Source organism: Cricetulus griseus, chromosome 3 (assembly GCF_003668045.3).
Source record: "Cricetulus griseus strain 17A/GY chromosome 3, alternate assembly CriGri-PICRH-1.0, whole genome shotgun sequence".
In the NCBI taxonomy this organism is placed as follows: domain Eukaryota; kingdom Metazoa; phylum Chordata; class Mammalia; order Rodentia; family Cricetidae; genus Cricetulus; species Cricetulus griseus.
Window position 1 is genome coordinate 141,684,022 of NC_048596.1, and position 125,487 is coordinate 141,809,508.

General features: G+C 41.9%; 2 protein-coding genes and 1 pseudogene across 6 annotated transcripts; 1 reads left to right on the top strand and 2 right to left on the bottom strand.

Moving 5' to 3' along the window:
• Window positions 1-788: 788 nt before the first annotated feature.
• Nipa2 (NIPA magnesium transporter 2) lies at window positions 789-28,172 on the top strand. 5 transcript variants are annotated; one of them, XM_027404749.2, is made up of 7 exons: window positions 789-935; window positions 1,766-1,886; window positions 14,233-14,457; window positions 16,088-16,144; window positions 21,127-21,217; window positions 23,939-24,099; window positions 25,784-28,172. In XM_027404749.2, the coding sequence occupies exons 3-7, from the start codon at window positions 14,319-14,321 to the stop codon at window positions 26,416-26,418; spliced, it is 1,083 nt and encodes a 360-aa protein (XP_027260550.1). In that variant the 5' UTR covers window positions 789-935; window positions 1,766-1,886; window positions 14,233-14,318; the 3' UTR covers window positions 26,419-28,172. The 5 variants fall into 5 exon arrangements, with proteins under 5 accessions (XP_027260550.1, XP_027260552.1, XP_027260549.1 ...); XM_027404748.2 differs by lacking the exon at window positions 789-935 and adding an exon at window positions 942-1,123; XM_035442482.1 differs by lacking the exon at window positions 789-935 and adding an exon at window positions 1,255-1,273.
• Window positions 28,173-28,704: 532 nt separating this feature from the next.
• Window positions 28,705-79,056, bottom strand: Cyfip1 (cytoplasmic FMR1 interacting protein 1). The gene is given in 32 exon segments (XM_027404747.1): window positions 28,705-29,372; window positions 31,062-31,209; window positions 31,670-31,908; window positions 32,822-32,916; window positions 33,545-33,617; window positions 34,262-34,392; window positions 36,629-36,719; window positions 38,126-38,269; window positions 39,632-39,719; window positions 42,088-42,287; window positions 43,199-43,318; window positions 46,777-46,885; window positions 46,988-47,064; window positions 48,705-48,801; window positions 49,212-49,368; window positions 50,873-51,100; window positions 51,103-51,199; window positions 51,202-51,438; window positions 52,441-52,588; window positions 54,336-54,502; window positions 58,866-58,991; window positions 59,889-60,011; window positions 63,286-63,403; window positions 64,376-64,467; window positions 71,826-71,930; window positions 73,260-73,388; window positions 73,481-73,577; window positions 75,932-76,113; window positions 77,370-77,471; window positions 77,608-77,685; window positions 78,770-78,859; window positions 78,940-79,056. Coding segments are annotated over 32 exon segments (4,170 nt in total). The 3' UTR covers window positions 28,705-29,207.
• A 38,982-nt stretch (window positions 79,057-118,038) lies between these two features.
• Window positions 118,039-119,583, bottom strand: LOC100761670 (annotated as a pseudogene).
• Between the last annotated feature and the right edge of the window lie 5,904 nt (window positions 119,584-125,487).

Here is a 125,487-nt window from a genome sequence, read left to right on the forward strand (position 1 = left end):
GGAAAGGTGGGGAAGGGGAAGGTTGGAGCCATATTCTTCACTAATAGACCAATCGAAGTCCAACTTGCCCATCATGATTCTCTACCTTATACTTCATCTAGAAATTATCTGAACAACGAATTAAGCTAAATAAGTCCTCAAAGTGACTTCTAAGACACATGGGTGAATGGCTGTCAAGTTGACAGCAGAGTAAAAGTTTTTGTTAGTAGCCCAGCCACTCCAGCTGTGTCTTAAGACACCACTCCCAAAGCATTAGAACAGGAAACAGGAAAACTACCTTTTCTGTTTTTCTGTTTCAATTACCATATAACTCATTTTACAAGGATTCCTTCCCTCCCGGAACAGGTGTTCTTCAGGTTAGTCACAACCGGAGTAACGCATTCAAGACACCTGTAAGCAAGGATTTTCAGCGGGCCTCAATGAATTTTTCAATGCAGAAGGAGCAGAGAAAGCCTATTACTGGGATTCCTGTGTATCTCGTGATAAAGAACTAAGTGTTGCAAGACGGGCTCTTACCAAATCACAAGCTCCTCCACAAGCTTTTATCAAACCACAAACCTTACCAAATCAACCACTTGCCCTTTCCCTGGAAATTTACGTTTGTTCCACCTACTTCCGCCCTTTGCGGTCAAACCGACACTCTCAGTCCCAAAGATCCTACGTGAACGCTCCCAGGAAATCGCAGTTTAGTATTTTAAATACGAGGCATACTGGGCTTGTTCTTTGATCAGGCGGTGGTCATAATCCACTTCAGAAGACACGCACGAGTTACTTCCAGATCGCCGCACCGGCGGAGCGAAGAGCCCTGCGAGGCGAGCGGGGGCGGGGCCTGAGACTGGGCCCGCCCTGAGCGCGCGTTTTACGTCACTAAGCTGCGTCCAGCTTCTAGGCGGCTGCTCTGGTGCTGGCGGCGGTGCCGCCGAAGGCTGTCCGAGGTAGGCTCTTCTTGGCTCTCCCATGGAGGAGGCGGCGCTCACTGCAGTCCCGGATGCACGAACTTCCCGCGGGACGTCGCCGGAGGCGGTGGCCGTGTGCGCGAGCTGCCTGCGTGGGGGTGTGAGCGGGCACCTGGGTCGGGTCCCGGAGGGAGCCGCGTCGCCCGCCGGCCTGCGACTGCCCTAAGGTAGCTACTTCCTGTAAGCAAGCTCCAGGGCTGAGCTGTGGGCAGTCTCGGCCGTCAGAGGTCGGAGAAAGGCCCCAGGGGCGACTTTCTGTTTCGCGTGTTCTGAGGTGGACGCAGCTTCCCTAGTGATCCGCAGTGAGGAAGTCCATCGTGAGTCGCGTTGCCATTCAGTCCAGCGGAAGTCTGGCTGGTTGGCCCTGTGCGGTCGCGTGCTCGATAAGTTCTGTGTATCAGTTTTATTTGCCTTCATGAGTTCTTAGAAGATGGTTTCAGCCTGCTACAACGTTTTGATCATGATTGTTTTTATTCCGTAGCGCGTAATAGGGTCGATGAATCTTCCATTTCCTGCAATTACACAAAAACGCAATGTTTTGGGATCGTGCTTCTTTCATTTCTTTGCTATAATGTCAAGACATTTAATTTAAGACTATGTCTTAAGTCCTGTTTCTTGAGGTTCTAGATCATGTGCCCATTCGGTACTTTAAAGTTGAAAGAGGAAGTCCGAGAGCAGAGGTCTTTAAACTAGTCAGCTGTGGGTTTTATGGTACTTGTAAAATGAAAAGAACATGGAGACCAGTAACTATTTTTTAAAGTATTTAGCAATTTTCAGTCCTTTCACCAACCTTTATATTTTCTTTGCAGGGTGGAACTGCTCTGCCATGGTTAAATACTTTAAATGGGAATAAAGAATAGCATTCCTAAGAAAATGAAAATGAATAAATCGTCTCTGCTCTTAAAAAGAAAGACCATATTTAATTTACATGTAAGTTAAAACTTGGATTTCTAATAATGTCGCTAAGGTAGATTGGAGATTAGGTACTGTAGTATTTATAAGTATGGGTTTAAAATTGTTAGCCAAGGAACTGGGGAGAAGGCTCAGTTGGTAAAGCTATTAAAGCTGTAATCACCCTCATAAAAAGCCCGGCATCTTGCAGCACACATCTGCCCATCTAGTCTTGTTGAATCAGTAAGCTCCAGGTTCATTGAGACACCCTGTCTGGAAAAAGAAGGTGGAACTATGTTTTCTACAGATGTTGTCTCATATGGGACATCCCCACTTCACCCTATGTGCTGGCATGCACACACAAGAAAAATCAGCTAAATGTGAAGTTCAGGTGACTAAAACCTTTAGATAGCAGTAAAAACCATGTAGAAGTAAAGACCTAAGAACTGAACTTTTAGAGCCAGATATGGTGGCACAAGTCTGTAATTCCAGCACTGGTATAAGGGAATTTATTTCAAGTTCAAAGCCACCCTGGACTACATGGGGAGACTCTTCTATTTTATTTTATTTTTTAAAAAAAACTAAACTAAACAACAAAACTAAAATTTTAAGATTACATAGCAACCAGGTATAGTAGAGTCAGTTTCCTGAGTGACCTTGCCCTGAGAACCCACATTGTGAGATGCTTTCTGTTGCTGTAAAGTAGAAGTAATGCTATCTTCTGATACTGTGTAAAGAAAGTGCTATTAGGGATGAGAAAAACGTTCCATTTACACATGACTAAATAGTGCCCTTTTCTTCTATAGAAAATATAAAAAGCTTCACCTAAACTCTGACTTATTTTATCAATATATGTTGTGATATACACAAGAGCTTCTGTGTAGAATGACATGGTGATAATGGTGGGGTAAATAAGAGAATTAGGTCAAAGGATGCAAAGTAACAGGTAAGTAGAATAAGTTGTGAGATTAGTGTATAACATGAAAGTTATAGTTAATAAAAATTGCATTAGATTTTAAAAGTCCCTGCTTGACAAACTAAAACGTGTAGTACATACTTCTGTAGTGTAGAACTAAGTATATATTTCAGATTAAAACATGCCCCACTGCATATTCAATTTTGTATATACCTAATTGTACTAATTTTATGTGAATAAATTTAAAGTTAACACACTTGTATAAAGTTCTGTGATGACTGTAGGAGAAAAATAACTGTGGTCTGGCAAAATAAATGGATTGCAGGTGTGTTTTATGTCTTTCAGCTTTGTGTCTTGCTTATAGGGGCACCCACATGGTCTGACACATAACATTACTCTACTATGGTATCACTCCTAACTTTGCTCACTTAGAATCAACCATAGTAGTCTCTCCTTTCCCACAAAACAGCTATATCTGCTCTTATGTGAGAGCTTTCATTTGTATTGTTGATTTGTTCTTTGTCCATCCCTTTCTCAGTGTTTCTCATCAAGACCTCTTAGCTCTTTATCACCCTTAATGTGCTGTATTTTTCACCCCAGCATTTACCACTTTACAGTGTCCTTTTATTGTTTTACCTAGTCTCCACCCCAAGAGGTAACTTTCATGAAGATAGGAGTTTTGGTCTGTTTTTTTCCCCCCATGGCTATATTCCCTGTTGATAAATACATTATGTACTCAGAATATCTTTGTTTAAGTAAATGTGTTAGGCAATCCAGTTCTTATCTGAGAGCCACAGTGAAGGAGATTATGATTTATATAAGTAACATTAATACAGGTTAGAAAATCCAGAGTGGTACAGTCTGAAGACTAGGGAATTCATAAAACATGGTAATTACTTTGACTTCTGGAATTCAAGCAATGCTTGCTTATAGGAGTGCCTTTTGATTGGGCCCTTTGCAATGGAGGCAGGCTAAATGAACACAGAAGTAGGAACAGGTTAGAGTGCAGTACACTGATCTTGGAAAGAACACAAGGTATGTGAAATATAGTATTAGGAAATAAGATTTAAAAGTTAGATGTGGGCTGGGCGGTGGTGGTGTGTTGTAGAATATTACTTTAGGGTGTGTTACTTTTGTTTATGCTTTGGAGCATTTGTTTAATGATGCAAAGATGTGTTTGATAAAATAAAATTCATCTGTGGAGGCTGGTCCTAGTCACAGCTAGCTGACTGGAAGTTGTAGGGAGGAGCCAGGTGGAGAAGGGTTTATAAGGAGGGATGAGGCAAAGCACAGGGACTTCTTAGGAAACGTGAAACAGTGAGCTAGGTGAGTTGTTTCTTTTCTGGGAAGTATTTTACCTCAACCTTTGAATCTTGAGGTTTTTTTTTTTTTTTTTTTTTTTTTTTTTTTTTTAAGCAGGACAGAGATTTAAGTAAGTTTCCTCAGTAGCTTTAAAAGAGCCGGTGCCTGCCTCAGGCTTCAGCTCTTGCAGCCTAACTGCTGCTGGTAGCTGCGGAATTACAGTTGTTGAATAGGATAGCCAAGCTTAAAAGGCAACAACAATTAAAAAAAGAAAAACAACAGTGCTGTACGTCTTTAATCCCAGCACTCGGGAGCCAGAGGCAGGCAGATGTGTGAGTTTAAAGCCAGCCTGGTCTACAGAGTGAGTTCCAGGACAGCCCAGGATTTAGAGAAACCTTGTCTCAGGAGAAAAAAAAAAAAAAAAGATTTAGATGTGGAACAAATGAAGGGGTTTAGTTATTAGGCTACAAAATTAAGACTGTGGTAAATAGAGGTGCTTTTTATTTTATCTTGTTGCCCATGTTGTCTATGTACTACACCCTAATTCCTAAGTTTTTAAGTAGGAGAGTAAGATTGGCAAAGATGTTTTCTGCACCACTTGACAGCATTGCGTGGTTTTAATTGGATTAGGGCCAGGAGACATGGTGCAGATCTGATTTAGTAGAGCAGATGCCAGACATGTCCTACAGGTAGAATAGCTATTTTGCCCTCTTTGGGTGATAAGGATGGTAACAGCATTGTCAGATGGGGAGGAGGAGCCCTGGGTTTTGCTGTCAGTTACCTGTTGTGACTAGGACATCCATTGGGCAAAGGAGAGAACTCAGGATGAAACCTTGATTGAGTCCTGGTTCTGCTACTGCTAGTGCATTTAATGTTTCTGCCTGTTTTCTCATTCCTGGCCTCTTCCACATATCTCAAGCCCTTACAGAAATGAAACAGAAAAAATTGCCAAGTTAAAAGCTGTGTGTATACTTGAGTTGGTGTAATTTTTTTATCATTTTTTTTATTTGAATTAGAAACAAGATTGAATTACATGACAATCCCAGTTCCCTTCTCCCTCCCTTCCTCCCCTGAGTTGGTGTAATTTTTAACTTTGCCAATTTTTTTAACATAAATGTTAAATTTACCTGCAAATATTTGATTTAGAAGCTATTCTTTTTTTTTGCATCACCACATATAAGATTTATTACACAGTGTATTCATATATTGGATTATCATACTGTACCCCATAAATGTATATATACATAACTTTGCTAATTTTGGTGATGGAGTTTCTTGTTATTATGTAAAGAAAATCTCAGTGTAGGCTTTGGTCATATATTAGAATACTACCATACCCACCTCCTTAAAATATGAGTTCTCTATAATATAAGTGAATGCAGATAAAGTTTGTTAGCTTTTTTGAGACATATTTTTCTTTGGGAATACTTGTATTTAACGGAAGTTTACATTTTAAGTATGTAGAATCAGTTGTGAAAAATTTAGTTTGTTAAAATTTGCAACAAGATGGAAATTACAAGTTTAAAAATGTGCTTAAGAGTTGAATTTAGCCAGGCATGATGGTGCATGCCTGGAATCCCAGCACTTGGGAGGCTACCTCCAATTTGAGGTCAGCCTAGTCTACATAGCAAGTTTCAGGACAGCCATAGCTACATAGAGAGACATTGTCTCAAAACAAAATAAGATTTTATTTTATTGGGCTAGGTGTGGTGGTGTACTGCCTTAATCCCAGCACTGGGAGGTAGAGGCAGGTAGATTTCTGTGAGTTCAAGGTCAGCATCATTTACAGAGAGTTCCAGGCCAGCCAGGGCCATATACTGAGGCCTGTCTCAACAAACAAAAATTGAATTTATTATTTTCACTATTTTCCATTTTCAGCTGTGTAATCCTCGAACATGGGAACTTTGATCTAAGGTTCTCTGGGCCTTTGAACTCCAGTACCTGGTACACAATATAACTGCTCAGTGTATTTACTGAACAATCTCACACATAAATGATAGTAGCAGTTGGGAGCCACTCTGCCTGAGGCCTTCTTAGAAATTGACAGGGTAGGTTACCTGTCATCTTTTGCTTGAAAATCTAGTTGAATTAAAGCAAATTTGCTTTGCCCTTTCTACCCAGGCTGCACACAGGCTGTGGAGCCTTACTCCCAGCCCTGAAACATATCAATCTGTACTGTACCTGTGGGTACACATATAGAAGCTTAAGGAAGGTGTTGGGGGGTCCTGCGCTGTTGATCACTGTCTCACTGAACCTGTGGCTATATTAGCAACAAGCAAGCCTGAGTAATTCCATTTCTCTGCCTTCTCCTCCTGTTCCCTTGACTGTCACTATATATACTGATGAGGCCATACCTAGATTTTTGTGCTGAGGGTTGAACTTGGGTCCTCATATTTGCTGAGCCATCTTCTATACCCCCTGTTTCTTGCTTAGCTTTATGTAAGCCTGGCCCCGTCTTACATAAAATATGGCATGCACTCTCAGCTGTAGTTGACCTTCATTTACAGAGTAGGAACAGGGTACTCCAGACCATAGACTAGCAGAGCAACTCATTTTCTTTCGGGGCGTTCACACATATATCCTATTATTAAACTGCAAGTCCAAATGAGATCATTCATTTTGATAGTTTAGTGACTGGTGGCTGCCTTAGAATTTGAAGACAGGCTTCCCACTCCTCCCCTTACTGGTATATTTCCAGAGGTAAACAAACAGAAAAAGCAACCTTAATTCTAGAAAGGCTTTCATTTTATCCTAATGTTAACAAAAGTTAATTGCTCCTACTTTTATTATGCCTTATATATGATTTTCCCTCAATGTAAAGTTTCATGGTACCATTTAAAATCTATTCCCCCTTTTTTGTTGTTGTTTATTTTTGCCTGTATACTAACCAAACATACAGAGTCAAGATGGCTTTAGGGGCAAGTTGACTCAATCATGTACAAGTGGCTTTTAAAAATTCTCAGTTATTGTTCTGTTTTTGATGACAAACTTTTTTTTTCTTCTTCCCCTGAGACAGGGTTTCTCTGTGGCTTTGGAGACTGTCCTGGAACTAGCTCTTGTAGACTAGGCTGGTCTTGAACTCACAGAGATCCACCTGCCTCTGCCTCCTGAGTGCTGGGATTAAAGGTGTGCACCACCACTGCCCAGCTTTGATGACAAACTTATAAAGAGTTTAAAGAATTATGTTTAAGTGTTTTGCCTACATGTATGTATTTGTGTGTTACTGGTGCCCTCAAAAAGGGTGTTAGGTCTCCTGGGACAGAAGTTACACATGGCTGTGAGTGCTGTACCTCTGTAAGAGCAACAAGTGCTCTTAACCATTGAGCCAAGTCTTCAGCTCTGTGAAGATAAACTCTTCATCTTCAAACTCACTAAATTCCTTAGGATAAAATGAAAGCCTTTCTAGAATTAAGGTTGCTTTTTCGGTTTGTTTACCTCTAGAAATATACCTCTGGGGGAGGAGTGGGAGTCTTGTCTTAAAATTGTAAGGCAGCCACCAGCCACTAAACTATCAAAATGAATGATCTAATTTGGACTTAAGATGCATAAAATAAAAAAAATACATTATTTTAATCACTTTACCTTATTGGTTGCGGGGGTGGGGTTTTGCCCTGGCATTAGGCATATAGTTTCTTAGTTTCCCATACTCAATCAGAGTAAGAACACACCGCACATACCATGCAGAATCTGATGGGTGTGGTATTCAGAATAAAGAACTGAGAGAGGCAGGCTTTTTAATTAGGGGAGTACCTTGTAGTTCCTGAGGGACATGTGACTGCTTGATTTGATTATTTCTTAGGCTGGCTGAGTAATGAAGCCCACTACTTGGTATAAACAAAATTGCCTGGTTACTGTGGTAAAGATAGTTTAGCTGTGAGCTTTTGTCAACAGAAGCAGAGTATGGAGGGGAATTTGTGGTGAAGCAATTCATGGTTTTCCTACTATATCAGATGTCAAGGCAGCAAATAATATTAGTGTTTTTGTTTTAATTTGTCTTCATACCATGCTGGCTAGTTTTATATCATCTTGGTACAAGCTAGATTCATTTTGGAAGAGGGAACCTCAAATGAGAAAATGCCCTCACTAGATTGGTCAGTGTGCAAGCTGCTAGTGCATGTTTTTGATTGGTGACTGATGTGGGAGTGCCTGGCTCATTGTGGTCAGTCCATGCAGCCCTGGGCTGGTGGTCATGTAAGAAAGCAGGATGAGTAAGCTAGTAAGCCTCTGCATCAGTTTCTGCCTTCAAGTTCTTGCCCTGCCTTGAGTTCCTGCCCTCACTTTGTTTGATGATGGACTGTGATGTGGAATTATAAGCGAAATAAATGCTTTCCTTCCTATGATCTTTTTGGCTATAGTGTTTAATCACAGCATGAGAAACCCTAACGTAAGAAACATACAATTTCCTTATTCTTGATCATATTCTTTCCCTCTCTACCATTCCTGTTAGACCCTCCCAACTTCATGTTCTCATTTTCTCTCTTAAAAACAACAAAAATCAAAAAGAAAAAGAAAGAAAAAAAAGCACACAGAAAACATGGAGTCTGTTTTGTGTTGGCTAACTGCTCCTGGAATGTGGTTGATATACCTAGTGTCACTCCATCAGAGAAAACTGATTTTTCCTTCCTCTCTTGGTAACGAATGGAACTTTATCTACTTCCCCTTCTCAGTGCTGGGATTTTTGTCTGGTTTGAACTTGTAGTCTTTGTGCGCTGTCACAGTCTCTGTGAGTTCATGTTAGTAAGTTATGTTTAAAGATGGTGTTTCCTTGAAGTTGTCTACTACTGCTGGCTCTTAACAGTTTTTGTACCTCCTCTTCTGAGCCTGGGTGCTAGCTATGTGAAACAGCTGGTGGGGGTGGTGGTTTAGGGACAGTTCTTTGCAAGTAAGTGGTGAGGCACAAAAGAGTGTCTTTTTATTTTTTTGAGACAACATCTCACTATCCCAGGCTAACCTCAAACTTGCAATGATATGATCTTTTAAGCACATATTAATTTTATAAAACAATGGACTTAATTATAACTTTTCCATGCTGGAATGTCCTTTATTTCATACCCCCATTCCCTTCTAATGTCTCCTATCACCCTTCCCAGTAGTCTCAAATAATCCCTTCTCCTTTCATGTCTTATTTTTATCATTACTAACTTTTATTAGTATGTGCAATAATAGGTTTCGTTATTACATTTTGTTGTTGTTGTTTTTATTTTTTGAGACAGGATTTCTCTGTGTTACATTATAGAGCAGGCTAGCCTCGAACTCACAGACATCTGCCTGCCTCTACCTCCTGAGTGCTGGGATTAAAGGCGTGTGCCACCACTGCCCGGCTTCATTATCCCATTTTCATTTAAGTATATTATACTTTATTCATATTCTTACTCTATTACCATCTTTAGTTATCCCTCCCCCTGCCCCAATAATTCTTTTTCATCATACACACGAAAATATAGATGTGTGGTGATAGATTATTTATGATTTAGTAAAGTCACTGAAGATCAGAATGCAAAGTCAGCCACACTAGTTAGCCATAGAATCTAAGCAGTGGTGGCATACACCTTTTATCACAGGACTCAGGAGACAGAGGCAGATGGATGTCTATTAGTTCAAGACCATGTAGGGCTACATGTGAGTGAATAGGTCTAAAAGAGAAACAGAGCTCACCCTTTAATCCCAGCACTAGATAGGTGTATAAGGAAGAAGCAATGGGTCTCATATAAGATTCAGTTTCCAGTAACAGGGAAGACAGGATTTCCATTTCAGCCTTGGTAGAGGTAAGAGCTACTGGCTGGCTGCTTTGCTTTTCTGATCTTTGGCTTGAACTCTTCTGTCTCTGGGTTTTCTCTGGGATTTTTTTATATGTGCTACATACAGATTCCACATATAAGAGAAAAATGATATGTTTTTTTCTCTTATTACCCTTTTTTACTCCCTGTTCCCTTGTCTTCATTTTTATTTTTGCCAAGTAGCACCTTTTTAAAACAAATTTGTCATGTTTATGTGTGTGTGAAATCTGAATTGCACATAAGAGAACAAACATGAAATATTTGTCTTTATGAACCTGGTTTGTTTAGCTTAACAATGTTTTCCAGCTCCATTTCCCTGCAGATGATGTAATTTTGTTCTCTGTCTGAATAAAAGTCCATGTGTATATGACATGTTTTCTCTGTTCATTCATTTGGTAGGCATTGGCTATTGGTATTTTTTGACTTGTGAACAGTGCTGTAATAAACATGTGTATGAAGATAATTTTGTGTCATTCTGCCAATTTCTTCAGGTAAAGGCCCATCAATAGTATAGTTAGATTGTATATACTTTTTTTAATTTTTAGAAGTACTTTCATACAGGTACAAATAGGCTGTACTAGTTTACATTTCCATTAATATTTTTTCCTTATTGCCTGCACCCTTCCCACACACTTCTTGTTTTTTTGATAGCCATTCTGACTGGGTTGAATCTCAGTTCAGTTTTGATTTGTACTTTCCTGATGGCTAAAGATGTTAAACATTATTTTTTATATATATTTATTGGTCACTTGTGCTTAAAAATGTGTGTGTGTGTGTGTGTGTGTGTGGTGTATTTGGGGTGTGTGATTGTATTCTTTGGTGCAAATGTAGAGATTAGAGGACAATCTCACCTGTGTGTCTTTGCCTTCCACCTTACTTTGAGACATGAGTGTTGGGATAGTTAAGTTTTTTTTATTTACCATTTTCCCAGACTCTGACCAGTGTCATTGCATTTTACTAATAGGTAGTGTTAATTACTTCCTAGTTTACTTTGATATTTTTTAGTTCTCAAACTTTATAGGCTCTCATAGTTTCCTTCCATATAGCAATGCTGAGCTAGATGATGAAGCTATTTATTATCTATTAATGGCCACTCCAGAATAGGTAGCTTTTTGGGAGGAGACTGACCGGGTGTCAGTTAGCTTCATTCTATTCATCTGTATTGATCTAGAAAACATGGAGCTGCCAGAGCATAAAAGGGCATAAAAGGCCAGTAATTTGCCTAGGACTTAGGTGACTTGCTCATAAACAAGTAAACCAGGTATGTAGAATGGGATAGAAACAGTGTAAGCAGAATTCCGTTTTAAATTGTCATAGTGGTATAGAATTTTTTTCCATCTTGTCCACAAATTCTCCTGCTTTTTCCTTCCCTGCATGTTTCTGTCTCTGTCGCTGGTGGTTACAGTCAGAGCATGAGGAAGTTACATTTAAACTTAAGGTCACACTTGTTCGTGCACATAAAGAGAACAGTACCTTAGGTTGTCTAGCTTATTTCTTAGGTGTATCTGTTGAAATTAGAGCCCGACAGTCTCAGAACTCTTTGCCTAGGAGCTACAGAGTGAGAACTAGGAATCCCTTGAAAGCAATCCTAGAAACATTTTGTATCCATGCTTCTCACATGGATGTTTACACTGATACTGCTGTCTGACCTGTTTCTCCTTCATATGATGGATACTACCTTAGACTATTTGGGGCAGCTTTGCTTCTGGGACTTGGTAGTGATTTCTGCCCTGAATCCTGCAACTTTTCAGCATTAAAGGTGTGTTTTAAAACCTTTAATGTGGCCAGGTGGTGGTGGTGGTGGCGCACACCTGTTATCCCAGCACTCTGGAGACAGAGGGAGGTGGATCTCTTGTGAGTTCAAGGTCAGCCTGGTCTAAGCTTCTACATGCAAACTTTTATTTTTCAGAAATCAGATGAAAACTGGACATGGTCACTCACTCATACCTTGTGATTCCAATATTTGAAATGCTAAGGCAGGAGCTTTGCTGCAGCTTTGAGGACAACCTGGGCTGCAGAATAAGAGACTCAAAAACAACAACAAAAAATAAAGATTTTTAAAAATTAAAATAGAATAAGTAAATAAACATTTTGGTGCATTTTACTTGGTTTCATGTAGTTCTTGGGGATCAAACCTAGGGCTTTGCCATTAAGCTCCCATATTGGAAATTTTATACTTATTGTACAAAGTCTGTTGAAGTGTTTAGTTGTCTTAGGGGCATATAGTAGTAAACATGATCATGCTCACATGTTGAGTCAGCTGTGATAATTCTTATGTTTTCCTGTGTTGTGATCTATGGGCTCTGTGCCGTGTGCTCTTTTACAAGGTTTATTAGTCAGGAATCTCTAAAAACAAAACAGATGGAAAAAAATACAGAGGGGATTAAAAAATTTTTTTAGATTTATTTTTGTGGGGGTGTTTTGCCTGTATGTATGTATACTGCATGTGCCTCCGTACTACTCATGGGAGTTGGAAGAAGGGTGTCTGATTGCCTAGAACTGGAGAGTACTGGTGGTTGTGAGCCACCATATGAATGCTTGGAACTGAACTAGGTCTTTTGCAAGAGGACCTCTCAATTTGAGAGGGAGAGTGGCATGGAAGAGGCTATAGGAAAAAGGGGAAGTTTAGCGAAGTGATGCAGTTATATTTTAATTTAGAAATATATTAAGAGAAAAAAAAAACACAGCTGGTTCTAATATCAGTGAGGGAATGCCAGCACCCAAATAAATGAACTTGCTAGGAGTCAGGGCAGGCAGCCAGAAAGCAGTTTCCTTCTTCCATGTTCTTTTCTCTTGGCTGCTACCTTATGATGTCACCCACATTTAGGGTTGGTCTTCCTGCTTCACATAATCTGATCAAGGAAATAAATCTCTTACAGGAAATCCTGGAAGCTTGCATTTGCTTGATTCTAGATGTAGTTAAGCTGACAACCAAGATTAGCCATCACACGTGGTCATGGCAGGGGACAAAGGAACAAGCAAATTGTGAGGGACTTTAGGTCCACATGCTAAAGTGTCAATCTACCACATAATTTTCTCTCCATTTACCAGAGCAGGCCTGGTAGCCAAGTCCCAAATCGGTGAGACAAGAAGTAGCTCATTGTTGTTTATATGAATCATGATGAATCTCACTCCACTGGTCTTTTCCCTGTGTTTGGAGTGCTACTAACTCTGCGTGGTAACGTTTATTGTTGCTACAGTGCTATATATCTGTCTGCCTCCCTGTTGAATACTAAAAGTTAGCGTTTTTGTTTTGTGTGTACATTTTGTTGGGTGTGTCTTGCTGGAGAATTAAACCTAAAGTTTTGTGCATGTTAGGCATGTGCTTGGCCATTGGCTACTTAGCCAAAAAAACCTGTTACCATTTAATATGGCATACATCTAATGGCACTGTTTGAACAGTGATGTTCTGGGGCCAAGTATGGTTGTATCGATCTGTGACTTCATCCTCTGAGGCAGGAGTTATTTTTACTTCAAGTCCAACCTGGGCTGTATTAGTCTGGGATGCAAAACGCTGAAAAAAAAAAAAAAAGTATCCCTCCCCACTTTGTAAACTTTAGGGTTTTTTTTTTAGTGAAGTTCATGAGTTGGCTCATTTGGAAAATAAATGTACCATCTATTGTAAATCTGTGTTATTGCTAGAGCTGTGGAGTGAGCCTTCTGGTGCCATGGTCCTTATGTCCTCTAAAGACCAACACTATTACACTCCATATCCCAGTAGATATCTTTGTTAAAATTGTCATCCTTTGCTAACAAAGCAGTGCGAAAACTGCCTTTTCTCAGCCTGTTTCCAGATAGGCTAAATAGATTAGCATATACTTAGTGTATCCATACAGCTTCCTTTTCCTTGCCCCTCTCAGGTCTCCCTGTGTTGCCTACGCTGGCCTCAAATTCCAGTTTCTCCGAGTCTGCCTCCTGAGTGCTAGGATCATAGGTGTTTATTACCACACCAAGCCCCAGGTGTATTTCTTAAGGAACAATATGTGCATGAGAAAAATTTTAATTTCTTTATATGAATCCTTAAGGGGTTTGAGAAGTTGATAAGTATATTGATAACCTAGACTTATGTATTGTTATATTTAGTTTTTTTGTTATATTCCTAACAGCAAAATTATGGAATATCACCTAAGGTTGGAAGTAGTTGAAAACAGTTCAAAGATAGAGTTTTTAAAATTAATCCAAAATTTACTTTGTATTACAGTCCAATCTTTTGCCATAATAAGAAATATAATTGGGTTAGTGCTGAGTTTAGATTACTATATGTATTTCTAAATCAGTAGCAGTAAAAAAAATTTTTTTCTTTGAGGACAGAAATGAAGTAAATAATTTGAATTGTGTATGAGCTGTCATGATCATTTCTGAAAATCTCACTTTATTTTGTATCATTTAGATTTGAAGACTGTACCTGCCTCCAGTACAAGCAGTTTCTGTGTTCTGTGATCAATGTCACTCACAGGAACTTAAGTAACAAACGAAATGAGCCTGGGGCGTGGAAAATATGACTTTTATATCGGTCTGGGGTTGGCTATGACCTCCAGCATTTTCATTGGAGGGAGTTTCATTTTGAAAAAAAAAGGTCTTTTACGACTAGCCAGAAAAGGCTCCATGAGAGCAGGTAAGTTATACCCTATAGGTATCAGAAGTACATAGATAACTCACACACTTGGCTTCTTTGCATATGGAAGCACTGTCTTCATGCTTTGTGAATATATTAGAACATTTGAACTGTTTAAGAGATTTCTGAATATTTATTACATAATCAGATACCAGTTTTGTAATGAGAAAAATAAGTTGACAAAAGTAATTAGCTGTTCACTTCTGTAGTTAATATCAGAATAGGGACAGGACAAGTGCCGCCAAATTAGTTTCCAGAGTTTAAATTTCATTATGTCTGCACAGGGGGAAATAGGCTCTCTGAGTGGAACCAGATTTTTGTTGAAGACTGGGATATTTTGTATGTGATAGTGGAATTTCTGACTTCTACTTTAGAAGTTATTATTATTATTATTATTATTATTATTATTATTATTTCAAATTGCATGAGGGAAAGAATGGCCTTGCCGGGCTTGAGTCCTCCACTAACTGACCTGAATGGTGTAGGTTGTTTCCCCTCAAGTTGCTGATGTGTTACATGACCCTGGAGTATAAGTGAACATTAGTTCAATCCATGGATATTCACTACAGTTCCCAGAATTATGAGATATTAATACTTATGTTCCATCTTGGCTGGGCTTCATTTTAGACCTTATTGGACCTCATGAGTAGACTAGACCATTATTGTCAGCCACAGGGTCCACTTTTCTTCCTGTGCCATCTATGTGGCCAAATCTAATTCAACAAAATTAAGAAGTCACTTAGGACTTAATGGACAAGGGAGAAATTACTAGCAGTTCATTGGTTTTCTATAGTGTTTCTACCTTGCTCTTAAGGCATCTCCTGTTATTCTTAAAGTATAGGCTTGTAAAATTCATTCACTTTGTGGGCGCAGTTTTTGGGGGGCAGTTTTTGAGACAGGGTTTCTCTGTATAACAGCCCTAGTTGTCCTGGCTGACTTTAAACTCACAGAAATCCTCCTGTCTTTGCCTCCCAAGTGCTGGGATCAAAGGTGTATGCCACCACTGCCCGGCTCACTTTGTTATGGCTGAAGTACCAGTTGCTTCCTGACTTAGGTTGGTCAAGGGAAATAATGAAGGAAAAAGTAGATTGTCTCCTGGCAGCCTAGATGATGAGCAGTTCTCAGTCTTTGTATGAGCACAGTGCTCTCTCAGGTTGGGCTGCACACATCTAAATAGCTTTCCCCCTTGCAGACTGACTCCTTTGAAGGTGAGCTACTTCTGTATGGCTTTCCCTCCAGATTGGCTCTCATTCTGTCTGGTTCAGGCTTTCCTGGAACTTTATAGCCCAGGCTGGCTTCAAACTTGTAGGATTCATCTTGCTTGAGAATTCCAAGAGCTGGGATTGCAGGTGTGCACCACTATGCTCAGTTTTATTATTTTGTTGGTTCATTTTCCTTATTAAAGCTGCTGTTTAAACAACAAGGGTTAGGTTTGTTCTTTAACTCTAGCATAGTACTAATGTAAACATTTTGAAGATTTGTCATGATCCTATCTTTTCTAAGGCTATCATGAAATATTCAAGAAATCTCATAATCAGACATTTTAAAATCTGTGATTACTTAATAGTTCTTACAGGTTTTACAAGAGAAGATAATTTTCCAAAGAAATGAAATATTTCTTCATTCACAGGTCAAGGTGGCCATGCATATCTTAAAGAATGGTTGTGGTGGGCTGGACTGCTGTCAAGTATGTATAGACAACATTTCAAGTAAACATTATAGCTATATGTTAAAATATTGACATATGTTGTTACAGTTCATATTAGTAAACTTTAAAACTTTTATCTTGCTTCTCATATGTTAGACTCAAAATAGATTTAAGCCTGTAGAAATAAATAACTCAGTTAATTGCTTATTTATTTTGAGTAAGATCTTTAAAAAAAACTCATCAGATTAAAACATTTTTGATATATCTTTTCCTTTAAAAACATTTACAGGATAAGTAGATTAAAAGGTGTGTGTGTGTGTGTGTGTGTGTGTGTGTGTGTGTGTGTTGGGGGCACGGAAGAATATATACTTGGCTAATATGTAAAACACCCAAGATTTGGTTCCCCAGTGCTGCCAAAAGGAGGGAAAAAAAGGTAAATGGTAAGGGAAAAAAAAAAAAAACCCAAATTTTTAGTTCTTTTCCTTTATTAGCTCTCATTCTAAATTGGAAAGGAAATATCTTTCTAATATGATATTTATTTTGGTGATGAGCACCTGTTGCTCTTGTGGGGGACCTGAGCTCCATTCCCAGCACCCATATGGTGGTTTACAACCATCCATAACTCCAGTTCTAGGGTATCCAACACACTTTTCTGACCTCCATGGGCACCAGGCATGCTCATGCTGTGCATACCTACATTCAGGTAAAACTCTCAGACACAAAATTAATTTTGGGGGTGGGGGTTCAAGACAAGGTTTCTCCATGTAACAGCCTTAGCTGTCCCCGACCTTGCTCTGTAGACCAGGCTGCCATCAAACTCACAGGCATCCACCTGCCTCAGCCTCCCAAGTGCTGGGATTAAAAGTGTGCACCAAAAATGAATCTTTTAAAAATGTGAGATAAATTGTCCTTAAGACATCTGAGACTTGAATATTCGACAGGTGCTTATCTGTTGATCATGTCTTGTATGCCAAGGATTGTTCTTGGTGCTGAAGATATACTAGTAAGAGGGGAAAAAGCACCCATCTCCTTCAAAAAAAAACCCCAAACCCTATTTATAAGAAGCTTATATTGTAAGTGGGGCAGACAGTAAGTAGGCATAGGTGTGTGTGTGTGGTGCAAAGCTGGAAGGGGGATATGAACTGGGGAGTAGATAGACCGACTTTTAGATAGGAGACCACGAAGGTCACACCTTACTTTACTGTGACTAGCCTGTGAATGTTTTAGCCTCTATGATGCCCCCAGTTATTCTTGCCTCCTGGTAATCACACTTTTGGGTAATCCTCTCTTACATGGAATTAGTGCTGGCCCAGTATGATCACAGAATCCAGGAAGTCATGATGTACTACTTCTAAGGCTGCATCATAATTGGAATTGCAGCATCCCCCCCCCTTTTTTTTTTTTTTTTTTTTGGATTGCTTGATTTTGGGAAGCCAGATGCTATGTTGTGAAGACATTCAAACTGTCTTTAGAAAGATCCCTGAACAACAGCCACCTTGGAAAATGGCTGTAGCCTCCAGAGACTGTTGAAGTTTTGCTATACATCTAACACAAGTTCTTGTTTTTTGTCCTGGAACTTGCTTTGTACACCATGCTGGCCTTGAACTCATTGAGATCCACCTGCCTCTGCTTCCCAAGTGCTGGGATTAAAGTTGTGTGTTGTCACTGCCTGGCTGACAGAAATTCTGAAAAGATCCTGACCATTTCCTAAAGTCTGGGCCAACAAATCTTGTCAGTAAACTATTTAGAGTGATTTTGCTCTCTTAACACTAGAATATTTAAACCTCAGGAAGCATTCAGAGATCCTTTCAGAGAAAAGGGGGCTTTTGTTAAGTCATGTGGGCTTTTGGCATCACAGAAAGTGGTTTTGCTTGATGTTAGATGGAAAGCCATTGGAGATCCTGAGCAAAAGGTGTGGTGTCATTTCTCTGGCTGCCTGTTGATGCATAGACTATGTAGAGACTGTACAGTCAGGCTACAGAGGTTTAAAAGAGGTGACAGTATGGACCAGGGGAGTGCCAGGGAGTATAGTGAGAAGAATTCTGAATATGTTTTCAATGTAGAACTGACAAGATGTATGTATTTTCTTACTGATCAAAATGCATGGTGTAAAAGAAGGACATTGAAGACTTGGCCACAGTCAATACAAATGACTGTTCTGGTGCTAAAGATATAGGAAGGACCTGAGCAGATGAGGAATTTGTTCTGAGTACATTAATGTTAAAAGTTCATATAAAATATTTAAGCAGATAGGTGAAATTGGCAATTAAATGGACAGGTCTGGATTTCTACCAGGTCATTCAGACTGCTGCAAAAAATTGGAGTTGCTATCTATGGTAAAGTCAAAATACTGCGGGAGGTCATTAGGAAGTAAGAATATGTATAAGTTCAAATATCAGATACTTAAAATATAGACTTAGATACATTGAGACTTCAGGAGTATAGGAGAAAAGATGCTGCCTCCCAACAATTGGGAAGCAGAGGCAGGCAGATCTCTGTGAGTTCAAGGCCAGCCTGGTCTACAAATTGAGTTCCAGGGCAGCCAGGGGCTGTTGAAAAGAAAACAAAATACATTTTTAAAAAAGTAGTTTTTTTGGTTTGTTTCTTTTTCCCCCCATTTAAATACAGGATCTCACAGTGTATGGTTGCTCACACACCTTTGATCCCAACATAAGCAAACAGGTCTCTGAGGCCAGCCAGAGCTACATAGTTAGGACCTTTCTCCTCATTAAATCAACATTTATAGCCCAGGCTGGACTTAAACTGCTAAGATAATTGCTAAGGACGATCTTCAACTTCTGACCTTCCTGCTCCCCCTTTCTTAGTGCTGGGATAAAGGCATGTGCCCTCACCTAGTTTTACACACAACTTTTTTTGAGTATCAGGAAAAAGTACAATTGGATGTAGTGGTGCTGTACTTGAGCCAGGCACAGTGGTTTGTGCTTGTAGCCCCAGTTACTCTTTAGGTGAGGCATGACAGATCATTGGGAGTCAGTGAGGACAATGTAAGAATAGAAACACTACACCACTCCCTCCCCATTTGACAGTGGCATGTGATCAGAGAATAGACTGTGGCCAGGGAGAAAAGATGTGCTGATTAGTTTTGTCAATTTGAAACAAACTAGAGTCATCTGGGAAGAGGGAACCTTAGTTGAGGAATTGCCTCCATCACACTGGCCTGTGGGCTTATCTGTGGAACATTTTCTTAATGATTTATGATGAGAGGGCCTGGCTCACTGTGGCAGGTGTCAACCTGGGCAGGTGATCCTGGGTTGTATAAGAAAGCAAGCCAGCTAAGCTGGATAGAGATGGCACAGTGGTTAAGAGAACTTTTTGCTCTTACAGAAGACCCATGTGGTGGCTCACAGTTCTAGGGAAATCTGAAGTCCTCTTTTGATTTCCTTGGACAGCAGGCACACATGTAGTGTACATGTATACAGACAAAAACATTCATACACATTATTCATACACATATATATTAAAATTTTTTATTTTTTCAAAAAAGCCAGTAAGCAGCATTCCTCCGGGTTCCTACCCTGAAATTCCTCAGTGATGGACGTGAATGAAAATGAAAATGACAATGGATGACACTACTTCGTATGCCTGATCAAAATGTAATAAAAACATGAAGCTTGGAATGGTGGCTGGCACATGACTATCTGTGATCCCAGTACTTAGGAGGCTAAGGCAGAAAGATCAAGAGTTTGAGGTTAGGAGCTGGAGAAATGGCTCAACAGTAAAGAGCACTGGCTGCTCTTCTGAGGACCTGGGCTCAATTCCCGGCATCCACATAGCGGCTCACAACTGCCTTTAACTACTTTTGTGATATCTGATACCCTCTCTGGCTTCTATATGCACCAGGTATGCACAGGGTACACAGACATATATGTAGACAAAGCACCCATGCACATAAAATAAAAACAAAATTAAAAGTATGAGTCCAGTCCAGGTTACATAATGAAAATTGGTCTCAAAAAAAGTAATTAAAATAAAACAAAGAAAGAAAGAAAAAAATACTTCCCACCACTACTAGCAAACCCCTGCCAAACAGAAGGCAGTATTGAAGTGATATAGTAATCGCTTCAATTACTGATCAACGGGCCAACATTTTCACTGAAAAGAAGTTACAAAGCTGGAGAAAAAAGTCCTCCAAAAGAATAAAGAGCTAATGTGATAGTTGAGGAATAGCCTTTGATCCAGGACCTATAATAAGCTCTAGAAATGACACCCTAGAGCAGTTCTTCTCAACCTTCCTAATGCTGTGACCCTTTAATACAGTTCCTCATGTTGTGGTGACCTGAACCATAAAATTATTTTCCTTGTTTCTTCATAACTAATTTTGCTACTGTTAATGAATCTTCTGTACGTATCTGATACGTGACCCCCCCAAAAGGGGTCATGACCCACAGGTTGAGAACTGCTGCCCTAGAGGAAGGAGGTAAGAGATAGTGGACCTTTGAATTGGACTAACAAGGATCAGACTTTGGTTGCCAATAATGGAAACTATTGCATGTTCTGGGCTGAACTCTAAGGCTGTGTCTTAGAGTGAGGTAGACTATATACTGGCTTATCCCTGGATAACTGCTTTGCTTTGCTTTGCTCCTGAATCGCCAGTGCCTATGTACCTGGCAGAAATCAAAAATTCTCTATTGAAAATATATCCTCAGGCACTTAATGTCTTTAAGGTTGGGTTGTTGAAAAAGAGGATGCAGTTAAATCTTGTGAAATTTACCTTTATATCTTTATATCAGTATCTGCTTCTTTTAATTATGTTTGCTATCCTAGTTTACAAATATCTTTATTAACTTTAAGCATAAATTATATTTTTAAAAATTAAAACTAGATTTGTTTCTTGAGTTGGATACCAGATACTGGCAATTTACAGCACTAATAACATACATGAGAGAAGATAGGGAAGTTATTGAACAACAATATAGTTGAAATACATATGTATTGCATAAAATGCAGGCATAGTCAAGTTGACTGCATTCTTAGAGGTGTTTTTGTTGTCCATCATTCAGTGGGAGCTGGTGAAGTGGCCAACTTTGCTGCGTATGCGTTTGCTCCAGCTACACTGGTGACTCCGCTAGGCGCTCTCAGCGTTCTTGTAAGGTAAGGTTCTACATTTGACATGTAGAAAAGGTGTTTTCATCTGTCAGATACTAAAATGCTGTTTGATTATATGTTAGTATACTTGAATAACCTTGAAGACTTTTTAATATTTTGTAGTAATGTCTTTTCAAAGTACTCACTTTGTATAGTTACTGATTTGTGGGACAAAATCACTTTATGCTTTCGCTTGTATACAGGACCAACATGTTAATGATTTCAACTTTAGAAAAGTCAAATTTACAATTGCCTAGCTAGCATTTACCATTCAGGATACACTTACTATGGTAGATTGGATACCATAGAACATTAACTACTATAAAACATCAAGCCTTGGAGGAAGTTGTATGCCTCTAAAGACTGGCCTAAGGTACTTGTTTTGCAAGACCAACATAAAACTTTTCCTCTTTTGTTACTGTAATGATTAGTCCAAATAGCTAAGCCTGTTTGAAGGTTATTTTTTCCTCTCCATTTTTTATTTAAATTAGAAACAAGATTGCTTTACATATCAATCCCAGTTCCCTCCCCTTCCCCTCTTTCCCTGCCCCCCCCCCACTAACACTCTACCTATCCCATGCCCTAAAAGCTCCCCAGGGAGGGTGAGGCCTTCCATGGAGGGGGGGGTCTATAGAGTCTGTCATATCCTTTGGGATAGTGCCTAGACTCAGGGAGTATCCCTCTATCCACATGGGCTCTCAAAGTCCATTCCTAAGCTAGGGATAAGTACTGATCTATTACAAGAGGCCCCATAGATTTCTGAGGCCTCCTCACTGATACCCACGTTCATGGGGTCTGGATCAGTCCCATGCTGGTTTCCCAGCTATCGGTCTGAGGACCAAGAGCTCCCCTTGTTCAGGTCAGCTGTTTCTGTGGGTTTTACCAGCCTGGTCTTGAGCCCTTTGCTCATCACTCCTCCCTCTCTGCAACTGGGTTCCAGTTCAGTGCTTAGCTGTGGATGTCTGCTTCTACTTCCATCAGCTGCTGGATGAAGGCTATAGGATGGCATATAAGTTAGTCATCAATCTCATTTTCAGGGGAGGGCATTTAAGGTAGCCTCTCCTCTGTTGCTTAGATTGTTAGTTGGTGTCATTCTTGTAGATCTCCAGACATTTCCCTAGTGCCTGATTTCTCTTTAAGCCTATAATGGCTCCCTCTATTACCTTGCTCTCCTCTATTCTTTCCCCAACTCAACCTTCCTGCCTCTTTGAAGGTTTTTATTATTTTGAAAGCTGAGAACTTTTACCACCCTTTCTAATAAATTACATATAAAATAAAATTATGTTTTATCTTTAACTTTCCTTGTATTATACTATGATCTTACTTGTTTACCTGCACATTCTTTTTAGATTTGGGTAAAAGGAAGTTATAAAAACTTGTAATTTGCCGGGCATTGGTGGCACATGCCTTTAATCCCAGCACTGGGGAGGCAGAGGCAGATGAATCTCTGTGAGTTCAAGGCCACCCTGGTCTCCAGAGCGAGTTCTAGGACAGCCTCCAAAGCAACACATAGAAACCCTGTCTTGAAAAAACAAACAAAAAACAAAACCTTGTAATTTATAGGCAGACTAATTAAATATTCCCAGTTCATTGTTTCCAAACTGTATTTCCAGGTAACTTAGGATGATTATAGGCAAATCAACACATAAGGGTGGGTAAGATGGCTCAACTGGTAAAAAGTATTGCTGCCAAGTTTGATGATGAGTTTGATCTCCAGGACCCACATTGTGGAAAGGAGAGAGCCTGCTTGTGTAAGTTGCCTTCTCACCCCCACACAGAGAGAAACAGAAATGAATGCCAGCGGTGGAGGAGATAAATAAACTTTAAAAAGATGGCAAACGTTAGTAGATTGAAGTTTGGTAACTTAAAGCATTGGGTTGGATGTAGATTTTTTATAAATTATAGCTCTTTATACTGTGTATTTCTTATAGAGTCTTGTAGTAAAAAAGATGGTAAATGCATAGTTTCAGTGTATGTCAAGCAGGTGATTCATTTTGTTCCAGGAGTTTTAGGACAAAGATACTGATGGTAATAGACTAGGTTCTGTGGTTCATACCAAAATGCCAGTCTGAGAGAGAAGCCGTAGAGATGGCAAGACAGAAACTGCCATCAGTATACTATGCTGGAAAGACAAGGGACAGTGTCTGTATTAGTGTTTTTTGGGGTACTGACATGAGCTCCCAGTTGATAGAGGGAGAGGAAGTATTCACAGCCAAGCAGTCTCAATCAGTCTGGTTAGGCTAATTGATTAGGAGGTCCTAGTTACTGTGGCTATAGGGATCGCTTTTGCTTGGGAGGCAGTTCATACATGACGATGGTTATTGATCAGACTTACTCTTTCAATCTAAGATGATTGCAGGATATACTTACTGAGCAAAGGAAACACGTGCAAAAGCCACTTTTTTTTTTTTTTTTTTTTTTGAGACAGGGTTTCTCTGTGTAGCCCTGATTGTCCTGGAACTCACTCTGTGGACCAGGCTGGCTTTGAACTCAGAGATCCTTCTGGATCTCTGCCTCCAGAGTGCCACATTTTTATCTTACTAGTTGGATGCTCATAAATCCAGGTAAAAGCAACCTTTAAGTCTTCGTTATAGTTTTCTGATTTTCTTTGTCTAAAAGCAAGAGGTGTTTTTGTTTGAGCTCAGTAATCTGTATTGCTAGTCTGTTAATTTTTAAAAGTGAGAAAAAAGCTAATTTAAATGTTCAACCTTTTATTCTTCCTTTTAGTGCCATTCTGTCTTCATACTTCCTAAATGAAAGACTTAATCTTCATGGGAAAATTGGGTGTTTGCTAAGTATTCTAGGGTCTACAGTTATGGTCATTCATGCTCCAAAGGAGGAGGAGATTGAGACCTTAAGTGAAATGTCACATAAGTTAGGTGATCCAGGTAAGAAGCTTCATCAGTGTTACTATACTTAACATTTTAACTTGTTTACTTGACCGTAGTCAGTGAATATCTCTTCATAGTGTCGCAATGAAACCTCTAGTCTTAAACATTATGATTACTTCGTTCTTTCCTGCTTCTTTTATATCCAATGTCTCACTTTTTAGCTCAGGCTGGCCACCAATTCCTGGTGCCTGCCTCAGTGTTTAATGTCCTGGGCTTTAGGTGTGCATCACTGTCCCCTTTTCTTGTATTTCTTGAAATTTGCCTAAAGTGATAGTTGTCTTATTTGCTTAATTACTCCTGTGAAATTGCCAATTCCTCTTAGAATTCTTGTCTGAGTCTACTCTCAAGCACATTAGGTAGCCTGGGTAGACTTTGAAGCAGTGTCCTTTCTCTCTCACCTTTATACTGTTCTACAGTGGGTGAGTGTTCTGAGTCACATTCTGTTGCAACATGTGTAATCCACCCTGTGTGGGGTGTGTGTGCCTGGGAGAGGGAGGGAGGGTCTCAACTCTGGTTGTCTGGAGCTCTGTATACACTAAGATGGCCTCAAACTCACAGAGATCCACCTGCCTCTGCCTCCCAAGTGCTAGGACTAAAGATTCAGTTTTCTCAGGTTTGCTGTATTATTGAGTTATCCTATACTTTCTAGCACGTAAAGTATTTCTATTGGTGCTTTTCTGTCCTTGTTTTCATCTGCTTTAAATAGCCTTTATTTAGGGAGTTTGAAGCAGAGTGGCTTTTCTTAGACTTGGTTTGTTTCCTGTTCTTTGGTTTTGTTTTGTCTTTTTTTTTTTTTCTCTTTTTGACACAAGGTCACGTAGCCTAGGCCAGCTTCAACTTTTGCTATAGTCAAAGATAATCATGAATTCCTCATGGTTCTTTCTGCCTCCTTTTCCAGACTGGTAAGGTTATGGGTATATGCCCCACCTACATCCCCTTTCCACCTTTTAATCTTACAATGCCTAAGGTCATTTGTGAGCTCTCTGCAGTGGAGTGCAAATCTGAGAGCTGTGCCTGGCTCACATGATTGTACCATTGGCCGCTGTGCTGCATAACTCTTCTCCCTACTCAGCCAGAACCCCAGCAGTTTTTAGGTTCTCTTTATGATTTGATGCTTATCCTAATACTTCCCTTGTTTTCAGATGTGTCCCTTTGATAGAAAACAACTCGTAACTCCTGATTTTTGCATGGGTAAATGTTGGATATTCAAGGGTACTTTCTGCACTTAGCCTCCATTGGCTTTTCCTTCCCTGTTCTGATTACCATTTCCCTTTGCATTGTGAGTTAAAATACTTAAGTAGGCATAAGAGATTCCTTTAAAAATGTTAGTGGTGTAAGTTTTTTTCTAAGCTATGAGTTATATTTTAATTTTATAGTATGTATTTTAAAGTGATACTGTGAAGTATTAGACAAAGGGCTTTTCCCATGCTAGGTAAGCACTCTGGCTTCCAGTGTGTACTGTTGTTACATATTACCTTTCTTTGTTGTGAATGTGTTAACTTCTATTAGTAACTTACAAATTCCATTAAAGTACATTTCAAAATTAATTCATCAAATAGGAGTCTGCTTTATACTCAAGATAAATCAGAATACTGGGAGATACATAAGCCATTCCTATTGAGTTTGTTTTGTTATGTGCATTGCATTCTGACTTAATATAGCTTTTCTTTGCTTCCTCTAGGTTTTGTTGTCTTTGCAACATTTGTGGTCATTGTGGCCTTCATATTCATCTTTGTGGTAGGACCTCGACATGGACAGACAAACATTCTTGTGTATATAACAATCTGCTCTATGATTGGAGCATTTTCAGTCTCCTGTGTGAAGGGTTTGGGCATCACTATCAAGGAGCTGTTGGCTGGAAAGCCTGTTCTGCAGCATCCCCTGGCCTGGATTCTGCTGCTTAGCCTTGTGGTCTGTGTGAGTACACAGATTAATTACCTAAACCGGGCTCTGGATATTTTCAACACTTCCATTGTGACTCCAATATATTATGTGTTCTTTACAACTTCAGTTCTGGCTTGTTCAGCTATTCTTTTTAAAGAATGGCAAGATATGCCTGTTGATGATGTCATTGGGACTTTGAGTGGCTTCTTCACAATCATTGTGGGGATATTTTTGTTGCATGCCTTTAAAGATGTCAGTTTTAGTCTAGCAAGTCTGCCTGTATCTTTTCGAAAAGATGAAAAAGCAGTGAATGGCAGTCTTTCTAGTATGTATGAAGTTCTTAATAATAACGAAGAAGGTTTACCCTGTGGGATTGAACACACTACTGGTGATACCATCTCCCGTAGAAATGGAAATCTGACATCTTTTTAAGGATATGATTGAAAACCTATAATTGTTAAGTGATTTTTGAGTATCAGAATGTATCTGGGAAAAAAAAAACTGTCCTCAAATAATGTCCTCTGAAGACAATCTTTTTTAAGTTTTCACTAATTTGGATCAAGAAATTACTTTTCTTATATTTAAACAATGGTAGCTCACTAAAATGACCTCAGTACATGGCTAATTTCTAGTAACATTGTATTATTATAAAGGTATTTTACATTTTTATTCATTCTCCAGAAATCTAAATGCACTAATGACAATTTTAAGCCTATAAGCCTATAAAAATGTTTTATTTTTTTTCATTGGTGATGAACATTAAAATGTACATTTGTGATTCCTATTCCATCAATCCCTCACCATACTAAGGTTTTTGATTATAAATATATGTGTGTGTGTGGTTCCAAGAAAATAATTCTCAGGTGGTGATTTGTCACCCAAACATCTGGTTTCCCACTCGAATTTGATGGCCTCCTTTTGGAAAGCACCAGTGTCCATAGTGACTAGAGGTACTTCCTGTGTCCATAGTGACTAGAGGTCATCTCATGTGAGCTCTTGGACATTTCGGTATATGTTCATGATGGACTGTGTTGTCATTCAGCCCTTTTAACAACTCTGGGATGTCAAAGATGACTTGTTCAGTTTTTTTTTTTTTGGTTTTTGAGACAGGGTTTCTATGTGTAGTCTTGGCTGTTCTGGACCTCACTCTATAGACCAGGGTAGGCTCAGACTCAGAGACCTGCCTGCCTCTGCCTCACAAGGACTGGGATTAAAGGTGAGTACCACCACCACCTGGCTCATGCAGTTTGTTAAATTTAGAAACTCATGCTTGGATAAAATGACAAGTTGGAACAAGGTCCTTACTCTGATTCCAAATGCTTAGATTTAAAATGTTTCTAAAAGATGGTCTCTTATTTTGCTTAAGAGTTTAAACCTTACACATTTTGGTTTTTTTAGAAACTGTGAAGAATGTTTATGGAAAGATGAGAACAAGTACAAAAAAAACTAGGCCAATGTTAGGAGCACTTTCCAGCTTGACCTTCCCATTTCTTAAGTCATGTATTGGCCAAGCAAACAAACACACACCCTTCCCTCCAGACTACCCCATTAACAGGAAGAACTGAATTTAGGACCTATGCTTGTTTTCTGTTCCTGACCATGGCTGCATAGTGGCTTAGTACCAGCTTTGTGAAATCTTCATTTTGGGGAGTGTGGGTGGGTGGGACAGCTTTGTCTTACTATTGCCACTCTGAGGAGCTCTTACCTTTTTTCTCAGCTGCCATCTGGGTGTCAATATTCTACACAAATGTTCTTACACTGAGCTACATTTCCAGCTTTCCTATGTAACTTCAATACCAGAGATAATAGTTTGTTTTCCCCTTCCCACAGATAACTGTAAGTCTGTTTATGTACTGTATGTCTTATTTTTGCACATGTAAAAAAGCCAGTGTTCATTCCCTTTGGAATGAAAAGTTTCCTCATTGAGAATGTGTTGTACGTAAAACACTTTATACGTACATAATCTTGTATACAAGCATTTATTTGGGCTATCATTTGGTAGTATAGTCATCAACTTTTAAAATCTACACTTCATAGAGTACAGATGCAATTACCACTTCATATCAACAAAAATACTTTAGGTAACTTTTTGATAATAGGCTTATTAAAGATGTAACTCAGGTTTACAGTACAGCAGGATAGTACCTGTGTTTTATTTTCTGTGTAATAAACTCAAAGCTTTTGGACTTTGGTGTTTCCCAGCCCAATGATATTTCTTGCTATCTTCCTTAAGCCGTCCTTGAACTCTGGGCTCCAGTGATCCTCATTCCAAGGGGCAGCTGGGAGGATGTCAGTCACAAATCACTGTACCCAAGTCTCAATTTCTATCTGCTTTCATAGTTCCAATAGTAGAGCCAAAGTGGGTTTGTGTTTTTCAATTGGTATGTCATATGGACCAACTGAAGCCGAGTGAGACAATTCCCCCAGCAATTGGGAAGGATGAAGGTTGGTGGAGACAGGGTTCAAATTCTCCCCAGCCCCCCTCCTTTTGTTTGCAGTGTCCACTGTCCCATGCCATTTTCTCCCCAAACTGTTGGCCTTGAAAACTCTAAGCACATACTTAGAAGTCTTGGTGCTCTTCTTTCATGTCCTTCATGGACAGCACAGCTTTTGCTTTACATGTCACTGACTTTCAGTGCATCCCTGCCTAAATGTGAATGTAAAGTTAAGCATGTGCTTGTCAGGGACTGTCCTGCCGTACCAATGAATGAACACAAACAGATTACATTAATTTTTATTTCTCTAATCTTTAAATCATATCTCAAATCAGACTGTCACTAGTGGATTTTGTGGAAGCAGAGGGAACAATGACTTAGAAAATATTTCCTAAAAGACCATCAGAAAAAATCCCTAAATAAAGCTAGTCATTAAAGTTTAACCAAAGTTGGTAGGGAATTTTTAAAATATAATTAGTTGGTATTATGCTTCTTACAGGATGAGTGAATTCAGTATTTTATAGCTAGCTACTGGAACATTCAACATAAAAATACCTGTTAAGACCATAATAATGGCAACAATTGGCAACCAGGTTCTCATACTTCCCAATTCCAAAGGCATATACAATTTTAGTCTAGAAAAATAAGTAAGTTTTATAAAGTTAAGCTTTTGGATCAAAAAGCACCCCCTTAAGTAGGTTCAGACAAAATAGCCCCTAAAAATCTCAATATAGTTTACATAAAGACAAACATGCCATCAGTTACTGTATGTTTCGAACTTAGCCCTCAGCTGCTGGCTAAGGACTGGTGGATAGGTGGCTGGAAGCAGCGTACATGTTCCACAGGTGTACTCTCCCCATCACCAGATTTCAAGTACTTGTCCAGGATAGTAATGATCTCATCATTGAGAATCTGAAACTTGCGGATCCTCTCCACCATCTTCTTCAGTGGCTACAATTAGATCAGATTGTTAGATTTATTGTGCTTTAAAATGCAAGGACTCTATTACAGAAAAATTATATTGACCCTTATCATCTTTTAAATATCACCATCAAATTAATGAATACATTATATAGACCTGTTCATTCAATTATCATGTCTGTTGGCCAGGAGTGGTGGCTATATCAGTACTCTACTATTTAAGATAAAGGTTTACTGTGAGTTCAAGGCCAGCCTGGGGGGGGGGTGGGTACATGGTGAGTTCTAGATCATGCTGGGTGACGCTTTTCTCCAAAGCCCAAAAGCAAACAAAGAAAAAGAACGTGGACACGAACACAGACCTGTGAACTAATAAAAGTTGCGTATTTCCAGTTTAACAGTACTATGGAGAAGATGCTTTAAGTCTGGATAAAGGTCACAGACAACTTAGAACTTGAAAGCATTCCTCTGCCCACAAAGGAGGCAAAGATGAGAAGGATAGGCTGGGATGAAAAAATAGCCTGGTCTATACCTGGAGCTTTCACAAGAAACTCTAACAACACAGGGGATAACAATAGGCAATGAATAGTAGCAAATCTTTGAAGGAGACATTTAAATCCGGTTAAACAAAACAGAAGCTTGCAAATAGGTCATGTAACACAAGGATATGACAGTCTCACAGGGCCCTCAGAGACTCCAAGGCTTTCAAATATCAGAATTAGATTATAAAATATCAAGAGGGGAACATTCCAATTTAAATATCCCTGCCAAGATTTTAACCAAATTACAATGGAGAAAAATGTTTAAAAGTAAAAATCCCAGCCAACTCCACCTGAAATGAGTTAGTTACCTCAAAGAGAGCCAAGAAAATGGAGGTATGAGAGCTACCATAACCCTTCAGAAATACCCACACTGAATTCCTTTGCACCTGTGGATATTCTTTTTCAAAAAGCACTTTTCAAGTGTGATTGACAAGAACTTCAAAAGAGCTCCTGGATTTGTGCAGGCAGACCCAACCCAATCATCTGAGCAGAAAAGTTGTAGGAGTTGGAGACAGGAAAGATGTGGCAAAAGTGGCTGATCCCTTGTGGCTTGAAGGTGCCTTGTGGCAAGAATGTGAGGAAACGAGCTGACAGCAGGAAATGGACCTCATTTCTCTATAGTTAAAGGACTTAAGGAGACTGGAAGCACATTCATCCTTCAGGGCCCTTGGGGAAAACACAATTCCTTTTAGCCCTGTGAGGCCAAGCAGGGCAATCAGCTGAACTATGCAGACACTTAAAAGTGAGATAATCAATGGTAGGATTTCTTGCCTTAAGCCTATGATTAGTTCTGGCAGCAACCAAAATCAAAGTCAGTCACATGGAAAGCAGAAAAGTCTCAATCTTCTAAAAGGAGAGATGAAAGAAAGTATGAGAACGTAATGGCTGACTTATTTTCTATCATTCAATTGTGGGGAACTTTATAAGATGAGAAAAAGATAATAAAAGCAGTTTCAGAAGCACATTTTGATGTAGAAGCCAGAAGACTAGAACGGTATGTCAACAATCTGAATCTAGAATCTCTACGGTAAGATGAAAAGTAGATCTAATTACCTTAAAAGAAAACAGAACCGATCTAAAAATAAGGGCTTTCTGGATTTCTTTTTGTTTAAACTTGAATTTCATGTTAGGATAAGAAAATTCCTCCCCAAGAAAAATGTAAAAGATTTTGTCTACATACCACATTTTTGATAATCTCATCTTTGCCATCATGTTTCTGAACTTTGAGAAGATGGTAGCAGAAATCCAACACAGCAAATCGCCTCTGCTGTCCAAGGAGGACAATTATCATACAGCCAGCCCAGTGGAGCCCATCGCCAAAGCACTGCCTACGAGCACCAAGCAACAAAAAGGGTGAACAGGCAGACTCTCATGAGTCTGTCTCCAAAGAGCAGTTGTCAGGCTACATTAATTTCTTTGTCTAAACAGATTCTCTGTCAGAAGAATTGATGAGCACAAGCAATTTCCCAATTTTTGATAAATGCCAGTTTGGTAGGTCACAGACCTATGAAAAACAACTTTTGCTACCCAGAAAGAGGAATACCCAAATTTTGCCTTGAGTTGCTTTGGATTCACATAACTCCAGTATCCTTATTCTGAGTCTGTCCTTTGACATCAAGGAAGGAACCCCATTTTATTAGCATTTAGTCAGTGCAATGTCTGTGCACTTTCTAAGAGAGCTTTTGTCGTCAGTACTGACTGCACATTTGTTCTTTCATCAACCACCTCCCCTCATCCCACCTTCCCTGGAACTGTCCTCTTCCAGAGAGTCACAGAACACATACTTACTCCACTGTAAACTCGTGTGTCCCTACAGGAATGCAGTACACAAACTGCATGGCACTCCATAGTCTGTGAAACTCCACACACTCATCCACGTGCATGACCCCATTGCTGGGCAGAGGCCCCCGCCAGATGGGATCATCCAGAAAGGTCCGGATCCGTGTCAGGATGACCTCAAACATGGATAGCCCACAGCAAAGCCGCTCCTTGGTCAGTAAATCCCCTTCTCTTGCGATTGCAATTTGCTGCAAAAAGTACATGGAATATTACAAGCCATGATAGAGTATTGGAGGGCTAAAAACAAAGTATCTCCAGGTCTGTTTATGACGTACTAGACAGAAAATGACAAGCTGGCAGTAGGTTTGTGGAAGCAAGCATCAATAAGTTAGAACAATAAGTATGTCGTAAAGATTAAATTAGATGAGTCAAGAAGAATGAAGTACATCTATCCTTAACTGCAACAACATTGACTCTAGGTTATATGGCCATTTCCAAAGATATTTATGGTAGTCACAAAAATTCTACTGGCTTCTAGTGGGTAGAAGCCAGCATTGCCACTAAATAAAGTCCACACACACACACAGTGGTTCCAACTGGCAACGGTGCCAACAATTAAGTATGGCAGATCTGGAGTAAACTTTATTCTGATACTTTGCCTTTTGTTACAATTTCTTCTAAGAAAAAAAAAAACATAAAAAAAAAAAAAAAGCTTTGTTCAATGGGGCAGTGGTGGTGCATGCCGTTAATCCCAGCCAGCACTCAGGAGGCAGGTGGATCTCTGAGTTTAAGGCTAATCTGGTCTATAGACCGAGTTCCTGGACAGCCTTGGCCACACAGAAAAACCCTGTCTTAAAAAAACCAAAAGAGAAAAAAGAAAAGCTTTGTTCATGAACAGGTGATGTATGACAACAGGTTACATCTTTTGAGTACATCTATGTTCCTGAGATAGATGTTTAAGCCTTTTCTACATAACCATCTCTAATCCTCCCAACCTGCTGCACTAGGACACCTGTAGAGATGGAGATCTGAGCAGTCTTTTTGGCCTCACAATAACATACAGCTGCTTCCAACCCCTCCACTGGTCTAACCCCTCCCTCCACTGGTCTGGTCCAGATTTCCACCCAATTTGTGATCCCTAGCAACCACAACACCCCTTACCTGTGGGGTTCCCAGCCTTTCAATCAGTGGGACAAGATGCAGTGGGGCATACTTGGATTCTAGTCTTTTCATTTTGGCATCAACTCTCTCCCCCTCTGTATTGGAAAATAATTTATTATGTTCTGTCCTTAAGTAATTGAAAAAGTTTAATTTTTTAATGAAACTGAAAGATTTAGTTAACTCCATGGATGCAGATTTCTCTTTGGAAAGAGTATATTGTATTATATTAAGATATACAGTATATTAAAATAGCTCTTTTACAACTTTAATTCAAGCTGATAGATTTACTTGTGCAATGTATCCATTTGGAATCTGCTTTCAACTTGGACTGGTGTAATTTTTTCATGCAATTATCAGCCAACAGAATGGGGGAGCATGAACAAGTTTAATGTGCAGTTTTCAAAACTCACTGAAAATTCTAAATGTGATCTAAAACAAAACTGTACCATGAACCACTTTACTCAGCCATTGTGACAACTGTCAACTTAGTGGTTATTCTGTTTTTATTATCTCCACTTCCCGGTTTCTGTGCTATTTTGAAACAAATCCTAGGCATCACTGTAGTCATAAATACTTCAGTTAATGGATACTAACCATGTGTCAGACACTCCCCACAGGGACTTCCTGACTATAACTGAAAAGGTACCAACATAATTGTGAACACTGGCCTTTTGCTCCAACTGCACAGTGTAATGTTAACTCTGGTTCATGATGCAGACTCACCTTTCACGTGGACTCGAGGCAAGATATTCTGGAAAGGGGCTGCATGTAACAGGTCACAGACTTCTTCTAAAGACTGAAGCAGGGCAGAGAAAGTTAGCCCAGGAAGACGATCCCATTTAGTATAAAATAAACATTACACAGTGTGTCCACTGAAATCCCTTGGATAGTGTAATGTCCCATTGAGCTACTTCTCTAGCGTACAGGAAAAACACCTTTTTTTTTTTTTTTAAAGACAGGGTTTCTCTGTAATCCCGGAACTCATTCTTTAGACTAGGCTGGCCTTAAACTTAGAAATCCACCTGCCTCTGAGTGCTGGGATTAAAGCTATGTGGCACACTGCTGGGCTTTGAAAAACTCTTGAAACAAAGGAACACATTATATTCTTGTTTCCCAAATGTAAGGAATCAATTAATAGCTATGAAAAAGTGGTATGTCTAGGTGGTGGTGGCACACACCTTTGATCCCAGCACTTGGGAGGCAGGGGCAGGTGGATCTTTGTGACTTCAAGGCCAGCCTTGTCTACAAATCAAATTCCAGGACAGCCAGGGCTAAACAGAGAAACCCTGTCTTGAAAAACTGAAAAGGAAAAAAAAAAAAAGGTACTTTTCAATATTGCCGATTGACTATCCTTACTAAAGAACTTACAAAGAAAAAACTTCTTGGTTATCAGCAGCGAACAACCTTGAGTACCTGGGGTAGGCTGAACTGAGAACTCACCAGGCTCTGCTCGATGAGCAGGCAGAAGAGGACAGCATTGCCCACCTCCCGCAGGTTCTGGAAGCACACTGTTTTCAGCTCTGCATACTCCACAATGTCCTTCAACTGGTGGTGGAAGAACTCCAGGATGCCTGTGGCAGCAGAAGGGAGGGTTGGGGTTTCAGGAACAGCACCAGCACCAGCACCTGCCATTCTGATACTACCTGGTTATGGGACCGTCACATCCTTCTAGCAACAATGGTTTATATCACTTGGCACATCCTTGAAACCGGGACCTAGCCTCTGACACCCTTCTCAGTCAACTCCCATGTGTTCAGAGGCGGCTATGGTGGCAGTCTCTGCCACCATACGAGAAGAATAAAGGACAGTTCAGAGCGTCATCTCTAGTGGATTCAGATAAGGCATTTGATAAACTCGATGTTATCTATACAGGCATGGAAAGTAGTGTGTTTGATTTGATAAAGAATGTCTAAAAACCCTGTAGCTAATTTCATAATGGTGAGGAAACTTGGCATACTTTTTCTCTGAATTCCCACAGCATTTTAGTCAAGTTTGCCAATGGCTGAACAATGTAAACATGGCACAAGAAACCAGGCAGTGGTGGCGCACACCTTTAATCCCAGCACTCAGGAGGCGGAGGCAGGAGGATCTCTGAGTTTGAGGCCAAGCTACACAAAGATACCCTGTTTTGAAAAATCAAAAAAAAAGTAAAAATAAAAAAACCCAACCACCAAAACAAAAACAATCAAAACCATGGTACAAGAATACACAAGCCAATATGGCTACCTTGAGCCATCCATCCAGTGCCAACCTGGTGAAAATGGACAGACTACTATGACATCCTAGAAAGAGCCAAAACTACCCTGAGGATAAAGTTGGATTTAACACACTTCAAACCACTTAAGACACATGTCAGTTCCCAATGTCTTCTCATGAATCCACTGTCCTGCCCACCTCAGAGAGAGTCCATGCCTCCTATTCCTGTCTCCTCTCACTTGTAAGTACTACTATTTAGCTATCTAGTGTAGTGGAGACCCTTTCACCTGGGTCATCTCTCAACAAGCAGGAGCAAAATATGTCAACTACTGATCTTTGTTCTACCAAGACTTATCCGACCTAATGCTTTCTCTTCAGCATTTAAATTTCCATCTGTAGTTTTAGTGCCTTAACATTATTTATCTGCCTTCTACCAATGAACTGAAATAGGACTCTTCTAAGCCAGGGCCACTCTGATGATTATTTTCTTTTATAATGGCAGAGTAATTCCCTCAAAATGCCAACTGTATCTGGGAGCTCGGCCACATCCACATCAGGATGGCATCATGTGTCAGCTCAAGTCCATTAAAGACTAGTATAGAGCCACACACGGGGAACAGTGTATGGTGTTTTCTGACTAGATTATCATGATCTATTGAAAAGATTCATCTCTTGATAATGGCATTACTAGGAGGTGAGGCAAGAAGGGGTTGGAAGAATCGGGTCACTGGAAGCATGTCTTTGGTGGCTACCTTTTGCCCTGGACTCTTCCGTATTCCCTTTCTATGTATGCTTCATTTGCCCAAAGGCAAACAGCCTCTTCTTCACTATGATCTTGCCTTGTGATATTCTACCTCAAAACATGGGGCCAAGTGTTCATGAACAGAACCCTCTGACACCTGAGATAAAATAAGTCTCTCTTCCTGGAGTTACTTTTCAGAGGTACCAAAGTAACTACATGCCACTGGACAGACAGCTTTCAGGTAGGAGTCCAGATTAATCCTAAAGCAACACTGAGGTCATTATGGATATTTATTTGAACGGCCTCATACCAGCCTGCAGGAAGTTATGTAGGTTGACCTGGAGTACACATCCAAGGACTTTGGGTGAAGTTCTTGTAGCCAGTGAGTCAGATAGGGCAGAATGTTTTCCAGACCAAGAAGACTATTAAATGGGTAAGAGGCCAAGGGAGGGAACAGGGAGCAGGGCCCTGGGGCTGCTTTGAATGCTTTCCCCTATTAAGGCTAAGAGGGCAACAGGACCTTGTAGTTAAGTGCCCTCTGCCTTTCTTGGTAGGCAGTTATTTTCAGGATCTTGGATAACAGTGTGTTCAATACCACAGTATCAAAATTCTTGCTGGTTGACAAGCTGGGTCCCTCAGCTTCCTTAACTACAAAGAATAATCCCAAAGTACCTTCTGCATACTTGCCTGCTGCCTACTTGTAAAGTGTATTTGTTTAATGGACTATACAGGCAAATCCTGGTTTGGGCCTCTTTACCCCACCCCTATCTGCTGGGAAAGCAAATCTGATTCTTCCCAATAGCTTCCAACTTGATTCCCTCCTCTTGAGGGATGTACTTATGAGAGGTACCCCAGACACCCTTGCTCACCAGGAGAGCCGTACTCATGTCGGGGAAGGCGGCAGATCTTGGGCATCACTTCCATCAGAGTTTTCACATACTGCAGGATTGTGCCTTGCAGCTACAAAACACAAAGGCTGTGTTAGCCACCAACCTCGCTTCTCAAGGAAGGCTGTGGCCACCAGTGTGTGCTCTGAAAGTTGTTAGTCCATTACTAAAATACACAGTTACGACCAAGACTATAGAATCAGTTTGGCTAGGGAATGAAACCCCACCAGTGGAAGGATAGAACCCTCCACCAGGTATCTACAAAGAAGACTATATTCATACTCTTAAATACAACTTCCCTTCTGTGACAGAAGTGGCCAGGAAAGATAGCAGAGGCCACATTCCAAAGTAGCTCCCACGCTGATCCATGCTGATTCTATGCAGATGGTGACATGAGTACAACTCCGACCTCACTCTGAAGTTACACGTGTATGTCTAAGCCCTTTATCCACAATAGTCACCAGAACAGAAGCACATGCCACTTGCCTCACTAATTAACTACGCACTTTCATCTGTCAGGCAGGAGCCTTCTCACTATATTACTTGTGCAGAATGGCCTTACAGCTGGAGTAGTCCTTCAATGGCTGTCCCTGCCCACCATGGATGCCTGAGCGCCTGTGAACTAAAGCTCCTGCGGTCAGTATGTCCCATTCTGTTTACTTAACGCCAAGGCTTCCTGGAGATCTGTGTTTTATGAAAACTCAAACTTCACAAATAGAAATTTTTTTGCAGAACTAGGGGCTCGAGAGATGGCTCAGTGATTAAGAACACTTGCTGCTCTTCAAGAGGATCCCCTCATTTGGTTTCTAGGATCTACATATCAGATCACAGACAATCACCAACAGAAACAAACTGGGGAAAGCAAACTGCAGCAAGCATCTTTTGTTTTTCATCCCCCCAAAGTTTGGGGTAATGGTGGTCTTTGATAAGACAGGAATCACTTCTACATATAAGCAGCAATGTTCTCGTATAACAAAGATAGTATTCTGGTTATTAAACATTCCTGAAAGCCTGGTATGATGGAACAAACCTATATGTAATACCAGGAATCTAGATGCCAAGGCAGAATGACTGCCATGACCAAAGCCAGCTTATGCTAAATGTGAGACTGTATCTCAAAAAGGCAGAACAAAAAAAAGTGTAAGCCAGACAAATAACTTCAATCATTCTTTTTGGGGCACTGGGGTATTATTTTTAAGAGAAAGGTTCTTATAGGTTCTCTAGGCTGGCCTGAAACTCCTGGTTTCAAGCAAAATTCCTGCCTCGGTCTCTTGAGAAGCTGGCAGTATAGTGACAGAGCTCTATACCCAAAAGATCCACTCTGTCTATTTAGAAAAAACAATGTCTGGAGTTAAGTGAAGCACTTGTCTGTTAGAGACCCAGAGCCCAGACAGAAAGACTGTGCCCCACCCCCATGGAGGGCTTCCTCTACCCCACAGAATCCATGTTACAAGGACAACTCATTCCAGAGAAACTCACCAGGCTCTTGACAACCTTCAGCAGCTCTTCCATGACCACTGCAATGCCCTGGTAGCCAAGCAGCCGGCAGATGACCTGGAAGTGAGGAGGCCCCACAAAGTTCCGATAGCTGCCATAAATGCTGGAGTAGGCTAGGTTCAAAGCCTGGTGAAAAGAGGACAGAGTTTTCAATATAGTTCTCACGCATTCATGGGGATGGCATTAGGGGATGTTTTCAACACACCACATCTGAGATGAAGAGAGCCAGCTACTTTCCTTGTGATGTGTACTGCCCTTACCCATGTGGAGGTTTTCACCCCTTTTGAGAGCAAACTGTAAGCAGAGAACCTAATGGGACAGTGGACGTTGGCCTCTTAGGGAGGCTGAAGGTATTTTGGAGCAGATGAGCAGTCCCCAGGGATAGGTGATAAAAGATTTCCATGCAGGGAGGGCCTCTAACTGTATTTGAAGCACCAGGGATGGAGAGCAGGGAGATCCCAAATGAAAAGACTTCATTTCCTTTATGTATCGTCTAAATTTCCCTTAAAACTTCTTTGATCGGCTGGTTTCTTTCTTCACATTGGGATGACAGCTCCTCTATCTCAGTGTTCTGACATGAGTGCTGGGGATTTAAACTTGGATCCTCGTGTTTGCACAAATACTCTTACCTACTGAGCCACTTCCCAGCCTGTCTTAACTTTTTTTTTTCTTTCTTTTTTTGAGATAAGGTTTCTCTGTGTATTAGCAGTGGCTGTGCTGGAACTCTCTTTGTAGACCAGGCCTGCCTCTACCTCCTGAGTGCTGGGATTAAAGGTGTGCACCACCAACTCCCAGTCCTGTCTTAATGTTTTAAAATTAATTTATAGTTTGCATTTGCTGTGTGTATGATTTCAATGCCAGATTTAAATTGTATATAAGTTTATTTTTGTGGCTCAGCCAAGATGTGGTCCAGCCTGGTAAATTTCCATGGCCATTTGAAAAGCGTATCCTGCTGCTATGTAGTGTTGAGGTCCAGTTCTTCATTGCTGCTGATTTTGTTTCAACAGATCTACCAGTTACTTAGAGTTGAAGTTCTAGTGTAAAACCCGTGGGATGTCTCATTTCTTCTTTTAACAAGTTTACTCAGGGCAATCAAGAGTAAAATGGAATACCTTCCTGTCTCAGTTAATTGTCAGTTTCTTGTCAACTTGACACAAGCTAGAGTTAGCTGGGAAGAGGAAGTTAAACTAAGCGAGTTTGTGGAGCATTTTCATGATTAATGATTGATGTGGGAGGGCCCCGCCCACAGGGGACAGCACCACTCCTGGGCAGTTGTCCTGGGTATTGTAAGAAAGCAGGCTGAGCAAGCCAGGAAGCAGTGTTTCTCCATGGCCTCTCCATCAGTTCTTGCCTCCAGGTTCCTGTTCTGCCTTTTCTTCATGATGGACTACAACTGTAAGCTGAAACTTACCCCTTCCTTTATGATTTTAGTCAGGTTCTTACCACAGCGACAGAAACCCATCATAATACAAACAGAAAATAACCTACCTTGGATCCATGCAAATACTGGGGTTGTGCGTTAGGCTGTTTGTCTCTTTGAAATTCCTGAGAAAATGGTAATACTGTCCGAACAAACCTAAACCAGAAAGATCACATGGGAAAATAAAGAAAATAAAATTTAATAGCAATTCTTTAGCTTCCAAAGTTTCTAATTATATATCTAAATCTTTTTCCCAGTTAATGATAATACCAAATAGGAAAACCCTAGTAAAAATTCAAACCCACAGAATGAAGTAGAAGTACTCTAAAATACCATATATAAATAATAGTAAATCCAAGCTTAAGAGCTGGGTTCTGGGCTAAGAAGCCAACTAAAACATTTTGTACACAACTCAGTCAAGAGTCTGCATCTTGATAATGTATCTTGTCCATTTAAAACTAAATTTCAAGTGGAAACTGTCAAATTAAAGTTGAAATGTGGGGCTGGAGAGATAGCTCAGCAGTTAAGAACACTGGCTGCTCTTACAGAAGGCTGGGTTCAGTCCCCGGGACCCATATGGGGGCTCACAATTGTCTGTAATTTCGGTTTCAAGGGACCCAATGCCCTCTTCTGATTTTACGTGAATGAGCTAGGCACACATGTGGCCCCAACACATACATACAAGCAAATACCCATACACATAAAAAACAAAAACAAAACTAAGGTTTGCTAATTAAGTTTACAAACTTGGTGACCTCACATTATACCACAGTAAATTAGTATTATGCAAAAAGGAATAACTTTCCCATAGACAGCACATAAAGCATGTGCACTTGAGAGGCCAGGAACCTGCAAGGCCGAGCGTCATAGACAGAATGCAGCTGTGAACCAGATTCTCACCCTAGTATCTGTGGGCTACAAAATCATTTCGAATAATATTCAGAAGAAAAATACTCTTTATTTTTATTTTTCCATTTTTCTTTTTTTATGTAAATTTTTATTTCAATTTTCAATAATGCACAATAAAGCACAAATTCGAGTTTATATTGTCTTACAGAAGCGTGTTATAAAACAAATTGAGAATTATTTGTAGGAGCCCCCTTACATATTAAAAATTTAAATATTTTAAAACTTTTCCAAAGGACATTCCATTTTTTATTTAATGGACTTGAAATGAGCACTTTGGTGAATAAAACTAGATTTTTTTATATACTTTTTTGTAAAATCCTCAATATTAAAGAGCCAATGGCTAAGAAAAATAGCATGGTTCCTAGACTCAGGAACCTCATTTCTAATACTGTCGAAACAGTAAGTTATTTTTCCATTTTTCAAAGCAGGGTTTCTTAGGTAGCCCTGGCTGTCCTGTAACTCACTCTATAGACCAGGATAGTCTTGATCTCACAGAGATCTGCTTGCCTCTGCCTCCTGAGTGCTGGGGTTAAAGGCCACAGAAACCTAAAATAGTGACACCCTCCTATCAGTTAGCATACCTAATATACAGACACCCTATTGTGTAGAGCACTCAGACACCACTGTAAAGGGTTCTCACTGCCCAAAAGCTGATTACAAAAGTCAACTGAAGACAGTAATGCTAAGATGGAATCCCTTATTCTACTTAAAATCACCAACGGAGGAAAGAGTGTTAACATACAGAATGCCAATTAATATTTGCAGAGGGAATGAAGGAATTAGAAACTTACTGGCCGTCAACCACTCAGGGACAACTGAGATTAAGCATTTGTCACAGACACTGAAACTCATAGGTCACATTCCAAGGTCTGATAGTCTCAGGTGACCTCCCTTATAAGTTACTTACAACATTAAGGTAGAAAAGTGGTAACTGGACAGTGGAGAAACTTGGGAGCAACCACCTTAATTAGTCACAGAAGTCAACTGGACCAATGGTGGGACTCATCTTCAGGGCATACCCTGCTGCTAGTAACCCTCTGGCAAGGAGACCACACTGGTCCTAAGGAAATTCCATTCTGCTGACCAGTGTGGACAGTCTGACACTGCTGCTATCACCCACTCTACCAGCAAACTGGCTATTCCTTTTCACTAACATAACACAAATGAAGTGGGAACGATGGCATTTAGCTGAGCCACACTCTCACAGTCCACATTTCAGATAGAAACACGAGAAGTAGAATCACCTGCCACATTCTGACATCAGGGAGACTTAAAAGTAGTCAGTATAGCTCCTGCAGCCATTTCCAATGCACACCATGAGATTGTGTCTACAGTCACGACTAAGTGGGCTGGTAGAACCTTGGCCCTCCTGCCTCAGGCTTCAGCCTTTGACGAGTCATCTATTTCCATATTGCAAAACTATAACCATCTGCCCAAGTGCTGATCTCAGGCTGTAAACAGAATGAATAGGGAGGGCCTGAGAGTCCAGAACATGAGAAATCACAGGGGAAAGAGGGAGAGAGTAAAAGGGGAAGTCTATGGAAGTTAGTGCCTAAGATCAGCCATTGTAGATGCATCTGTGTAGACAAATCTGTGAGGCTAATGGCAGACTTACCTGTTGGTGGAACCATTATAGCAGTAGTTGGGCAAGAAGTCATAGTTTAGCTCCCAGAAGACATGGAGGGTAATTCTTCCATAAGGCGCAGACACATTGTGGTTGGCTTCCCGGAACATGGCATCAAAGCTGTCTAGTGTGAGGTACTTGCTCATCAGCTTGTGTGTCATACGATTGATTTCTAAGAGGCCATCTAGCTCCTACAAGACCATAGAAATGGGGGTGTGAGTACAGAGACGGGTCACACAGGAGGGAGACCTGGGAGGTCTCACATATGGGGAGATACAAACAGTGAAAGGTTGCAATGAGGTGGCTACCAACATATGAGCCAAAACCACATGAAATAGGGCTTTGGTGGGTTACCAGAATTTGTTCATCAACTTGAGCCACCCCCACCCCACTTCTATAGTCACACCCAACATGCCCTGGTCTTTTCTCCTCTATTGTCACTCAAACATATTCACTACAGCCCTTGAGCCACCACCTACCTTGGACAAAGGCAATTTGGACAAATCACTAAATACTACTGTCAAAGACCGAAGCCATCTCCAATACCTGCACACAATCCAGCTAGTGCTGGCCACTTTGGGTCAGTTTTCCCAAGTAATATATTCTATATAGATACTCCCTGACTTACAATAGCGATACTTCCTGCTCAAGCAATTGTAAGCAGAAATGTCAGTAGGTAGTAAGTGAATTTACAATATTGGACCTTTTGAATATTATGAGTGAATTTACAATATTTAACCTTTTGAATATAATCAATGCTTAGGCCAGTGTACCTCCAATATGCCAAAACACATTAGCCTATAGTTGGACAAAATCATCTAATACAATGTTTTCTGATGAAATATATACAATCACTTTCTTTTAATCTATTCAGGAGTTATAGATTCCTATCTTGGTCCACAGTAGGAGTGATTTATTCAAGATCAGGATTATTTTCTCTTTTAAGTGAATATGACTCACAAATACTAAGAGTCGGTAATAAAACAACACTTGACATAGTCAAAGGTCAATTAGTTCCCATCTTTGTTATCTATACAACAACTGACCTACTATTAGTTCAATTTCTCAACAGAGAGGAAAACAAATTAGCTCTAGTACTTACGACTACTGATGTCAAATCTTCACTTTCAAATCGCCCAATGGCCAGTTCTAGAGACTTGTACATGGCTGCTGAGACACGCTGTGTAATCAGGCGATTGAGGTCAATGGATCTCCCAAGCAGCTGGAGGGAGAGACCAAGGAATATCAAGGTAAAGACTAAACGTAGCCTAGAGGGATAGATGGGTAGATAAAGATGCTTATGGCCATGCCTGATATATTGTTCAATCCCTGGGACCCAAACAGTAGAAAGAAGAGATGCATGCGCTCTCTCGCTCTCTCTCTCTCTCTCTCTCTCTCTCTCTCTCTCTGTCTCTCTCTCTCTCTCTCTCTCCTCTCTCTCTACACACACACACACACACACACACACACAAACACACACACCATGATGCCCAGGACAGCCAAGGCTATACAGAGAAACCCTGTCTCTAAAAAACAAAAAGTAAACACAAAGATAAATCCAAACAAACAGCAACATAAAACGTCCAAAACAAAATACAAAAAAATGTGTGTGTAGGTGTGTGTGTACACTCATGAAGGTGTAAGCTCATGAGCATACACACAATGCGGAAGATGGGACCTAATCATAGATTCTGGGTAAGGATTCGACCACTGAACTAGATCCTCGAGCCAAGTAGATAGCAGGACTACTATTGTGTATGACATCTGCAATGGAGTAAGACATTTAGTACACTACTATTTATTGCTTAAAAAACAAAACAAAACAAGCCGGGCATGGTGGTGTGAGCCTTTAATCCCAACACTTAGGAGGCAGAGGCAGGTGGATCTCTGTGAGTTTGAGGTCAACCTGGTCTACAAGTGAGTTCCAGGATAGACTCTGCTGTTACACAAAGAAACCCTATCTCTAAAACACACACACACACACACACACCTATCTTTTTGTTTTTTTCAAGACAGGGCTTCTTTATGTAGCCTTGGCTATCCTGGAGCTCATTCTGAGGAGCAGGCTGGCCTTGAACTCACAGAGACCCACCTGCCTCTCCCTTGAGGTCAGGGATTAAAGGTGTAAGGCATTAGCCACCACTGCCCAGCAAGCACAGTCTAGCTTAAAGTCCTTTGCTTAGGGGGAAAAAAAAAAGCTCATCTCAGGTTTTTGTAAAGAAAAGTCTTCTTACCTCATTCTATTTGTTTACACAGTCTTAATTTATTAAAATTATTAAATTTATTAAAATTTATTAAAATTAATAATTAAAATTTTCTATCACAAAATAAATTTCAGAACATTTCCATACATGTGTATTATTTGGACTTTACTCAGTCACCCACCCCCATGTCTGCTCTTGTCTTCCTTCATGGTGGTCCCTGTTTTGCTTTCCTGTCATTCATATACACATGCATGAAATAGAGATTCTGTATATGGGAGAAAACATGCAATGTTCATCTTTTTGAATCTACCTTATTTATCTTATATGATTTCCACTTCTACCCATTTCCCTGTAAATGACAGGATTTCATTCTTAGTCTCAGCTCAATATCTTTTTATTGTATATGAATGCCAGTTTTTAATCCATCCTTCAATTGATAGGCTGATTCTATACCTTGGCTATTTGAACATTGCTTCAACAAATACAGATGTACAAGTATCTCTGTGGTGTGCTCGCTTAGATTCCTAGATTTATTCATTTAAAGGTCTGTCTTTGGGGCTCTTAGAGAAGGAATAACTCTTCCAGACTGGACCTATTTCCTGGAAGCCAATCAGGTTCAGAGAGCTGTAATTTCATCCCTGTAATGAAAGATGTTCAATATATAACATGTAACCCTTTTATCCAGAGTATAAGGATAAACCTAAATTCTCAGGCTAAGACGAGAAGGTTGTTTAAACCCAGTAGTGTATAGCCTGGGTGCATAAAAAGCCCTATTTTGAGCTGTTTGTCAGGACTGTCCAAGCAACTACCAAATCATCATAAGTGAATTACCCTTATGCCCCCCAGAGGTGGAAAGTGTGCTGAAGACACCATGAACTTCAGAAACAAGGCCCAGAGGACCTGGGATGAATCTGACCAGAAATTCTCTTCTCTGAGAACTAACTTTCATGCTACCAGAAGATTCCATGCAAGTTTCCAAAGGAGGGAAGCAACCAACAGTCTTACTTAGCTTTAATACCTATGAACCACAACAACCAAAAGCATGGCACAATAACCCTAAGTGTGCAACAATGGCACACATACCTTGGTGGTAACCAATAGTTCTCTAATTGGATTTAAGATCCACTTAACAAGAGGTAAATCATGCCTGTTACTAGAAACCTAGCCAACTCCCCAGGGCCAGTGAAGTCACAGATTGTAGAAAACTTATACCTGCTACTTTACTAAAACCAGCAGATTCTCCAACTAGATTCTTAATATTTATCTTTATGCCCACAGCTATGTGTAGTTCTCACTTATCAAGAAAACTTCTTTTTGCAATAGTCAGAGACCATTGCAGAAAAACAGAACCAATCAGAACAGAGTTGTGGAGCCTACTCCCAACTAATATATCTGTAACAATTCCTGTACCTAAGGCCCAGGAATCCCTGTGGAAGAGAAGCCACGATGATTGTGAGAGCCAGAGGAATCAGGATTTTGTTGTGAGGTTGTGTCTCCTACAAATGTCAGAGAATCAATGCCCATGAAATCTCACCAACATGGCTGCCTAAATGTGACATGAGCAGGGATGACAGACACCAGTAGATAAGCTAACATGGATGGGGCGGGGGGGGGTGGCGCTATGCCCCTCAGGCTTGAACCCTAAAAAACTAAGAAATGCTGAGAATGGAAGAAATAGTCATCCCAGGGAAGAGTATACCAATTGGTTATCCAATATCAAATAGTCCCCTCTGAAAATATACAGATGAGTAACATATGGAAACTGAGGCATTTGTATGTATTTAGAAATGAGAGAGAGAGAGAGAGAGAGAGAGAGAGAGAGAGAGAGAGAGAGAGAGAACAACTAAAGAAAAATGAGGAAATGAACTTGAAAGAGAGTAAGGGGAGGTGGTATTTGAGAGGCTTTGGGAAGAGGAAAGGGAAGGGGGAACTAATACAATTATACTACAATCTGTGGTAGTTTGAATGATAATGATCCCTAGTTGGAAGAACAGTTTGGGAAGGATTGGGTATGGCTGTATTAGAAGAAGTGGGTTACCAGGGGAGGGCTCTGAGGTTTAAAAAGTCTTGCACCATTCCCACAGTCACTCTCTGTGTGTCTTGTGGTTGTGTCTCCAGCTATGGGCTCTCAGCTATGACTCCAGTGTCATGACTGCTGCTGTGTTCTCTACCCTGATGATCAGAAACCCTAACTCTCTGAAGCAATAAGCCCTAAAGAAATGCATTCTACTTTGTGTTACCTTGGTATCTTCTCATAGCAATAGAACAATTAAGACATAATCTCAGCAACAACAAAAGACTAGACTGGCCAGCACAGTGAGACCCTCTGTGGTGGAGGGAGGTAGGGAAGGATAAACAAAACACCTGAGTACTTTATTAGGGCACTCATATGCCATGGTGTCTATAAAAGTCTAGTTCCCTCTAAAAAAAAAAGCCCATCATTCCCAAGACACAGTTGAGTAGTCCCTTAGCTTACCTGCACGTGTCTCTGCTTCAACAGCGTCTCATAGCGGTTAGAGGGGGGCAGGTGGATTGTGGCTCCCTGATTTTTGCATTCGGATCGTAACCGTTTGTCAAGAAGCAAACTGGTGCAGGAGATAGGATACTTGTCACATACTGAGTCTGAACAGAACGGTCACATCAAATTACCCAAGATTCTACATGAGAATTACAAGCCACACGCTTACCTTCCTGCCATAACCTTGTAATATGCAAATATCTGGTCTGCCAGTTTGTAAACAAATTGGTCAAAACATAGATTCACCTGGCAAAAAAAAAAAAGCAAACTATGTTAGATCTCAGCTCCTGAAACCAAGATCAAGCAACAACTCAAAAACAAATGTCTCTGCTTTTCTTTGCTTATTTTGTTGTTTTGAGCAAAGGTTGATCCTCAAGTCTCAGGATCTTCTTGGATCCTGGGATAATAAGCATCATATGCCACTACACCTGGCTCCAAACCCTTGCTTCAACACAAGTTGAGGCTTTTATTAGAAAAGAAAAAGTAGTGATGATCTTGCTGTCCAACATGGTACAAAAAGTGTGCCTGGCTGACTACCATGCCAGCATAGACAGATTAGAACACTACTGAGAAAAAAGGTCAGGCATGGTAGCACATTTCTGTCATAGCACCTACAAAGCTGAAGGCAGAGTTCTAAGAAATTCAAAGTTGAGGTGAATATGTTCAAAGATATACTTGAGAAAATTATCCTTATGAAACCCAGCACAACATGCAGTGAATATATGAATAAAACTGATTATAGAAGGAGGAGGAGGAGAAATAGAAGAAACAACAACCAGGCAAGTGGTGGTGCACACCTTTAATCCCAGCAAGGGAAGCAGAGGCAGGCAGATCTCTTGAGTTTGTGGCTAGCCTGGCCTACAGAGTTCCAGGAAGAATAAAGTTCACTGCTAGCCTAGGGCTACATAGGGATCTCGAGAACAGTCTAAGTTATGGAAGACCCTGTCTCTAAATAATGAACAACCAAATGAGAATCTTATAGAGAGAGCATAGCACTCCATCCTCTCAGATTCAAAGGAACAAGACAAAGCCCCTGGACCATCTGCTCAAGGGAGATAAGGTGCACCATGCCTAAGTTGCTTGTGCTTTTTAGGAGCCGCTGGTCTCAGAGGTCATCCCATGTTCTTCCTGAAGCAAAAATAGGTGCACTTAGCACAAGGCTGCCAAAGAAACACCCTGGAACCTATAGCCCCACTTAAAGTTGGGGTTAGCATCATTCTTCAGAATCATAAAGAGAATGTGTGTGCTCTGAGGAGCAGAGAGGCGCAAAGCCTGCAGACAAAACCAGCAGGGTAAGTCTGTGCCCTTGCATCCTGCATTACCTGGGCATCAGGAGATCAGACCTGGACAAACTCTGTGAGATGTTGTCTGGGAGGAGGAGGAGCTGCCCAGATACAGGAAGCGATCTCTTGAAGTTAAGTTCCCTTACATCTTAAGCTAAAGAAAGAGATAGTCCCTCAGTTGTATGTGTGTGCTAAGAATTTTACCTGTGAGCATGTGTCCTTAAGAAATAACTCAATACAGTCAGCTACTATGGTTTACTCATGTAATCCCAGTACTCAGAAAGCTGAAGCAGGGAGATTGTCATGATTCTGTGGATTGCCTGGGCTACAGAGAGAGACAGTGCATGTGGGAGGGTGAGGGTGCACCACCCCAGTGTGAATAAAAAAGTGTGTGTACCAGAAAGTTCCGCCAAGTACTATTTTACTACCTTTATAAGAACCCAATGAAAGGAAGGTGAAGTCAGAAGGACTCACACCAAAAAGTGTATTTCACTACTTAAAACACTTTGCTTTTAGAGAAGGTTTAGTTCTTTGAATACTCAGGATAAAAAGCACAATTTAAAAGGTATCTACTAAAAGGCGCTAAGGCTGCCGGCCTCTTACCTCTGCCTCGATTTCGTCATAGAGAAACTGCTTGTTGAATCTGGTCAGCGCATAGTGAGCGCTGTCATTGTACAGATCCAGGGAGTAGAGGACGTACCTGTGTAGGATGGACACCAGTCACTCCCCAGCCTCTTAAGCCAATGGCCTGTGACCCTCACAGCTGCCTACTCTTACAAAGGGTTCACTGTCAGGTATGATCTCCAGGTATGAAGAAACCAATTCCTTACTTTCAATGGTAAATGGTGTTCCTGTACAAAGCTGAATCTTATGGGATTACTCCATATCGCCAGGTCAGAGAAAGCCAGGCACCTTTTTTTTCCCATAGAAAGAATACACAAAGACTACCCAGACAAAGGCCTCCATGACTTTATCTTCTTTGTGGTGTGGCTTAAAGTATTTTACTGATATCAGTATTCAGTATTTTCTTTCCATTTTAATCCTGAATTAATGTGTGAAGGCATATACACATAAGAGCAAAGGCCTCACAGGTAGACTCGGGATACTCACTCCATCATTGATGCCTCTTTGGTCTCTAGGATGTGGTCAGTCAGAATCCAGGGCATAGACATCTCGATGGGGAACTGGATCCTCCTGCCCATGGTCAGCTCCAGGAAGAACTCTCGGAACCACAGCTGTGAAAGGTCACAGCACTGCTGCAGTGTTTCTTGAAGGATTTAAATGACATCAAGTTATCTTTCAGGAGCAGAGAAGCTGATTTAGTACAGAGGAAACAAGAGGTGTTTCATATAGGACGTGGCTCCTCTATGCTTAGCTCCCAGCCATGCAGCATGGACGCAAGCAGGAAGGGGTCACCAGACACTTCACATGAGAGACAAAACTAACATGGCTATGGTGTAAGTATGGTGAGGACCCTACACCTTCGGAGCAGCCAGTGTCGCCCTGCCATCAGGGACCTCAGGAACCCTTCTTGGCAGGATCAGGGGACTGTGTCCTTTTAAAAAGAAGTGAGAAAAGGACCACAGGTTTAACATCCCTAATCTGAAAACCAGAAATCATGAGTGCTCCAAAATCTCAGAGTTCTTATTAGGTACAATGTGATGTTGTAAGTCAAACATTCCATATCCCATCTCATGCATTGGGATGAAATCCAAATACAGACACACAAAGAATATAATACAGTATTGCTGTGTTTAGTGACAGGGTCACACTCTGAGATGGTGCGACCCATCAGAGTGTGCTCAGATGTTGACAAATTAAAATGACTATAACATCAATAGGCAACATCTGCAATTGACTGTAATGTGGTTATGCAACATATGACTGTTTAAATCTTCAGACTGTGTGCATAAGGTGTAGAAAAATCAGAGACTGTATTTATACTTGGATCCCACTCCCCAAATCTTACCATTACACATATCTAACTACCACCCGCCTCCCCCCCCCCCAGACTCATACTCTGAAGCATTTCTGGTCCCAACCATTTCAGATGAAGGATACTCAACCTGTATTGCCCTTTATGTAGGACAAACACCAGTGTCTAGGATGCAAGATTACATGCACATTCAGGAGTGGTTTAACCAATACAAAACTAGAAACAGATTTTAAACAATTAAGATTTGTTTTTTTGTTCTCAAAGCTAACAGTAACAGTATTACTATTTATTTCACTGCCTATAGCATCCAGGCAAGGCAGAGACCTTCTGCTCTAAGCAGAAGACACGAACAGCTTGATGGGGCCACAGGCAGACACAGAGGGTAGAAAGCATCCACCAGTGCCAGGTCAAAGTGGCGGGGTGTCACCAAAGTGGTGACTTGTCTGTCTCAGGGCACTTTTGCTACCTGGGCAATGGGGACCAGAGGGGCCATTTCTTCTACTTATCAAGGCCTGGCTCTTGATCCAGGTATGAAGTTACATTTCCCTGTTTTGTGATCCTGATTTTGTATTCACATGGCAGGGCCAACCAAAGCTCTACAGTCCTTGTCCTGCTAAGGGCCATGTCCTACAAAAGCCACGGCACAGGCTAGGGATGGCAAGGGACCTGGGGGATCTCCAGGATGTCTGGCCACCACCACAAAGGTTAGGACGTGGCACCATGTGGGTGCATGAAGAGATGGGCAGGAGGATGGTCAGGTAGGCAGAAGCGTCCCAGGTGGTGTTAGCAGTGTTAGAGCATGCCAGGCCGGATTCTGGTCAGCACTGTCTCTTACCACTGAAATTTATCAAGTGAGTGTAGAAGAATGACTCTCGATGAAATTTTTCTATGTCCAATATGGTGGGCCCCTCAAGGCTACTTCTCAAGGTTTTCTTGGAACCACTTTTGTCTGCAATGAGGGACTCTAGCATAGTTCTCACCATGTAAAGCTGTATTATCCAAGGAGATATTTGTAGGGAGAAAAATATAAACGGTACATTAGTTACATCAAATGGGAAAATCTATAGAAGAAGAACTGCTCCACTACACCTTGTCTAAGTCCCATGCCCGCAATCAGCTGGCCATAGACAGGCTGTCCAGAGGGCCTGGGTATCCACAGAGCCAAGATGCTGCTTCTTGGGATGAACTATGTGTAGAGGAGCAGCTCACCTCCGTGCCATAAGCATCAACAAGAAAAACAAACGATGTCTTACCACCAAAGGTTAAAAGAGGTGGATAGGTGTACGACTGCCTCAGAAACGCGTTTACCACATGCAAGAGCCTTTCCATGCCCAGAGACTTGAGCTGCCTCAGCAGCTCGGCAGAGCTCAAGGACTCAGCCATAGTGCGCACCAGGAAGAGCTAGACATGGACAGACAGGGAAGGAGAAGCGGGAGAGAGCCGTTAGTCACATGATGCACGGGTCTGGGTGGGGGACACAGGGACAGGCAAATGGAATGGAAGAGCGGAGGGCAGTGATACGCCTCACACAGACCCCAAGAATGGCCAAAGGCCTTGCTCTGGATCAGGAGGTTACATACAGACCCAGCCATGTGCTTTGCTGGTACCTTTCTACAGGAGGGATAGAGATTATGAAGCCTCTAAGAGACACGTGTAAAGGGGACAGGTTCCAAAGCAGAGGAGCATATAAAACCGCGTGAGTCAGTGAGAAGCACCTCAAAGGAGGCCTACATACATCGGAAGAGAAGGCAGCAACGGCAGCTTTAGACCACGACATAGGAAAGCAACATTTCATTTTTAGGAACACTCAATTTATAGAGTCAACATGGAAGTTACAATCACACATTTAAACATCAATAGAGAAACACAGATGTGTGGGCACATGTCTGCAATTCTAGGAGGCTGAAACAGGAAGTATGCTAAGTTTGAAGCTAACCCTGAGCTATACAGTAAGTACCAGGCCAGCCAAGGCTATTAAGACCCTTTTCATTAAAAATAGAAAAATGGTGCTGGGTGTGGTGGAGCATATTCTAATCCCAGCTCTCAGGAAGTGGAGGCAGTATGATCAAAAGTTTGAGGCCAGCCTAGGTTACATGAGACTCTCTCTCCAAAAATCAAAAAGGAAACCCAGTGTGAATATGGGAATGCAGGCATATATTTCAGACAGAAGTAGAAATGGCATCAAATGACTTCTGCATTAAATAAACAAACCAGATACTCACAGGAATGTCTCAGTCAAGGGTTAAGATTCACTTGGGCAAGGTATAGAAGAGAAGAAAAGCCCCAGGCAGAACAGAATTTGCCTGAGCAGACAATGGTACCTCTATTTCAATCCTTCCTCATCTCCCCCCGCCCCTACCCCAACCCTCCTTAGCCCAGTTCTAGGTCGAAGATGATGAGAACCTGTGTGCTGGAGGGTCCCACAGCACGGCGTGGCACCTTGATGTCAAAGCCACTCTTAGGGTCCTTCTCGCCCCGTAGAGCTGGGTCATTGAAGGGTTCGTGCCCTGTCTCCCAGTCACAAACAGTCTTCCTGATGGCCTGCAGAACACTAAATACCCCATCAAGTTATCAGACGGGGATCTTGGCAATCATAGCATCACTTCACCTAATAACTAAGGCACAAAGAAAGCTCCTCTAGCTGAAGGAACACAGTTAAGAGTCTATTCATATGAAAAGACTTACAAAAAAAAAAAAAAAAAAAAAAAAAGTGCATTCTTTAAAGTGCTACTAGTCCCAAAAGATGGTAGTTTACACCAATAAGCCAGGAAACGAGGTTTAACTTCATGAACACAAGCCAGGTAGCCAAATCAGGGCAGGGGGAACAGGACTCTCAAATGCCCACCCAGACAGCAGAGCTCTACCTCTCTGTGGCCAATCATTCCTTCGTGCCAACAGGAACATGAACTCATCACACAACTCAGGAGACATGTGTCTCGACTCACTGGAAATGTAACCCATTGCTAACAGGCTATACTGATGGAGCCCCACTCAAGGGTGGGTTACAAGAACTAGACACACCTTATGTTTACTCTGGTAGCCTCATGTGAGAAGCTCTGGATAAAATTCAAAGTACAGCCAAGTGGTGGTGGCACACGCCTTTAATCCCAGCACTTGGGAGGCAGGGGCAGGCAGATCTCTGAGTTCGAAGTCAGCCTGGTCTGCATAGTGAGTTTCAGGACAGCCAGGGCTACACAGAGAAACCCTGTCTTTAAAAAACAAAACAAAACCCAAAGTATGGTATGCATTCTATAATTCTATACACTCTCTGGCTGGTGGACAGGTCTGTTTTTGTCAAAGGTAAAGACTTCTATATCTAATGTGCCTCCAACAAAACTGTTATCTGAAAGGATGGAACAAGGAGAGTTTCAGGTTTCACACTTGTTTGGGGTTGGGAATATCTGAATAATAGTAAATTTTCTTGGGGGATAAGACACAAGTCTAAGTAGGATACTAATTTGATTTTTGTACAAATTACACATATAGCCAGATGACAATTTCATATACTATTTTAAATAATTTTGTATATAAAATTATCTAATTCAGGATGTAAATTTTCTACTGTGGCATCATACTGTCACTTAAAAAGTTCTGGATTTTTAAGATTCAGTGATAGAGTATGTCTAGTATATGCAAGAACCCGTGGTGGTTTCCTAACACCATATACGTGTGTGTATATATATTTGTGAGCATGTATGCTGGCTCTCAGACTTCTGGGGTATCAAAGATTTTAAGACTTTTATAATCAGAATATACACAGAGAACAGAATTTTGTTAATGCTAAAAACCACATTATCTAAAGTGATTGTAAAGCAAAACAACACTATACTCTCCTGAACTCTGGTAGGTTTCTTTGAAAGTCAACTTATATACAAAGCTTACATTTGAAAGTCAACTTATATACAAAGCTTACATTAAAAACTCTCAAGATCTCTCAAGATTTACCATATCTAGATCATTTTTTTGCCAGACTTTTGGATAATCTAAAAGAAAATTGCTAAAAGAGACATTATTTGTGGGACATAGGGTGTGGGGCCTTATATCCCTGAATACCTGGTGACTAGAATATTCTCTTGACTCTGGTCTCTAAACTCCTTAGTACTCAGTAATAAACTAATTATGCTGTTTAGGTTATCAATTGGACTCACCACATTTTATGTAGATGTAATTCATCAAAACTATGACTAGGAGTTGAAGCTAAATGTACTGAGCTACTTATGAAAGTAGATACTCATCTATCTGAACCTGAGCTCCATTCATTGCTTTGGGGCTGTGAGGTGTCAATGTGGGAGGCTGACCTCTGGATAACGTTCTTTTTCTTCTTGATGGCCTGTCGCAGTGGTTCTCTGAGGGTCACCTGAGAGAAGTCTTGCAGTGCAGCATAAACAGTGTGCCTGATGGCATGATTGAACACACTCTCCATCCTGCCCATCAGCACCTGCAGGCCTTTGATCATGGCGATCACCTGTAAGGACACAGTGTTCAGTGAAGGCTGAAGGGGGCCGGGGACAGTCCTTCAGTGCCTGCAAAAAGTCTCTCTCTCACTCACCTATCTTCCCTGGCTCCCTTCCTTTCTAGTACCAGGCTACCCTGCCCATCACCGTCTTTCCCACAGCAGAAGATTCCATATGCTTTGTGCCTACCTGGAACTGACCTCATTTCATGCCACCATGAGTACCCCGAGGGCAGCATTATATTGATTCAAGGACACCATGTCCTGCTATCATGTCCATTCCTGATGGACTTCAAATGTAGAAGTGCATATTCAAAAGGCAAATATGAACACATTCAGGAAAGGAAAAAGAAGTTAGAGTCTGCATATTAAATCCCCTTTGTTCAACAACAGTGGGACATTGACTTGATACATGTGGAAAGGGCCTAGAAAAAAATGAAGCCAACTGCTTGAATTCTGACACTGTGACAGCTCCATAGGTGCCACACATTTCTCTGTAGTCACATGTAGGGCTCTCCTGTGTTCATGCTGGAGAACTATTTATGCTTTTCTGATTGAAACAGAAGGGGAAAAAAAACCAAAAAACAAAAAACCTCTTAGTTTAAAAAAGTGCATAGGGCAGGGGCTGGAGAGATGGCTCAGAAGCTAAGAGCCCTGGCTTCTTTTCCAGAGGAACTGGGTTCAATTCCCAGCACTCACATAGTAACTCCCAACCATCTGTAACTCCAGCTCCAACTCCAGGGCCCTCTTCTTGCCTCCATGCGCAATAGGCACGCAAGTAGTGCACAAACATGCATGCAGGCAAAACACCCATACATGTAAAATAAACTAAAAAGCACTGAGTAAGAAGGAAAGCAAAAGAACACTGGAAGTTGAATATGTACATCAGAAATGCAAAGACTGAAAGTAACAGCCATGGAATGGTTATCACAACTTAGAAAAAGAATAGCAAAGTGTGCCACTCAAAGTATATGGGAAGAAATATATACATACATACATACATACATACATACATACATACATACATACATACATACACACACATACACACACACACACACACACACACACACACATATATATGCACAAAACAAAAAAATTAATAAAACAGCAAAGAAGTCCAATTAGTGTTCAACAAAGACAAAAGCCGCTTAGTAAACAAATCATAGAAACTGACAAATGACCAGCAGGATTGGCCAAGGAAAAAGAAATAAGATATACACGACCAGATAGAGAATTTAAAAAAATACACGTTACCATAGGTAGTACCAGGAAACTGGAGCAACCACAGAAACCAAGATAGTAAAAGGGAGCAAGAGGCAGAGGGAGGAGCCCTAGAGAGAGGAACAGCAGGTACTATGAAGAGGAAATGGGAAAAATGGGTGGGGTGGAGGGGTAGAAGATGCTTTCATTTGAGAGCAGAAAGGAGAAGATTACAGAGGGACAGGCGAAAAACATGGATATATAACAGGACGTGCAAAATGTCATGTCATTTTATATTTACATGAAATGTAACAGAAAATGATATGGTGTATATGCATCTAACACACACACACACACACACACACACACACACAAATTTAAATGAAATGAAGCAATGTAATTTGGGGTGATAAATGCTCCCTGCAAGAGTTATACACAAGAAACCTCCTTTTGAGTTGTTGGTTAGGGGATTCCAAGACTCTCCCACCCGAAAGAAAAACCCAATACAGACCATTGCTATTGCTCTTGGTTACCTCCCTAATCTGAAGGTATGTCCCTATTGTTGAAGATATTACATACTTTGGACACAGGACTTGGAAGGATCAAGATGAATCTGAGCTGAAGCCTGCTCCCTAAGGACTAGTTCCCAAAGTACCAGAAGGAGAAAGCCACAGGCCACACCTGCCAGAAAACCAGGCAGGCTGCCTGCAGACCTGCACCTCTCTGCCCCTGCCAAACCCCCTCAGTCTGTCTCTAGTGCTGCACAGAACCCCAGCAGCAGCCTTCCTCTCTGCCTAACCTTCCTCCTCTGACCTGTTGCTTTGTCTCAGGCTCCAACACCAGCAGGTGCCCTCTGCTCACCTCAAGGGCAGCTTCTCCCAAGGACAGCAAGTAGACTGAAGGCAGACTCATTCCTCTCCTACTGCTCCTGAGATCCAATCCCTCCCACTCTCATCCCCAGCTCTGTAGCTGGAGACCTGCTGTGCTCTCCCTTTCCTCTCTGATCCCATCTCCAATGGATCATAAAGACCTTCTCCTCTAACCTTCCTCCCACCCCCAACTCATCCAGTATCCCAGCCTCCAACCCCAGTAGGCATTCCCTGTGAACACACCAGCTGAACAGGCCAGAAAAATAGGCAATACACAACCACCACATGCTCCAAAACGCCAGAGGGGAAACAGAAATCAAGGAATAAGCCAGCCACCAAACAAAGACAAATTCAGCAAACAGCACCTAGACCTTTAATCACCCCAAGCCCAGGAGCAGAGACACCAGCATAAAAACACAATCCACAACAGCCAAGACAATATGTACCCACTAGAGCCCAGCTATACTACCATAGCAGGCATGAGTATCCCAATATAGCTGTAATGTAAGAAAAAGACCTTAATATCAACTATATGAAGATGGCAGAGATCCTTAGAAAAGAAATGAATCCCTTGAAGAAATTCAGAAAAACACAAACAATTGGAGGAAATGAATAAATCCCTCAAAGAAAGACAAGAAAACACAATTAACTGAAGGAAACAAATAAAACTGTTTAAGACCAGAAATTGGAAACAGAAGCAATAAAGAAAACACAAACTGAGGGAATTCTGGAAATGAAAAATTTAGCAATGCAAACAGAAACCACAGATGCATCACTATCAGAATACAAGAGATGAAAGAGAGAATCTCAGGCAGTAAAGAAACAACGGAAGAAATAATACATGGTCAAAGAAAATGTTAAATCTAAAAACTTCCTGACACAAAACATTCAGGAAATATGGAACACTATGAAAAGATCAAACCTAAGAATAATAGGAATAGAAGGAGGAGACAAATACCAGCCCAAGGGCACAAAATGGTTTAAAAAAATCATAGAAGAAAAATTTCCTAACCTAAAAGACATTCCTATAAAGGTATAAGATACATAAGGAACACCAAATAGATTGGACTAGAAAAGAAAGTGCTCCCCTTCTGCTGGGCCACATAATAATCAAAACACTAACATGCAGAACAAAGAAAGTCTATTAAAAGCTGCAAGGCAAAAAGACCAAGTAACATATAAAGGCTGATCTATTAGAATTACACCTGACTTCTTAATGGAGACTCTAAAAGGTAGAAGGGCCTGGACATATGTGCTGCAGAATCTAAGAGACCACAGATGCCAGCCCAGACTACTATACCCAGAAAAATTTTCAATCACCATAGATGGAGAAAACAAGATATTCCATGACAAAGTCAAATTTAAACAATATCTACGGGGACAAGACAAGGCTGTCCACTCTCTCCATACATCTTCAATATTGTCCTTGAAGTCCTAGCTAGAGCAATAAGACAACAAAAGGAGATCAAGGGAATACAAATCGGAAAGGAAGAAGTCAAATTCTCACTATTTGCAGATGATATGACAGTCTACATAAGTGACCCGAAAAACTCTACCAGGGAACTCCTACAGCTGATAAACACCTTCAGCAAAGTGGCAGGATACAAAAAAATCTGTAGCCCTACTATATACCAATGACACATTGGTGGAGAAAGAAATCAGAGAAACATCACCCTTTACAATTGTCACAAACAACATAAAATACCTTAGGGTAACAATAATCAAAAAAGTGAAAGACCTGTACTGTAAGAATTTTGAGTCTCTAAAGAAAGAAATTAAAGGCGATACCAGAAAATGGAACTATCTCCCATGCTCTTGGATAGGTAGGATCAACATAGTAAAAATGGCAATCTTGCCAAAAGCAATCTACAGATTCAATGCAATCCCCATCAAAATCCCAACACAATTCTTCACAGACCTTGAAAAAACAATTCTCAACTTTATATGGAGAAACAAAAGACCCAGGATAGCCAAAACAACCCTGTACAATAGGGGAACTTCTGGAGGCAACACCATCCCTGACTTCAAGCTCTATTACAGAGCTATAGTCCTGAAAACAGCTTGGCACAAACACAGACAGGTAGACCAATGGAATAGAGTTGAAATTCCTGATATTAACCTACGAACACTTGATTTTTGACAAACAGTCTCCCTGCCCCCTCAGTCTTTCTCTGACATAAGCAGTGGGCTGCCTACCATATAAGCAATAGCACAAATGACAGTCTGTGGTCTGTCCATGTTTCCCCTTTGCCTTTCAAGACAACCATATCAACAGAGAACAGGAAGCAGACAGACACTCTTACCTCCACCAGGGCAAACTTCTCCTCAGTGGTGTAGTTGTAGCGTGTGGCACGTTCATACTCCTCGGCATTGTCGGGGCAGTCCTTATTGGAGTACTTGTCAGTGGGATGTACAAGTTTCCAGGAATACTGATGCAGTCAAAAAGAGGAAAGATATTCCACACTGAAAGCAAAATACTTGATTTTGGACTGACAAGACCATGGCTGAGGCCACTGACAGGTGAGCCATTAAACATACTGCTTTCTGAAAGTCTCTCTCTCTCTCTCTCTCTCTCTCTCTCTCTCTCTCTCTCTCTTCTCTCTCTCTCTCTCTCTCTCTCTCACCTCACACACACACACACACACAAACACACACACACACACACACACACAGAGTCTCTAAAAAACAGCAAACAGTCATATAAGCCAGGCTTAAGAACTAACCCAAGCAAATGTCCAAATTGTTGTATGCTGATTAAGTAAAACTTCAGGCAACTTATTTGTATTTAAAACAAAAATTTGCCTTTCAAATAACCATGTACACTTTCAATTAGATAATTTTTATCTGACCAAAATAAACTTTTAAAAGGGAAAACATACACAACTTACAGCTGTTTAAATCTTTATGTTACCAGAAATGAAACATTTTACTAAACCTTAAAGATACTAATGGTTACAACTCCACAGAGGAAAATGTTGGTCAAAACAGAAGAATGATAAGTGGAGAGATGGTAAAGACACACTTGCTAGGAAGCCTGATGACCCAAATTTGAGCACTGGTAAACAGTCTAGCCATTGTAAGGTGTCCTCTAACCTCCACCGGTGCGCCTTGGCAGGCTCTCTTTCCCTGCCTCAAATAAAGAAATAGCTGTAGAAAAATAAACTTAATGATGATCATAATGGCAAACTTTGAGAGTTCTATCTGAAAAGATGAGGCTCTTTTTGTGACATTGACAAATTCTGGAGGAAAAGCACTTCTAACCAACCATGACTGGCTGCAGATTCAGATGCTTGAATTTCCAAATACACGGAGAACGCTGTGCCTACCACTTCCATCACATGTGCACTCCACTGCGACAGAAGCTGCAGGCCCTGCAGAGCCAGGTCGAAGAGCTTCCGGTACTCTGCATCTGTCTTCTGGGCCTCCTGCCGGCCAGACCCTGTGACCACCTAGGGCACATAGGCAAAGGCATTAAAAGGAAACCCGCCAAGCTTCCCTTCTTGTTCCCTTTACTGCTGTGGGAACACAGCTCTCTGGTATGACATCACCCTTTGCCCTCCTGAACTCTAGAAGTCTCTCAGGGGACCTATTAACTCTCATGAGGGCTGTGTAAAGAAGCCACTAGAAGCCCTTCTTCTCCCCTCAGATGTGTAAGCAGTTAATGGTTGTTGGGTTTGGTAGTATGTAACTGTCCGTAGACCATCCATGTTTCTGCAAGTTACCCCAGTTAAACTCATTAGTTCATGAACTAGACTTGGATAGAATGGTATCTCTGGTTTATCATTAGTGCACTATCTGAGGTGAATATACATTTGTTCACCTCCCCTGGAAAAGCTAACATAGAAAACCTACTCTAGGAATCTATTTCAAAGTTACATATGCAAAACAAAAACAAACAAAACCAAGTGAGTCTGCTACATAGCTCAGTCTGACTTGAACTCACTGCCAATCTTTGTCTACTTCCTCAGTGCTGGGATTACAAGTCAGCACCACTTTCAGTTCTTGTTGTTTGGGGTTGTTTGTTGTTATTTGTTTTGTTTGCAGTGTTAGAGAGGAGTCTCACACATGCTGGACAAACACTCTAGTGCTGAGCTATAAGCTCATGCCCCTGAACAGGCATTTGTGCAAAAGACATGCACAACTGCCCATCAATACACGAAAAGATGCTCAACAACGTTAGTCAGGGGACAACTTAAATCCAAAAAAAAAAAAAAAAACAAAAAAAAACCCCTCATAAACTTCATTCTACAAGCAGCATTTGACTCTTGAGTGCAAACACAGTAACAGGTTGATGCAGATACCTGGTCAGCATCGAAGACTGTACAGCCCTGCCTACCAGGAACACCTGACTCCTAAAAGTAAAAAACGGTATAATCCCCTAAACTTATCAAAGTAAATGAAAAACTATTTTAATACATGGACAGATCAAAATCCTAGAGGAAAAGCAGGTCTGAGAACTTATCTGAGCACACCAGACCAAGAAAAGAGTTTAAATCCCTCACCTAGATCCCATATAGACACAAAACTATTATGGCACAGGAACAGCCTACCTAGACTGTCATCTGACTATGTGTGTCAAGAGATGGACAGAAAATCCAACTGTCTCGGGGGCTTCAGCTCAGCTTGGTCCCCATGGTTGACACAGTCTATTCATCCACCTGTCCATTTATTTGGCCATCTGGAACTGCAACCTCTTCGTCAATCTGGACCTTCCTGCCCTCCATCCTCCGTGGTCCAGAACCTTGCTTCTACAGCTTGACTCAACCCTGAGGCTCAGCTCAAACTTGTGACCCAGCAGCATCAGTGCCTGCAGCAGACCTCACACAGGGTTCATCCTCTGACCCCACAAAGAGCCCTTTGCATGTCTATCAGCCTTAGGCTTGCTTCCAACTAGGCTTCCTTTCTTGGAATTACTTGAACTCTGCTACAGCCTCTTTGACCCTTTGTGGCCATTCTGGAACCTATATATACACATATACAGAGATATAGTGACTATGTGATTTGAAATGTGTGACCTGGGAGTTAATATAAGCAAATTAAGAACGGAATAAAACAATCTCCCTTTGCCTCAGCTATCAAGACATTGGAACTTCACAGCAAAATGCTTTCAATAAAATCAACAATTCGCCAATGTATCATTAATCAATAAATTCTAACATTGAAGGAAGACACAAACATGTTCGTGTATGCTCCTGACAGCACACTCGTGGCAAAACCACAGCCAGAAATCACTTGAGATTCACAACAGTCAGGATCACAAATAAAAAGACAGGTGTGATGGTACATGTAGTAATCCCAACCCTCAAAAGGCTAAAGGTTAATGGCTATCTTGGGCTATGTGTGAGACCCAAAATCCTTAAAACTAATGCCCCAAACAGACATTATCCAGAGGTGATGAACATGCAGAGAAATCAAAACCCTTTTACACTAGTGTCAGGAATGTAAAATGGCACTTGGAAAACGATCTGTCAGTTCCTCAGTGTTGGTCTTCAGAGTACTGTCATGACTCACATGGCTACAGGTAGGTAGGGTGTGTGTGTGCGCGCGCGTGTGTGTATGTCCATCTTTCATAAGTGTTTTTCTCTGGCAGAAATCTATGTCTGAGATTTCCCCTGATGCTACCTGTCACACTTGGTTCTTCCTGGCTTTTAATTATTTAACTGGCAGAGAAAATGAACTCAACCCAGACCTGTAGAGGATTCCCTGTACTGACCTAGAGGCTCCAGTTACCTTAGGCCTTGGGACTGACTTCCCTTCTAAACATGACAAGGCCTGCAGATCAAAAAAAAACAAAACAAAACAAAAAAACAAAACAAAAAAACCTCTCCTTTCCCCAGACAGACTCCCTCTCATCTAGTTTCCATTGCTTCATCCTCTCCTTAGTTTTTGTTGGAATCCCTATCATCATTTCTTTTTCCTTGTCTTTCCCCAACGCCTTCTGCCCCTACCTCTTTCCCCCTCCCTCCCTCTCACCCCATCCTACTTTTAACTGGGGCTGACATTCAACAGTCATATATGTGCTAGGCAAGTGTTCTACCAGTCCCAGCCCTCCCAATGCTATCCTGATGAAAAGATAGTGTGTGTGTGTGTGTGTGTGTGTGTGTGTGTGTGTGTGTGTGTGTGTGTAAATAATGTTAGTTTTGTTTGATTTTTTGAGACAGAGTTTCTCTGTATCAGCCCTGACTATCCTAGAACTCACTCTGTAGACCAGGCTAGCCTTGAACTCACAGAAATCCACCTGCCTCTGCCTCCCAAGTGCTGGAATTAAAGGCGTGCTCCACCACTGTCCAGCTGCAAAACTGTACTTTATATAGCTTAGCAGATATAGATAAGGCTTTGATTCATCAATTATGAGGGTTTTGTCTGTTCATTTTTAAGTATTTCAGTTTGGGTTTGAGGGATCTTCCCCTATTTAGATTTGGTCAATTTAAAAAGCAATTAATATTAATATTTGAGTGCAAAAGAATAAAAGCGGGGCTGGAGAGATGGCTCAGAGGTTAAAAGCACTGACTGCTCTTCCAGAGGTCCTGAGTTCAATTCTCAGCAACCACATTGTGGCTCACAACCATCCGTTATGAGATCTGGTGCCCTCTTCTGGTGTGCAGATATACATGGAAGCAGAATGTTGTATACATAATAAATAAATAAAATCTTAAAAAAAAAAAAAAAGAATAAAAGCAACTCCTGAGTGCGTATGTGGCTCTGGGTGCAGTAGATGTGTACCTCACTATTGCTGTATCGAGCCAGCTCTGAGATGAAACGCATGTGGTCTTCACGGATCTGGATCATCTGCTCACAGATATTGTACTGGGGGCTGCTGCTTGAGGATGTGCAGGTCCACCTGGGCATGGAGAGAAAGCCCTGTATGACCCAAGGCATCAGCATAGTGCCTAGGCACAGCATTAACAGCAATAGGGGAAGACAGTTTGTAGTGCTAAGAGCATTCAATGAGTTTTCTATTTTTTAAAGGAGTTATTAAAAAAAAAAAAAAGGAATATTTGTCAGAAACCATCTGAGGCCTATAAATCCTGAAGGATGTACTACATGGCTTTCACTAGGAGAGGTCTGTTGACCCCCTGAGGGAGAAATGTAATGTCTAAATCACAGCTAATTGGTAAATACAGGTTGGTTCTAGGTATGAGCACTCAACAGATCAATGGCTCTGTGGAATGTACAATAAGTAAAACTGCATGCACATAGTAAGTTGTAAGTACAGAACCTTGACAGAGACAGAGTTCTTCAGGACCTATGGGCCATAGTGTCTCTGCCACAGCTGTTACAGCCTTTTTTTTTTTTTTAATGTTTCCATTAGAAAGCATTTAAGACCAGACTCTGCTCTAGGGACCTTACAAAAATAGACTTGGATTGGTTTAGTCCTCAGGTGACAATTTTGCAAACTCTGTTAATATACATGCATATCCCTGCTCTTCTTCAGGGTTGCTTGACTGGTTTGTTTCACCACACCACTGGGTGTAGAAAACTATTTTCATATTTCTATATTCTCAACCAGCACTGTGTGGTAGAATCTTTAGAATGGTAAAAATATTTTAAGGCTGTACTGCCCAATATACTAGTCACTGGTCACTGAACATTCAAAATGTGGTTTGCTTTACTAAGGAAATTAAAACGGTTAGTACTTTTATCAATGAATTTAAACATAAACAGCCACATTTGGCAAGAGCTATCATATAGGGCATTGGTTTCCACACCTGTGGGAATGTCAGTGTACTACTTTAGATAAGGAAATGCATGCTATGGAGGTGCCCAGAAGGCCCTGCAAGAAGCTCTAGCAGGCAGCAGATTCTCTTCCTACCGGGACTTATTCTCCTCGTAGTGAGCGCTGGTCTTGATGTATCTTGCCAGTTCTATTTGCATATCTCCAAAAAGTGGAACCACCTGCAGCTGCTGCATTCACGTAAGGAAAAGAGTGTCACAATGTATATCCAGTCATCAAATAACAACCACAAGGAAAACAACTAATGCTATTAGCTTGGGTTAAATACAGCTGTGGATCATTCAGTATATAAATATCTGCTTTGGAAAGAACAAAATACAATTTAAGAAACAACATAGAGAAATATGTTTGAAGACTTAATCTACCTTGCTGCTACAGCTGCATTTCTATATATTAGTTACACTTAGAAAACGAACATTTATAGGAAAACATTTTAGAACAGGCCCAGACACTCATGAACAAAAGATGTGTCAAGACCTCAAAGCAAAAATTATACCCTTAAAATTCTAGGGAAAACGCTTAATGGATGGACAATACATCATGTTCATGTATTAGAAGGCCCAACGGTTTTTATTGCTTTTGTATGAACTGATATGACTGTTCCACGGTACATTTAAGGGGAAGGTTTTTATTATAGATATATAGAGAGAGAACAGCCAGAGGCACCTGCAAGAATCCAGAGCAGGAAGAGAAAGAAGTATACTGAGCATGGCCAGCAGACTGGACCTAGCTGGGGCTATCTGTGAGAGGAGAATAGCAGGGCATAGAGAATAAAGAAATGCAGTGAAAAGCAGGAGAAGACCAGAGAGAGGAATATAGAGAGGAGTAAGAGGGTGAAAACAAAGAGAGAGAGAGGGAGAGAGCTTGAACAAAAATAGCAGGGCTATAAGGAGAAGGAGTGGCTGGGGGAAGGGACACCCAAGAGCTGGAGGGGGGTTAGTGTAGGGGAGAAGGGGAGCCGAGCTAGGATGCTAGCATGGACTTTGAAATGTGTAACAGGTACTTGTAATACTGACAGAGCCAGGAGGCCAGTGTGCTGGTAGGCTAATAGGCACCATAAATAGCCATTTGTCCCTTCTGCCTTTGGGAATTTAGGGAAGTGGAGTTTTCCTTTGGACCTGACAGTTTTCATTAAGTTTCTTCTTTGTTGTTGTTGCTAGGGATCAAAATCCAGGACCATGTGTATATTAAGTAAGCACTCTACTATCAAGCTATATACTTCCAGCCCAGACCTATATTTATCAATATTTTAGTAGGAGAATGTTTTTGCTTGTAAAATCTGTTTTGAAAAGCGAAGGCTGGTATCTAAGGCTATCCTAAATAATAGAACTGGAAGAGATTCTCTTCTGGATAAGCACACCTGGAAGAAAGTTTAGCTAGTAAGTCAGTGTGGTGGTCTGAATGAAAATGGCCCCATAGACTCAGAGGGAGTAGCCTTGCTCGAGTAGGTATGGCCTTGTTGGAGAAATGAGTCACTGAGGAAAAGGGGTAGGATTTGCAGAAGCTCACTGTCCTTCTTGTTGCCTGGAGATCCAGATGTAGGATTCTAAGCTACCTCTCCAGGACCATGTCTACCTGTGTGCCACCATGCTTCCTGCCATGACAATGGACTCAACCTCTGAACTGTAAGGCAGACCTAATTAAATGTTTTCCTTTATAAGAGTTGCTGTGGGGGCTGGAGAGATGGCTCAGAGGTTAAGAGCACTGCTTGTTCTTCCAAAGGTCCTGAGTTCAATTCCCAGCAACCACATGGTGGCTCACAACCATCTGTAATGAGATCTGGTGCCCTCTTCTGGTCTGCAGGCAACATGCAGGCAGAACACTGTACTCATAATAAAAAAAAAAAGAGAGAGAGAGAGTTGCTGTGGAGGCTGGAGAGATGGCTCAGAGGTTAAGAGCACTGACTGCTTTTCTGGAGGACCCAGGTTCAATTCCCAGCACCCATATGGCAGTTCGCAACTGTCTAACTCCAGCTCCAGGAGCTTTGATGCCTTCACAAAGATATGCACGCAGGCAAAACACCAATGTGCATAAAATACAAATAAATAAATCATGAAAAAAATACAAACAAAAGAGTTGCTATAATTGGTGTCTCTTCACAGCAATAGAAACGCTAACCAAGACAGAACGTATGGCCCTTCATCAAGGAAGGAAACCAGAATACAGGACAGAGACCCAAGGAGATACACAAACTGATTTGTGTGTGGGAGAGGCTGTCGAGCAATGGAGAAATGAATGTCTTTGTAACAAATAAGCAGGGTCAAATGAATAGCCACAGTAGAAAAATTCTAAGAATGTCAACCCTTACCTGCCCCACAAATAAGTATGGAGCCAGTTCCAGAGAAGGGTTAATAAATAGATCCAGATAAAAAAGCAAACAGACTGCATCACAAAGATAACACAGTAGAAGATTCTGGGATGCCTTCAAGTGGATATGAATGAAAAGATTGGTTTATCATGAATAAATAAAATCAAGAACTTCTGTTGATTAAATGACAACACAATGTTAGTGAAGTGGGGAGGGGCTGAGAACATGGCTCTCATGGCCCAGTGACAGAACTGAGTGCTCATTACCATAGACCTTATTAGTTGGACCACGGTTTAGTCCTCAGCAGCAAGAAAACAAAGATGTGAGTATGAGTCAGGGAAAGGGGAGATGAAGTCTAAGGGCATGAAGTTTCAGCTGCAGAGGAGGACGATCTGAAGCTGACAACACATAACAAATCTACGTTGCCTGCAATTCACTCAGAATACATTAAACACCCTCTACACGAAAAAATAAGTCTGAGCTTAATTTAGTCAGTTCACACCAGGTATATGTGTTAGGACAACACATCATACATACAGTATTTATTTGTCAATTGTATTTTAAAGCTGAGGGAGAAAGGTGAACCACGGAAAAGGAGGGTGTGTTGTTGGGGGGTGGGGAGTGAAACCTGTAGAGAAACCATAAAGAAGTGAGAATGAAAACTTGGCTGAACTTGGTCAGTTAGAGAATACGATCCCATGGTTTATTTTTTTCAGTCAGACTTTGTGGGAAAAGTCTCCGTGTGACAATTCTCATAACAAAGCTTCAGGGATGGCTACATTGAAAGTCCCTTGCAAAATAGCAAAGCACCCAGCCCTTTTCAGTAAGGATGGGTTCTCTTCATTGAGAGATAAAGCTCAGGACTGGAGCCTAAACATGCTCAGAAGATCGGAGGATTCAGGAAGGCTGGCTCCACAGACTAGCAGAAGATCACCAGTTTGTCAGACAACATCCACTCCAGTCTTCTGGGTGATGAAGCATCATTACTTCCCTTGAAGAAAATAAAAACCCTTCACACCTAACAACTCTGGATTTTCTAATGCTTTCTGGAAGATAAGCCTCCTACAGTGGATGTGTTCTAAACATATTTATCTAATAAAAGACAACTAACAACAGATAGACAACTACAAACCAACAGGGAAACAAAGCATTAAACATGAAATAGTATTAACAAAAGGAACACACAAAGACTAATATGAAAAGTACCAGGGACGCCGGGTGTTGCTGGCACAACGCCTTTAATCCCAGCACTCGGGAGGCAGAGGCAGGCGTATCTCCTAGAGTTCGAGGCCAGCCTGGTCTCCAGAGCGAATGCCAGGATAGGCTCCAAAGCTACACAGAGAAACCCTGTCTTGAAAAAAAAAAAAAAAAAAAAAAAGAAAGAAAGAAAGAAAGAAAGAAAGAAAGAAAGAAAGAAAAAAGTAAAGCACCAAGGACACATTAGCCAACAAGAACACTATGAGGCTGGGGATATGGCTCACTGGGGAATATGCATGTCATGCAGGTGTGAGGGACCTGAGCTGGGTTCCCCAGCATCCATGTGAAAGCTGTATACAGGGCATGGATTTGTAAAGCCAGCACTGGGCAGGTAGAGACAAGTGGAGCTCTACAGCTTAATGGCCAGCTAGTCTGGGGAAATCAATGAAGTTCCGTGGGAGACCCTATCTCAAAAAAAGTAAGTTAAAGAGAGAGAAGACATCTGACTTCAACCCTCAGGCCTCTATACATATGCATACACCTTCTGGAACATGTACATATTACACACACACACACACTCACACACACACGTTACACAGATATACATGCAAGCAAATTACCCATACACATAAGCTGGGAATAATAAATCAGAAAATGGACAAGAAAATGACTTCACTTTGCAACCCTAAATTTTGGAAAAACAGGAAAAAAAACCCTAACCCAAACCATCTAGACAACAAGAATTATTAAAAACCAGAGCAAAAATTAATGAAACAGAAACAAGGAAAACAATACAAAGAATCAACAAATCTGTGAGTTATTGTGTAAGAAGATAAACAAGATCATCAGACTCTTGCCCAGCTAATTGAAAGGAAGGATGCAAATGAACAGAAGGAGAAGAGAAGAGGAAATCATTACAACAAACACCAAAGAAATCAGAATATTAAAAGAATATTTTAAACACCCGGACTTCATTACATTTTAAAACCTAAAAGATATGAATGAATTACTAAAGTCAGCCAAACTCCCAAAATTAAACCAGGAATTCTGTAACCTGCATGACTTAGGGACTGGCCTAACTGGGGTTGGGAGGAAGGAAGAAAGCCACAAGGACGGAAAAGCCGGGATGGGTGGCCATGCACTCTGATCCAGGCAGGCATCAGCAGTAGCAACGCACATTCAGCACAATTATTTTAAACATATGAATCATGAAGGCGGGCTTACTGTAGGCAGCTAAATGAGGAGCTGTTATCATACAGCGGAGCAGAAGGCAAGAATGCTAAATTCAGCTGAGTAAGGAAGCACGCCATCCAATCCCACATGGCAGAAACATGCACGGAATGGACTCAGGAGTATGCATGTACAATAATTAAAAACTATGAGTCATGATGAATTTGGGAGGGGGGACTAGGGAGAATTTGGAAGAGGAGATAGAAGTGATGTACACACAGTGCTCCTGTGTAAAGTTCTCAAAAAATTAAAATTAAAAAAAAAAAAAAGAAAACCCTAAATGTCACCACCAACAGCAGCAACAGACTGTAGGGAAAATGGAGATCTGCCCAAAAAAGACAACATATGAGTGGGAGGTGAGTGTCCCTCTCACAGCTTCCACCTTGATATTGTCAGATCCCTATCTATCTACTCCCGTATATGCAAAGGTCTTACCCCATGACCTCTATTCAAGCTTCATGCCACTCAATATCTACTGACTCAACTTCCTGTTTCTGGGGGCATGGACTGTGGATTTTAATAACAATAATATCAATAACAATATCTTGATTTAGTAATTACCATCATCATCATCATCATCACCACCACCACCATCAGAGAGTGCTTCCCACACCAAAGCAATCATGTAGAAGCCAGAGGAGAACCCTCAGGAATCAGTTCTCTCCTTCCACCTTGTTGCATCCAGGTCTCTTTCTGTTTTGCTTGTCTTACTTATCTATTACCGTGACAAAACACCATGACCAAAAACAATTTAGAGAGGCAATGGTTTGCTCGGGATTATAGTTCCAGAGAGAGGTTCATGATGGCCCGTAAGGCACTGCAGCGGACAGATAAGAGCAGGGTACTGGGAGAACACATCTTCATTGAGATGAAGTAGAGAGACTGAGCTAGATAGAAGTGGGGTGAGGACATAAACTTCTTCCAGCAAGGCAGCACAATCTCACTGAACAAAACCATCAGCTGGGAATCAAGTGTTCAAATACCTGAGGTTGTGGGGGGACACTTCTCATCCAAGCAACCACAACGCCTTTCTGCATACTCCAGATTAACTGGCTTGTGGGTTTCTAGGTAATTCTATCTCCACTTTCCCATCTTGCTAAAGGAGTGGTGGGATTATAGATGCGCATCACCATCTGGCTTTATATGTGGGTTGTGGGCATCAAACCCAGGTCACAGAGCTTATATAGAGAATGCTTTTTAACTTGCTAAGCCATTTCCCCAGCCCTGGAACTCAGATCTTATCTGAGCCCTCTGCATCAGTATCCTCCTGGACCAGAGGTGGGTACCAGTGCAGTTACTAAGCAGCTCAGTCAGTCCCAGGTTCTCTTTTCACCCAGGCATATGGAGTTTCAAGCTTAGGTCTTAACCAATTCAGCTTGGATTATAAGGACCAAACTGCCTCCTGGAAGCTTACTGTCGATACTGACTGCCTGGATTAGAAAGATCAGACATTCAGAAAATCCAGGTTTTATGAAGCCTTGTACAATCTTTTTATGGATATTTGTTAAACATGCCAGACACTGGCTAAAAAAAATAAGGACATATGATGACTCTTATATTCCTCAAAGCTCCTCAAACCACAGAAGGAAGCATCAAGGGTCTTAGAGGGGCCTAACAGCCACCAACTAGAAGTGGCCAGAGTAATCTCCTTAAGATGCTATTGTTTTAGATTATTGCCTTTTCTGGTTTGCAAAGTGATTAATCCAACACTCTAAACCATATGCAACCACACATCACTTAAAATAAAAAAAAAAAAAAATCAAGCAATGATCCAGTGTCTTAACCAATCCTCAGTGGATACGTAGGAATGGACAATGTCTCAAGCTCATTCACAGTGCATAATTAACAGGCAGCTGTCACTGAAAAGCTATCTAGAACTGTGTCCTAGATGCACTACTTTATTTAAAACATAATGTCCATTGTGGGAAAAGGGAGGACAGGTATTACACAACATATACCTATATAAAAACTTAAAAAAGACTTTAAAAATGTTAATAGTTAATGCATTCCTAATATACATTACACACCGACAGTTTATTGGTGCTAGACTTCAAAACCATGACCTCCTGTGATTGTGTGCAACCTCGAACTCCATCTCTGCAGGGTTTCTTCTGTAATTAAACTGGTTATAATTATATGAAAAATTCAAAGCAACTGAGCTGCATGAAATTTCCCAATAAAATGCCTCTAGACAAGAACGAGAGGAGAAGCAGAGGGACACTCATTCATCTGTATTTAGTTATTATGACGCCTGGCAGTGAGGAGGCATTGGTCAAATGCACAGAAGTACTTTGAAACTGAGTTGGGTCACTGTTCTTCCTGTTTACAGGTGTTACTGAACAACAGAAACCTTTTCATTCCTGGATCTGGTAGATATATTTCAGTCTATTAAAATGGTTCTAACACAAAACAAGATAAAAATAAGCAAACCTTTTCCCCACAGGATCCCAGAGGGACACCTTTCACAAATAGAAGGTTGGACACAAGCAGCCAGATGTAGAAGAGAAGAAAACATATGATGCCATTTCTACATTATTCACCCCAGGCAAAACCAATGCAAGGAGCAGGAAAAAGAAAGCAGCCACCTTTTCAGAGGGGAGAATGAGTCTCAAGACTCTCCCTTATCTTCCTACATCCTGACAAGCATCAGTCACTCAGCAAAAAGTCAATGCATAAATCAATAAAAACATTTATTATCAATGCTTAGAACTAAGCAAAAATCTTTTATATATGTTTAAATTCACATGCATATATATGTTTTCATATGTAAACACACACACACATAGAACCCACCTTGAAGTATTTGTCTATTTTGGATAAATTGATTCTTTTCTTGGCATCGAGTTTGTAGATGTTACTGACACTCCCATCCATCAGATACAGACCAAATCCCATGACCTGAAAAGCCACAAAATGGTTCAATATAACACTTGGATCTATGAATTTACACAGATGCACACTGCCAAGCTGGTGAGCCTTTTGTTTGTTTGTTTGTTTGTTTGTTTGTTTTTCGAGACAGGGTTTCTCTGTGTAGCTTTGGAGCCTATCCTGGCACTCGCTCTGTAGACCAGATTGGCCTCAAACTCACAGAGATCCACCTGCCTCTGCCTCCCGAGTGCTGGGATTAAAGGTGTATGCACCAACGCCTAGCTAAGCTGGTGAACTTTGAATCACAAAGCACTTTTTCTTTTAATGGTGCTACAAAATAAAGAGCTATCCTTTCAAATGAAATCTTTTCCTTGTATATGTCATCTCTTGTGGCTACTTTAGCTCTCTAACTAGACACTCAAGCGCCAATGCCTGCTGGGTAGAGTACAGTGCAGTACTAAATGTGGGCAACTGCACAAGAGAGCTATGAGACGGCTGCTCAATAATACCAACCGCTCCATTCTTGCAGAAAAACACCATGCCTACTAAATCTAGGGGCTTAAGACAGTACTGTCCATCCCGAGGGTATCATGAGGTGGGGTGGGGGTGGGGGCGGGAATATACAATATTTACCTGGAATGACTCAAAGTCCCATTTAGTAGTTGCCCAGCTCACAGAAAATGTGACAGTGTGTTAAACTGTATAAATTTTTAAGGCTTTATTGTGATTTAATACCTGCTATTCCCAGTCTGGTGCACTGAATACATTTTGTTTTGTTTTGTTTTGTCTTTTACTCCACTGAAGTCAGTTACGAAGGATAATCTGATTTTCCAGGCTAGCTGCTAAAAGACAAAGCAGCATTGACTAGCCTAACCTGAATAAGGTGGCTTTTGTAGAACTTCTCTATCCTATACACAGCAGTGTGTAACTACTAAACTTAACTGATTATGTAAAACTAACTTACAAATTCAATCTGGCAACAGCCATTTGCATATCCCCAATGCACCTTGGGAACATGACCAGGGCTCCTGCACCAGCCAGCACAGTCTCAGTCATGACGTTTCTACTGTCACAGACATGCCCATCACCTCGTGGTACTCTTCTGACAAGGATGTGTCACAAGCTGGGACAGCAGGCATACTCTGCAGACAGTACATCAGACCATCCGTGTGCAGAGGTGGCGAGCAGAGCCAAGGGAAAAGGCTGTGCATAGTCAAGAGACATGATTCACATACATGACAGCTTGAGCATGGGAAAGGTTGGCAAAGGATTCTAGACCAAGTACAGCCTTTAGTATAGCTGTGCTTTATTCCTGAGAAAGGTTGTCATCCACCACCACCCACACACACACCCACGTACTTTGAGTAGCATGTGTTTTTCACTGGGTGTCAAGTACATTCTGTTCTCATAGTAATCCACACACAGATTCACAATGTCTGCCAGGAGTTCTTCATAGCCAGAAATGACCTCAAGCTGCTGCTGCAGAGACTGAAACACAAAGGGAAGATATAAGCTACTGCCTGTTCCAGCCTCACCAGCAACACAGGCCATTAATGGTGTGCAGAGAATACTGGCCTTACTTGTGTGATTTTGTTGTGGTTGGCCAGGAACATGGACAAGTTCTGTGACTCCTGGATGGACTGTGGATCTGCCATTTTACGTAAAAACTGAGCGGCCCTAGAAAGAAAAGTCAATTCTAGAACATATCTACAAATTGATTTAAAGGTGAGAGGTCTTGGGGGGAAAAATAGGAATCCTTCTCCTCTACACAAAGTTATTTACAGAAATGTGTGTTGCACATACTGGTTGTGGTTTCAGCCTTTTGCAGCATCTCTGACCTTGACTTTAGAACAGTGGTTCTCAACTGGTGGGTAGTGACCCCTTTGGGAATTGGACAACCTTTACACAGAGGTTGTATATCACATACCCAGTTCTGAAGTAGCAACAAAAATAATTTTATGGTTGGGGTCACCACAACATGCAGAACTGTGTAAAAAAGTCATAGCATTAGGAAGGTTGAGAACTACTGCTCTAGGGAAACCTTTTGACAACTTAGATGTGTCTTACACAGCTCCAGAGAGCTTTTGTGTTCTACTGTCTATGGCCAATGGACTTCATCAACAGGTATCCATACTCTGGTCTCTCCTATACACAGGTAAATGCCTACCTTTATTTATGGGTCTAAGGACCCCTAGTTTCCCTGTCAGAGAAGAGTCTCTGCATATTCTGATTCCAAAAGCCCAAAATGCATTATTAAGGATCTTTCCAAAAATCCTCTCTGGGCCACCACAATTTCCAATAAGAAGTGCCTCTCCACTGTCTCAGCCCACTAGTACAACATCCCAGAGTCTTAGATTTGCCCCCTATTCAGCTACACAATGGGAGGCAAACAAAAGGGCTTGTGCAGTAAAATCCTTGAAGGCACACGTTGAGTCTATGTAGAGAAAGAATGAGGAATCTTTACACGAAACACACACTGCCAGAAGGATCTATCTGTGCAACCCAGAATCTTAAATATTTAAGTTTCCACAAGGATGGATCATATCCGCACTAAATTCATTCCCTTGCTTCCCCATGAACAGCCTCCAGTGACAATGTTTCTCCCTTGCAGTTGGCTGTGGCCATGTAACCAAGAGGTAGGCCGTGAGATACAATGCAAGAGATTATCAGGAACTTGAACGTTTACTGCTAAGAAAGTATGGTTTTATGTTCTCTTTCCTTCCTGTGGGCCAGAATATAAATGGTGGGTAGAACTCAAGCAGCCACCCTGGACTATGAGCAACATGTGATGGCTGCAGAACAGCTTAATTCCCTAATTAAAATATAAAAAATGTAAAAATTGATAAAATATTTTGAGCTGGGCTGTGGTGGTGCACACCTTTAATCCCAGTACTCGGGAGGCAGAGGCAGGAGAATCTCTCTGAGTTTGAGGCTAGCCTGGTCTACAAAGGGAGTTCCAGGACAGCCAGAGATACACCTTATGGATTCTAACAGATGCTAGGGTAGAAGACATGGCAATCAAGGAAGGGATGAATTAAGGACACTGTTTTCTATTTCAGTCAAGGCTTACCGCAATTATGTGGGTTATTTTTGCATTTTACTTAAAATATGTACTGAAAGCTACTCTCTGGGCACAAAAGAAATGAGAGTGCATAAGAGAGACAGACAAAGAATGAATGAATGAATGAATGAATGAATGAATGAATGAATGAATAGGAGAATAAAGAGCAGTGTGCTTGCTTGCTAATCTTATTGTCAACTTGACTATATCTGGAATCAAGTAAAAGCCAAGCAGCTAGGTAAGCTTGTGAAGGATTTTCTTGATTAATCATTTTCAGTGGGAAGGCCCAGCCTGAACTTGGATCATTTAACATCAGAAGACCGACTCTGGACTTGAGCAACAACAATAAAACCTGGTTAATACACCCCTGCTGGCCTCTCTCTAGGCTGGTTCTCTGCCTTGAAAAAAAAAGGAAAGTCACCATAGGAAAGAGCTGTCTAGAGATCTTGAAATGCCCAACATGACCCTAAGATACCTCCCAATAGTGCATGGGCCAAGTGTGTACAACCTCATGTTTGTAATGAAGTGCCAGGGTCACTTAACACACAAGGAACAAACAACGGTGAGGACAACTTTGAGGACTGCAGTTTGGCATCTTTGGATGGGAAACCTATTTGCCCTACAATAAGATGTTCCCTGGGCCAAATACCAATGCACAGTGAACAGAGATAGATGCATATGTTTATTTTCTCAAAGGTATTAAGCACTCAGATTCCCCCATAACCACTTAAGGCTCACCAGAAAGCCCCCAAGCCCCTCAAGATATATAAAACTACCAGAGACCCTTAAACTGCCAGCAACCCCTACACCTTATTCATGGAAGCATGTACTCATAGACCCAAGACTGATAAGTACTTACTATCAACAGAAGTGATGACTTTAGCACACAGGAGATATGCACCCACTACTTGCAAGGCAGAGACAGGACCTCTCTGGGTAAATGTACCACATGCTTCCAGTCTGAGCTCACCTCTTATATGCTGAATGGTCATTCTTCACACTGCACTTCATGTTCTTCAGCTCATCCAGCACAGCAAACATGTTGATAAATTTGCCCAATGTGATCAAGTAGGCTTCAGACACAAAATCCTTTCTCCTCTCAGCATGACACAAGCGTCTCACTTCCCCACAGAAACGCTCAATGGCATTTCTCTGAGGACAGAAAGGGGAAGGCAGAAGAGCCCTTGTCAGCAGCTTATCAGATCCATGTTCAAGCTTCCAGGATGGTTATTCACTGAGGCTCTTGAAGCACCTTCCACCTCACATAGAGACCCTTGTCTGAGCAATTCCATTCTTTTGCTCTGTAAAAACCATTATTTTGCAGTTTGGCAACTACGACTCTTACTAAAGTAAAACAATCTGGCTAGTTATTCCTGCAAAAATACTGTGGTCAACTTGACAGAATCTAGAATCACCTGGCAGATGGGTGATTCTATGAGGGATTACCTTGATTATAATAATTGAGGTAGAAAGTCCCATTCACCTTTGGGCAATGCTATTCCCTGGTTGGGATCCTAGGTCATACAAGTGGAGAAAAGCTGGGACACAGTATACATTCTTATCTCTGTGTCATAATTATGGAAGTGGTACTACCAGGTGGTTGCAAAGCTTCTACTGTCTCAAGTTCCCTGCTATGATGGACTGAACCCTTGAACTGGGGGCTAAAATAAACCCTTTCTCTATTAACTTTCTTCACTGGGATACTTTGTTATAGCAACAGAAAAGAACTACAGTCCCTGAGCAAAAGGCTCCAATAAAGCATCTATGATACTCCTGCTGACTGTCAGGTGAAAAGCAGAGGGGATTTTATTTTTGGTAAGTTTTAAACCAACATTCAAGGAAAGCCACAGTTTGAAAAAAAATTGTTTAGGGGGCTGGAGAGATGGCTCAGAGGTTGAAAGCACTAGTTGCTCTTTCAGAAGACCTGGGTTCAATTCCCAGCATCCCCATGGCAGCTCACAACTGTCTGTAACTCCAGTTCCAGGGAATCCAACACCCTTACAGATATACATACAGGGAAAACATATTAAGAAATGCACATAAAATAAATACATGAAAAAAGTTATTTAGACATTTCCAACTGACTATTTTAAAGAGCCAGCAAGTATCCTCTGTGTGGCCCCTGCTTTTTTTCCCCCCTAACTTAAGGGTCAAAAGAGGCCAAGCTCAGGGTAGGAAGTACCAGGAAGGCATGGAAATGGCTGAAAAACTAGACACACACTGCACTTGGAAGTGATGAAAGCAAGCCTTTGTGCAGGGTAAAAATCCACGCTAAAAGAGAGGTGAAACACAAAAGAAGGATTTACTCAAAAGAGCCTTGAAGCCTTAGTCCTCCTGGGTCTAATGCGGTTGTTTAACTTCAGACTACACTGTCCTACTAAGCCCCTCTAATTATTTTAATGTTTTACCTGAAAGTACATAAAATTCATCAATTTTGTGACCTCTGGTTCAAGAACTTCCACAGTTTTCTCATAAATTTCAACTCTATTAGGCTGCTCGTTGCACTTCACCTGGTCATAAAAAAAACAAAGGCAAAGTAAAGTTTTCATCAGGCTAAGGCAGGCATTCTCTTCACTGCATGAGGAGTACCAAGAGGGTGTGGCCTGGTAGGACTGGGGACAAGAATGGCAGGAAAGGGCGAGGCACCTGAGGGATGGCACGGGAGCAGCTCCTCCAGGTGTACAGCATGACAGCATACTCCTGGCCTTCCTCCAGCATCTCGTTCTGCAAAACACACAGGACAAGTCATGTGTAGGTAGGGAACAACACAAAAGGAGAGGCAAACTGCTGACAATTCCACAAAGCACCCTACCTACCCTTTTGCCAGACTGTAACCTGACAAGAGACACACTGTACACTACAGATGACCACAACAGCAACCCCAGACATCCCTACAGCTTAAGCAAAGGACACTGGATAACAACACAAGTCATTTCTCAGGAGATCCACCACAGAGGTGGATCTCCGCCCCACTCAACCCTCAATAACCTGAGCTAGGGGCATGAAGCCTGGGCAAGATACACGACAGTGTCCTTGTAGTTTCTTTTCCAGGTCCCAGCATGCTTCCTGGTTTAGACAGGATCTGGAAGCAGAGCTGCTAGCCCAGGATATATAGGAGGAAAAGGCAAAATACTACACACGGCACTAAAAATTCAGGGGTGATATCCACAGGAGGAGAGCTACCATCATTTTAAAAAATGTTTTGGTATTCTGTTCCATGACTTCCTTATCATTTGCTTTGGTGAAAAATGGTAAAAACCCATAGGTGTTCTTTAAAATGTGACCGGAAATCTGGCAATGTTTTAAGATGCATTAAAAGAACTGCCTTTCCCAGTCTGGGTTACAAAGCGAGCTCCAGGGCAGCCTGAGTAAATGTACAAAATTAGCTAACTGTGGGCATTTACAAAATGGGCTATACAAATATTAAAGGCATTTTTTGGCATACTTCATGATATGAAAATGTTCACAAAGTCATTAAAATACATAATTACAATCACAGAATTCATTTAGAAAACCCAAGCCCCATCTGAGTGTACAGCTGACATATGTAAGTGTACATATGCATGGAGAAAGAGAGTGCCAAACAAGGGCATCCTTACAATGTTAGCAAAGACTTTCTCTGGGCCAGAGAGATTAAATTTCTTAAAAGAGTATGTACTGCTTTCATAATAAAAGCAAAGACTTTCTTAAAACTGTAAGGCATTTCTGTCTCCTCTTCTCTACCTAATCTATCACGAAACATGTAGTTCGTTTGCTGTTCAAATGTGACACCTGCTAGACATGAACAGAGAAACACTGACAACATTACCATGCTAGAGTGGACAGTTGCTTGTTCAATGTATCTTGCAATGCCAGTGACAAATGCATTTCTGTCTTCAAAGTTGGTGTTGAAGTTTGGCTGAAGGGAAGGGAAACAAAATAAAAACATCATGTTGAGGTCAGAGCAGCCAGCTGTGTCACATCTGCCCAAGGACCTACCTGGTAGAGCAGTGAGGATGGTGGAGGCTCAATGCAAGGCTGCTGGTCAGGCAGAGGCAGCTCCTCCAGGAGGTCCACATTGGACAGTGCATCCTCTAGTGTCACTTGGGCAGCCATCCTGCAACAGAACAAGAACACAGACACCTGTGAGGAAAGATGCAGTCCAGGATATACAGCAGGCCTTCTGACGTGGGTTACATGACTTCTAGTTCCCTTCCCCTTTTGCAAGGGCACTGGAGATACGACTAGAGCACAAGGGCATGGGGACGGCAAGTCTCTGAGAGGCCTTGACCTTCAGAGTATCCTGGTGCAGGAAATACAGTTCACTACATTTGCCTTCACTTCCTGTAGCCTTTCTACATTGGCGTTCCAGTCCTAGTTGCTGGGGCTTGCTGGAAGAGGGCAGCATATCTCCTCTGCACAGTTATTCTAAATATGTAAGGGTCAGGGGTTATTCCAAATACGTAAGGACTATTCCAAATATGTAAGGACACGAGTACTGCCCTTGGCTACCAGCAATGTAGCTACATAGACAGGATGGAACCACAGGGACTGCTACTAGAGAAGTGTGTGCAAGGTGAGCTAAGGAGTGGCTGTTAGATAGACAAGCATAGACACCAAAACTAGTACAGAGAGGCAGAGGCGGCACACATACCCTGCTCCCACTGAACGTGTTCTGACCCTAGCAGGACGGGTGCTGGGGTAGAAAGACAGTCTACTGGAGGGGAGATATGAAGACCTGGGGCTCTATCTCTAATGGAACCACAGGACAGGTTGTGTTCTAAGAAGGAAGTTACAGCAAATGAGGTCAAGGAAGTACTAAATAGAAGCCTCAGAACAAATTGGCAAAGCTTAGCATGCTGCCCTTATGTACTCTCTCAAGGGTCAGAGTTACATTCCAAGACAAAAAAACTGAAAAAAGAAGTTCCAGAGACCCAGCAAGTCTCAAGCCATTGTGGTGAGGAACTGAGAGTCCACAAGGCTGCTCTTGAAATTCCAGACTAGCCTTGGGCAGCCCAAGCATCAACCTAAGACCTAAGTAAGGTCTTATGTATCCATGTAACACATAGAGCTCTATGTAACACATAGAGCAGGTACTGGGGCACATCTCTAGCCATGCCCCCCTTAAAAATAAAAGTTAATCTAACTGGACAGGTCAATCACCTGGCCAGATTTCCTGATTTCCCTAAAGACATACTAAGGGCATGAGAAGAATAACTATCACCTTCATGGGTTAAGGTACTTATATAACCCAGAAGCCTCTCCTTCAGGGTAGCTACTTACAGATCGTCTCTGCTAAGGCTGCCCATCTTTCTGACCTGTAATGCTTCCTTTTCTCCTGTCTCTCTCTTCTTTGAACACCAGCCAAAACCCTAAGCATGTTTTCTTCAGCAGCTGTTTACATTCATCCATTGATGGCCCTAACTCAAAAAGCATTTTCTCCATCTCCCTGCTCCCTGCCAGCTGCCAAGATTTGCAATTTGCCTGTGCTGTTGCTTTCTCACAAACTAAAAGAATGGTTCTCGGGCGTCCTTCTCAGCCTGTTTTTTCAATTATTTTATTGATATTAAGAAGCCACAAAAGGGAACACTAGTTAACAGGAGGGAAGCAGGCCTATATGGTAAGATTTCCACATTCTGTTACAGAGTAGAGAAACACTGATCCTAACAGACTATAAAGAGTTAATAGGCATGTGCTTGGTAGTTTTTACAGCATCCACTAAAAGAAGGCTACCCAGTGTGAAAGAAGTAACTACTGGGCTCAAGAGTTAGCTTGGTGATAGAATGTACTAAAGTCCTGGGTTTAACACCCAGCATCACCACTGTCACCACCTTAAAAGAGATGGTGAGGGAGAGAGGAAACAACTATTAAACAGACACAACTTGGGATAAATTAAAACGGAACACTACAAAGTGTTCAAATTCCAAAAGAAGACAGAAATGGCCGATAGTGTAGCTCTGTGACAACCAGTGTTTAGTATTGCTTAAAGCCCTGAACTCAGTTCTCAGCACCAAAACTAACTAGACAGTAACAACACAAAGACAGTAAAAAACAAAGAATTAAAGAGAGGATGTAGCCAGATGTGGTGGTACACACCTTTAATCCCAGCATCCAAGAGGCACAAGGAGGCAGATCTCTGTGAGTTTGAGGTTAGCTTGGTTTACATAGTAAGCACCAAGCCATCGAGGGCTACAGAGAGAGACCCTGGTGGCGGCGGCATCATCATCATCATCATCACAGTAACCACAATATCAACAACAATAAAGGCTAGATCTAAATCTAAACATATAAATAATTACATCAACTATAAATAATGTAAAAAGTTAGAAAGATGATTAGATGGGTCTGCCAGGTGAGGTTATAACAGGAAGAAGAAAGCTGGTAAGAACTAGTCAAATGGAAGTTGGGGTGGCTCTGGGCACTAGCCTTCAGAAAAGGACACCATTCCGGCTCAACAGTGGCCTGAATTATAAAGGGAGGAGCAATACCCCAGTGCCAGAACAATACCAACTCTGTCTGCATCTAGCCCAAACACTTCAAACTCCACAGCAAAAATGGACAGAACTGGGAAAAAAAAAAACAAGGAAATGAACAACTCCAAACTGGAGACTGCCAGCAGGTCTGCTAACAGCAGGCTGGGAGGCGGCCCATCTCCCTGGCAACACAGACATTTCAAGGAAGGAGTAAATATCACAACTATTCCTCCTTAGAATTAGAAACAGCATGGAAGAGCCTCCCAGCCACCCCTCCTCAAAACTGCAAGTGCCATTTGAAAAGGCAGAGGCCCATCAAGGAAAAGGATGTCTCCTCCTGGCAAAGTATGAATATTTCACAAATTTTTCTTTTTAAAATATCTACTCTTAGCCGGGCGTTGGTGGTGCATGCCTTTAATCCCTGCACTCGGGAGGCAGAGGCAGGCGGATCTCTGTGAGTTTGAGGCCAGCCTGGTCTACAGAGCAAGTTCCAGGACAGCCTACAAAACAATACAGAGAAACCCTGTCTCAAAAAACCAAAAAACCCAAAACAAACAAACAAACAAAAAACACCAAAAAACTACTCTTCCATGATTTTTAAAAAATCCTATCAATGACATGTGTACTTACTAGCCCTGAAGCCCAATCATTAATGCTTACAGATCCTGATTGCTAAGCTTGCCTGAAGCAGAACTTTCTCTATTGTCACAATCTCCCTTCTAGGGGCACTGACCAAAATTTTAAACCAGTATACATGACCACTCTCATGATCTCTGAATGCCCCCCCATGTATGCAATCACATGTCGTCCCCCCCACACACACCATGTATGCAATCTCAGCACCCCCTCCCGCCCCGCCGCCGCCACCATGTATGCAATCTAGGGTCTCCAGCACTGAGTGTGTCTGCTTTCTTTCTGCCTCTGATCAGTCTCCCTCCTCCCAGAAGCTAAGATCCCTACCTTGTCCTGTTTATTTTCCTCTAACTCTTATAAAGTGTCTCTCGTGTCCTTCCAAGAAAGCTAGTACTTCTTCCATGTCCTTTAAACAACAAAAGGTGTGTCCCAGATTAAAGATCTGAATTAGAAGTTGGTCTTTCCACTTCAAATGATTTAATTAAGGAAGAAAAAAGAAAGAAAACAAACAAACAAAATCTTTCATCGGTGTGCCTAGCTGCTTGGGTTTTGGTAAATTCCAGGCATATTCAAGATGACAAACAAAAATAGCCATCACAAGTCTACCCCTTGTCAACTTGACAGTCGTGTCTTCTTAGGTCAAGCTTAATTTCCAAATGAAAATAATAACCAGGTCATAATTTTACCTAACATGATATAACTATCCCTTGTACAACGGCAACACTTTAGAATTCAGAATAGGTAACAAAATCCCTTCAGGAATATTTTTTAGTATCTCAAACTTGAATATGATAATCACTGGTTGCCTCCTAATTGATGTTACATTACATGATAAAGAAATCAAGAAAAGAAATCACAAGTAACTGTACAAACACATTCTTAAAATCAATACTTATGTCAATTATAATTGTTTCTATAACTAGTCACATGGTCTTAGCTGGTGTTCATAACTACCTTCCTTCCTCTACTACCCATTCTGTGTTCCCTTCACCCTCAGCAAGCACCTCAGCAGATCTTGGCTCTTTTCCTGGAAGAATGATCCATACCCTCCTTCTTGAAGGGCCTGTGCCCGTTGTCATTCTGCCTGGATTAGGCTGTTGTATTTTCCCATTGCCTTAATCACAGGACATGGTAGCGCCAAGAGAGGACCTGAAGGATCTCCTGCCCTCTAGACAGAATCTTTTTATTATTTCATTGTGGAGAAGCAATCCAATTTCCCCTTGGTAGTCTGGATCAATTACCCCTCCTAACACTGTTATTCCTTTCTTAACCCATTGGCTTAAGGACATCAGAAGGCCACTCTAGTTCAGTGGAATGTTTGTCGTGGCTCCAGGTAGGAGTGCGCTTATGGAACCAAAACTTCTAGGCCAACAGAACTTTTTTTTTTTTTTTTTGGTTTTTCGAGACAGGGTTTCTTTGTGGCTTTGGAGGCTGTCCTGGAACTAGTTCTTGTAGACCAGGCTGGTCTCAAACTCACAGAGATCCACCTGCCTTGGCCTCCGGCCTCCCGAGTGCAGGGATTAAAGGCGTGGCCTGGTGGCCAGCAGAACTTAAGATCACAAAACAAGAAGCAAAAATTTTTCTAGTGGATCATTAGGGATGATAGTAAGTGGAACTATTCCCTTTTCCACCACTGGACATGTGGAATCCTGGCTATGGGAGAAACCCGACCATACACTGGATGTAGATTCAAAGCATGTAACACTTCTCACTTCTCCAGAACCCACCTCAGCTCTCCAGACTGTTGTGATCTAATTGGTGCTCTAACTATGTCTTCCAAAGGCCATTCCATCTTTCTATAAGGCCAACTGCTTCAGAATGGCGGGGAACATGGCAAGACCAGCACATTCCATGATCATGGGCCCACTGCCACACTTCTCTGGCTATAAAGTGAATCCCTTGGTCAGAAGCAATACTGTGTGGAATACCATGATGGTGGGTAAGGCATTCTGTAAATTCACTGATGGTGGTTTTGTCAGAAACATTACATGCAAGAAAGGCAAATCCATAATCAGAATATCTAGTCCAGTAAGTGGTCAATGTAGTCAACCTGCCACCATGTTGCTGGCTGGTCACCCCAGGAAATGGTGCCACATCTGTGGCTCAGTGCTGGTCTCTGCTGTTGACTGATCTGTCACTCAGCAGCATCTGTAGCCAGGTCAGGCTTGGTGAGTGGCAGTCATGTTGTCAAGCCTAGGCAAGACCCCTCTATCTCTGCCACCAGAGCCACTCTGTTCATGGGCCCATTGGGCAATGACAGAGATGGCCAGGGAGAGAAGCTGACTGTCCACAGAAAGGGTCATCCTATCTAGTTGATTACTGAACTCCTCAGTTGAAGTCACCTTTTGATGAACATTTACATTGTCCAAGTATCTTTATGTCCTTCCCCCATATGGAGAGATCTATCTACATATTTCTTCCCCTGATATCTTTTTTACCAATTTTCCAATCATGCCCTTTCCAAGTCCCTGACCAGCCAGCCAGCCCATGAATAATCAGTGAACACCTACACATCTGGCCATTTTTCCTCCCAAACAAAATGTATGACCATGTATACTTCCTGAAGTTCTGCCCATTGTGAAGATTTCCCTTTGCCAGTATCTTTCAGGGTTGTCCCAGAAAGGGTCTGTAATGCTGCAGATGTCCACTTCTGGGTAGTGCCTGTGTAACATGCAGAACCATCAATAAACTAGATACTAATCTCTCTCTTCCTCAGTCAACTGATCATAGGGAACATGCCATGAGGCTATGGATGGCAGTAGACTGTATTGTAACTGGAGTAGAAACCACAGGCACTGGGAAACTTTGTAACAAGTCTTTTTCTGTCCTACCAGCCAGCTCCCAAATAATGACATGGAGACATTAATTATGAAAGCTTGGCCTATAGCTTAGGCTTGTTCCTAACTAGCGCCTATAACTTAAATTAACCCTTTTATATTAATCTACATTCTATCACGTGGCATTACCTCTCTTCCATCTTGGACCTCTTGTCTCCTCTGTGTGTCTCCTCACTTCTCCTGCATGCCTAGATTCCTCCTCCTCTGATGGGGAATGTACTGTGTATGTTTATCTTATTGTTAAATAAAGTTCTGTTTGGCCAATGAGACAGCAAGTTAGACAGGACTAGGAGTCAAAGAGGATTCTGGGAAATGTAGTAGAGAAGTGGTGATCCGGGCAGGAAGTGGCATAGCAAGGAGACTCATATTTAAGCAAGGAGAAATAGGAAATGTCCTTTTCCCCTTCGCCTCCTCAAGCGGCACGATGTGAGCCACCAGCAAGAGAGGGTGCCAGCTAAAGGCATCCTCTATAAGTCTTATAAAATATATAGATTTATAATAATTAAGGCTGAGCTAACAGATGAGAAATCCTAGTCATTGGCCAAGCAGCTTTGTACTTAATATGTCTCTGTATTATTTTGTTCATCCAGGCGGCGGGCAGAACTCGGGTGGCTGGCGGAGACCGCCCACGTGGCGGTAGGGCTCGGGCAGCTTTGGCAGAAAGATTTATCGTAGCACTCCTCCTTTTCCTTTCTCTCCCCAAAAACCTCACCTAGCTATTGGCCATTCAGCTCTTTATTAAACCAATCAGAAGGTACATTGGCAAAGACACATCTTCACAGTTTAAAAATATTCTGCAACAAAACTTCTTTACATCAAGACTTGCTTAGGCCTGATCATACATATACCACTTCCATCTGATAATGGATTGCTGCTGTGAAATGCCTTTGTGGGTCAGGTAACACCCACAGCTCAAGTCGCATGGTAATTTGGTGACCCACTATCAAATGTTCAGGCCTGGCATTGGTGGCGCATGCCGTTAATCCCAGCACTTAGGAGGCAGAGGCAGGTGGATCTCTGTGAGTTCCAGGCCAGCCTGGTCTCTGAGGGAGTGCCAGGATAGGCTCCAAAGCTACACAAAGAAACCTTGTCTCGAAACACCCCCCACCAAAAAGTTCAGTTTCCACTAAAGCCCAATAGCAGTCCAAGAGATGTCTCTCAGAGGGAGAATAATTGTCTGCAGATTACTGTAACAGCCATGTGTTGCAGAATATTTAACTATGTAAAGATAGGTTGCATTTGTTTAGTTATGTAAAGATGTATTGCTGTTTTACCTTGCCCGCTTAAGGCACCTGACTGGTCTAATAAAAAGGTGAACAACCAATATCGAGGGAGGAGGTATGGGTGGAACTTCCAGGCAGGGAAAGTAAGTAGTAGGAGGCTTTCGGGAGAGTAAGTAGGAGTAGGTATAGGCTGAAAAGAAAAAGGAGATGACAGGGAGATGCCAGAGGCCAGACAGACAGACCTGGAAGAAGCAGGGAAGTAGGACATATAGAATGAAGGGTAAAAAGCCCCAGGGCAAAATGCAGATGAATAGAAACAGGTTAAATTAAATGAACTAGTGGGTCTAAGCTAAGCATTCATAAGTCATAATAAGTCTCCATGTCTTTATTTGTGAGCTAGTTGGAGGCCCAAAGAAAATTCCAACTATAGACTTGCTCTAAAATCCCAAAGGTCTCTTCTATGATTCACTATAGGAGCCTGCCAAAGGCTCCAAACAGAATCCCTATCTGCCACTGATACCCCAAGTACCATCAGGTCTGCTGGGTCATATAGTCCAAGTGGTATAACAGCCTACACAGCAGCCTAAACCTGTTGAAGAGCTTTCTCCTGTTCCAAGCCCCACACAAAGCCAGCAGCTTTATGAGTCACTCAGTATATGAGCCAGAGTAATATACCCAAGTGGGAAATGTTCTGTCTCCAGAATCCAAATAGAACAACTAAATGTTGTACTTCTTTCTTGGTGGTGGGAGGGGCCAGATGCAATAACTTATCCTTCACCTTTGAAGTGCTATCTCTGCATGTCCCATACTACTGGACTCCTAAGAAGTTCCCTGAGATAGAAGGCCCAAGAATTTTGGTTGGATTTATTTCCCATCCTCTGAAATGTGTATGTGTTACCAAGGAGTTCCAAGTGGTTGCTGTCTCCTGCTCACTTGGTCCAATCAGCATAATGTCTTTAATGTAGGCTACCAATGTGATATCGTGTGGAAGAGATAGATAAGATCCCTTCTAACTAAGTTATGACCCAGGGCAATAGAGTGAATATATCCTAGAGGTAAAACTGTAAAAGCATACTGCTGGCCTTGACAACTGAAAGCAAATTGCTTCTGGTAGTCTGTATGAACAGGTTCTGAGTAAAAGGCGTTTGCTAGATCAATAGCTGAATACCATGTACCAGGAGATGTGTTCATTTGCTCAAGAAGGGACACCACATCTTGATGGGGGAATGTACTGTATATGTTTATCTTATTGATTGTTAAATAAAATACTGTTTGGCCAATGAGACAGCAAGTAGACGGGACTAGGAGTCAAAGAGGATTCTGGGAAATGTAGTGGAGAAGTGCTGATCCAGACAGGAAGTGACATAGCAAGGAGACTCATATTTAAGCGAAGGAGAAACAGGAAGGGCCCTCCCTTTTTCCCCTCCGCTCCTGCTCCAGCGGCAAGATGTGATCCCAACAAGGAGGGACGCCAATAAGGTGTCCGATAAGATAAGTCTTTTAAATATATAGGTTTATGATAGTCAAGACTGAGTTAGCAGATGAGAAGTCCTAGTCATTAGGTCAAGCAGCTTTGAACCTAATACAAGTTTCTGTGTATTTATTTGGGCCTAACTTGGGCAAGTGGCTAGTGTAAAGCTCACACGTGGCGGTGGGGCTCAGCAGCTTTTGGCGGAAAGATTTATCGTAACAACATCTGGTACAGCAGCTGCAATTGGAGTCACTACCTAATTGAGATTTCTATAGTCAATTGTCATTCCCCATAATACATCTGTCTTTATGCACTGGCCATATAGAGTTAAAGGGAGATGTGGTGGGTATCACCATCCCTGAATCTTTCAAGTTCTTTTGTTTGTTTTTTTTTGTTGTTGTTTTTCGAGACAGGGTTTCTCTGTGGCTTTGGAGGCTGTCCTGGAACTAGTTCTTGTAGACCAGGCTGGTCTTGAACTCACAGATATCCACCTGCCTCTGCCTTCCGAGTACTGGGATTAAAGGCATGTGCTACCACCATCAGGCATCTTTCGAGTTCTTGATGGTGGCACTAATTAATGCAATTCCTCCAGGGATGTGTTACTGTTTTTGGTTCACTGTTTTCCTTGGCAGAAGCAGCTTAAAGGCTTCCATTTAGCCTTTCCAACCATAGTAGCCCTCACTCCAGAGGTCAGGGAACCAATGTGAGAGCTCTGCCAATTTCTAAGTATATCTACCCCAATTATACATTCTGAGGCTGGAAACAACCACAGGATGAGTGCAGGGACTCATTGGACCTACTATGAGTTGACTTCAGCTAAAACTCCATTAATCAACTGACCTCCATAAGTCCCTATTTTAACTGGAGGGCCACAATGTCTCTTGGGATCTTCCAGAATCGGCGTTAATTCCGAGTCTGAAAGTCTGATTGTTTCCTTTTTCCCAGTGAAGAGGTTTTTCTCCTGTCTTCCAGTTTCCAAATAATCACTCAGAAGCTTAATATTAATTATAATTGCTTGGTCAATGGCTCAGGCATATTACGGACTAGCACTTACAATTAAGTTAACCCATTGCTATTATTCTTTATTTTACCACAAAGCTTGTGGCTTGTTACTTTACTTCTTGCTTCCACAGTGGCTACATGGTGTCTCCTTGACTCCACCTTCTTTCTCTCCATAACTCTGTTTGGATTTCCCACCTAGCTACATTCTGCCTGGCCATTGGCCAAACCAGCTTTATTCATCAACCAATAAAAGCAACACATATCGCAGCATACAGACAGACATCCCACATCAGTTACACTTGTAAAAGGCCATACGTCCCTCTGGGGAAGAACTGGAGAAAAGCTAATTAACACTTTAAAGGTATTTTATCAAGGTCCTTTCTCAGAGGAACCTGGCCATCTCTTCTTTCAAGGGCGTCTATAAACTGGCTCAAGTCTGGAAACTGTTTATAGGCTGAGATTCCCTTTTGCCACAATCCAACAGGCCACTAAGAAAATGCCCCACAGGCTTGCTTACAGTTTGATATTACAGAGGCAATTTCTCATTTAAGATGGTCTCCTCTCAGATGACTCTAGCTTGTGTCATTGACATAAAACTAGCCCACAAAATGCCACAATATGAATGCCCCACAGTAAAATTCAAATCACTTATTTGGAACAATTCTTATTCCGGCTGGTGCTCCCAATAAGCAGCTGGCAGTTTCATGACAGAACCACACACCCCTTGGGTCTGGTTGAAACAGCACATCATGTGTGAGCAGAGCGAAGAGGAAAGGCCATGGTATGACTGTGCAAGAAGTTGACCACCTGCAAGCCAGCGGTAAAGACCTGACACAAAGCCAGCCCTCCTGCTGCCTTGCCTCCAGAATGGTGAGAAGGTAAGTTCCCACTGGTTGGTGGTATTTTCTATGACTGCCCTCACACACACACACACACACACACACACACACACACACACACACACACACACACACACACACAGAGGCAGGGTCCAGATGCCCTTGGGTTGTCAAATAAAAAAGAACAGGCAATGGCATTTTGCTAGTTAGGAAACAATACATGCTCAATCCAGAAAAGGCATACTGCTGTAGCAAGCAACCACCTGCTCAAGCGTGACCTGCAAAGCCTGGCATTCCACACATCCAAGCTATAGGTGCTCTCCTCTCACCTCCTCAGGCCCTGAAGTGACCCAAAAATAACACGTACTCCTGTGGTTAAGCGGTATTAAGGATGCTTTGCTTCTTGGATTGCATTCTATTGGCAGCAGTTCAACACTCACATTTGTTTCTAAATCCTACACTTCCTAAGTTACAAAAATGAATTTAAATACGGTATTGGGCCCGATGTTTTAACAAGCCATTATTTCATTTAATAACATAACTCTTATGTTATTAAGAGTTCTAAACATCTTTTCAAGGGATTTTCCAGGTTAATCACCAAGTATTCGTGGCTTGGGAGATACTTGTTCTGGGAGGCTAGATAATAATTTGCATAAAGCAAGCTATCAGCACTGGATGAGAGATCCACAGTTGTTTGAGTTTGGAGCTGCATGAGTTTACGTCACTCCACTGCCTGATGAAGGGACCACAGGTGAGCTGATATCAGAAGCACCAGGCACCAGGGTATCATGGGTACAGAGGAGGCTGAGTTACTCAGTGTGCCCACAGAATGGGAACTAAGTGTTCATCAGGCTAGGGGAGGTGTCATAGCTGCTGAGCATCCTCCCTCCATGTGTCACTCACTGGCCACTCCTTAGGTTCATGTTCTCAAAAAGTTACTCATAGCTACTCCCATGGTGGAGTCATCCCATGATACTGATAAGATAAGCAGAGTGGTGCTCAGAAGCCCCCAGCTCAACTGAGAACCCTGGGCATAGAGTAATATAGTCACAGACAGACAGACAGACAGACAGACAGACAGACAGACACAGACACACACACACACACACACACACACACACACACACACACACACACTGATCTGTGCTAGATAATGTGTGTCTATTTAGGGCTGAGCAACTGGACTGGGTTAGCAGACATAACTGGCCCAGGCCTAAGGGTGAGGAAAGAGGCCATGCAAAGCTGAAACAGCAGACGAATCCATAGGAGTCACCAGCAGCACAAAACTAAGAGTCCTGCCATTCTCTTCCACTCTGGCCCCACTGAGTCCCGTAGATGCTGGAGAGCCATGAGTGAGGCAGGCCTGGTGGATAAACACAAGCCATGCTCTAAACAAGATATCTCATGAGAGTGCTTGCACCAACCTATGCAATACAACTTCAGACAGATCCATCCAGCCCTGATGCTGCACACACACTATGCTCAAAGCCCAGCATCTGCCATACTCCTGCTCTCAAACTCACCTTCTCTACGAGCTACCCACTTGGGGGGAGGGTCCAAAAAGTCAGTACCCAAGGAAAAGATGACATGACTTTTGCAAAATTTAACAGTTAACCACATCTTGAAACAAAGAACAGTGAATAATTAAATGCATGTTCTTTACCAAATGATTATGACTTCATCGTTTTCCCTGTGTCTGGGCAACCTGAGGCAGACAGCTGAGAACACAGATGCTCTCATGTTTAGACAAGCTGTCCTTGGACAACTCCAGGCTTACAAAAGAACTACTGAGGTCCGGCTTCATGGCACAGGCCTGGAGTCCAAGCTACTGAAGAGACTACAGCAGGAGAATCACAAATTCAAGTCCTATCTGGGCTACAGAGTAATTTCAAAGCCAGCCCAGGTAACTTAGCAAGACATCTCAAAAACCAAAAAACAAAAATTTCTGGGCTGAAGCTGCACAAAAAGTGAAAATCAGGGCAGCAAGACTGAGGTCAACCTGTTTGCTGGGACAGTGATAGGAGAAGAAAAAGAAAACAGTGAGTCTAGGTATGTCCTCAGTCGGACATCAACCCCAGGAGACACAGGTTCCCACCAGAAAACCAGCCAAAGACATAATTTTTAAAGGGTGACCAGACAGGCATTGTAGATCAATGTCAGGTCTCTGGCATTTAAGGGCGCTCTATGTATGAGATGCACTTGGCATATATGCAGGTACAACAATCATAACCCATACAAGGAAAATACATCTTTTAAAAAAGCTGAGTGGGTCTGAGTATGCGGACAGGCTATGAAACCAGAAAGAGACCACAGGAGGGGGAGAGATATTAGTGAGGAAGTAGGGAGGACAACAGGACACAGGAGACATACATGGAAGCAGGAAGGAAACTACTGAGAATCCAGGCCAAGAGACTGGGGGCGGGGGGAAGGAATGGAAAGGGAGATTTAAAAAAAAATTAAATTTGAGTGCTGTGATGAAACCTAGTACTTCACATGATAATTTATAAAACAAACTAGTTTGGTTGCCTAACTATAGCACACAAGCAAAGATAAATGATGACATGTTTCTATTCCCATGCACAAGGGATCAGCTGACTTTCTTCCTCTTCTACATGCAAATGATAGCCCTTTTCTAGAAAAGCAGAAACTTCCAGTGTTAGTGTCTAGCTTGTCCACATGCATAAGAAATCACCTCTACAGCACGTCTTATTGAACTGTTTCTTTCTCTCCCATGTGCTAAAATGGTTAAATCCAGAACTAAGTCAAATTCAGCAAGGGCCACTGGCTGCTACTTTTATCATAGAGGTAAGTGCTATGATAAAGTGGGTAAGATGCTTAAAATTAAAAACTATCAAGCCCAGTGTGGAGGCACACACCTTTAATCCCAGGACTCAGAAGGCAGAGGCAGGCAGGTATCTCTGAGTGCAAGTTCAGATCAGCCAGGGCTACAAGATGTCTCAAAACAACAAATGAAAAGCAAGCAAGCAAGGGAACTGGAGAATTGGTTCTGTGGCTAAGAGTACTTGCTGCTTTTGCAGGACCCAGGTTCAGTTCCCAGGCCCCCCATGAAAACTCACAATGCCTACAACTTCAGACTCAGGGGATCTGATACCTTCCTCTGGCCTCAGCAGGCACTGCACACATACACATGCAGACAACACTCATACACATAAAGCAAAAACAAACAGATCTCTAAAAACCCAAACAATACACCCTAGCCCAGCTCTACTAAAAGAAGAAATTCACTTTTAGTATACAAAAGTTCCATATTTCAATTTAAAAGCAGCAACTCAAAACAAGTTCAAAAGAACAGCTTCAATAACAACGACAAAAAAAAAAATCAGTTTGGCTTGAAATATTACAACAACGGGACAATGGAATTTGAAATGGAGGGTGCAAAGGAATTTTCAGTCTTCTAGAGTCCATGTCCACACGCCATATAACATAGACCCTCACCCTCAGCTGGCAGCCACTCCAGCCACTCCCATGACAAAGTGATCTCTTAGCCTGATAATTCTGCATTAGGCTTCTTGACACTGCCCCACACAGCCTGGTCACTAAGCAGTCTGGGTCACTCCAGAGTGCCATTCTGCCTTTTATTTTAACCATGTAATTCGTCATTCTGATCATGTCACTCTCCAGCTTGCATCTTCAATAGTCTTCTCTGCCCACTGTTGTGTTGACCAACCCATGTTCCATGGAATTCTGGCATGCTCACCATGGCAACAAGTACAAATCTCCCTTTAAGGAGAGATGCCTCAATAGGTAAGGCACTGGTTTCTCTTCCCAGAGGACCTGGGTTCAATACACAGTATACCCACATGGTGGCTCACAGAGTCTGTAACTATAGTTCCAGGGATTCAATGCTCTCTCCTGGCCCCTATGGGCACTGCATGCATATGGTACACAAATCTCCCTTTGTCTGTTTCATTCATTTATTCATTCAGTGTGTGCTTTCGAGGTGTGTGTGTGTGTGTGTGTGTGTGTGTGTGTGTGTGTGTGTGTGTGTGTGTGTGTAAATCAGAAAGCAACGGCCACTTTGCAGAGTCAGTTCTCACCTCCACTTTGTTGAAGCTGTCTTTCTTTTCTATCTCTGCATTGCTACCACCACATAGGCTGGCTCACAGGCTTCCAACGGAGTCTTCCTTCTCCACCTCCACACTGCCTTAGATCGACAAGTAGGAATGACTGAATTACATATGCTGGCTCCACCCAATGCTGCCCAACATCTGCTTTTGACATGGATCCAGGGAACTCATCAGGCTTGCATGGCAAGCACTTTTACCCACTGAGCCATCTCCCAAACCCCTGCCTTTGTCTATTCCATATACTAGGACTGACCCCAAGGATTTACATCAAAAAGCACTTTTTAAGAAAAGAGACAAAGCCAGACAGTGGTGGTGCACACTTTTAATCAGAGGCCAGTCTGGTCTACAGAGTAAGCTCCGGGACAGCCAGGGCTACATAGAGAAATCATGTCTTGAAAAATCAAAAAGTGGGTGGGGGCAAAGAGTTAGTCCTTCACATAACGAACGGTCCAGGGCCTTCTTTGGCTCCTCCAGTGGTATCCTTTTGTCCTGCCATGCCAGACTTAGCCATAGCGGGTTTCAAAGCTATGTTCCTGCAGTTCCCATTGTTCCCTGTGGAGCTCTCAGAAAGAAAACACCAGCAAAACTCCATGGGGTGACCAATCTGACAGATGCTTGGATGATTGGCATGAATCTCCCCTTGGGGGCCTGGGCTTCCTCCACAGTATGGGAGCCAGAGAGAGCATAAATCACTAACTACAGAATGTTTCCTTGTGACTGCGGCATTCCTTCATCTACAACAAGCATCCTAAAGAGACAAAAGAGGAAAACACTTCCAACTCATTTTATTCTAACACTAGCACTGTTCTTCCCATGGCAGTCTATGGTGCTTAGAAGGACAGTCACACCACAGACAGGGAGCTGCCAGTGTCTAAGTCCAGAATAGACTTCATTTACAAAAAGCAGAAGCTGAGCCTTGAGGCATCAGATAGACTGTTACAGCCACCCAGTGAGCAACTCCAGCACCAGCATGGGTTCCCAGGGCTCCCTTTCATCCGCGGACTATCTCCATAACCTTGACTGGGGAAACTGCCTGGGTCAGCCTGAGTGAGTGTTCATGCTCAGTGTGGCTGCTCTGCTCAGAAGAGTAGGAACACATTCATACACCATGCCCCCACCCTGAGAGCATAACAAAGTACCCCCAGTGCTCACTGCTGCGGCTAGTTTTCTGCTCCTCAAGAGGAAAGGAAGTGCCTGTTGACTACCACTAAGGAGCTCTGTATCTGCAAGCACCTGAAGGACACAGCTAAGGGTTCCGTCCTACACACGATCTCCACTTCTCCCTTGCTACCCTCACAGTTCCCAGAGCAACAAGCAAAACTACAGGTTTTGCTACATAGCAACCACTTCATTCATGTCCTGGTTAACTTTCTGTCAACTTGACCCAAGCTAGAGTCATCTGGAAAGAGGAAGCTTAATTGAGAAGATGCCTCCATCAGACTGCGTGTAGTCAAGTCTGTTGGGCATTTCCTGAATTAATGACTGGTGTGGAAGGGTCCATCCCACTGACTGTGTTATCACTCCTGGGCAGGTGGTCCTGAGTGGTGTATGAAAGCAAGCAGATTTCTGTGAGTTCAAGGCCAGCCTAGACTACAGAGTGAACTCCAGGACAGCCAGGACTATGTCTGTCTCAAAACTAAAATAAAATAAAGTAGGCTGAGCAAGCCATGAGGAGCAAGCTGTAAGGGCATTCCTCTCTGGCTTTTGCATCAGTTCCTGCTTCCATAGTCCTACCTTGAGCTCTTGCCCTGACTGCCCCCCATGAGAGACTGTGACTGGAATTGAAAGCCAAATAAACCCTTCCTCCCAAATTGCTTTTTGGTGTTTCATCATAGGACTAGAAAGCAAACTTAAACTCATCTTCCTCAGGCTTCACACCACCTATATTTGCCCTTTTTTTTTGTCTTGTCCTTCCTCTTACCCAGAAAGGGCCATCTTATTGGACAGTCCAGTCTTTTATATCCTGGGCCAGCCTCTTTTCTGTAGGCATGGCCACAAAGGGCTTCATCCCTCCATGATCCTGGGTCAGCTTCTACCCAGGGTCCCCTGAGATCATCAATAACCTGTCTGTGGTCCAATAAAAGGCCCTGGCACCCCCACATATTCCATACCCCATTCCCAAATATCTACCAAGGTTCCTGTCCTCACACTGGGTTGAAAAATGTCCCTCAGCCTCAGTGTCTTACAGGCACTGAGAGACTCCACAGACCTCATCGAGCACAGAGGCCTGTGTCCTTAGGTGTCAATGGGCACTCACAAGAGTGTCCAGAGTTGCCAACTCTATAACAGCCACAGTGCACCTCCCCTCAACAATGAGCCCAAAGGAAGAGGGTTTTGCCATTGTTATTTTTTAGGTGAATCATAATCACCAAGCTGGCTCCCTACTGGTCTTCACAATAACTGTGTCCAGGTATTTAGTCATCTCTCAGGAGAAAAGCAGAGAGCACTTCCTTCACAAAGTCCATGCAAATCATTACCATTACCATACCTGCACACAGGGAACACTTAAGAAAGAGAACATCCGTGGGAAGGCCTCAGCTGTGTCCTGTATTTTCAGGTCAGTATTGACACAGCATAGGAAGGAACCCTATGTCACGTGACTACCTTTAAGGTGGAAGGTGAAACCAGGCCATGTGCACATGGACCAACAGGCATGGCAGACATGGATCACTGTTATGCTTATGATTTAGTAAGAGGAACAGCGTCTATTCAAAGAAAACACTGCAAACCACGTGCCTGACAAGTGGCTAACAGAGTATAAGAGACTCAAGGAATGTAATCAAGAAAAGCAAATAATCCCATTTTTAAATAGACACAGGCCATCTAGACAGAAGACAAACAGGCATTTCTCTAAAGAAGTTATACTAACAGCATCCCTAATCACCAGGGAAATATGAATCAAAACCACAAAGAGGGAATTCCCTCTCCCCAATGTGAATGACCATTTTTAAAAAGAAAAATGCTACTGAGGATATAGGGATGTGAGAACCCGGAGCTGGTACCATCTCTATGGAAAAGTATGGAGGATCCTTAAAAAAATTAAAAATAGGTCTACCATAAGACACAAGTCTGGCTGGGCGTTGGTGGCGCACACCTTTAATACCAGCACTTGGGAGGCAGAGGCAGGCAGATCTCTGTGAGTTCGACGCCAGCCTGGTCTCCAGAGCGAGTGCCAGGATAGGCTCCAAAGCTACACAGAGAAACCCTGTCTCCAAAAACCAAAAACCAAAAAAAAAAAAAAAAAAAAAAGACCCAACAAGTCTACTACTTGGTATTTATCTAATGAATAAAAACCGCTTTGGTTTAAAAAAAAAAAAAAAAAAAAAAAAAAAAGCTAAAGGATTACCAGTCTACAATCCACACTGCCAGAGAAACTAGTAAACAAGGAGGACCCTAAAAGAGACAAACATTGTCCCCTGGAGAAGGGGAAAGGGTCACAATCCCCTAAGCAAATTGAGAGCATGGGAAGAGAGGGGAGGGAGCTATGAGAATGAGAAGGGGAGAAGAGGAAGGATGCAGAGACCATGAGGGAGCAGAAAGGTTGAGTCAGGTGTAGATTAGAAGAAAGGATATGTGATAGGTAGGGTTTTAGTTGGGGGAGTGGTAGGGGAGGACAGGAGGGAGAAGGGAACTGGGATTGTCATGTAAATCAATCTTGTTTCTAATTCAAATAAAAAAAAAGGCAGCTAGAATCTTCTATTTTTATCACTGCTCATAACTCTCCTTTAATTTGCATTTCTCTTATGCTTATGACTGAGTTCATTCCTATACAGCAGCCAGTTTTTGCTTCTCCCCTGCCTGACACACCCTTATTGACGGGCTGGCATGGGCTGGTTGCTTCTTTGTTTGAACCCTCTTCCATCAATTCATGGGGTCACTCATTATAATGACATTCACTTCAGCAGAATGGATGCAAAGTCATTTCCAGGTCAAGCTATTTGCTGTTCCATTTTACTTACTTTTTTAGAAACCTAATTTTTCTTTTGTTTCCTGGGGGGAGGAGGTAGTGGCTGGAGATCGAAGTGAGGAGCCACTACAAGTCTAAAGTTTCACCATGTCAAACTTTTCAGCCTTTCACACTGGGATTTCCTCTTTCATTTCTAAATTTACCAAGTAGTGCCAGCCCTAGTCCTGGGAAGGAAGTGGTTTCTAATAGTCCAGGGCTCAACAAACTGCTGATGTCACTACCAGAAGCCAAAAAAAATTCCCTCATGTGAGACGGTGTTAAGGCAATGAATAATCCCAAAGAATTATTTAAAAGTAACATTTGGATTCACATAAAGTTCAAAAAATTGATGATGAGAATTTTTTAGGCAGCTTTTCAATAAACGATGCTGGCAAAACCGGCTAGCCAACTGCAGTAGATAAAATTAAGTCGTACTGTCATTCTGTACAAAAGCAATTCAAACTGGATCAAAGACCTTCATTTAAAACCAGAATTATGAGCCAGGCATGTGGCATGACTTTAATTCCAGCACTCGAGAGGCAGAGGCAGGAGGATCTCTGTGAGCTCAAAGCCAGCTTAATCTACAAAGTTCCAGAACTGACAGTGCAAACAGACAGAGAAACCCTGTTTGGAGGGCAAGGAGTTGGGGATTAGAGTAGAGGTGGAATGGATGGAGGACCCACAGATGACAAAACAAAAACAGAACTATAGAAATGGAAGAAAATGCTTCAGCATAAAAGTATAGCTCTAAGAATTAACAAGTCAGTTTTGCAACAAATTAAAAGGATTTTGCACAAAAGAAATGAGTGAACAGATAACTACTCAATGGGTGAAAATCTTTAATAGCTACATGTCATTATCTAGAACATATTTATATATTATTTACAATATATGTTGTCTTATTATGCTTTCTATTGCTGTGAAAAACGCCATGACTAAAAACAATTTGGGAAGGAGAGAATTTATTATAAAAGCTCACACTTCCAGGTACTAAACAATCACTGGTAGAGGTCAAGGTAGGACTCAAGCAGGCCAGGAATCTGGAGACAGGAACTGAAGCAGAGAATGTAGGAATTGTGCTTATTGGCTTGCTCTCTGGGGATTACTCAACCCATTATCTTATATATCCCAGGATGCCTAGAGATGGCCCCTCAATCAACAATCAAGAAAATGTCCCACAGACATGTCCACAGGCCAATACAATGGGGGCAATTCCTCAACCAAGATTTCCTCTTCCCATATATGTTCAAGCTTGATGGTCAAGTTAACAAAAACCAACTAGCACAATTGTAAAAATTAAACACACACACACACACACACACACACACACACACCACACACACACCCTATTAATAAATGGACAAATAAAATGAAGACAGTTCTCAAAAGAAGTACAAATGATCAGTAAATATTTTTAAAAGAATTTAGTATCTTTAGCTATCAGGAAAATGCTACTTTGAAATTCCATCTCATCCTGGTCAGAATGGCTACCATCAAGGAAAAAAAAGAGGGATACTGAGATGACTCAGTGGACAGTGCTCTTGCAGAAAACCCAAGTTCAGTTCTCAAAACCCATGTCGGGCAACTCCAGCTCCAGGGGATTCGATATGCCCTTCCAGCTTCTGCAGGCACCTACACTTGGTGCATATACCATAATAAAAATAAACTAAACTTTAAAAAATGCTAACAATGCCACTGAGGATGTAGGGAAAGGACCCTTATTTACAGCTGGTGGGAGTGTAAGCTGTTACAGCCACTACTCTACTCTATATCCTACAAGACAGACCTGTACATCCATGTTCATTGCAACTCTTTCATAGTAGCTAGCTAGGAAACAGAATTAGCCAAGATGTCATCCATTTACAAAGTAAAACACAATAAAAACATGGCATATATATACAGTGGAATTGTATTCAGTCATAAAGAAAAATAAAATTGTAACATTTCTAGGAAAATGGAATTACAAATTCTTTTTGTGTTCTTTGAGAATTTCATACAGCGTGTTTATTACATTCACCTCCAAGCTCCTCTGAATTTCCACCCTACCATTCATGCCCCCCATCCCCCATACTTCTTGTTTTGTTTTAATAACCCACTAAGTCCAATTTGAGCTGCCCACATACTCCTGGGTATGAGGCCATCTATTGGAGCATGATCAACATACCAGGAGCCACACCCTTAAAGCAAAATAACTTTCCCCTTAAAGCCACCAACTGTCCATAACTCCTCAATTAGGAGTTGGAGCTTGGAACCCATCTCATTCTATGTTAGAATGTTGACTGGCTTGTTCTTGTCCAGGCCTTGTGCAGTAAACCACAGCTGCGATGAGCAACTGCAAAGCCTTATATTAAGTTAGGTAACCAAGGCTCAGAAACTTGAACAGCACATGATCTCTCCCATATGGACAGCCTAGCTTCTAAAGGTTATATGTGTGTTTAAATGAGAATAACTGTACGGAGAATCCAGAAATCTAGAAAGGAGCCCATGAGACAGGACACAAGAAATGAAGGAGAAAGGGTGTGGTGGTGTACCTTTTAATGTACCTTTCTGATGGGTCAGAGGGACAGATATCTGAGTTTGAGGCCAGCCTGGCTACAGAGTGAGTTCCAGGACGACAGAAAGGGCTACACAGAGAAATCCTGTTTCAAAAAATAAAACAAAAAGTGAAGGGGGCTATGCTGAGAGCGAACACATGAGACATGAAAGGGGAAGAGGGGGTGACTGGGGAGGATGGGTACAGCAAGAAAAGTGGGGCAAGCAAGTGGGGTTCACAACTTCTCACAGCTTGTGTGCATGGCTTCTGTTTCTGGGGAAGGGAAGTTATTAGTGTCGTTTCTTCTCAGCCAGATTCCAGAAGACAAAGAACTCAGCATACCCCCACAAAAAAAGGAACACTGAGCCGATCTCTGTAGGAGGTGGTAGTTCTCTAAACACAAGTTATTAAAATACCAAGAATTACCCCTGTGACAACTATCTAGGAAGGTCATGGTCAAAGTCAAATTCTGGTCTAGGCGTAGCTATCATGGTATTTTTTAAATAAGATAAATATCAAGATCAGTAAAGTAGACTACCCTAATTTACATAGGTCGAATCCAGTGAGTTAAAGGTCTCAAGAGAAAAGAACACTGACACACACATACCACACGAATGAGGGAATTTTGCTTCCAAATGGTCTTTGGTCTCAGACTGCAGTAGCAACTCTTTCTGAGGGTTCAGCCTGTTGGCCTGCTCTGCTGCAGAATTTGGACTTGCTAGTCTCAACAGGTGTGAGAAGCACCTCCTTCAGATGGATCTCACTGTTTTTGTCTACTCCTCCCACACACATGCATATACATACATACAGGTGTATATTCTATTTTTTCTGTTTTTCTGGAGAGACCCGGCTAAAATACTGACAACCCCCCACACACATCAAAGCAAATAAGAAAACACAAATCCTTCTGAGTCTGGCGTGTGGGAAAGAAACAAGGGCAAATTTGGACAACATTGAAGATGCTTGTGTACAAATGTGCTCACAGTCAACAATCTCCGAAGGCAATTGACCCCAGTGAGCCAAGAGGAGAGGTAGCTTTACACCCCCTGCTTTCGTAGAGACTGGTGCACGGTTTGTTGGTGGCAACAAAAGAAAAGGTTTTAAAATAGAAGAGCTTTATGCTGAGGTGTAATTTAGTGGTGCAGGAGCACCAAGTAAGACCTGGGCTTTGTGATCCTGTGGCAGGACAGAAAGGGAGGTGAAATCATGGGTACATAGGAAGGGACTCTTCACTACAGTCACCAGCTGAAGTTCTAGAATTCCAGCACAATGAACACAACTTACTGTGACAGTCACTGAAATACAGACACAACTTCCTTTATATAATATTAAAATAGAAATGAGCCAGACTTAAGACCTTAATGTATATGACCCTGGGCAGGTGTTCTAGACTCATTTATGTTGCCAGGACAAATACCCTGACAAAAAGGAACTTAGGCAAGAAAGGGCCTACTTGGCTTCTAATTCCAGCTTACAGTCTATTGTTTCAGGGAAATCAAGTCAAGAACTGAAACTAGAGTCAAGAGCAAAGACAGAAAAACTCATGGATGGACCCTTGCTTGGGCTCAGCCAGCTTTCTCTATCATTATACTGTTCAGGATCCCCTGCCTAGTGAATGGTGCCACCCACAATAGGCTAGGTATTCCCACATCAGTTACCAACCAAGACAATCCTCCACAGACTTGTCCACAGCTTGATCTAGACAACTTCTACTGAGACTTCCTTCTCAGGTGATTCCAGGTGATTCATTAAGTTGACACACTAACCAGCACAGCGGGGCTTCACTCCTATCCTGAGTATTTTCTGGGAATTTCACCTTCACAGTGCAGATAGCCTAACTCCCTACATCTCTGTGATCTAGAGTTTCATCCATCAACTATAACTATGCCAGGTGCACATAAGGAACCACACTGTGATGTCATTTAAATCCCTTAGTAAGCTTTTAAAGGTATTATCTTCTGACATCACCAAAATCCCATACATGGCTACTGGAAGGGCAATTAAGCATGCCTCTATGTCTTAATTCTTGTACTGACTATCCCGGTTAAAAATTTATTTTAATAAATTACAACCTCTGCTTCATACTGGCCAGTCTTGATATTTTGGCAATGATCTGATTTTACTTGAGTCAAGAGCCTCAAAATATTGGAGAATTCCTCAGGCTGCCAAGGACAGCATGGAATTGTGCCTTAACTTGCATTCCCACTTGACAATTCTTCAGAAGTGTGCTTTCTTCACTATGTGTCTTCAAGGAGAAATCCAATAGTCAGGCCAACTACTCAGAAATGGAACCCACTGCTTTCTGAATGTCAAAATCCCTCTATGAGCTTGGGAAATGTGAAGTAAAGAGCCTGACAAATCACAAACACTGAAGCTCAAGTTCAATGTCCACCATTTCTGTCTCCACAACCAGGCGTGGAGAAGCAATCATAATAAAGTTGGCTGGGGAACAACTCGGAAGAACAATGGGTTTCTGCTAGGCTTACCACCCCTGGCCCCTACCACCTGCCCAGAAGCAGAGGCACATTTCAGTTTCTTTGGGGCTGCATGCAGAGAAGCCTTTAATAAAAAAAGAAAAAGTAAAAATAAAAAATAAAACAAATCAAAAAACCTTAAAAATCTCAAAAATACAAAAAAAAATCTCAAAAATACAAATGCCATCTTTGAAATGTTCTGGAAGCCTTATGTTAGATAATTTGCAATGAGGCCAACACCTGTGTTACAAGGCTCCTTGTAGCCATCAGTTCTCCACATGAACAGAACAAATAGTAAAACAGCTCAAATAAATCAGAGTATGTACCCAATTGGCACTGAACATAAATAGACAAGATGTTCAAACTGGAGATGTACACAACGGCTAAAACACAAAACAAAATCCACAGGAGCCAAATATTTACCATCCATGAGAAACACATTTTAAATTTAAAGACACAAAGGAAATGAAGCAAAAGAAAAGGATATACCAAACAGGCATGGCGGTGCATACATTTAACCCTAGGACTCAGAAGACCGAAGCAAGTGGATCTCTACGAAGTCAAGGCCAGCCTGGTCTATGTAGCAAGTGCCAGGCCTGCCAAGGATACAGAGACCCTGTCATAAAAATAGCAAAGACACAACAAGCAAAGCAAAATCAAAAAGGAATGAAAGTAACTATTATCCTAATACACAGAAAAAGGGGCTTGAAGACAAAAAAAAAAAAAAAAAAATTACTGAAAGAAACAGCCACACATGGTGGCATTTGCTGGTCATCCCATCATTCAGAAGCCTGATGACTGCATGTCTGAGGCCATTACAACTATAAACATACAGGTACCTCATGACACTGTCAACACATGCAATTGCAAATGACAAGGAGAAAATCCTTGGTTGCATAAAACACTGTTAAGAGTTTTCTTTAAAGAAAAAAAAAATCAACAAAGTTATAGGATGCAAAACAATATGATAAAAAAAAATAGCATGCCGACACTGACACTGAACTCTCTGACTCCTTTATGTGTAAGCCAATCTAATAAACCCCCTTTTTATAAGGCATATGTACTCTAGAAGAATAGAACCCCAATTCACTTCTCAAGCAATTGCTAAGTGAAACAGATCAAAAGCCAGGTGGAGAGTCAGGAAGGCATGCTGCTGTGGCCCTGATTCCATAGGTATCTGAGGGCCTAATATTTGGAGGACACTGTTTTGTACCATTTTCCTAATTTTTAAACTTGCAGGCTTAAGAAACTGATGGTTGAATTCACAATTTGGCTTTTCATACAATCTTGGGGCTCCTACTTTACCTGACAGCTCTTCATCCATGAAGTATAAATAATAACTGCATCTATATGGAGAGACTGTGAGAACAATTAATATGTGAACTACTGAGAAGTCAGCAAATGACAGGACGTTGTCTTTTTATGTAAATAATTTGACTGGCAGACAGCCATACCCACTCACTGCCCAGGCTGCTGATGCTGCAGCTCATGAACAAGATCCCTAACTAGTCATGATCTGCCCTTTACAGGAAAAGCAATAATGCCCAAAACATAGGACCTAGTAAGAATCTGGGCAAAATAATTTCCCTTCTGTGGTTTGAATAAGAATGGCCCCTATAGGCTCATCTATTGGAGTGCTCAGTCATCAGGGAGTAGCACTCTTTGAGGATTAGAACAACGGTTCTCAATCTTCCTAATGCTGTCACCCTTTAAAACAGTTCCTCATGTTGTGGTGATTCCCAACCATAAAATTATTTTCATTGCTACCCCATAAATAGAATTTTGCTACTGTTATTGAACTGTAATGTCAATATGGGATATCTGATGCTCTTCTGCAACCCTGTAAAAGGGTCGTTCAAACCCTAAAGGGGTAGAGACCCACAGGTTGAGAACTGCTAGATTAGAAGGATTAGGAGGTGTAGAGTTCTTGGAGGAAATGTGTCACTGAGGTTTGATTTTGTAGCTTCAAAAGCCCCTGCCAGACCCAGTCTCTCTCTCTCTGCTTGAGGATTAGGATGTAGCTCTCACCTATGGCTCCAGTGCCATGGCTGCTACCAAGCTCCTGCCATGATGATAATGGACTAAACCTCTGAAACTGTAAGCAAGCCCCAAATTAAATGTTTTATAAGAGTTACCTTTGTCTGCCAGGCATTGGTGGCGCACACCTTTAATCCCAGCACTCGGGAGGCAGAGGCAGGCCGATCTCCGTGAGTTCAAGGCCAACCTGGTCTCCAGAGCGAGTGCCAGGATAGGCTCCAAAGCTACACAGAGAAACCCTGTCTCAAAAAACCAAAAAAAAAAAAAAGTTACCTTTGTCATGGTATCTCTTCATGGCAATACAACAGTGATTAAGACACCCTCAGAATGATAAATTTGAGCATGTACACAAGGGTATGGACACAAGTATCAACTGGAGTGGAGATAAATGTTAAAATACAATGTCAGACTGGGAGGTGGTAACACACACCTTTAATCCCAGCACTTGGGAGGCAGAGGCTGGTGATGTCTATAAGTTTGAGGCCAGCCTGGTCTACAAAGTGAATTTCAGAACAGTCACGGCTACACAGAGAAACCCTGTCTGGAAAAAACAAACAATAACAACAACAAAAAACAAACAAACAAACAAAAAACCCACAATGTCAGGGTTTGGAGAGATGTCTCAGCGATTAAGAGCACTTCCTTCTCTTCCAGGTTTAATTCCCAACATCCACGTGGCAGCTCATAATCAGGGTAACTCCTGTCCCAGTGGATCCAATTCCCTCTTCTAGCACCAGGTGCACAGACATTCATGTTGGCAAAATACCCATAGATATAAAATAAATAACTTTTAAAAGCAACATCAGTATCAGAAGACTGATTGAATGCATTATAATACATCCACACTAAAGAGAAGTCAGTGACCATGGCACGCCTAGCACTGTATCATGTAATTACTATCCATACCTGTTTTCATTCATGTAATTCCACTCTGATGCCATGATGGAAATGTGTAGATACACATTAGAACATATCACTATGTGTTCAGCAACACATGACTGTATTATACAATCAATATAACGAATGGTTGGATTCTTTCTACATAGCAATATTTAAGGATTGCTAAGACCATTAACCAGCTGAGCATAAGTAAGTGAAAATGTACAGCACATGAAATACAATCTGTGTGACAAAAGTCCCATTTAAACAAAAGAGGATAAAGTCATAGCAGAATGCCACTTTCAGTACATATATAGTTCTATACTATTTAAAAATATTATTGAGAGGGCCAGAGAGATGGCTTAGCGGTTAAGAGCACTGAATGTTCTTCCAGAGGTCCTGAGTTCAATTCCCAGCAACCACATGGTGGCTCACAACCACCTTGAATGAGATTTGGTACCCTCTGCTGGCAAGCAGGCAGAAGACTGTATACATAATAAATAAATAAAATCTTTAAAAAAAATTGTTGAGGCAGAGTTTGTAAATTTTCTTGCCTTTAGAAATACTACTTCAGGCTAGGTTGTACCTTATTTCTGTAATTTCGAGAGGCTGAGGCAGAGAGGCGGAGTAGTATACACACCTGCAATCCCACCACTCAGGAGGATCAGGAGTTCGAGTCCCACCTGGGCTTCATGAGATCCAGTCTCAACCTCCTTCCTCTCCCTACACACAAAAAGGCTAATGTAGAAGGAGCATGAGTTCAAGGCTGTCTGGACCACATAATGAAACCCTGTCTCAAAAGGTAGGTAGGTGTGTGTGTGTGTGTGTGTGTGTAGAAATGGCTCCTCAGTTAAGAGCTCTTCAAGAGGACCTGGGTTCAGTTCCCAGCATTCGTAGGGCAGCTCATAATAGCCTGTAACTCCTGCTCCAAGAGATCCAATGCCCTCTTTTGACTTCCACAGGTTCCTGCATGAATGTGGTACACACAAACTCATGCAGGCAACAACAAAAACACACAAGTCAAATATGTAAATAAGGCTTTTTAAAAAAGATAAAATAGAGAATAGCATTTTAGTATTTCCTCTACATTGTATCCAGAACTACATTTTTTTACTTTTAAAGAAGCACTTGTTTATAATTCGTGTATGATGGGGTGAATGTGGGCACGAATCACCGTGTCCCTGTGGCAGTCAGAGGACAACTTTCAGGATTCCCTCTTCTCCTTCCACCATGGGTTGTAACTCAGGCTGTCACACTTGTACAGCAAGTGTTTGTAGCCATTAAGCCATCATCTCTCCTTCCCAAAAGTCTCTACTTTTCAAAGCACAGACTTTACTCACAGACATATCTGAGTAGGGTTTTTTGTAGCACAGTATTACATATGTTTTCACACATTTTCATTTAATGGTGTTCAGCTGACCATGTTGGACCTTAAATGTACCAACTTCCCTCCCAACCACCTCCCCCCACCCCATACATTTTATGGAAAGCATAGTATCATTTCAAATGCAGACTCAAAGATTACCATAGGACTTTTGGGAGAAGGCAAAACAGTACTATGAAAAAGATCAGTGGTTGCCAATAGTTGATGGCAGGAAAAGGCTAACTACAAGGAACACAGTAAGGAAACTTCTGTGTTAATTACAGTGGCAGTCAACACTCCAAAACATGAATTTTACTATATGTAAAGTTAAAAATACACTTAAGCACCAGGGAGATGCTCATGGGATAACCATCTGCCACACAAATGTGAGTACAGGAGTTCAGATTTCCAGAACCCATGGGCATGGCAGCCTTCCTGGAGCCACAGTGCTTAGAAGGTGGAGACCGGGATCTCCACAGCTAGCTAGCTAGCAAGACTAGTTCAATCAGTGAACTCTAGGTTCAGCTGAGAGACCTTGTATCAAAGGATAAGATCAAAAACAATAAAGGAAAATTCCAAATCAGTCGAGTTTCTACATGCTCATGCAAACACATTCACACACCTGTGCACCCACATACAAGAATACACATACCACATATACACATATACAACGCTTTAAAAAAAAAAAAAACTTAAATACACCCTTCCTCAAATACACAAATCCCTAGTGGATGTATTTTCTTGGAGGGACTTTTCAACTGCACCATTTTGCCAATGTTACCAGTCGATACTGTTAGGGGAAGAGGGCAACGGAGAATCCCACAACATTCCTACTGAATTCTTAAAATACATGCCTACAGTGGCTTACATTTATTTAAAAACTGAATTAATTCTTTCAGGCTCTGTGCCTTGTACATCCAGGCTTTTTATTAAGAATCACTAGCATCCTAGGGACCAGGGGAAGGCAGGTTTTCACGCATACCACCAGTTTTGTGTGCTTCAATTTCCAACCAATGAACCTAGCCAGGGTCCAGCAAAACCCCCCAGCTGGCAAGCACTGATCTCAGTTACAGTACCTGCAGCAGTACCCGAGTATCATTAATGCTTCAAACAAGAATCATCTAAGTAATCTTAGCAGACAACCGCAAGAAAAGTCACCAGGCTCATCTTGTACTGTCCGTCCCATGTAGCACACCGATAGCCTTGATGCTTCTGTCTGTCTATCCGCACACTCCCCCCCCCCCCCGGCCGCCGCCCCGCCAGTTCCAACTGCAAATCTCTTCCTTCTTTTCTCATACTCACAAAATGTTGCAAATTAAGCAGACGCACTAGGCTTTAAAGTATAAAATTCGGTATGGATGTGCGGCGGCGCACCACTGCTCCTAAACAATCCAGTTTCCTTAACAAAGCCCCAAATGCCTCTCACTCCAAGAATCTGAGAACGACTTCCCGGGACTATAATCTCCTTCCTTTCTTCCGAGGGCAGAACCACGGTGGACTTGGGTTTGTTTTCCCACTTTAGTGCAACATTAACGATCCGTCTGCTTCTTACTTTTCAACAGCAAAATACCAAACACTAACGTTGTTTCTTCCTCTTTGGAGCTCAGCCTCGTGCCGGAAGCGCGAGATCTGGAATTCTCCCGGATCCAAGGATCCAGGCATGTGTCAGGGCGGGGGTTCGGGGGTCGGGGGTTCGGGACTTGGGGGCTGAGCCACGGGAGTTGCGCTCCGCCGCGGGACTGAGCAATCAGCACTGGGGAGCCCGCGGTCTCGGGATTCCGGAATGTGATTCCGGGGAGAGACCCTGGAGCCGCCGAGCTGGGCCGGGAGTCCTGAGCTCGCAGCCGGCGTGCAGTGACCCGGAGACTCCACAGCCCAGAAGGCAACCCCGGGAGGCCGAGCAGTTCCCGGAGGCTGCGCCGAGGCCTCCTGCAGGCTCGCCCCACCGGGCGGGAAGGGAAGCGGGGCCCCGCGGCCCGGCGACCGCCCTTACCTGGTCTGCGCCGCCTTCGGTTGTCCAGGGCGGACCGGGGAGTTTTCCTACCCCAGTGAGTCACTTGGGCGGGTCGGGAATGCACCAGGAAACACCCGGCCTCCTCCCCTTCCTCCGGGGCGGTGCTCCGCGGTTCGGCCCCTTCCTCCCGGCGCTCCTCCCTCCACCCGTTGGCCGCCTTGGCACCCGGTCCTTCGGCTCGGGCCTTTCGGCCCCGTGGACCCCCAAGTTGCCCGCGTCGGAGCCCCGCCTGCCGCCCGCCGCTCAGGTCACCGCAGCAAAGGAAGCCGGGATTTGCAGGGTGGGCTCCACCCGTCGGCTGGGAGAGGATGGAGTCACAGCTCCAACCCGCCAGGCTCACCAGTCCCAAGAGTTTTCCTTGGTTTGAGGGACCTCTGTTCAGGCTAAGGCCGGATGAGGAAAAGAATTCAAGTTTATGAAGAAGCAGAATTGGAAATTTCAATAGACATACAGTTTAAAAGAAAGATTCGTTCATTTTATTTTATGTGTTTGAATGTTTTGCTTGCTTGTATGTCTGTGCACAGTGAGTGCCAGGTGCCGACAAAGGTCCAAAGAGGGCGTTTGATTCACCTGGAACTGGAGATATGGATGGGTGTAAGCCTGTGAGCCTATGCTTGGGTTCTGGGAATTGAATCTCGGTTTTCTGCAAGAACAACCGTGTTTAATTTTGCTAGAACTCGTCCTCCGTGCTGGTGAGACGCTTCAGTAAATGCACCAGTGATGAGCTTCAGTAAATTCACCAGTGATGAGCGTATCTTCTTTCTCATGTCCCCCAGATTTCCACTGCTCTCTTACCCTGCCTCAGGTTGAACTTCATAAGGAGGTACAATCATAACGTCAAAGGAGCACATATATGCCTTAAATGGGAGCTTGGGAGAGCATGTACACGCTACCTGACCCGAGTAAGAAAATAAATGTCCCTGAAGTAATAGTGCTGTCATCCCAGCTGTCCTCTGAGCATGGACAAACACAAGTTCGGACTCCTGGAAATACATGGCAAAAGAAAACCTGACTTGAACTTGTTCCTCTCTCCAAAAGACAAGACCCAGGTTAAGTAACATACACCACAATACTGAACTTAGGAGAGGAATAGCTCCAAACTTTCTACCCTTCTTCACTGCCGACAACCCTCCTTACTGCCAAGAATTTGGGTGTTTTGTTTTGTCATTGGGGTTTGACAGGGTCTGATGTAACCCCGGCTACCCTTGAACCCCTGATCTTCCTGCTTCCACTCACTTAACAGAAATAAATCTTTATTAAGTAACTTTTAATATCAGAGTAAAACTCATATAATTCTATTTACAGCAAATACTTATCAGTGCTTTGACCGACTTAGATTAACAGCCCTTTACCATAAAATATGTAGTGTTAAACTTAGTTAAATGTATAATTCTTATAACTTCTCCACATATACATAACAGAAGAGTATAGTAAAATCAACAGAAACTCAACTATATCGATAATACAAATGTAACATGTTGATTCCTTGGCTTAGTAGTTGTAGTGTATGGTGCAATAAAATACAAAATACAGGCTTGATGACATTCTGCCACTTCTCCAGGACTGTACCTAGAGATTAGGTTTCAATACTGGCATTTATCCTAAAAGCAATCAAATTATATATCATTAATATGCCACCGAGGCAACTTTTATACTGAAAAAAGTCAAAATAAAACCATTTGTAAACTTTTATGTGAAATGAAACTCTCAAGTAGGAATGAAAATTAAAATTTATCTATTTACTGTTGAATACACATAAGATTTCAATTTTTGCCATACTGAGAAAAAAATCTTTTGTTGGGAAAATAATTCTTCAAAGAGTAATTAGTAGAAAACCCACCAGTATATTTTGTTCTTTCAATGCCAGCAGATAGGGTAACACACTGAAATAAAAGTCACACACATCAACAGGCGAAATGCACAAATGTATTTTAAAGAAATCTTTGCTTGTGGTTGAAAATAGGTTTGAAATTATGTGAACTGGTTGGAGGTTGTCACAGCTGCTTCCATGATTCATGACAAGGTCACCAATATCTTCCCCCTTGCATCTATATTACTAAAAAATAAAAGTGTATTTACAATGTGCAAGACAAATATGGACTGAACATATGGTATTTCACATTTTGATCTGTAGTATAAATGTTAATTAATAGCTTGATCAAATAATGAGTGGAATATTCACATCCTCGATTTTCAGGCAATATAGGTACAGCTGAAGCCCATCCTGAAATGGAAAAGCCCAGGTGGCTTTTCCACATTTACTAAGGGAGACAAGTGGGAACTCATAATCAAAACAATTGTATTTCTGATCCACTGATCATACAAGCCTTGAGTAAATTCTTTAAGAGATGAAGGTCAATGTAGCAGCTTTTGTCCCATTATAACAATGATCTAGTAAATGGGCATGAGCCCCATTTTTAAAAGTCAGTTGCACCGGCAGTGGTGGCAGACGTCTTTAATCCCAGGACTCTGGAGGCAGAGGCAGGAGGATCTCTGAGTTCAATACCATCCTGGTCTACAAGAGCTAGTTCCAGAGAAACCCTGTATTGAAAAAAAAAAAGTCAGTTGCAGCCCTGCAGAATTAGGCATAAATTGTTGCAATATAAAAAATCAAACAAGCCTGCATGTCAAGACTGGCAGTGTAAAGACAGCCCTGAAGTGTCAGTCATCTATAATGTCAGGTGACTTCCATCAACTCAATGTGGCTAGACTTTGAGACCCATTGTCTGCAATCTCAGATTATACATTTGGCTTGTAGGTCACTGTCCTGGTTATTTATTTAATTATTTTTTGGTTCCCTTGACACAAGCTAGTGTCATCTGATAAGAGAGAATCTTAATGAGAAAATTGCCTCCATCAGTCAAGTCCCTGAGACATTTTCTTGATTAATTATTGATGGGGGAGAGACCAGCCCATTAAGAGTAATTCCACCTGTGGGCTGGTGGGCCAGGTTGCTATAAGAAAGAACAGCTGTGCAAGTCAGTAAGTGGAGTTTTGCCAAAGACTCTAGTTTAGTTCCTGACTCCAAGTCCCTGCCTTCACTACCATTAACGGACTATGATATAAAAGCCAACTAAACCCATTCCGCTCCAAGTTGCTTTTGATCATTGTGTTTTATCCAAGCAGTAAAAAGCAAAGACAGTCACACAACCTATCATCGTCACCTAGCTAAGTTGAATTCCAGCTCCAGCAATTCTTCCAAAAGCTATGTAGGAGTCTGCAGGATGGTATTAATAATTCAAATCAAACTAATAGACGAGAGGTTACTAAGGTGTAAGGAGCAGAGGAAGCCCTAAGTAAAGAGGGATCCGTGTATACAAAAATTAACAATGGCAGTTTACTCCTCCAGAATGTTTATAGCCTGAGACTGTGGACCTACAGGAATCTGTGGACGACTACCCAACTGTGGTATGACAGACTTTTCCTGGGGAGACACCACACACATCTATTCCCCTCGGGTTAGGGGGCCACAACAGGCCGAAGTACCAATATCACCAAATTCCAACTTTGTGAGTCAATGAATTTTATTAAGGTAACTTACAGGAATATGGGTAACCTTATATGAGCAGAAATGACTCAAAGACGGCTGCATCAACAAAGCCCACCCCAGCATGAGTGACAGCTCACAAAAAAAAAAAAAAAAAAAAAAAATGAAACCTGGAGTGCACTGCACAGCCAAGCCGGCAGCTCAACACTTTGGAGAGAATCCTTTCCAAGTGATACAGCTGATCTAAACTTGCAGGTAGCTCAGCTGGTTTCTGCTTCTTCTAGGTTAGCAGCTCAGCTTACCTGAGAGTGACTCCCAGTGCCTTTATTGTTTTCTCTTGGGAGGCAGGACCTAGCAAATCTTGTCAGTTTCAGGAGCTTCTTGGAGCTATTTTGAGTTGTTTACCTTCCATCTTAAGAAGCTTCTCTGAAGGATGGAATGTTTCAATCTTGGAAGTAATTGCTACTTACCACCATCCTCCCCCTGTGCTGTACATAAGTTTCTCAAGGTTCCCAAGCTACAGCAGCCATAGGTATGGATCCATCAGTGTGCACAGCTCAGCTGACCACAGCTTTTCTGTACATATATGTGGGTGTTTGTCCTTTTTTATTCCCTCACCACCCCTAGTCAGGATTCCAGACCTAAGTTGTGTCAGTTGAGGTACTTAGATTTAGCGTTACTGCCTTAGTTATTTTTCTATTGCTGTGAAGAGACACCATGACCAAGGCGACTTACAGGAAAAAAGTTTATTGGAGGCTTGATTTCAGTTTCAGAGAGTAGATCCATACCTGTTATGATGGGGAGCATGACATCAGGCAGACAGGTATGGCACTGTGGGGGTGGTCTGTATCCCAAGTGACATAGCTCCTCCAACAAGGCTGCACCTCCTTATCCTTCCCAAATTGTTCTAACAAACTGGGGACCAAGCATTCAAATATATAAGCCTATGGGGGTGTGGTGACTATTCTTGGTTGTCAACTTGAGTACATCTCGAAATAACTAAAACCCAAATGGCTGGGCATATCTGTGAGGAGTGTTTCTTAATTAAATCATTGGAAGTGGGAAGACCCTCTTTCTTTCTTTCTTTCTTTCTTTCTTTCTTTCTTTCTTTCTTTCTTTCCCTCTCTCTCTCTCTCTCTCTCTCTTTCCTTCCTTTCCTCCTTACTTTCTTCCTTTTGTGTGTGAGATATATGATTTAAATTTTTAAACTGTTATCTTTTTATATTTTATTAACATTTATTGATTTTTTGTGGTTTTCACGTCATGCATCTTGATTGCACCCATCTCCTCACCCCACCCCTGCATCCACCCCCATCCTTGCAACCACCCCCTCCAAAGCAAAACAAAATTGAAAAGAAAAACTCCAAACCAAACTAAACAAACAAACAAAGCAGAACAAGAAAGAAGAAAGAAAAAAATCTTGGTTGTGGAAGCTGTGGTGTGGCCCAGTGAGTCATATACACATTTCAACCTCTAAGTCCTTTCATCTTGATTTGTAAGTGTTCATTGCCATGAGTCATTGGTCTGGTCTGAGACCTCTGTCCTCTGTCACACCATCAACAATGGGTTCTGGCAGGGCCTTTCTGTGTTGAGATCTTGCGGTTTTGGATCTGTAGGCTTGTTACCTTCTCATGCTCTAACAGTTCATAGATGAGGTGGATGTTGGGGTGGGCCAACTCACAGCCAGGTCCTGGGTGTCAGCTGGACTAGTTAGCCTGCCAGTTTTCCCTCATTGTCACCCCACTCCCTGCCTCACACTACCTCAGCCAGCACCTCCAATGCAGTCTGTTCTCCTGCTCTCCAGCCCTCGTTCCCTCCTTAGCTCGCTCACATTCATGCTCACACACCATCAGGGCCAGCTCCACTGTATTGCCCAAGCGAGGTGCACGGCTTTCTGACAATTGCTTTAGGAGACATATGTAGTGGGCATCAGATCTCCTGTTCTTACACCCTCAGGGCTGGCTTCCCTGTGCACCTGACAACAGGGTTAGCTCTAGAGGGTGCCCTGGTGAATTGCAGTGTCTCCTCTCTCATGTGCTGCAGCTGGCAAGTTCAGGGCTAGTTTTCCCACTCTTGTGATCCTGTGGCCTGCTCTCTCATCTGCCACAGGCAGCAAGTGATGAGGGCGATCTTTCTCTCACCCATGCCACCATATGGTGGAGAACGAGGGGTGGGAGGGAGGGGAAAGACCCTCTTCTAATCTGGATCTTTGAGGTGGGAAGATGAAACTTTACTTCAGATCTTTTGAAGTGGGAAGATCCACCTTTAATCTTGACCACACTTTCTTCTGGCAGTCTGTAAAAAAGACCTGGAATAAGGAAGCTCTTCTTGCCTGCTTGCTCTTGCTCTTGGCAGCAAGCCCATTCCTTCATTGGCATTAGAGCTTACTTATTCCTGATTCCAGAATATATAGAAGACTGGCTGAGACATTTAGCCTCATGGACTAAATAACTATTGGACTCTTGGAACTTTCGTTTATAGGCAACCATTTTCAGATTAGCTGGACCACAGCCTGTAAATCATTCTGATCCCAGATTATATATATAATATTTACTACATATCCTGTATACACATATATATCCCACATATACATATATAATATATAACGTGTAAAATATTATAAATAATATATAAATATACATTATTACTACATATAAATATGTATGTAATATTTCTGTAACCATATATAATATATGTATTATACCATTATATATTATATCATATATATCATATATATCATATATCCCGTACACACATAAAGCCTAATATTAGTCAAGAGTTCATTAGGATGTTTACTGGGATACCATTATGCCTATGCCTTTATGTAATATGTGTGTGTGTGTGTGTGTGTGTGTGTGTGTAAAATGGGTGATTTTGTACTGCCTGACTAAGAACTGTCTGCAAACTAGATATGGTATTCTCTTTTCACAAATCTTTCTGGCACATTCCGAGCAACAGAGGTTGTGGCCACATGGAACTCAAAACAAATCATACATTTGTGCTTTCTTCTTGACTTTGTGGTGAGCTAGAGGTGGAACCACCATTGGTAAAAGCAGACATGTATATTGGAAGGCCAACATGGTTGCCTGTACTAGGTGGGTTGTTCCTAATCCTCCAAGCAAGTGGATGTTCTAAACTCTCAGGAAATGTAGGAGACAAATGAGGAATTGATGGCTGACTTCCTCTATACTGAGTCTTCGTATTACCAAGGATCACTCCCAAAGCCAGAGAGTGGGTTAGCTGGTTCAAACACAGTGCAGATAATTTTGAGCAGATGCTGGTAGGCGGTCAATGTCAGGAGAGCCAATTACAAGATCTCCTGAGCCTACAGATGGTAACGCACCTCCAAACTCAGTTTGCTATGATAAAAGGGCTTATTGGACTAAGGTGAGCCAGCCTGTTGCTTTCCAAGTAGATGGAACCACTTCTCAGAGAACTGAACTGCCTTTTCAATAGTCTGACATCATTCTTGCATGGCTAAGGGGAACTGGACTGGAGAAGAGCCACACTGAGCCACGAGTGCCATCTTCAAAGCTTACTCCAGTACCATTTTATGGAACTCAGCCTCTTCACCATGCTTTATAGTTTCTTATATGCATTACTGTCTTAGGGTTAATTATTAACTTACTAATGGTGATAAAACACTGTGACCAAATCAGCCCTGGAGAGGCAAGTGGTTGTTCAGCTTACACTTCATAGAACTGTTCAACATTGAAGGAAGTCAGTCAGGACACTCAAGCAGGACAGGAACCTGGAGGCAGAAGCCGTGGAGGAGTGCTGCTTATTGGCTTGTTCTCCATGGCTTGCTCAGCCTACTTAGAGAATCACCCCAGGCATGGCATCACCCATGATAGTCTGGGCCCTCCCCGTAAATCACTAAGAAAAAATACACTATGGGCTTGCCTATAGCCGGGTCTTTGGAAAAATTTTCTCAATTGAGGTTCCCTCCTCTCAGATGACTCTAACTTGTGTCAAGTTGACATAAAACTAGCCAGCACAATTAGGTTTCCTTGATGTCTGTTGTTATGTCCCCCTTTTCATTCCTGATTTTGTTAATTTGGACATTCTGTTTTTGTTTGTTTGTTTTTGTTGTTTTGAGACAGGGTTTCTCTGTGTAACAGCTCTGTTTGTCTTAGAAGTTGCTTTGTAGACCAGACTGGCCTTGAACTCACAGAGATCCACCTACCTCTGCTTCCCAAGTGCTCGGACTACAGGCATGTGCCACCACTGCCTGCCTCTATTTTTTTAGTTAGTTTGGGTAAGAATTTGTCTATCTTGTTGATTTTCTCAAAGAACCAACTCTTTGTTTCAATGATTCTTTGAATTGGTGTCTGTGTTTCTATTTTATTGATTTCAGTCTTTAGTTTTATTATTTCCTGCCATCTACTCCTGGTATGCTGTTAAGTTGGTTGGTATGAGATTGCTCCAATTTCTTTATGTAGGCACTTTATGTGAACTTTCTTCCTAGCACTGACTGCTTTCATTGTGTCCCATCAGTTTGCATATGTTATGGATCAATTTTCTTTGAATTCTCAGAAGTATCTAATAATTTATTTCCGCCTTGACCCGATAGTCATTCAGTAGAGAGTTGTTCAGTTTCCATGAGTTTGTAGGCTTTCTGTTGTTGTCGATATCCATTGATATTGAGAGATACTAATGGCCAATGATTGTAAATTTCTGTTATGTTGTTGTTTTTGTTGTTGTTGTGTGTTTCTCTTCTTTTGGTTTTGCTGGTGTGAGATTATTTATTTTCTGTGGTTTTAAATTTTTAAACATAATTTATTTAACTTTATTTTATGTGCTTTGGTATAAAGCTGTCAGATCTCCTGTAATTGGAGTTACAGGCAGGTGTGAACTGCCATGTGGGTGCTGGGAATTGAACCTGGATCCTCTGGAAGAGCACCCACTGAGTCATCTCTCCAGTCCCTATTTCCTGTGTTTTAATGGGTATAGTTAACCTCTTTGGGTTTGAGGTTTCCTTCTAGTGCTATCTGTAGGGCTAGATTTGTGGACAGATATTGTTTAAATTTGAATTTGTCATGGAATATCTTGTTTTCTCCATCTTTGGTGATTGAAATTTTTTCTGGGCATAGTAGTCTGTGGTCTCTTAGAGACTGTAAGACATCTGTCCAGGCCCTTCTGGCTTTTAGTCTCCATTGAGAAGTTGGGTTTAATTCTAATAGTTCTGCCTTTATATATTACTTGGCCTTTCTCCCTTACAGCTTTTAATAATTTTTGTTCTGTATGTTTAGTGTTTTGATTATTATTATTATTTAGTAGTTGTAGGGTGGGGGATCATGACAGGGGGACAGGGACAGATGGACTTTCTTTTCTGGTCCAATCTATTTGGTGTTCTGTAAGCATCTTGTACCCTTTTAGGCATGTTCTTACAAAGTTTTCTTCTATGATTTTGTTAAAAAATATCTTCAGGGACTTTGAGCTGCAATTTCCTCCTTCTTTAGTTCTGATCTTTTCTTAATGTCCCAGATTTCCTGGACGTTTTATGTCAGAATTTTTAGATTTAACGTTTTCTTTGACCAATGTACCAATTTTTTCTTTTGTATCTTCTATATCTGAGAGTCTCTTCCGTCTCTTGTATTCTGTGATTCTTGCATCTGTAGTTATTGTTCGCTTACCTAGATTTTTCATATCTGGGATCCCCTCCATTTGTGTGTTTTTTTGGGGGGGGGTACCAAAATCCATTATTTAAAGAAACGGTACAAATTAAAGAACTTATAGAAAAGGTAACAGCACCCAACATGCATGCACTGCCTCAGTTACCGGTGACATCACCGGTGGCTTCGAGAAGTCAGCTTAGCTCTCACTATGTCCCAGGGTGTGCTTGTCAAAGAGATATTCTGCCATACCAGCTTCAGGGCCTCCCATCTTGCTCAAGTTGGTCCCGTGGTCACCCAGCTCTTTGATGGATTTCACCTGCTCATTCAGGTAATGGGTCTCAATGAAGTCACACAAGTGGGGGTCATTTTTGTCAGTAGCCAGTTTGTGCAGTTCCAGTAGTGACTGATTCACACTCTTTTCCAAGTGCAGTGCACACTCCGTTGCGTTCAGCCCGCTCTCCCAGTCATCACAGTCTGGTTTTTTGATATCCTGCAGGAAGATTCGGTCACCTCGTTGGTTCTACAGTTTCATCAGTTTCTCAGCGTGTTCCCTCTCCGCATGAGATTGGTGGAGAAAGTTCTTCAGAGCCACATCATCCCAGTCAAAGTAGGATAGACGGATAGACGTAGGAGGCGGACAGTTCCAGGTTGATCTGGCGGTTGATGGCAGCCTCCTAGTCCTGGTGGGTAGTTCTGGGGCACTTGAGAGGGAAACGCGGTGGTCAGGGCTGTGGTGATCATGGCAGCGGTAGGCGCGGTGGCAACGCTGGAGCGGTGGAGCTACGAGGTTGCAAAGGGTTCTGTCCCGAAGTGGCCGACTGGGGTCGGAGGGGTCGAGCGCTGGGTTCCGTTCAAGCACTGTTGAAGCAGGAAACCACGGCGACTCTGGGCGAGAACGTCTGTCCATTTGTGTTTCTATTTATTGCTTCTTTTTTCCATTTTTCAGGCCATGAACAGTTTTTATTTTTATTTTTATTTATTATGTATACAGTCTTCTGCCTGCAGGCCAGCAGAGGGCACCAGATCTCATTCAAGGTGGCTGTGAGCCACCATGTGGTTGCTGGGAATTGAACTCCGGACCTCTGGAAGAACAGTCAGTGCTCTTAACCATTGAGCCATCTCTCCAAGGCCGCCATGAACAGTTTTATTCATTTCCTTCACCTGTTTTTGTTTTTCTCTTGTCTTTCTGTCTTCATTTCCTCCAATTGTTTATGTTCCTGGATTTCTTCAAGAGATTTATTCACTTCCTTTTTAAGGACCTCTATCATCTTCATGAAGTTGGTTTTTGTTTGCAGTTGTGTTGGGATATTCAGGGATTGCTATAGTAGACTAGTGGGCCCTAGTGATGACATGTTACCTTGGCTGTTAATTATTGTGTTCTTACACTGGTGTCTAGGCATTTGTGTTTGGGATGAATACAGGTCTAGGTGCTGACTTCTGAGTTTGTCTTTGTTGGATAGATGTTTCTTCCTTGGTATCTGTTTCCTCTTTGGTCTTCTGGTCTTTGTGACCTAGGTTTCTGACAGCTGGGAGTCTCTGTCAGAGTTAGGGGCTAGTCTTCTGGCAGGTAGGATGGCCTTTGATCCAATACCGGGTCTCTCTTCTTGTGACTGTCATGGAGCAGTGGATATCTGCTTGTGCAGGTACAAAGCATGGCAGCAGGGATGGGCTGTGGGGTGGAAGGGATGTCGGTGGGGTGGATCTTTGGAATCCGAACTGAGAGCATCAGAGGGTTCCAAGGGCAGGTAGATCTCTTGCTTGTTCATGTGACTGTCAGCATAGAGATCTTAACTGTCTAAATAAATTAGTTTACAGCTGTTTTCTCGCAAGCAGGGTCTTTTCTTCAGCAGGTTGAACCTAGTGTGTTACCAAGGAATGTCTCACTGCAATTTTTATTTTCCATGCAGGGTTTCTAGTGTAGTCCGGGCTGTCCTGGAACTCACTCTGTAGACCAGACTGGCCTTGAATTCACAGAGATCCCCCTTCCTCTGCCTCTCAAGTGCTGAGATTAAAGGCATGTACCACCACCACACGGCCTCACTGTACTTTTTTTTAAAATTTATTTATTAGTTCTAGTTAGGGAACAAGCTTGTTTCACATGTAAGTCCCTTCTCCCTCTCCCTCCCCTCACCCCAATTCCTCCTCCCCCACCCCAGCCTACCCCCCACCCCATCCACCCACCACTCCCCAGGCAGGGTAGGGCCCTCAACGGGGGCTCTGCAAAGTCCACCAAATCTTCCTGTGCTGGGCCTGGGCCCTTCCCCATGTGTCCAGGGCCAGAGTGTAACCCTTCACGTGGGATGGGCTCTCAAAGTCCCTTCTTGCACCAGGGAAAAATACTAATCCACCACCAGAGGCTCCCTGGAGTGCAGAGGCCTCCTTATTGACATCCATGTTCAGGGGTCTGGATCAGTCTTGTACCGGCCTCCCAGAGAGCATCTGGGGTCGATGTGCTCTCTCTTGTTCAGGCCAACTGTACCTGTGGGTTTCTCCAACCTGGTACAGAACCCTTTGTTATTCATTCCTCCCTCTCTTCAACTAAATTCCTGATTTCAGCTCAGTGTATATCTGTGGATGTCTGTCTCTGCTTCCCTCAGCCACTGGGTGAGGGCTCTAGGATGGCATAAAGAGAAGTCATCAATCTCATTTTAGGGGAAGGGCTTTTAGGTTATCCTCTCCACCATTGCCTGGATTGTCAGATCGTGTCATCCTTGTAGGTCTCTGAGATCTCCCTGGTTCCAGATCTCTTCTCGGACCTATAGTGGCTCCCTCTGATATGGTATCTCTCATCCTGCTCTCTTTCCTCTATTCTTCCCCCAACTCAATATTTCTGCCCCTCCATTTCCTCTCCTCTACTACCCTTCTCTTGCTCTTATTGCAGCAGCTCCTTCCCCCCTACCCTCATGTTCCCAATTAGTTCAGGAGTTCATGCTACTTCCATTCCTGGGGACCATTTATCCCTTAGAGTCCTTCATGTTTCCTAGTTTCTTTGGTGAAGAGGATTATAGGCTGGTAATCCTTTGCTCTATGTCTAAAATTCATATATGAGTGAGTACATACCATGTTTGTCTTTTTGTGACTGGGTTACCTCACTCAGGATGGTTTCTTCTAATTCCATTCATTTGCCTGCGAATTTCAAGATTCCATTGCTTTTTTCTGCTGAGTAGTACTCAATTGTATAAATGAACCACATTTTCTCAATCCATTCTTCAGTTGAGGGGCATCTAGGTTGCTTCCAGGTTCTGGCTATTACCAACAATGCTGCTATGAACATGGTTGAACATATGTCCTTGTTGAATGAATATGCACTATTTGGGCATATACCCAAGAGAGGAATGGCTGGATCTTGAGGTGATTTCCAGAGTAGTCTTACAAGTTCGCACTCCCACCAGAAATGGAGGAGTGTTCCTTTTTCTCCACATCCTCTCCAGCATAGATTGTCATTGGTATTTTTGATTTTGGCCATTCTGACAGGTGTGAGGTGGTATCTCAGAGTTGTTTTGAGTTGCATTTCTCTGATGGCCAAGGATTTTGAGCACTTTCTTAAGTGTCTTTCAGCCATTTCAGATTCCTCTGTTGAGAATTCTCTATTTAGTTCTGCACCCCACTTTTTAATTTCATTGTTTGGTGTTTTGGTGGCTAGCTTCTTGAGCTCCTTATATATTTTGGAAATCAGTCCTCTGTCAGATGTGGGATCGGTGAAGATCTTTTCCCATTCTGTGGGTGGTCGTTTTGTCCTACTGACTGTTTCCTTTGCCTTGCAGAAGCTTCTCAGTTTCAGGAGGTCCCATTTATTAATTGCAGATCTCAGTGTCTGTGCTACTAGCATGATGTTCAGGAATCGGTCTCCTGTGCCAATTTGTTCAAGGGTATCTCCCACTTTCTCTTCTAGAAGATTCAGTGTGGCTGGGTTTATGGAGAGATCTTTGATCCATTTGCACTTAAGTTTTGTGCATGGTGACAGGTATGGATCTATCTGCAGTTTTCTGCATGTCTGAATCCAATTGTGCCAGCACCATTTGTTGAAGATGCTATCTTTTTTCCATTGTATGGATTTAGCACCTTTGTCAAAAATAAGGTATTCATAGGTGCGTGGGTCAATATCAGGGTTTTCAATTCGATTCCATTGGTCTCTCTATTTTTGTGCCAATACCAAGCTGTTTTCAGAACTATGGTTCTATAGTAGATCTTGAAGTCAGGGATGGTGATGCCTCCAGAAGATCCTCTATTGTAAAGAGTTGTTTTGGCTGTCCTGGTTTTTAATTTTTCCATATAAAGTTGAGTATTGTTCTTTCAATGTCTGTGAAAAACTGTGTTGGGATTTTGATGGGGATTGCATTGAATCTGTAGATTGCTTTTGGCAGGATTGCCATTTTTACTATGTTAATTCTACCTATCCAAGAGCATGGGAGATCTTTCCATTTTCTGGTATCTTCTTTAATTTCTTTCTTTAAAGTCTCAAAGTTCTTATTGTACAGGTCTTTCACTTTTTTGGTTAGTGTTACACCAAGATATTTTATGTTGCTTGTGGATATTGTGAATGGTGATGTTTCCCTGATTTCTTTCTCATTGGATTTATCATCTGTATATAGTAGGGCTACTGGTTTTTTTTAGTTAATTTTGTATCCTGCTACCTTGCTGAAGGTGTTTATCAGCCATAGGAGTTCCCTGGTAGAGTTTTTCAGGTCACTAATATAGACTATCATGTCGTCTGCAAATAGTGAAAGTTTGACTTCATCCTTTCCAATTTGTATCCCTTTGATCCCCTTTTCTTGTCTTATTGCTATAGCCAGAACTTTAAGTACAATATTGAAGAGATATGGAGAGAGTGGACAGCCTTGTTTTGTTCCTGATTTTAGAGGAAACGCCTTGAGTTTCTCTCTATTTAGTTTGATGTTGGCTATTGGTTTGGTGTATATTGCGTTTATCATGTTTAGATATGTTCCTGTTATTCCTGTTCTCTCCAAGATCTTTATCATGAAGGGATGTTGGATTTTGTCAAAGGCTTTTTCAGCGTCTAGTGAGATGATCATGTGGTTTTACTTTTTCATTTTGTTTATATGGTGTTTTACATTGATGGATTTTCATATGTTGAACCATCCTTGCATCTCTGGGATGAAGCCTACTTGATCATGGTGGATGATTTTTCTGATATGTTCTTGGATTCGGTTCGCCAATATTTTATTGAGTATTTTAGCATCAATATTCATGAGGGATATCGGTCTATAGTTCTCTTTCTTAGTCATATCTTTGTGTGGCTTGGGTATCAAAGTGATTGTAGCCTTGTAGAAAGAGTTTGGCAATATCCCATCTGCTTCTATTGTGCGGAACAGTTTGAGGAGTACTGGAATTAGCTCTTGTTTGAATTTCTGGTAGAATTCTGCAGTGAAGCCATCTGGCCCTGGGCTTTTTTTGGTTGGGAGGCTTTTGATGACTGCTTCTATTTCATTAGGGGTTATAGGTTGATTTAAACTGTTTATCTGATCTGGATTTAATTTTGGTAAGTGATATTTATCCAGAAAGATGTCCATTTCCTTTAGATTTTCGAATTTTGTGGAGTACAGGTTTTCAAAGTATGAACGAAGATTCTCTGGATTTCCTCAGTGTCCATTGTTATATCCCCCTTTTCATTTCTGACTTTGTTAATTAGCATGCTCTCTCTCTGCCTTTTGGTTAGTTTGGCTAGAGGTTTGTCTATCTTATTGATCTTCTCAAAGAACCAACTCTTTGTTTCATTGATTCTTTGTACTGTTTTCCTAGTTTCTACATTGTTGATTTCGGCCCTCAGGTTGATTATTTTCTGGCATCTACTCCTCCTTGGTGTGTTTGCTTCTTTTTGCTCTAAAGCTTTCAGTTGTTCTGTCAATTCTCTAATGTGACTTTCCTCCAGTTTCTTCATGTGGGCACTTAGTGCTATGAACTTCCCTCTTATCAGTGCTTTCAGAGTGTCCCATAAGTTTGGGTATGTTGTGTCTACATTCTCATTAAATTCTAGGAAGTCTTTAATTTCTTTTTATATTTTTTCCTCAACTTCTGTACCTTGGGTGTTATTCATTTTCCATGAGAATGTAGGTTTTCTGCAATTCGTATTGCTGTTGAATTCTAGCTTTAATGCATGGTGGTCTGATAAGATAAAGGGGGTTATTTCAATTCTTTGTAACTGTGGAGGTTTGCTTTGCTGCCAACTATGTGGTCAATTTTAGAGAAGGTTCCATGTGGCTCTGAGAAGAAGGTATATTCTTTTGTGTTTGGATGGAACGTTCTATAGATATCTGTTAAACCCAGTTGGGTCATAACTTCTGTCAGATCCTTTTTTTCTTTGTTAAGTTTCTGTCTGGTGGTCCTGTCTAGTGGTGTAAGGGGAGGGTGTTGAAGTCTCCTATTATAAGTGTGTGTGGTTTTATGTGTGGTTTGAGTTTTAGTAATGTTTCTTTTACAAATGTGGGTGGTTTCGTATTAGGGGCATAGATGTTCAGGATTGAGACTTCATCTGATGGACTTTTCCTGTGATGAGTATGAAATGCCCTTCTTCATCTCTTTTGATTGCTTTCAGTTTAAAGTCTAATTTGTTAGATATTAGGATTGCTACACCAGCTTGTTTCTTGAGGCCATTTGATTGGAAAATCTTTTCCCATCCTTTTACTCTGAGGTATCGCCTGTCTTTGAAGTTGAGGTGTGTTTCTTGTAAACAGCAGAAGGATGGATTCTGTCTTCGTATCCATTCTGTTAGCCTATATCTTTTTATGGGTAAGTTAAGACCATTGATATTTAGGGATATTAATGTCCATTGTTCGTTGGTTCTTGTTTGGTTTGGATTTATTGTTGGTGGTGTCATTGTGTGTGGATTTTGCCCTCCTGCTTCTTTTTGTGTTTGGCAATATTAGATTATCTATTGCCTGTGTTTTTGTGCATGTAGTTATGTTCCTTGGGTTGGAGTTTTCCTTCCAGAACCTTCTGTAGTGCTGGATTTGTGGATATGTATTGTTTAAATCTGTTTTTGTCATGGAATACCTTGTTTTCTCCATCTATAGTGATTGAAAGTTTTGCTGGGTACAGTAATCTGGGTTGACACCCATGCTCCCTTAGTGCTTGTAGGGTATCTATCCAAGACCTTCTGGCTTTCAGAGTTTCCATGAGAAGTCGGGTGTGATTCTGATTGGTTTGCCTTTATATGTTACTTGGCCTTTTTCCTTTGCTGCTCTTAATATTTTCTCTTTATTCTGTAGATTTGGTGTTTTGATTATTATGTGTTGGGGGGGGGGGACGGACGGGACGACTTCTTTTTATGGTCCAGTCTGTTTGGTGTCCTATAAGCTTCTTGTACTTTCATAGGCATATCCTTCTGTAGGTTGGGGAAGTTTTCTTCTGTGATTTTGTTGAATATGTTTTCTGTACCTTTGAGCAGTGTTTCTTCACCTTCTTCTATGTAGGGAGCCGTCCCTGCATTCTCCATTACAAGATGGCGCCTGCATCCGGCAGGCACCGAATGTAAACAAGATTATTGCGCAGGCGCTGGGTAATTTTCCATTCCTTGATCTCTGCCTATTCCGTGGCGTCATATGGCCGGATGAGCTGCAGCCAATCATGGGGTGACACGTCCGAGGCGGCGGTTGCCAGCCTTTATTAGGGG

Bases quoted from the DNA above. Each gene is read 5' to 3' on its own strand.
- Nipa2 (XM_027404749.2), top strand. From the start codon at position 14,319: ATGAGCCTGGGGCGTGGAAAATATGACTTTTATATCGGTCTGGGGTTG. The intron at 16,145-21,126 runs GTATGTATAGAC...TCCATCATTCAG, and splicing joins GTGGGCTGGACTGCTGTCAA to TGGGAGCTGGTGAAGTGGCC. The intron at 24,100-25,783 runs GTAAGAAGCTTC...TGCTTCCTCTAG, and splicing joins ACATAAGTTAGGTGATCCAG to GTTTTGTTGTCTTTGCAACA.